Source organism: Sinohyriopsis cumingii, chromosome 9 (genome assembly GCF_028554795.1).
Source record: "Sinohyriopsis cumingii isolate HCF-2022 chromosome 9, ASM2855479v2, whole genome shotgun sequence".
Classification (NCBI taxonomy): domain Eukaryota; kingdom Metazoa; phylum Mollusca; class Bivalvia; order Unionida; family Unionidae; genus Sinohyriopsis; species Sinohyriopsis cumingii.
Genome location: NC_142969.1, coordinates 116,826,908 through 116,971,086, shown reverse-complemented (window position 1 = coordinate 116,971,086; position 144,179 = coordinate 116,826,908). Strand labels below are relative to the sequence as shown.

Genomic DNA, 144,179 nt, shown 5'->3' with positions numbered 1-144,179 from the left:
AAAATACCTCTTGGTTGTTCTGTCACTTTCTTCAGATTAAACTTGTAAATTTTCATCATTATCATCCAAAACTAAATTGTGAATATGAACATTATGGATTAAATCTATATAAAAGATTTCAGATTTCATACACAGTAACAATAACAACAGAATGCCCACATGAAGTCTACACTGTAGAAGGAAAAGGAAGAGGTTACATGCTTCTGTAGTGAAATAAGAATAGTCTGTGGTGCTTATTTTAAGATAAGTAAATGCTGATTTTTTGCCTGGAAAGAAAACATTTCAACACAAGAATGTCCCTTACCATGAAAAGGAAAATACAGACATTTCTGAAATAATCATGTTTTATTACCCCATCAATTCATTAGACTGGTTCATCACCTCCAGGGCTCAACAAGTGGCAATGTTTAAATCTATACATGGTAACATGGCGATTTTCATAAGTCTGTCTTTCATAAATGATATTCTATTGACAAAGTATTCCCAAAAACGTGGTGGACAAAGTATCAAACTTGCATCTGTATTAATGGAAGTGTCAATCTGAGTCAATAAATCATAGCAAATAAAATTATTTCATGTGACAACACATTTCTCCAAATTAAGTGTATATATATATATATATATATATATATATATATATATATATATATATATATATATATATATATATATATATATATCCAGAAGGACTAGTAGATTTAGAATTTACTTGCCATGCTGAATCTTCACCAGTCCTTGCTTCAAGGTAATATCAGACACAGACACAAAACACTATTAACTATCCATTGGACTATTGAAATTATAAAAACAACTAGTCCAACAGAAAATTTACTAGCCTTGGGCTAGTGAATACTGTTGATTTCGAGCCCTGTGTGTGTGTGTGTGTGCGTGTGTATGTATATATATATATATATATATATATATATATATATATATATATATATATATATATATATATATATATATATATATATATATATATATATATATATATATACACACACACACACATACATATATACATTTACACATCACAATAATATGTATTATATACCCTAATATATCCATGATAACATGATACATCATTCCGTTTGGAATGCAACTTCCACACCATCAGAACCAGGGGAGACAAGAGGGCTACATGACTCCTCATGTGGGGCTGACTCTGTATTGTGGGTTTCCTCCATTGATGTAGGCAACGTGGTGATGATGCTGTGATCTAGAGGGTCCACATCCATCTGCTGCTGTGCAAGTTGCTGTGAAAATAATTAGATAAATAATTAAAACCTTATTAGATTCTCATAAGGAAATTTATGGGAAGTGTGATTGGGTCCCCTTTGCCCCTCAGCTTGGTAGTGTAGACAACTATTAAGGACCAATCTATTTATAAATTTTAGGTCATGTGGCGTGTAATGCCAATCTTTTTACATCTTTATGTGGATTCTTCCTGGATGAAACCTTTGGTGCAAGTTGAGTCAATTAAAGTCTTTGTTACTCTGAATTTTTTATAAAGCAGCCACTTGGTTAAGTCGAGTCAATTAAAGCCTTTGTTACTCTGAATTTTTTATAAAGCAGCCACTTGGAAATTTAAGTACTACTTCCCATTATAATGGGCATTTACATCAACAAATGGTTACACCAGCATTTGAAATCAGATATAGACATTACACTGCACCCTGATTTCAATATTTGGTGCATTTCTAGAATTTCTGTGCATGGAGTTTGGGGCACAACAAAATATATACAATGTTTGGTTGTGAGCAAAGTTAAACCTGATACTGTTGTTCTTTGGCTGCTGAAAATGATTTTAGTTGGGATGAAGAAGTCGTTTACAAGATTTTAGGATTGGCCTGTCTGTTGCAAGTACAATATCCAAAAATGTAGTCCTTTGTGCTGCAACATTAGTGTTGAGTGGAGAGCAAGGTATATAAGATTGTACAGAGAAAAGCACAGCAAATGAATGACGTTCTCTGATACAAGTCTCAGAGACACAGCCATACCAAGAATTCTGGAACCATACTAATAATTTCTTGTTTTGGGTTGACAGAGTTTTCTTGTCAAACAAAGGCCATTACCACTTGTACAACAGCGAATACTGATAGTCCATATATTTAACATACCTCGACATGTGTATGTGCATATGTGTGTATGAGGATACATGACTTATTGTCTCTGTGTCCATTTTTGGTCACTTTACCACTTTAGATTTCACTGAGTAACAATTTTTTTTTGTTCCTGGAGTAACTTCTAGAACTTTCCAGTAACATAAAAAGTAGTATAACTACAGAGGCCTTAAGCCCACTAGCTCAGTTTAGTTCCAGCTGCTTAAGTGGATACATATATGCATTTTTCTGAAATGGCATCAAGAGGCTGCAAGCATCCAGAGAAGCATTTTGCTATGTCTGCAGCCAATTTATCAAGAGCAAAAAAGTACTCTGTGGAAGCATCTGCTAAGACGTGTGAGGCCTACAAGGCATATTAAGGCATGCCTATCGGGGATCATGACAAACCCTGGGCACCTCATTTCACCTGCGAGTACTGTAAAAAGACTGGAAGGTAATATGGACAATTGTTGCTCAGATTTTTATGTTATAAAACATGTTAAAAAAATTTAAATTGTAGAAGTTTTCAATTTTAAAGTGTTTTACAATTTTCAATCTTTTTGAAAAAATATAACATATATGAAAAATGTTGCAGGGATCTCTTACACAATAGTCATGGGTGAAATAAATATATTTTTGTAGGATGGTACAGAGGGGAAAAAAAAGCCATGAAGCCCCATGAAGTTTGCTATCCCAAGAATTTGGTGGGAACCCACTGACCATTCAAGCAACTGCTACTTCTGCATGGTGGACCCTTCCAAACGTTGGACTGGCAAGAATGCACCTATCACATATCCTGACCTTCCTTCATCCATCGCCACAGTGACACACTGCCCTGAGTTACCCGTACCCACTCCTCTGAAGAGCAGCCTCCAGATAGAGAAGAGAGTAGCATGTCACCAAGTCCGATGCCAAGCTTTTGACGTCTAGGCTCAAGCAGTAGAACTTGTTGGATGAAAGTGTGCAAGTCACAGATCAGAGGAAGCGTCACCAAGGTTTCTCCAGTTTTTTTACCCATCAAGTTGGGCTCTGCTTCTGCCACAATGTGACCAGTCTGTTTGAGACAATCAGAATCGCCTCAAAGCCGTGCTGCTCCATAATGGGAACAAGTACCCATCTCTTCTCCTGGCTCACTCGGTGCACCTCAAAGAGGATTACAACAGCATCAAGACCTTGCTGGATGTCTTAAAGTATAATGAGTACGGCTGAGAGGTCATTGGAGACTTCAAAAGGGTGGCATTCCTGATGGGTCTATAAGGCAGTTTTACCAAGTTTTCCTGCTGTCTTTGCCTTTGGGACAGCAGGGACACCAAGGCACACTACCACACGCAGGACTAGCCACAGCAAGACCAAGTTCTCTGCAGGGAGGAACAATATAAAGTTGGAGCCACTGGTGGACCCCTGGAAAGTACTGATGCTACTGCTGCGCATCAAATTGGGCCTCATGAAACAATTTGTCAGAGCTCTAGATAAGGAGTCGACAGCCTTCAAGTACCTTCAAGACTTCTTCCCTAAGCTGTATGAGGCAAAGGTCAAAGCCAGTGTCTTTGTTGGACCACAGATAAAGAAGATCCTGGAGTGCAATGAATTCCCCAAGAAGCTCACTTGTAAGGAGAAAGCAGCTTGGAACAGCTTAGATGCAGTGGTTAAGGGCTTCCTGGGCAATCACAAGGCTGAAAACTATGTGGAGCTGGTTGAGACTGGTGAAAAACTATGGTCCAATGGGCTGCAGGATGTCCCTCAAAGTCCATATCCTTGACGCTCATCTTGATAAATTCAAGGAAAACATTGGAGCATACTCGGAGGAACAAGATGAGCACTTCCACCAGGATATACTGGATTTTGAATGCTGCTACCAAGGACTGTATAACAAGAACACGATGGGAGACTACATTTGGGGCTGATTCATGAAAGTGATTTACAGTATAACTGTAAATCTCGAAAAACTAATTTTGATTCATACGTGACTTTATCTAAAAGAAAAGACACAAACTTGTCCATTTTCTCACTGGAAATAGGTAAATTTCAAAATATCACTGTCCTCGTCACAAAAGCAAAACTTGTGGGGAATAATAGTCATTTTCTGTACTTTTTAGGCATAAGCAATTCCAAAATAACATTTACTACCCAGGAACAAAAATTGTGTTACATGGAATATTCTTAGTTGTTCCGTTTGGGAAGATATAACCAGTCCGCACTTTGTAACTCTTAGTACCCTGCCTACTATTCAAGCTCTCTACCCTCCATATAAACACACCTGGAGACAAAACTTCTCTAATAGCTCACATCTCATGAATTGAACATTAGTAAAAGAATAACACTTTGAAGAAAAGTTGTAGGCATTGTACAAGAGGTGGTGAAGTAAGCCGGAACATAAAAATCCAGGATAGTGATAATATCTACAACATGCCATCCCCCCTTTCTCAACCAGGACTATCCAATACAGAATCACTGGATAACTCCCAGGTTAGTTCACTTCATAACTTGCCAGGTGTCCAGTGCTGGCTACCCAAGGGACATGGGAGATGAACAAGTCTCATCAGCTGGTAGCTCTTTTGAGTCCCACCAGTGGAAATAGTCTGATATCAACTGGTCCCCAACCCTTACCATCCATGCCAAAAGACCACACATCAGCTTTCTGTACGGGGCACAACACTAGTTACTAGAATAGGTAATGGTACTATATCAGTCAAGCCTCCTAATTAATTCCGTCTTTTCATGTACTTATCAATCACCATTTGTGAACTCATCTGTATCTCCATCTTCCAGGACCCCATATGAACATATTTGGTCAGGTTCATACATAGACTTGTCTTCTTTGATAAATAAAGGCCACTGATCAGTTTCACCTTGGTGTCCACATGAAAAAGTCACTGATCAGTTTCACCTTGGTGTTCACATGAAAAAGTCATTGATTAGTTTCACCCTGGTGTTCACATCAATTCATTGATCTGTTTCACCCTAGCGATCACATGAAAAAGGTCACTGATAAGTTTCACCCTGGTGTCCACTTCTAGAGGTAATCTTGATATACATTACTTTTACATGTAACTGGGATGCATGACCTAACAAAATTTCCACCAATTGAATTATTAATTTGGTTGTATTTTGTTAATTCTTTATTCATTATTCTGATTGTGATATTATTGATATTTGCACCTCTAAGAGTCTGTAAATCTGTTGTACGAAGTCTCCTTGGTACTATGCAACTGAGAAGCCATATGCAAGATTCCATCTTTTCTGCCTGGTGATTTCTTCTGCTGGATTCTGGTTCATATTTCAGACAAATCTGTTTGAGTGTGGAGAGGTGAATTTGATGTCTCTGCTGTGTGAGCAAGAGGAGCTGGCTTGGCAACATACTAGTTGAGTGGAGGGTAGTAGGGGGTACTGTTGTGGCTGTGACACGTGTCACATGACCGAGAATATTTCTTATTTTAAACTGCTGAGGATTGAAACCATTTCTGATATTCATGAGAAACAAGATTTTCAAATTAGTTGCCGTGTTCACCATACTGGATGGATCAGCACCATTTTTATTTAGGACAAAGTGACACCATTAGAAAACATTTGGTGAAAATCCCATGCTGATATAACCATCTGAGAACTAGTGACAATATTTTCAACATGTTCCTTGTGATAGCCATATTAGATGTCTGCAGGGCACCATTGTCCTTTAGAACCAACTAGTTATCATAAGAAGTCTTTTGGTGACAACTCTGTGCTGATTGGACCATCAGTTTTGACAGAGTAATGATAACAAGATTTCAAAGTTGAACACCATGGTGGCCATAATGGATGTCAGATTGACTTCATTTTCACTCTGGACCAACCAGACACCATAACTTTTCTTCTGGTGAAAAACCCCATTTCAGTATAACTTTCCATTTAGGAGAAGTAGTGACAAGAAGATTTTCAATGGCATCCTCATCTTAGGTCAGACAGGTGCCTTTGTCACTATGACCAACTAGGTATCATAAATAGTAGTCTGGTGAAAACTCCATGTTGATGTGACTTTCCATTTAGGAGGAATAGCAATAGCAACATTTTGAAGACAGTTGTCATGATGTCCAAAATATGTGTCAGATCAGCACTATTTTCAAGACAGCTGTCATAGTGTCCAAAATGAGTGTCACAGCAGCACTATGTTCAAGACAGCCGTCATAGTGTCCAAAATAAGTGTCAGATCAGCATTATTTTCAAGACAGTTGTCATAGTGTCCAAATGAGTGTCAGATCAGCACTATTTTCAAGACAGCTGTCACAGTGTCCAAATGGGTGTCAGATCACACTATTTTCAAGACAGTTGTCATAGTGTCCAAATGGGTGTTAGATCAGCACTATTTTCAAGACAGTTGTCATAGTCTCCAAATGAGTGTCAGATCGGCACTATTTTCAAGACAGTTGTCATAGTGTCCAAATGGGTGTCAGATCTGCACTATTTTCAAGACAGTTGTCATAGTGTCCAAATGAGTGTCAGATCAGCACTATTTTCAAGACAGCTATCAGTGTCCAAAATGAGTGTCAGATCAGCACTATTTTCAAGACAGCTATCATAATGTTCAAAAAGAGTGTCAGATCAGCACTATTTTCAAGACAGTTGTCATAGTCTCCAAATGAGTGTCAGATCAGCACTATTTTCAAGACAATTGTCATAGTGTACAAATGGGTGTCAGATCAGCACTATTTTCAAGACAGTTTTCATAGTGTCCAAATGGGTGTCAGATCAGCACTATTTACAAGACGGCTATCAGTGTCCAAAATGAGTGTCAGATCAGCACTATTTTCAAGACAGCTATCAGTGTCCAAAATGAGTGTCAGATCAAGACAGCTGTCATAGTGTCCAAAATGAGTGTCAGATCAGCATTATTTCCATTTAATACCAACTAGACATCATATTAAGTCATCTGGTGAAAACCTAATGTTGCTATGATTTTGATCTAGGAGTAGTGACAAGAGTTTCAAGATGGCCTCTGAGTCGTCCATAGTGGATATCAGATGATCAGATTTACACACTTTGTATTTAAGACCAACTAGACACCATAAGATGTCTTCTGGTGAAAACCCCATGCTGATATGACTTCCTGTTCAGGAGGAAAAGCAATAACAAGAAGGCTATAATGGATGTCTGCATAGCACCATTTTTCGTTTAGGACCAACTAGAAATAAGAAGTCCTAGATGAAAACCCAAATGATCATTGATTCCGGTGGAACTGCTATAAGATCTTCAACATGGAAATTGTTGTGCCATATTGAATGTCCAGGCAGCACCATTTTCATTTAGGACCAACTATATACCAAAAAATTCTTCAGGTGAAAAGAACAGGATAATATGACATTTCTTTCAGGTTTAGTGCTAATAAGATTTCAGGATACATGAAGTGGTGGTTATATTGGATGTCATGGCACCCTTTTCATTTGGTACCATCTCGACATCACAATAAACCCTTCAATGAAAATCCCAAGATGATATGACCATCTATCCAGAAGTAGTGATGACAAGATTTTCAAGATGGCTGCAGTGGCAGCCCTATTGGATACCTGAGCAGCACCTTCTTCATTTAGGACCTAGTAGACCTTGGGATGAATGTGTCGGTCAAGTCTCATGGCAAACCTCTAAGTAGTTTAGGAGGAGCAATGATAACAAAACTTGTGCTAACAGACCATTACATAAGCTCTTTAGTCTATGGCCAGTAGAGTTAAAACCAATCTTTACAGGTACCCCATACATAAAAACATTTTTTAAAGCTAGTAAGTGGGACTCTACTCAGAGGGATTATTAAACTGTTAATCTTAACCGTATATAATAGAAAATCACTGCTCAGTTAGCCTAAGTTGTTAGAGCATCTGCCTCGGATGCAGGAAGTCATGGGTTCAAACCCCAGCTGAGTCATACTAAAGACTTATAAAATGGTACTAGTATCTGCCTTGCTTGGTGCTCAGTTTTAAGTGATTAGTGTTAGGGCTGATCAGCCTGGTGTCAGGATAATGTCACTAGGTGGGACATGTTATTATATGTCTGTGGCATGATGCCCCAGTGCTTAACATCACTATAAACTGCCACACTGCAGATATCATAGCAATCTTACTGAAAAATTGTTAAAGCTATTTTAAAAATTGTTACATTAAAAATTCAAATCAGACACATACACACGAGAAAATCCTTATGCTATTCTTAACAGTAACTTATCATATTTTAATTATAGTGCACAAATGCTATAACACTCCAGTCAAGCATGCATTGCATTATAGCATTCATATCAGTCAGAAACATTGTGATATCACTAGCCTGTGCCACAGAAATATACATAACAGGACAAAGTCTTAAGCACTGTGACAGCATTATCATGTGCCAACACTGATATACATAACAGGATGCCACAGTGTTATACATAACAGGACAAAATCTTAAGCATTGTGATATCACTATTATATGCCACAGTGAAATACATTACAGGACAAAGTCTTATGCATTGTGATATTACTATCATATGCCACAGTGAAATTCATTACAGGACAAAATCTTAAGCATTGTGATATCACAATCCTTTGCTACACTGAAATACATTACAGGATGCCACAGTGAAATATGTAAAAGGACAAAGTCTTATGCATTATCTAAAATTCATTTATCTTTTCTAATCCCATTAACAGTCTGAGTTCAAATATTCATTACCTGTAAAGCCTCTAGCTGAGCTGGATCTGTAATGACATACACCTGCTGACCTTGATCTCCCAAGGTGAAGGTTGCAACCCCTGCTTGCTGTAGTAATGAGCTTGCACTGGTCTGTACCCCTGATAAAATTGTGCCATCTGCTCCTGTGGTTACGACACCAATATCTCCTAGAAGCACCTGAAATAACAAAGGATGATAGTGTTCTGAAAGCTTCATCATAAATCAGGGTCAGTCTGACATTTGTACTCAAAGGTTTAAAATCATGAACTAATTTAGAGATTGGTCTTTGTAAAAATACTACTGAAATAAATAAGTTTAAAAAAATTAAAAGAATAAACAACTAAAATTGTGTCACCTGTTTTTTTTTACTAGTATGAACTTTGAAATTTAAAGAAAATTAAAGAAAATTTAAAGAAAATTAAATCCTGTCAAATCAGTTTGGGACAAAGAACCATAATATAGTATTTCTATGTTAAGCCAATGGAACCAGCCTAATACATTTGTCAAAAAAGTAGGGGTGGAGTTTATATATAATCTAAGAAAAAATTTGCCAAAAAAATGCAAGGTGAGATCACGCTAATAATGAGTATATCCCACAATAAATATAGTAATCTGAGATAAATTATAAAATCAATATACCTGCTGACTTCCTCCCACGGATGCTGCATCAGAAGTGTTGATTACTAGAGTGCTCTCCCCTTCTTCATGACCCCTCACGTTATCTGGTGTCAAGGTGAAACTTACTCTTGCTCTCTTTTCTGGAGGTTCAAGAACAGAATCTATAGAAAGAAGGCTATTGATTCATTTATGAAACATTTATTATTTGCATTCCTGAAGCTAGGCATGTAACTATCTCACATGCATGGTCAATGAATTACAGTACCTATGAACTTCCATTCAACACATCATGCATAGCAGAAACTTGAAAACCAAATTAGAAAACAGCAAAGTAGACTGCTGTAATTTTTTCAAGCCCTTCAAGACAACGCTTTGTGACTACGTAGGCAATAATAATGAAAGAAATGAGCTAAATGCAAAACCTTGGATCAATTCTTCTGATAAGCCACAGGAATCTGAATTGTGAAGAAGAAAAAATGAAAGTACAAAGTAGACAGGATCAGAAGAAGTTATTTTAAATAAAGTTTCAAAATCATTTAAACAATATTGCAAAACTTAGTGATTTTCTAATGACTAGAAGGAGAATGGTGATATCAACAGTTTTTCCTTTCTTCAAGGACAGAAATGAGTCATTCAAACATGACTTTCTATGCCACTATCTCAGCACTCAATCCAAAATCCTCTAATCTGGAGTTATGATTTTAAAAGTCAAGTTTATATGACTGTCCTATTTGAAGTCATAAAGCAGCTTGGACTCTGAACAATTTGGCAACATACTGCCAGGATATACCTGTGCTCCACTTGACAAATACTGAACTCTGGTATGCTTTATTGTTAGATAATGGGGGCCCCGAGTGGCTGAGTGGTCTAAAGCGCTCTCCGTTACGGATCACTGCCATCTCACCTCTGTCTGCGGCGGTTCGAGTCTAGGATTCAGCTAATGTGGGTACGTGAGAAAGCTTGCCAGTAGCTTCTTGTGGGTCGGTGGTTCTTTCCAGGGTTTTCCCGGGTTCTTCCTCCACCATTAATACTGGCCGCCATGTATAGCCTATCGTGTGCTGAAAAATGGCGTTAAGCCCCAAAACAACAACAACAACAATCGTTAGATAATGATCCTGCTCCCCCTTTAGAAACAATAACTGAAAGTCCTTATTTTTGTAGAATTTTAGTAGAAAATATAGTAAGGTATTCCCTCACTATAACACAGCATAATACCTCACTATAACAATGTATACTCCATCACTATAATAATGTATATACCCTCACTATAACAATGCATACTGCACAAGACCTCACTATGACAATGTATACTCCCTCACTATAATAATGTATACTCCCTCACTATAACAATACATACTACACTATACCTCACCATAACACTGCATACTCCCTCACTATAACACTATATAATCCTGCACTATAATGCTGTGCATGGGAGCCATAAAGTGATCCACTTTAGGTGAATGTTGAGGTATTTTATACATATTATTACAGTAGAACCTGTCTTGAAAGAACACCTTATCTGCCAAAAAAGTATGGTCTCTCAAGACAGGTGGTCTCTCATAACAGGTTACAATGCTATACAATCAATAAATTTGTGCATTGAGAATGTGGTCTCTCAAGACAGGTGGACTCACATAGCAGTGGTCTTTCAAGACAGGTTTTACTACATCATCAAATATGAGTGTCTCATACTGAAGTGCCTTATAGTCAAGGTATACTGTATAATGCATTGCAGCAATGGCAAGGGATATCAGTGACTGATACAGGATGGATGATCTTTCCTAGATGTGCCAGTCTTCTCCATCGCAAAAAGCACTTACAATCAATGTCTGCTGCAGCCACATTCAAAAGTTGTTTTTACCTATAATAAATGCATAGTAACTGCACGTTTACCAATTTAATTCTGGAAGACTTCTTACCTTGCGAATGATGGTCTGCAAACAAAGCAGCTTCACTCTCTGGTGTTACATCTTCACCATGAGCTGTGCGTTTATGTATGGCTAATGTTGAGGTTTGACGGTATGTCTTTCCACAGTGATTACACACATACGGCTTGGAATGAGTGTGGACTACATGATGCTTGTATAGACTAGAATATTCTGTGAACCTTTTCCCACAACCTTTAACAGTACATACATATGGCTTTTCACCTGAAACAGAGCAAAAGAAGGGTATTATATTTTCAGTACATAATTAAATTTGTTCTTATTATTAATTTACTGCCTGCTTATTACATTACCCCAATGATTAAAATGGACTTCAAATTCCTATAAACTGCTTATTACATTACCCCAATGATTAAAATGGACTTCAAATTCCTTTAAACTGCTTATTACATTACCCCAATGATTAAAATGGACTTCAAATTCCTTTAAACTGCTTATTACATTACCCCAATGATTAAAATGGACTTCAAATTCCTTTAAACTGCTTATTACATTACCCCAATGATTAAAATGGACTTCAAATTCCTTTAAACTGCTTATTACACTACCCCAATGATTAAAATGGACTTCAAATTCCTATAAACTGCTTATTACATTACCCCAATGATTAAAATGGACTTCAAATTCCTTTAAACTGCTTATTACATTACCCCAATGATTAAAATGGACTTCAAATTCCTTTAAACTGATTATTACATTACCCCAATTATTGAAATGGACTTCAAATTCCTATAAACTGCTTCATTCATTTCAAACTAATACTTCTTGTTATAACAATTTATAGATTATTTGTCAATGTTTTTATTCAATATAAGAATTTCTACATAATGCAAACACATAACTCCATAATTTCTTCTTTTAACTTGCTGCATATCTGAAGAACAAACAAAGATATCTTTTTTATTTTGGTCATTTTGAGGCCAACCATTTATTATTCTGCGGTCATTTACAATATGATGACTCCAGTTCTTGTGTTGCAGCATACGACTGTTGGCTTGCTTTGCAAATAAAACAGCCTTGGTATCTGGTAGCTTAACTAGAAACAATACATATATTTCTCTCTACCAAGTGTGTTTGAAACAATGCATATATTTCTCTCCACCAAGTGTGTTTGAAACAATGCATATATTTCTCTCTACCAAGTGTGTTTGAAACAATGCATATATTTCTCTCTACCAAGAGTGTTTGAAACAATGCATACATTTCTCTCTACCAAGTGTGTTTGAAACAATGCATATATTTCTCTCTACCAAGTGTGTTTATTCACCATCCAAGCTTCTGTTGCTTGCCATATTGTTATCAGAACTGATACAAAAGCACTGATATCATTAGAGTTCTGGCATACACAGCATCAATTGTCTCTAGGAATAATTTTTGTGAATGTATTTAATAATCATTTCATTGCGAAATATCATTATACTGTTAACCTGGATATAAAACAGTCTTTGTAATTTTGCACAACAGACCATGTCATGTGTGAATTGCTGGTGTCATGAAGCAATCAGTTGTTATTTCTCTCACTTTCTCTCACTTGTTTGTTATTTTATTGGCTCCAATCTGATTGATAACACATTGAAACCCTTGAGGACCCTCAAACACAATTCATTTACATGATGACTATTTTGTAATTTTTTTACCTGGCATAAGCGATACACACTATGGATACATCACAGGACCATGCTGATTTTGGATAGTGGATACATTTCTGTCTTTTGTACATAAACTGCTATTGAATATTTAATTTTTTTAAAACATTACATGGTCAGTTTATCTAAGTGTATCATTAATTAAGCATTCTATTTACCTACTTTATTTTATCAGGGGATGGGGGCATGGCAAACTGAACATAATTTGTTTTGTTTCTATAAGTTTTGGGACATATGATGTAGATAATAAACACTTTAACCATTAAGTGATGGGACAGGAAAAAAATTGTTTATTTTATCTTGTCCCAAGAGATACAATAAATACAGCACCTAAGCAGTGTGAATTGAGCATGAAAACTAGGGCAATATAACCCACTTTTGCCTAAGATGAGTGGTACCCCCAACGATGAATACACTCATTAAGTTTCATGATCATACATGCAATAGAAACTGAGCAAAAACATAACACTGGTGTCTTTACGAACAAAAATTACAATACCATCTGAAAAGTGATATGCCTGTCTTTGCAGGCAAGAAGTAAATCATACCTGTGTGAATTCGAATATGATTTTTAAAGTTTGTAGCACTAGCAAATGCTCTTCCACACCCATCCTCTGTACATATATAGGGCCTTTCCCCCGTGTGTGTTCTAATATGAACCTTTCTGATGTTGGATGTGGTAAACGAACGATTACATCCCTCAAATGGACATTTGAAAGGTCTCTCTCCTGAAAAGTTTAAAGAAAAACTGTAAGAAAAAGAAAAGCCCCATTACTCAATTCTATAATAAACTACTTCAATTGATAGCAGAACTTTGTTTTAAGACTCACTTCATCTTACATGTTATATACAAAATTTGAATCAGATGTTCAAATCATCAGTGCTTCCATATTGCAGTGTCCATTCTACGATGGATCACTGTGGGCTTCACTGTTATTTTTCCACAGAAATTGTGCTGAAAAATGTACCTATAGTGTTGAAATCATGCATTATTTTTCAATCACTACATTTATTTATTCACTAAATGGCAGCGGAATTATCCCCATAAGATGTGAGTTCTTGAATCAATTCCATACTGTACACAATTATTTCTGTATCACTTCTTACTATAATATCAAAATACAAGTAATTTTTGGAGGAATTTATTGAATAATGGATCCTTCCATGCTTGAAATATATTTAAATTCATTAGAGCTATTTAAAGGTATATTTAAAACAATAGTTGATTTAAATTAAGGGATCATTTGGATAGCATGTACATCCCATCTAAATAAGAAAGCTAAAAATAGTATAGTGTGTGTCTGTGTGATTTGAATTTTTAACATAGTTTTAACAATTTTAAGTCATATCGCTACGATGTCTGCAGTGTGGCAGTTTATAGTGATGTCTAGCACTGGGGCATCATGCTGCAGACATGTAGCATGATGTCCCACCCAGTCACATTATCCTGACACCAGGCAGACCAATCCTAATACTAACCTCTTAATGCTGAGTGCCAAGCGAGGCAGCTGTTAGTACGATTTTTATAAGTCTTCGGTATGACTCGGCCAGGGATCGAACCCACGAACCACAAGGCCACTGGACAGGTCATAGTGGGGGGTTTCCATTGAATACATCTATATTTCTGGATGCACAATTCTGAACTGTTATCAATATAAATATGCAATGAATTGTTGAAATTAGTTATTTAAAAAAAAAGTTTATATATATTTATAAATAATAAAAAGCCATATACAGTATTTGCTTTTAGTTCTGATCAATGGTAAATAACTCTTTTAATAATGCATTGGAATGTGCCATAAAACTTCAAAACATCCAATTTCTTTCCACCGATTCAAATCAATATTCATACTTAGTTTTATGCACGTACAGAGACAGTTCCAATAAAGTGATAACATGTACAGAATTTAAAACGTACAATAATGCAATAACTTAGGAAAACTTCTTGCATAGCGGAAAGAGGTAGTAAATACAAAGCCATGTAACTGTTTCTTTGGAATCAGACCAGGTGATAAACTCTTTTGACAAGTGTCTCAGAAAGAAGGCATTAATGTAAGCATTTATCTTAACACTAGAAGCTGGCCATGTCCTACACATCAAGTTTGCCCCTAAGCTTTTGGAAAACTGGTGTGACATGATTCCATACCCAGCCCTCCTTCTGATGCTGACCATTTCAATCTTTAATATTGAGGTTAATCTTGGGTGTGGCTAGATGTGTGGACATGCCCACAGATTCCAAAGTTATTGTAATACCAAACATCTGCCCAGGGAGGCTTGACAATTTTTTTTTACCATTACCTGATTTATTAATAGGGTAAAAAAAAGCAACTTACCAGTATGTGTCCTTACATGTTTCTGCAAATCTCCTGAAGTTTTGAAAGCTTTATCACAGAGTTCCTCCGGACATTTGTAAGGTTTTTCCCCTGTGTGGACCCTGGTGTGACTTTTCAGCCCATACCCTGTGGCAAAGGCCTTGTTGCAGCAAGGAAATTCACATTTAAATGGGCGGTCACCTGTATGGGACCTTTCATGAACCTGTCAGAAAAAGGAATCAGAATTGGACACTGTAAGAATACATGGTGAGTTCTCAAATTAATCAGTATTTTACAGAAGCCACAAAGGCAAACTGTGAAGTAAATAAGGCTGCACTCTCATAAGGCAAAGGTAAACTGTTGTAACTATCATGGGACAAAGGTAAACTGTGATGTAAGCAAGGCTGTACTATCAAGGGGCAAAGGTAAACTGCATTGTAAATAAGGCTGCACAATCATGGGGCAAAGGTAAATTGTGATGTAAGTAAGGCTACACTATCATAAGGCAAAGGTAAACTGAGGTATAAGAAAGGTTGCACTATCACAGGGCAAAGGTAAAGTGTTGTAGATCATAACATTATAGTTCTTGACTTACCGACTGTTAATGGACTACTCCCATATTCATGGGATTCATATAAATTAGGTTTTTCTGAGAATCTAATAAAGATTTTACTCATTATCTCTTTATTTTTTTATATCTTTATTATATTTCAAATATGTATAATTTCATTGGACACTGACAGGCAATCAAATTTACCATAATGCTGTACTTAAAAAAACCCCAATAAACTACTCACCTTTTATGCCTTGAAAATTTTAGATACCTTACTCATTAAAATGTGGTACCAATATAACAACCATAAAAATAGACACCAGGTTTGATTCACCACTTGCACTGAAAGTATCACATACAATTTTTTTTTACTCGTGCTTAGTATATATTTAGATTTTCAATTCATAAGCATCATGCACTGAACGTAATGCCTAAAATGAAAACAAAGAGTCCCTCGAAGAGACTCATGCTCTACTGGGCAAAAAGAATTTCCAGGAATTCAAGATAAGACCATTTCTTCCTTTTCTGTTAATTATCACCATTTTCATTTAGAACCAACTAGACATCATAAGAAACCTTTTAGTGAAAAACCCATGCTGACATACCCAACCACTCATGATGAGTAGCAATAAAAAGATTTTCAAAATGGCTGCAATGATAGCCATACTGGATGTCTGAGCAACACCATTTTCATTGAGAACCAACTAGACCAAGGGACAAATGCATTTGTAAAATTTCGTGGCAATCCTCCAGTTTAGGAGAATTGGCAATAACAAACTTTGTGCTAATGGATGGATGCACAATGAACAACAGACCATCCAATAAACATTTTTGGTCAAAGACCAATTGAGCTAAAAACGGATGAAGAGGTCATAGAAATAATGATTTGAAAATGTTTGAAATAACAACAGTTATTTTATGTAAGTGACTTTAAGTATAAACATTATACACCACTATGCTAATCAGCTAACATTATACACTGCTATACTAACCAGCTAACATTATACACTGCTATGCTAATAATGCCAACATTATACACTGCTATACTAATCATGCTAATGTGACCCAGGACTTGGGTCGTGTACCAATGTGCGTGGTTGTCATGAGTGTGCGAGCAAGTGATCAATCGCGGTTCATAATTCCCATGCATCAGGAGTACTAAAATCACTTCCCCACCAAACCAAAGAAAAGCTTTAGGATTCCTATACTAGGCTGGAGACGGACAACACATCGAGCAGTGCAAGTTGTGAAGAGCACTGGTCTTTCACACAAGTGAAAGACAAGGGATTAAATATAATTTGGGAAATTATATACCCTTCGAGTCTGGTAAGGGATAATTAGGTTTTTTTTGGTGATACAATTATAAATGCTGGTGGGTGGGTTGTAAACTGTGTATTGTATTTGTGTTGGTTATATTCTGTATGGCATTTGTCTTGTATTCTAAGTATGCGTTTTGTATTGTTTTAGGTTTACCTCGTACCATTAATAAATCCCACAATCGATGAGCTAGTCTTATTATTTCTACCCGAAACGAATAAGAAGGACAGCTCACACTAATATTATACATTGATATGCTGATCATGTTAGCATTATACACTGCTGTACTAATCATAAGATTATAAACTGCTATGCTAATTATGCTAACATTGTACACTTCTATACTAATCATGCTAACCTTATACACTGCTATGCTAATCATGCTAACATTATACACTGTTATACTAGTCATGCTAACATACACTGCTATACTAATCATGATAACATACACTGCTATAGTAATCATGCTAACATTATACACTGTTATACTAGTCATGCTAACATACACTGCTATACTAATCATGATAACATACACTGCTATAGTAATCATGTTAGCATTATACACTGCTGTACTAATCATGATAAGATTATAAACTGCTATGCTAATTATGCTAACATTGTACACTTCTATACTAATCATGCTAACATACACTGCTATACTAATCATGATAACATACACTGCTATAGTAATCATGCTAACATTATACACTGCTTTACTACTCATGCTAACATTATACACTGCTATACTTAATTATTCTAACATTATACTCTGCTGTGCTAATCATGTTAACATTATACACTGCTGTGCAAATCATGCTAATATTATTTCTTCTTAACTGATCAAGTGTGCATACCTTACTCAAATACCAATAATTGGTTGATCTAATATCGATTTTTGTTAAAGACTGGTAACTGGTTTGGATTAATGCTGTTAAACAAAGGGTGTATTACCACCAAACTAAATCTCCTCCTCTCTCAAGTTATTGTCAGTGTGTGAAACATTTAACTGGTCTGGATTTGCTATCATAAAACAAAAGTAATGCACCTAACAACCAGCTTGTCAAAATGGTATAATTTTTTAAAATTATAATCTGTCTCAAGTTTAAAAACAAAACCAAAATGGATTGGTAAAAATAGAATCAAATTTTACAAGTATGTGATTCTAAGGTGTGCTTCATTTAAATATAAATCATTTTATATGGATTACATCACAGTGTAGGATTGCTTATATCAGTGAATAAAAAATAATAGTCACTTCTTGACCACATGAAACAATTCCAGTTAACTTCAATGGAAATATGGTCAAGATGCAGTCTGGAAGGATCAGATATATGTCAGACAGTAAATATGATGAAATGTGCCCATATTTCTTAAAAAAGGATCTACATGATGCTGGTCTAACATGCAGTGATTCTGTCAATTACATCTCAAAATTTACATTTTCTGCATGCATATAAATTTTAAGACAAAACAATAATAATTTGTTTTCCTGTTCAAAGATTTAACATTCATTATATTAAAAGAGACACGATTTTTTTAAATGCATAATTTAAAAAATCACCATGTAGTGAAATTATTGTTTAGAATCCAGGGGGCCCACAGTCAAGCAACTATGAATGCTTTGAAGTTTTCTGGCACAGTCCAGTGCATGTTCCATTTAGAAATTAGCAGCCTATTCAGGTTTTGCACTGCTGGGCAAGTGGCAATATCAAATGTTAACAATTATTGGTAATTATTAATAATGAACAGTTTTATATGTTTAAGTTTCTACTTTAGAATTTTACAATATTATATTCTTTCTTTAAATAAAGTGATCAAAATAATAAGCAAGATTCTAGACAGCTTACTGTGGTCAACTGGTCACATTATCCTGTAAATGGGGATACAGGTTTCTGCTGACTTGTGCCATTTCAACTTAGGTGAAGTTTGCATTAGCATGATTTGATATTTTTTTAATTTAATTTTTTGTGTGAATATAATGAAATTATCCAAATAAATTAGGATTTGTACATGGCTAAAATGAAGGGTGTCAAAGTTACCTGAATTAAGTATTTTTCCATGAAAATTAAAGGCAGTGAAACCTAAAAGTTTGAGTTCACAATTTTGAGTTATGCGACCACTCAATAGAAATAAAGTGTCACATAAGTTGGAAGTTAGCTGTGAATATCTTGCAGGCACTATTAATGTATTTGTCAGGTAAAAGAAACTGACAGGTTTTATCCTTTAAAATATATATTTAATTCTTACCTTCAGATGGTGAAGAGTTGTATAAAGTCTCCCACAACCATCAAACCCACACTTGTAAGCCTTTTCACCTATTGCTATAGTTTTTTCTGAAGAAGTTCCAACAATCTGCAAAGTAGTCAGACAAATTTATTTACTGGGGTTGAAATTGTGTCATGCATAATTAGTGTTGGGACACAATTCGTGAGTTTATACTTCCACCAATTTGACAACTGTACAGGAGTATAGGAAACCATCATATCTGTATTGCACTCAAGCTTTAATTTTGTGTATTTTAAATGATTTTTTTAAAACATGATAATTCATATCCACTTTTACGGCTGCATATTTTTTGGGGAGGCTGGGTCAAATTTAAGGCAAGTTGTTCTTGCTGAGCCTTCAGAATACTATATGGACAGAAAATATGAAGGAAAAAAATGCAATATTCAGTTATTCCTATAATTCTCATAATCTGTGCAAGGCTACATTTCACTTGATCCTGTGCTGCATCATCCAAAATGTCACCAGATCAAGATAAGTCATGAGCTTATTTTTAAAGGTGTGCATACAAGTCTTACAAAATGAATACATCTACAAAGTCTGCTAACTGTTAATGACCCATGTCAAAGAAATGAAGTTAAAATTTAAGATACTGACTCTGAAAGTGAGGTAATCAAAACCCATTTATGATGCACTGAATTGTTTCCCTCAAGATAAAGATATCCACCAACTTAGAGAGCTACTTGTATTGTTATTTTATAGTCTTCTTCAGTTTAAATTCAGATTTTTCATTTTAATACTAATGTGTATTATTTCCGTATTTTTTACAACTTGTTAACAGAAATGTACGCCAATTGTATTCTAAAAATATTTTCTTTATGTGTTTTAAACTTATTTCTGTAAGGAAAAAACTCTGTATAACCTCAAACCTGTGATTCTAAACAGACTTTATTATATATTACTTTCCTTGCTTTGCTCTAACAAGAATTCTGGGTCTGTAGGAAGCTTCTGTTAAAATTTCTTCTAATGCTGCTGACTGCAGTTGTTATGAAAATAACTTTCATGGTTTCTCTCATGTTTGTACCCTAACCCATTTCTGAGAACTGATCAGCATCACTTATCCAATACTGACAGCCCTGTGCACTTTGTCAAAGTTGCTAAAATTCTGTCATGCAGTTTCTTTAGACAAAGATGTATAGAAGTTTATTCTATGTTTACTAATGGCAGCTACTTCCGACGGTAGATTTTTGAGGCCCTGTGGGGTTTAAAGTAATTTTTCAGCACATGACAGCTATACATGGCAGCCAGTATATTTGATGGAAGAAGAACCTGGCAAGAATCCTCTAAGCACCACTGACACACAGGGAGCTACTGGCAAGCCTTTTCATGTACCCTCATTGGTCATGCCAAGACTAAAATCTATGTGGACTGGGGTTAGGTGCATGAGTGATCTGTAATGGCAAGTGCCTTAGATCACTCAGGCACCCGGAGATGCCTCTGATGGAAGAACAAGATTTGTAGGACTCTGAAAGGCATTCACTCTAGGACAAGATTTGTAGGACTCTGAAAGGCATTCACTCTAGGACAAGATTTGTAGATCTCTGAAAGGCATTCACTCTAGGATAAGATTTATAGATCTCTGAAAGGCATTCACTCTGTTAAAGGCATTCACTCTAGGACAAGATTTGTAGGACTCTGAAAGGCATTCACTCTAGGACAAGATTTGTAGAACTCTGAAAGGCATTCACTCTAGGCCAAGATTTGTAGGACTCTGAAAGGCATTCACTCTAGGACAAGATTTGTAGAGCTCTGAAAGGCATTCACTCTGTTAAAGGCATTCACTCTAGGACAAGATCTGTAGAACTCTGAAAAGCATTCACTCTAGGACAAGATTTGTAGGACTCTGAAAGGCATTCACTCTAGGACAAGATTTGTTGATCTCTGAAAGGCATTCACTCTAGGACACTTTCTGTTAAATCTGATCATAGTATCTTAAGCGGTGTATTAGAAGCTTTTAAAATATTTCTCTTTTTCGAAACAGCAACTATATCTGATGATAGTTTAGCATCATCTGTATAATTTAAAGTCCTTCATGCCTAAAAGCTTTGTTTAAAATTTGATCACAATTTTATAGGTTCCGAAAAATGTTTCAAATGATTTTCCACTCTTTAGTAAAAGCGACCACATTTGGTGGTAAATTGGCATTATTTGTATCAACCTGAAATTCATTTGGTCAAATTCTGTTGAGTGGTTACTGAGAAGAAACGTAAAAGGTTTTCCTATTATTAGTAACAGTGGCAATATTTGATGGTGAACCAGCATCATTTGAACAAATCTGAAAAAGCTTTATGCCAGAACCCTTTATTTCAAGTTTGGTCAAATTATGTTGAGTTGTTTCTGAGGTAATTTAAAGGAGTTTCTATTATTAGTAATGGGGCCATATTTTCTATTATTAGTAATGGGGCCATATTTTCTATTATTAATAACGGGGCCACATTTGATGATGTATCACCATCATATGAACTAATCTGAAAGACATTCAAGCCGGGATGCTTTCTGGCAAATTTGATCAAATTCTGTTTGGGGGCTTTTGAGAAGAAGGTGTTCATAGGTCTTTCTGTTTTTAGTAACAGCAGCCATAACTGATGGTCAACTTGTATCAATTGAACAAATCAAAAAAAAAGCTTAATGCCAGAATGCTTCACTTCATATATGGTCACATTATGTTAAGCAGTTCTTGTATACTCATTTAAGGTTTATTTGTTGTTGGTAATGGAGGCCATGTTTGATGGCAGATCAGTACACAACTCACAAAGGATGAAGGATCATACCGAAAGCTCATTTAACCTTATGGCCAGGTGAGCTAAAATCAACAGCCTAATTAAAAAAAGTAACATCTATGTCATTCCAAAACATCCAGTTAAGAAAATAATACTCACTATTGAGGTAGTAGTTATTGAAGGTTTAATGTCCCGAACAATGCCATTGGCCAGTAAGGCCTGGGCATTGGTTACTTGTGTTGATAAATGATCCAAGTTGAGTTCAGTATTCTCCAAATTTGAGGCATCATTGAAGGAGGTGACATTTTGTTGTTGTGTTGCAATATATGCCGTTGTTCCATCTTCCAACAAAATTGCCTGAATTCCATCTGATGAAGAAAAAGCATGAATTACAATTCATTCCGTTTGGCAGCAGCCTGGTGGATGAAGAATTTCAAAGAGAATTTTTAAAACTGTAAATGAGCAATGAAACCAAACATGGATGTGTATGAGTGGAAGATGTTTGAGGATGATTACTTGTGAAAGTTTTGCATAATTAACTTTTTTAAATTTATAATTTCATATCGTTAGAAGTCTAAACAATCCAAACGTATAATTTGTAAGCTTGTGTGCATTTTAGCCGAATACATATCCCCAAGCAAGGGGCATTACATTGAAAAGTAACGTCACTAATTATCAACAAAATACCACTAGAAGGGATATTTAAAACTTCATAAAATTTGCACTCGTTGCAGTTCATAGTCTCTTATTATCAAATACACAAAGAGAAGGGTATTTGAGCAAGTAAATTTGTTCTCTGTGATGCTTGTTGAAATCACACTAATTTTCTGCAAAAGAAAACAACCTGCAAGTGATTAATGACAGGTCCTAAATTGCTAAAGATTGCCAAGATATCATATACCTTTGTTGACTTTATCATTTACTTTCACAGGACAGTTATTGTGTTTATTAAAAGAAGAGAGAAGTCGACACCAGCTCATTTTACATCTCTCCCCTAGTTTGTAGCACTATGGACATATCCTTGGTAAATGGAGATGCCATAATGACATGATCAAGCAATTTCAAGCTGCACAATATGTGTTGACTTTACAAAAAGTGGACTGCTTTGAGATGCTATCATTATGAGAATTAATGAGTACATGTAATTGGAATCAGGTGTAATAAATAACATGTACTCAGGCCTGCCACCTTGTGTGTATGTAAATCTGGATGCCAAATGAAAAAAAATCAGGAATTTGACAAAGAAAAACAGGATCAGTGTTTGTGACCCTGTATTTTAAAAAAAACTTGACAAAAAGGAATTAACATCTCTGCTGCTCTTTGCATAGCATAAAAAAGGTATGCTACAGTAATACCATGAAATTCTATAATTCTTCCATTTTCTTCTTCTATGCTGATGTTAGTTTTAATTGTATTAACACACTAAACATGACATAAAAGATAAAAATGGAACAAAGACAGATTTTCAGATGTAGTTTATTTCTCAAAGAATCTCTGCATCACTGTTGTTTATTTCTTGAAGGAGGCCCAGCCACAGAGAATCAAAAGTTGTTTTGGCATCAGGATTTGGGGTATTAAAAAAATTGGAAAAATCAGAATTTTCGGATTTTATAGTAAAAACTCGGAATGATCTAGTATAAATTGAGATCAGTGGAAGGTCTGTGTACTACCACTGTCAATGTAGAAACATGCATTTAAACAGTTCAAAAGCATGATCTATAACTAATATGGCAAACGCAAACATTATGATGATAAAGTTTGTACAGTACACATTTCGACTTTAATTACCTCCAGTACAGTTCAGAAATGTAAGTCGAAAACCCATGGAGCTCAGTGACATAACTGAAGGGTTTTGGGGTGGGTTTTATATTTTTCAGTTTCTAGTGGTGACAGCAATCATCTCTCAAATCACCTTGACATGATTTGCAATAAATGTAATTGTTACCATTCCTGCTTTTGCGATGAAGAATCTGAATTTTCCTTTTTATACTTCTATGCTGTTTAAACTTTTTCAGAGGCTCATTGTCCCTTTCATCTCCACAGTGTGTTTGTTCATTTGATGCTATTTCTAGACAATGCTATAAGCACAAGTTTGATTATGCAGGCATTTTGCATAAAAAAACATGTGCAGTTAAAAGCTTCTGAGGAATTAGTGTAAAAGTAGATCTGGTTCCCCGACCAACTACATGAATCTAATTGAAACCAGGATCTGGATCAAATACACATTAGTCTGTTTCCAGATAAGACCACAAATATTTTCAGATATGCTATTATAAGTGCATAATTAAGGGTCATTTCAGTTAGACTTATGGTCAAATTGTAAGGGCTTGAGGGTATGAATTAATTGTTAATGAATGGAGAGGTGGCTACTAAAAGGGGAGATGGGAAAATTACAGGGTAGTATAAGTCTTGCCCTCAAGATCTGAATATGTGCCATTCCTTTTTTCCCCTTCGATCCAATGCTGTTGAACTGAAATCTCTATCTGAACCACCCAATAGCTGTATTCTACTGACATTTTAATATGTTAAACTGTTTCTCATGTTGCATGGAAACCCGTCCCACAATCTGTAGTCTTGAGAGACAGTATAGAGATGCTTGTCCCACTATCTGTGGTACTTGTCCCACTATCTGTGGTCTTGAGGGACATGTGCAGGGAAACTCCTTTAACATTCTGTGGCCTGGAGAGGCATGTGCAGGGAGTCCCCTCCCAAAATATGTGGTCTGGACAGACACATGCAGGGAAACCCCCTCCCATAATCTGTGGTCTGAAGAGACATGTATTAACAGAACCCTTGTTGTGGCTCAATCTCCCATACCTCTTGTTCAATCTGATGTACATTCTACAATGACATTTTCTGGTAAATCATTTAAATCAAGCAATTAAAGGGCGAATGACTGAATAAAAATTTTATACTGCGTCGAGTACATTTTTATACCCTCAACTTTCAACTAATTTGCATGAGTTCCTGTGCATCACTGGTCTCCAAGATTCACAATCACATGCCCTGGCAGCATCTCTGGACCTGCCAATTTCTTGAGCAAGCCAGAATGAATTTAGTCATATACAGCCAAGCAGTGTGATGACCCACGGAAAAATCCATCAGATACACACAAAAAACAACTTGCGATACAAACTAAGCAGGCAACCTGACACAGTGCGAAACACCTCCAGACTTCATTTAGAATATACATGCATCAAAAAAAAATTTTTTTTGTGGAAGTATATTTCAAATCATGAGTTCTCATGCATTGCTAATATCAAATTGTACAACAAATAGTAAATTTTCTGCGATTTAGAAACTCACGTGGCCTGGTACCACCCAAATTATTATATGCCAAACTGAAAGAATTTTATGTCACAATGCTTTCTGCTGGTTTCATTGAATTTTGTATTCTTTGGATTTTAGAAAAAGTCATTTAGATATTGTTCTATTTTTAGCAAGCACAGCGAATTAGGAAAGCAGTTCAATATCATTTGTATCAAATATGAAGACCTCTATAGCAGTATGCACTCCTTCAAATTTGGGCAAATTCTGCAAAATGGTTTTTAAGTTTTTATTAATATTTAGGAATGGTAGCACTATTTGATGATGGATCAGAGTCATTTGCAAAAAATTAAAAGAATATCAGAATGTTTCTGTCAAATTTGGCCAAATTCTGTTTGAGGGTTTTGGAGAAGAAAGTCCTTGCAAGATTTTGCTATTTATAGTAATGTTGGCCATGTCTGATTATTTGTACAAATTTAAAAGGCCATTGTGCCAGTATATCTGTCAAATTTGCCCAAATTCTTGTTCTGCGGTTTCTGAAAAGTCTTTTGAAAGGTTGGTTTTTTTCTTCTTTTTCGGTAATAAAGGTCATACTTGATGACAGATCTGCATCGTTTTGTAAGATCCTTAAAGGACATCATGTTGGAATGTTTTCTTTCAAAGTTGGTCAAATTCTGTCGTGTTGTTGTTGCTGTGGGGTTTAACGCCATTTTTCAGCACACAATAGGTTATGCATGGCAGCCAGTATTAATGGTGGAGGAAGAACCCGGGAAAAGTCCAGGAAGAACCACCAACCCACTCAAATTCTGTCAAGTGTCTTTTTAAAAAAGTTATTGAAGATCTGACTGTTTTTGGTAACTGACAGCAAATCAGCACTATTTCTTTAAGATTGAATGGCCTTTTCATTCGAATGCTTTCTGTCAGATTTTATCAATTTCATTCAGCTGCTTGTGCAAATAAGTAATTAAAAGGTCTTATTTTTACTAATGGTAGACATATTTTAAAAGTTTAAAAGTTTTTCTATTTTTAGCAATGGTGGCCACATATTATGGCAAATTGGCATATTCGTACAAATCTGAAAGGCTTTCATGCCACATGCTTTCTGACAAATTTACTTGATTAAAAATTCAATATTGACAACCATCTGATGCATGATTTTTCACAGAAAATGACTGAACAAAAGACATTTGAAGTGAAGGCCATAAAATGTTGTTTATGAAATGTCGTGCAAAGTAAAAGTTAAAAAAGAGTTCGATTCTGTCGGAACATCATGATGTACCTTTAGTTTGATGAGACAGATAGGCCGTGGAGCCATCTTCAAGTTGAACTTGCTGACTTTCACTTATCAAGGGCTTTTCAGATGTCATGGAATCTCCCGCTGCACCTGACACTGTTGACGATGCTACCATACTGATCTGTGGAACTTGAGTATCAGGAAGGATTACATTAAACATTACTGTAAAGTCACATTTGCGGTGTTCAAATTCTTCAGAAAAAGGAAAGGAGACACTTAGGGCTGTTCCATTTAAATTTAAACATACATGGTACACAGGGATGGCAGTTTAAAAAAATATATGCTAGGGTACTTTGATAGTACAGAGTTCATATTAAAATGATAAAAAAATTCTAAATTGCATCTAAAGGTGAGTATCCCACATTAAAAGTGCATTACCTGGATCCCAGACATGTTTTGCTGGTACAGCCTTAAATAACATCAATTATCCTACACAGTGGTTAAGGATAGTACCCAAGTGGGTGTGCTATTTTCAAAATAATTTTCCTCTAATTACACTCACATACTTACACTTACATACTCACAAATTGCAAGTTTATTTTATAAGCTGAGATTTAAAGCACTTGCTTCCTTAAGCAAGTGCTGAAATTTCTACAGCAGCTGAAAATGACACATATCAGTCACTGTTGTTGACTTACTTTACAATTCTGGAAGACTTACTAGCCTTCCCCAAATGGACAACTAGGAGAGTTTTGTTTGATTCACGTGATTCAAAATAATTTTATCATCTGAACGCATCATTTAAACAAGCAATGATTAGCACACCTAATTGACAGGCAGACATGTTAGTTAGCTGAACATGCTCAGTAATCAATGTTCAATGATTCTTAATATACAGATAACTGAAAAGTAAGCCTCTTTTTCACCAAGACATGTAATGGCACTAGCCAGAACTGACAAATGAAACACAAATCGGGATATAAAAGAACTAACAATTCCTTATTTTTGTTCTAATACCTGTTCTTCTTTTCAAAAACATTATGGAAATTTGCAATGATTGGTTTGAAAAAAGAAAATTATTTAAATATATGTTTCTTTTCGCTTGTACAGTGGAACCTGTCTTGAAAGACCACCCCTTCTGCCAAAACATAGTGGTCTCTCATGACAGGTGGTCTCTCATAACAGGTTATAACACTATATAATCTCTAAATCTGTACATGGAGAACCTGGTCTCTCAAGACAGGCGGTCTCTCATAGCAGTGGTCTCTCAAGACAGGTTTTACTGTAGAAGACAGAAATATTAAACTGAGCTGTTAAATACAGAATATGACTTGTTCTTCCTTTTGTTATTTTTAGTTTAACCATGAGCAGACCTAGCGTAGGCTGTTTGGTTAAACATTTTTTGATTAAAACTGCAAGTTGAAACTGCAAGAATCATAAGCATCTTCTCTTTAAAATTTTATTTTATATTAAAGTAGTAACTACTGTACTTACTTGCTTATAAGTCAAGTCAATCTGCAAACAACAAAGATCCTGATCTGCAGTCACATAATGCACTTGCAGATCAGTCTTATGTTGTTTGTTCTACTGATCTCTCTTAACAAACAACACATACCTAGATCTGCCAGTGCATCATGTGACATCAGATCTGGGTCTTAGCAGTTTGCATTTGGAGTTGTTTTATAAGTGAGTATATATGGTAAGTTAAAAACTTTGCAAGTCAACGTTGAATTCTGCAGTAGCTTTTTTCTCAAAAACAAATAAAGTGAGGAAATAGAACAAAATGTTGGCACTGATTACATGCAGTCTTTTCAATTCAACTGTCCCTGAATGAAAGTTTAGGTGTCCTAGGAAACCATGAATAGTCTGGTCTGCCAGCTTGATCACAACTGGTTATTAGTCATGAAGGTTCTTCAAACTTTTGTGCTTGTTGTTTTGTGACGTTACTTACTTTTCTGTGTGATTCCTTGTACAACAGCAGTGGTACCATCCTCCAGTGTGATTGTCTGACCCTCTAAAAACTTGCCATCTGTAAATAATAAAATTAAAACAATCATGCCGAGCTAATATTATTTATGAAGAATGCAAATCAACAATTAATATACAACTTTTCAAAGCATTCACATTTTATTATTTTTTCTTCATCTAATTACTAATAAATTTTATTAAATACAAGTCGAAAATGTAAGCACACATTTCAGAAGTGGAAAAATTTAATCAAAGACTTTACAAGTATGACATAAAAACTTGCCAGCCTGATAACAATCAATGCCAGGATATTTCAGGGCATTCTTGCTATCATCAAGTTGTGTAAAATATCTGAACTTTACAACTTCCAGGATTCTCAAGGGCATAAGGAGAGTGGTGCTCCACTTACCTTTATGAGACAAATTGTCAACAACACCTGTACATCTTTTTATTCAAAATTTGCAACAAATATCTGCACTTGTTCTTGCCTCTCTGTCTTATTCCCCATTCTCATCCAAAGGGCTGCACTCAGAACGGAAAACTTTGTTGCCTCATATAGTTCATTTAGTGTTCCTTTACTGGCCACACAAATTCCAATTCTTCAAAACTGTTGTTAAGTAATCCTTAGACGGACTCCTCAATAATTTTTAATAAAAAATTGTTAAGGCTGGATTTACATTTTTGCTCAGTACTGCAATAATTTAAAATAAGCACTTTGGAGGAACCAGCACTCAAGTGGTGCCCAACAGATTGAATAGCATAATTTAAAAATGTGACTGGCTACTACCTGTAGTTAACCTGTTATGACATGAATGGGATTCTTTTGCTGGCAGTAACTGTACTGAATGAGGTGCCATTATTAGACAGGGTAACCCTAACTATGACACTAAATGAAGTGCTATTATAAAACAAGGTCACCTTAACTATGATGATGAACGCGGTGCCATTATTAGACAAGGTAACCCTAACTATGACACTGAATGAAGTGCTATTATTAGACAAGGTAACCCTAACTACTGCACTGAATGAGGTGCCATTATTAGACAGGGTCACCCTAACTATGACACTGAATGAAGTGCTATTATTAGACAGGGTCACCCTAACTATGACACTGAATGAAGTGCTATTATTAGACAAGGTAACCCTAACTATTGCACTGAATGAGGTGCCATTGTTAGACAGGGTCACCCTTACTATGACACTGAATGAGGTGCCATTATTAGACAGGGTCACCCTAACTATGACACTGAATGAAGTGCTATTATTAGACAAGGTAACCCTAACTATGACACTGAATGAAGTGCTATTATTAGACAAGGTAACCCTAACTATTGCACTGAATGAGGTGCCATTATTAGACAGGGTAACCCTAACTATTGCACTGAATGAGGTGCCATTGTTAGACAGGGTCACCCTAACTATGACACTAAATGAAGTGCTATTATAAAACAAGGTCACCTTAACTATGATGATGAATGAGGTGCTATTATAAAACATGGTAATGCTGTTTGTTATGTATGGATGATCAGTTGTGATAGATGAATTTAAAAATATTAAAAAAGAACAAGCTCTGCATTTGCCAGAGTTTTTACTTAACATTCAAATGAATTTAGCATACCAATTTTTATATATGTCTTGTCATTTTCATGGTATTTCAAATTGTTTGGTCAGTTCAAGGTGCATCAAACATACAATACTTTTTGTCACCTATAATATCATCTATTCTACAACTGTTTTAAAAAGTATTTCTATCAATATACCAACAGCACATTTCTGAAACAATAATGGAAAATGTTCCTGTGTCTGTCCTGACAAATTAAATACACCAATGGGTACTGATAAGAATAGTACAAAGCCACCCAATGAGTACCCTGGCGGCTGTCAGCTGTAGTGATGTTTCTTCAATAAAATTTACCTGTGATAATATCAACCTCACAAATCCAGTTCTCCCAGATTAAATCATTTAGCTACAAAAGTTAAAAGTTATCTGCCCACCAGGGTGAGCATGAGTAATCTCCCCTTGACTCAGAAAATGGTGACTACTGGAGTAGAGACATGTTTTCCATATGGATATATCTGCGAGGAGGCTAGGAGGGTGTATGTTTTTTTATGATCAGGTAAGTATTATCAAAGAAACATAGTATGCTAGAAAATTTGGTTTCTTATTCAAATGTGACATGATCATAATACCTTAGCAGAATAGGTATGAGGTGGAGATGCTACATCTTCTTACCCCTAGAGACCCTCTCTGGTCCCCTCAGATATGTAAGACAGCTTCTAGAGAACAGGCTCCATATGTCAAGGAGTGGTATTGAAAGGGAAACTTTTTCCTTCCTACAAACTAAGCAGAAGTTATAAAGCTATGTCCTCATGAAGCTGTTCAGGTGACATGTTGTGCCATGGCTATAGATCCCACCAGATCAAGCTGAGCCCTTGGGGATGATAGATCTATAAGATAAAAGCTGCAAACTGTGGACTCTGATCTCCAGCTCACAGCATGGATAATATTAAAGAACAGTTTCGCTCAAATGCTATGCTAATGTCAATTGCTCTAACCTTGTGAGCTGAAATGTGAGGTAAATTCATTTGATCGGGGACTATTTTTTGATATGCAGAGTGAATAACCCACTTTATACTGTACGAAAGTGTCTGTGCTGATATATTGTTCTATTCCATTTTGAGAGGTAAGAAGAGGCATGATCTACCTCAATGCAATGGCTCGGTTCATTTCAAATACCACTTTAAAGCTTGTATTAGGTCTTGTAGGTGGCCTTGAGCCAACGTGTTCCAGAGTAAACAGCAATTTCATTACAAAAGTCTCATTCCCCATGGACTAGAACCTGTTCTTGGCAATGAAAGCTGGTACTGTCATGAATGAAACTGACCTGTCTTGTCAGAACTGCATTAAGTTTGGGTCCACTGATAGGGCATGTATTTCTCTGATTCTGCCTGCCATTGGTTATGCAATGAGGAAGCAGGTCTTTTATATGAAAGGTAAACCAGTGAGGCCCTTGATGGTAATTTGTTCAGCCAGGTTAGTACCCATGATAGGTTCCACTTTGGGCACAAAGTAAACAAAGTAAACAACTATGTGTATATTCAAAGTTGGAACAAAGATCTGATAAGTCTTTCTTTCCTCAAATATCAGTGTGGCAGTTTATAGTGATGTCTAGCACGGGGACATCATGCTGCAGACATGTAGCATGATGTCCCACCCAGTCACATTATCCTGACACCATGCCGACCAGTCCTAACACTAACCTAGTAATGATGAGTGCCAAGCGAGGCAGCTGTTAGTACCATTTTTGTAAGTCTTTGGTATAACTCAGCCGGAGATCGAAGCCACATGACATACCGCATCCGTGGCAGATGCTCTAACCATTAGGCCACCGGAACCGTCCCTCAGACAGGTTAAATAATCCATGTTCATACTAGTTTTTGTTTCATCAAATGCAACTCTAAACTTTCTTCACAGAGTAGGTTTGAATATGAATTGTAAAAGACTCCAAATTGGTCTGGTTGGGTGTGCCTGTGAATTATATGACATCATGATTGCACAATAAGTATAAGTCCATTTCAATGGCAAACATCATAGCAGAGTGAATATAGAACAAAGTGTTAACATGATAAATTTACACCCTATTATTCGTCTCTCTAAATTATTTCATTACCTTTGTTTGGATGCTGAATGAATGCAGTGCTTCCATCAGACAAAGTAATGGCCTGGACAGTGTGCATCATGTCAGAGGTCATTTGGTCACCTTGACCTATCTCAGCCATCGCTTGGATACCAGGACTTATGTCAGATGTTATGATGGCACTGCCAGCAAGAGAAATACTTATGCTATCTGCATTGGACACCTGAGGTAAACTATTGCTATCCTGAAAAAATAAAACAAGAAAACAAAATAGTCCAGTTTCAAAACAATTGTCTTGCCTGATACTCATCCCATCAACTGACCCTACTTTAAATGGCCCTTATTCTTGTTTCTATCACCAAATGATCCTGAACCTGTGTGTCACTGTAAAGCATTGGCTAATGCACTAATTTCCTAAATTTATGCAATTATGTTTAAAGCCTTCTAAGAGATAGTAACAAACAACCCATAAAACAAAACTTATCAAATATCTTATTAACATGCATTAAAATTGAATTTTATTACTAAACAAAATTGATATGTCGAGCTATTTTTAATATTTAAAAGATATCTACTATTGAGTATAATCATTGGGCTAAGTCTGAGTTGCCTCCCTTGACCTACATAAGTGACCAGAAAAGCTACTGGAACTACTGATTTTAAAAAAAAATGATTTTAGTAAGACAACAAAGTTTGTTACCATTATTAGTAATACAAACTCCATTTGATAAAAAAGAATGACTACTGTGCCATAAGTCAAGGAGATGTTGAAATTCCTCCAAGCCCAAAACCTAAAAGATAACAATAGGACCAGATGATATAACTTTAATACACACCATGCATTGGTCTAAAATTCAAATGTATTAATAAGATAGGTGCTTGTCTTATTAAAACTGGCAAATGTTGTAAAGTCCCACACTTTTTAAAACAATGTTTCCCAGGTCTTTTCTATGTTGTTTTTTTCTGGATGAAATTAGGGTTTTCAAGGTTTATGCATGGCAATTACTCAATGGAATCAATAACAAATTGGCTTTGAAGATGTGCATTTTATAAAATCAGAAATGTTTATTTTTTTAGACTCTCCTTAACACCTGAAAGAGAAATGACCATGTAATAAACCAGAGGAAGTATCACTTGAAACAAATATAACTACTGAAAATCATTTTAAAAAATTCATGTAACTAATTTAAAATTATGGAGCAAATATGCTAATGTTACCCTGCTTAATTTGATATCATGGTATGAAGTCTTTTAGAAAAGGGATGTTTTAAATTTTGACAAAAAGCCCTTAAAAATATATACTTTTGTTTAAAAAAAGGTCTGATTTTGATATTTTTTGTATGTCAGTATCCTAACATCTATTTTTAATGTCATCTGACAATGACCATTATTTAATGCAACCATTATACAGTAGGCCCTAAACTTTGGAATCTGCATTAAAACTGCCCCAGTAGGTTTCCATGTATTTAGCAAGGTATGATAGTAAAATTCACTGCAATAGAAAACTGGGGGTGAGAGCAGTGTCAATGGTTACTACAGACAATAATGACAATGTAGTTTCCAGTGTGAACAACAAATGGTGAGCAAAGATTTTTCTTATTTTTTTAAATTTTACATATCAAAGGGAGAAACAGGAAAGACAACCTTTATTATTTTTCTCTTATGTGCAGCAACATATTGGTCACATATGTCTAACTCTACACATAATGGTAAAATGCAAATCTAGATAGGTTTTTATACCTTGTATAAAAGTAATGATACAGATGTGGAACAAACAACTAGGTAACTATTTTACTTGACAAATCCGATCCCCTGAATGATTGGATTGACCATAAAAATATCTTTATGGCAAGCACCAGAATGATCCATACAGCAACTGCATCTTGACTAACCCAGCAGGATCCAAGTATACAGATCCTGTAAGTGGGGACTTTCAGTGCTGAAAGCAATGGTCATATATAGATCCTGTAAGTGTGGACTCTCAGTGCTGAAAGCAATGATCATATATAGACCCTGTAAATGGGGTCTCTCAGTGCTGAAAGCAATGGTCATATACACTAATTAATGTTCTGTTACAATTTAGAAAGTTATCCTGCTGTACCAGTGAAATGAAACAATTCTGATAAATCAATATCTGAATTATTTGATGATCATATGTTGTTTACTGGTTATTACTTCTGAAACTGCATTTGACCAAAAATCCTGAAAATTGGCAAAATTTTAAATGTCGCTCTCACTGCTAAGCAAATCGTAGATGCAGCCATATTTGTTCAACAACACGGATTCTCCAATAATGTGATTACTGTCTTGGCAGTCAGCTTTCATGTCCAACTACTTTCTTACCAGGTTCATATTGTCTGCTAAACCATTAAAATCACAACACAGAATCACAGCCTTGACCAAAATGTTGCCACCAGAAAAGAAACACATATTCCTATCTGCTAACACAGTCAACACAACAACTCCGTGTTAATTCTGCACAGAAGCAAGTACTTGCCAAATTAGTTTGTGGAAGCAGCAGATGGATCACCTCATGGTCCCCTGCTGTTTGAAGTGTTGTGGTCAGACTATTAACTGTCTGCATACTACCTTCTCCTTCAGACATGGTCTCTGAGAAAATAATTGTCACTGTTGAATCAGATGTTGTTAATTCATCTGACATTACATCATGCTCAAACCCCACTTGGGGGCTTGCTAAGGGTCATCTGAAGGTCAATGATGATTACCTGAGATTCAAGACTTTCTGATGAATCAGAACTTTTATCCTGTGTGTCTGAGCCAAGTACATCAGCTGACTCCCCATATGGGCCCCCTAAAGCTGGTGGAGGAACCATGGTACCATCTGAAAAAGACAAAATAACTAAACATTTCCTTGCCTGCTTTGCTGCTGCCTGGTCTCTTAACCAAACTGAATCCAAAAAATTAGATAACTGTGACCTGTTTTTGCAAGCAATGATGGTGTCCCTTAAGATGAATGCATCCTGGAAGAAAACAGTATAACCAGTATATGTAATAATTTTTGAGAAATGGAGCTAAAAGCAGCTTTACCAAAAACTGCAAGTCATTAAGAAAACATTGGCAGGACAATTGCCTCAATGTTACTCAGAGCTCTCCTTGGGATTTTGAAAATGGAATTCCAAAGAAGACAGATTTCTTCAATAAATGGGAAACGAGTTTTTTTTAAATACAAATAAATAAGAAAATGGACAATGGCAGTATGGCCAGATTTTAAAACATGAATACTGTAATTTGATTTTGTCCATGGGAAACCAGTTTTTGTAGATATTTTGGTCTCTTTGAACCATATATTTATACCTCTAAATACCAACTTATGCTACTCTATGAACAATAGTTTGAGAAAATGACTTAAACACAAACCATAGCCAAGAGAAAAGGAGTTTAAAGATAAGCACAAATCACTGAACCATAAAATACAGGTCAGTTACCTACATTCATTGATAACTGTTGTATGCACATATATATCAAATAATATATAATATTAATGTCTAACAAATAAGCTCAACAGAATGATCATACCATATCAATTGACCATGAAATACTACTCAAATGACACACTGAAATACCAACTTATGTGAGTGATAAGTTCAGAGAAAATAAATAAATACAAACTCTAAACCTGATAAATATGTTCAAGATAAAGGTAAGCACAAATCATTGAACTGTGAAATATAAGTTACTGTGATCTACAATAACTTTGACTGATGGCTGTAGATACATTGATCTAAGTCAACTGGTTAATCTAAATCAAATACAGGTTACAGTTACTTAATTTTCATTGAAAGGTGTAGTACTCTACAGAGCACATCTAAATACTAACTGCAAAGACTCTACAAGCAAGTGTTCGTGACAATAATCCCAAACACAAACCCTAACCTCAATGTTAGTGTTAGACAAACAAACAAACTAACTGACTTCTGGACAGGCATCATCAATCCATTAAGAAGAATTGTGCTGCAATCTGGCCAAAACTGGGGATCAAATCTGAAAACTGCGAGAGCGGAAATAAGACAACATTTTAATAATAGATACATACCAGAGATTTTTAACTGCTTTTGTATACAGTTTTGGTCGTAAAGTTTTCATCATGCCAAGGCTGTGAAATGTTTGTATTTTATGTTGGTGAATAAAATGGTGGAATATAAAGACTTGGGTAAATAGGGATATGTGCTACCCAAAAGCTGTGTATTCCTCAAACATTTACACATCAGTCTAGGTGATGAGAAAGGAAACTGAACACATAAAAACAATGTAAAAACAATCAAATTATCTTCAAAAATAAGTGTACGAATATCACTTATACATAAACCATCTGACTAATTCTTTATTTCAGATGATGAGACTCAGTGTCGTAAGTACGGCAATTTGAATCACTATAGTGATCTACTACTAAGTTTTAATGTATTCCTTTTGTGACAAAATTTCTAAATGTTTTGTTTGGCGAGTTGCTGAAAAACATACACATGATGTGACTTTATTCATTTTCAAATATCCAGAATGCTAAGCTTTAAAATCGTAATTCTGATAAAATGGCATAATGTGTCGGATCCAAATAATAAGTACATACTTGCAAATATATGAACATTTCAATTCTCTAAAGAATCTGATCTGACGTAAGGAGTGTGGAAAGATATAGGTACAAATTACAACGCTTCTGTGGTAAAACTGGTAAAACATACTTACATCATATGAAAAATAAAACCAAAACCAAACCTTTTAAGTGATTTAAAAGATAGACTGCATTGTTTGTTTCTCACAAAATTCCTTTGTAGGAACCCACTATCAGAATCTAGAAAAGTGATATTGCCCATTTATAACCAGTAGTAGTAACGACCAAATAAAACTTGTTTTCAGTTAAAGTCTACTAATGTGTACAGTTCTGAAATGTAGGCTTCATCTGAAAAGAGTAATTTATTTTCTGGCAGTTATTTTATGCCTTCCAATCATTTTCATTCCATTAAATACTATATTTACTATCCCAGCACACACAGACTATTATTGCCTGTTCAATACATGTTTTCCCTGCGTTTCCTCAATAAAGCAAAGACAGTGTATTCACATAATTGTGTCTTCATATACATTATTGAATTATGGATCAATGCTACAATAAATAGAAGAAAAAAAATACAAATGACTATCATTCATGGTACATACTCTACGGTTGCTGAAACTTTTGCTATGGCTAAGTGCAAATAATACATAGGCACATGCTAACCCCCTAAATGCAAAAATAAGCATGTGTGTTTGTTATCCTGATTTTTTACAGTGCAAGATACATGATGAATAAAATACACAAGATGATTTTTCATGAATGTCGTATCTGTGATGTTGTACGATACATTAGTTATCACACACCCATTTATCTTTCATGACTGATCTAGCTATCAATGTGGCTGCTCAATTGGACTTTTGCTAAGCACACAGAGTTTGGACCTATTCTAGTTATTTTCAATGATGTCTGCATGTAAATATTCATAACTGCATTGAATCAAACATTTATAAATGCCAAATGGCTTTTAATTTCATTTACAACTAATAGCAAAAAATATTTGGAAACAGTAAAAGATAGGGCATGTAATAAATACAACAAAAGTCCCTTTAAGAGACTGACGCTCAACTGGCTTAAAAGAATTTCAAGGCATTAAAGATAAGACCATTTCTTCGTTTTAACTGAGAAATGTTGTTGTTGAGGGTTTAACAAGATAGGCCATACATAGCCGCCAGTATTAATGGTGGAGGAAGAACCTGGTAAAACCCCGGAAAGAACCATTGACCCATGAGAAGCTACTGGCAAGCTTTCTCACATACCCACACTGGCCAAATCCGAGACTTGAACCCACACAGACAGAGGTGAGATGGCAGTGATCCGGAACAGAGAGCACTTTAGACCAATCAGGGCCCCCAACTGACAAATGTTGAAACCATTTCTGAAATTCTTCATCAATAGCAAGAATTTTAAATTACCTGCTGTAGTGGATATAATAGATATCAACATGGAACCAATTTCATTTATGACCAACGAGGTGTCTTCTGGTGCATACCCCATGCTGACATGACTTTCAATTTGGATTAGCAAAGATAACAAAATTTTCAAGATGGATGCCACAGTGGCCATATTTAATATCAGACTGGCACCATTTTCATTTAGTACCAACTATAGATCATTAGAAGTCTTTCTGTGAATGCCATCTATAAGTACATGTACTGATAACAAGAATTTTTAATACGGCCACTGTGGCAATTATATCAGAAGTTTGGATCAGCACCATTTTCATTTCTGACAAACAAGACATCATGAGAATTCTTTCAGTAAAAACCCCATGCTGATATGACCATTCATTCAAAAGAAACAGTGATAACAAAATTTTCAAGATGACCACTGTGGCAGGCACATTAAATGTCTCAATGGCACCATTAGGACCAACCAGACATCATAAGGAATTATTAAAACCAATATGCTGATATGACCATCAATTCAGGAGGAGTAGAATAACTATTTTCAAGACAGCTGCTGTAGGCGGCCCTATTAGACAAGAATGATACCATTTTCACGCATCAAAAGTCTTTTGGAGAAAATCCCAATGGCAGTATTAATTTTCATTCAGGATGATTAGCACTAACAAGGTTTTTAAGCTGTGCTGGCCATTCTGGACATCAGATGGCACTATTTTCATATTAATTCCAACTAGAGATTACCTGAAGTCATTTAGTGAAAACCCAATGTTGATATGACCATCCGTCCATTCAGGAGGAGTAGCAGTAAGATTTTCAAAGTGACCAGTATGGTGGCCATATTTGCCACCAAACTGGCACCATTTTCATTAAAGACCAAATCTTCAGCTGCAATATGACTTTCCAGGAAAAGCAACAATAGCAAGATTTTCATCATAGTCCATTTGCAAACTCGACATACAGGACATCAGATTGGCACCATTTTCATCTAGTGCCAACAGGACATCATAAGAAGTCTTTCAATAAAAACACTCATGCTGACGTAACCATCCATTTTAGAGAAGAAACGATAAAAAGATGGTTAAGAAGGGCACTGTGGTGGCCATATTGGATGTCTGAGTGGCACCATATTCATTTGGGACCAACTAGACCATGGAATCAATGCGTATGCAAAGTTTCATGGCAAACCTCTAAGTAGTTTTGGAGGTGTAGTGTTAACATGTGCTAACAGATAGATGGAAAATGGATGACAGGCAACAAATCATCCCATAACCTCTTTTGGTCTCTGACCAGTAAGGCTAAATACCACAGTCATGTTTTTTCCAAGTTAGGAGAAAAATATTCATCTAATATGGTTTTAAATGCAATTTTTAACACATTATTGTCAACAATATGCCACAGAACTGGGATGTAAATGCCTTTCTCAAGTACACACCAAGATAGCCAATCCAGGCTGGCCTGGGCACGCATAACATGTAAAAAGTTTCATTTATACAAAAATAATCTAAATTTCTTATTTGACACTAACATATAACAAGCTGTTCGTTTCCTTGATTTATATCAATGCCATCTTCCCCCTCTTCCTCTATTTTAATATGGACTGCATCATTTTCTGTCCCATCTAAGCAGTTATCACAATTAATCTCATGATCGTGGTCATCTTCATCTTGATCTGTAATTGCGTCTTCTGGCAGTTGGACATCCATTGAACCATGGACAGGTCACTGACAGAATAAAAAAAAGGGCAAATTTCATGTACTATTCACTTTATATCATAATGAAATTCAGGGTCATAGTAATCATGTTTAAAAGCAATATGAGTAATCATCTGCTTACCAGCTTTATGATCAATCATGTTTACCAGTGATGAGAAATTATCTTTTTACCAGTGACATGAGTAATCATGTTTACTGTAGATATGAATAATCATCGATTTACCAATGATGAGTAATCATCTGTTTAACAGTAATATGAGTAATCATTTACTTACCACTGATATGAGTAATCATGTTTACCAGTGATGAGCAATCATTTACTTACCACTGATATGAGTAATCATGTTTACCAATGATATGAATTATCTTCATCATGCTAATTATGATAATTTTCACATAATAACCAAAGTAAACACAATAATATCAGAGATCATGAAAACACTTAATTATGCATATTTGGATGCCAATTTTTGATCTGGGATGCAAAAAATCACTGAGGCGGGAGTCCTCCATTCGCATGTAATAGGTGTGGGGCAAAATTCAAAGACTTGCCAGTCCTGCATCAGCCACCTGCTTTGTGGGAAAATGTGTTGATCAATTAGCTGTGCTGATATTTACAGTGACAGAATTTAGTGACCGAAAGACCTCTTGATGTACATACATGTTGCCATTTTATAAGAGTACATAAAAAAAAACATGACGCAATAGCTGGGTGGCATGTTCAAGGCTTTGACTGGCAGCCGGGTGGTAAAATGTACTGATATTTACAGTGAGTGAATTCAGAGGCAGAAAGACACACAGAGATGTACATGTGGTCATTTATAAAAGTACATCAAATAAACAACTTTAGCTTTCATTATTGTGTTCATTTTCGAATTTAGCAGAATAAGCAGTACACGTGACCTCAGAATCAAGACATGTTGAGACTTAGACAAAATGCCATTCGTAAATGGGTGACAAGTCGCCTAAAAATGTAAACTTCGCCTTAATCTGTTAGGAAAGCGAAAACAACTTGGCCCTATGATTATTTAAGAGGTACATTGACTGACCATACCATTTTTTTTTTAATGCCCCTCGCCTTAGCCCGGTTAGTTTTAGTGTTGTAGCGAAATGTATTCATCAAGGCATCAGTAGCTAGGCCTAGTTTTTATATCAATTACGCAGACAAACTCTTGCTCATTCACAAGCATTATGTTTTGATAGCTGATTGACCATTAACTCTTCCGAGTAAGGTAGCAACTATCAATTTCCTGCATGCTATCCTTTGATGATAAAACATACAAACTGTTTTAATATCAGAATCGGTGATCTGGATATATATTAACTGCCTCTTTTACACTATTTCGTCATAAAATTAATTTGAAACTGTAAGTGAACCAGTAGGCCTAACGGAAAATTATGGTGCACTTCGCAAAGTCTGGGATGTACCAGTTTATTAGATTGTGTTTTCTTAAATCATCAGGCAAATATTTTCAGAAAAATATACAAATCATTGAAACCAAAGCCTAGGTATTATATTATTAAAGATTTAACTGTAAAATGCAAATTATGTAGGTCAGAAACGTATGGGACAATGCTATGTTGTGGAATTCGCAAGATGCATGCTTAAGGTCTAAGCTGTTTTCTGACTTGACACATATTTGCAAAAATACGGGGAAAAACCGCAAATCAGATACTATTTATATGCCCAAAATTACTACAATATACAAATAAATAAACGATAAATTTACGATCCTGTCAATGGACTGTTGTAATGAAGCTGTATTATCTAAAAATAGATGCACTCACGTCTGTGTTGATTCTGTAGGAAAGAAGGGACTGCAACTTTCGATGGTGGAACCCTTTTTTTTTTTACCAAAATGGGAGTCCTGGACTCATAGTTTTAAAATCCTAGCAAGACCTCTGAATATCCAGGGGGAATCTGAACTTCTGATCAGCATGTGAAATATTAAGGTGAAATCAATTTCAGGAACCTAAACTCAACTCAGTGAAATCTTCATCCAAACACAAATTTTAATTTGCACAGAATATATAAAATATTCTTTAAGTCAAAGATTTAACATTATTTGTAACATCAACTAATTTTGAGTGACTAGATTTGCATATTTGGATGTAACACTGAACCATAATCTATTACAAATGAGAAGCCAAGACCTGAGTGTATGTAATAAAGACAATGGATCCAAGATCAAAACCCTGTGGAACTCTAAAGCATTGATGAACTGGGCTGGAATGTTTGAAATTTATGCATAAAATCTGTATTCTTTTGACTAAGTATGGCTTGAACAATAGTAAGAATCTATCACGAATGCCAGATATATGCTGGTGTGTGTGCGTGACCTGGATTTTTAACTTAGCTTTAACAATTTTTCAGTCATATTGCTACGATGTTTGCAGTGTGATAATTTACAGTGATGTCCAGCACTGGGGCATCATGCTGCAGACATGTAGCATGATGTCCCACCCAGTCACATTATCCTGACACCAGGCCAAATAGTCCTAACACTAACCTCTTCATGCTTTGCACCAAGCGAGGCAGCTGTTAGTACCATTTTTGTAAGTCTTTCGTATGACTCAGCCGGTGATATAACCATGATCTACCGCATCCGCCTCTCTAACCACTAGGCCACCAGAGCGGTCCCAAATACATGCTGGAGACAGTGAAGTAATATAACATGGTATATTTTGCAAAATGCTGCAGATAAGTAAATGAGGGTGTGGACTGTTTCCACTATGCATCAACAGCGGATACTTTCTAGTAAACAGGTCCAGCAGGATGCACATTTACACCCATGTTCTTTAAACTCGGTTTAGCCAACTCCTTTTGGCCTTAATCCATGGAAAGATATTATAATAATCTGTTTTCCAGGATTGCATTATATTCACGGGTGCATGGATCCAGAAATGCATAAGCATATTATACAAGCACACTAAATAGTTACATTTCAGAATTTATATGAATTTATTTGTGTTTAGATAATACAAGTTTTAAGGCTGTTTCTTATTAGGGATATGTTTCACCACCTTATTCATGACAAGGTATTATCACAAGAATGTCCTAATTTTATACAGCTGGTGATACATAATCTTCTCACATTCTTCAAGGTCAATTTTGGCTTTTTAACAATCACCTTCTTCAAGGTCAATTTTGGCTTTATAACACTCACATTCTTCAAGGTCAATTTTGGCTTTTTAACAATTACATTCTTCAAGGTCAATTTCACCAAGGTTGTATAATACTGTTTTCCTAAAATTTTAAGACAAGCTAGTGATTTGTAGAGTTTGGTTAACCACTGCAGTCCCTGTCTTCATTAGTTGCATCTTACAATTTTAAGATAAACTAGTGATTTGTAGAGTCTGGCTAACCACTGTAGTCCCTGTCTTCATAAGTCGCATCTTACAACACAGAAATGGGTGTATCAAGGCAATTCTTAATCCCCAAACCTACAGTACAGGTCTGCAGATTCATTTGTGGTATAAGTAGATCATCCGGAAAATGTACTTCATACACTACACGTTTCTAATCGTATTATAATAATTTAGATTATGGTATGATATACAGTATCACACATCATACAACCAAGAAAATGTTATGACATTCAATACATGTGTGTGTAACATATCTTTAACAATTTTTCAGTCATATCGCTATGATGTCTGCAGTGTGGCAGTTTATGGTGATGTCTAGCACTGGGACATCATGCCGCAGACATTTAGCATGATGTCCCACCCAGTCACATTATCCGGACACCAGACCAACCAGTCCTAACACTAACCTCTTAATACTGAGCGCCTAGCAAGGCAGCTGTTAGTACCATTTTTGTAAGTCTTTGGTATGATTCTGCTGGGGATCGAATCCCATGACCTCCTGCTTCTGAGGTGGATGCTCTAACCACTAGGTCACCAGAGCAGTCTCAATAAATATGTATTGTGCAGTCATGTAATTCAATCCTACATCATATTTAAACTTATTTTAATTATAAATTATTTATTGGATTTGACAGAAAGTACAAACTTTACCTCTGTCTTATGACTGCACCGATCTGTGAATTACCAAAGGCCTACACTAAAATAATCATAAACTATTAGCAAATACAAAATACATGCCAAATCTGTAGAAACACGGCCTAAATATTTTTAATGAAACAGCATAAGATACTAATGCCCAACTATAAAAGCAAATTTTTATCTCCCATACATGCTAATTGTTTTTTATTCACAAACTTATTACACTAAATAATAATACTCATTCTTACAACCACGTTTCTTAAATTTACAGATGTTTTCTTCTCCATAAAAAAGCCCCTCTCAATTCACCAGCATCTAGACTACTTGTAAATCTGGTGCATTGGTGAAAGCTTAACTGTGTAGTATTATTATTCATATTTGACAATGTTTGTAACTTTTCAATCACATCACAAACAATAGAGAGAAAGCTAACCTAAAGCTTTCGGCCTCACGCTAAGGACTTCATCGGCACTGATTTAATCTCTACTGTTAACATCACCTGATTCCAGCAGGTGGTTAAGGAATTGATCTACATCCATACACAAAAACAGATACTGAACAGAGATGGGGGACATTACAACCTCCTGCATATATGGGACATTCTGTTAACATCGCTCACCATTCCATCGAATGATGTTAACAGTCAGAAGATTAAATCAGTACGCTGATGAAGTTCTTAGCATAAGGGCGAAAGCTTTAGGTTAGCTTTCTCTATATTGTTTATGTGATTAAAAAGTTAAAAACATTGTCTATGAGTAAATCTGGTGAATTACATTATTTATGCTTCTTACGATCACAATGAGTTCTGACAAAACCACATTCTTGTCTATGCAAGTTAGAATTACTTGCCAGTACTTGGGCCATTATGACTGCTACAATATTTGTTTAACGATGGAAAGGAAATATGAAACCGGAACTCATAAAATCTTGGTCTGACCAACTTACTAGTCGTACTCGCTTATAAGACGAGTCCAACTGCAAACTGCATATACCCAGATCTGCCATCAAATAATGTGCCGGCAGATCTGGGTGTGTGCAGTTTGTTAGGAGTAATCAGAAGGACAATCATAACAGACCATGATAGGCAGGCACATTATGTTAAGGCAGATCAGGATCTTTGTTGTCTGCCATTTTACCCTTCTTACAAGCAAGTATATATGGTACCTATGAACTTCGATTCTTAAGGGTCAAATACAGAGGTTCCGGTCTAAACTTATGAGTCACTGCATTTATAAATTACAGAATGTAGTACAGATGTTCATGTGATAGATTCAACCAGAGGATCATCAAGAGATGCACAGATCAAAATGAATTTAATAAAACTATACTTGCATATTTACAGAAAATTATATTACAATATTGCTCAAGCTAAGATCAGTTTTTTTTTTTAAATTAATCAAATTGTACTCAAAGAAGCATGATCTCAGCATATTTTTTTAAAATTAAAATTAATCAAATACACAAAATCCATATGTTTTACTCTTTAGAAATAAACAGTACCTAACATGGAAGACCTACCTTCTTATTTATGTTTGCAGATCAAATTTCTGTACCCTATGAAATAAATGAATTATTTTTTATATTCTTCTGACTCACTCATTCACCCCTTTGTGAATTCCTAAACGATACATATCTAGATTTCTTTTTGGTCAATGTTTAGGATTTGTGATGATTTTTATTTCTTGTCATATACTTGGGGAAAAAATCAGAATAAGCAGTAACACCTATCTGGAAAACTCTTCACAACACATTCCAGTCTGACAAAGTATAATTGGCCAATCCCTATTTTGTCCATTTTCTTTTATTTAGAAACTTTGGAAAAAAGAAAACAAAAGCCCTTTTTCTGATTTTGATCAAAATTTGTGACCACATATTGCACAAAATCTGAGAATTTACTTGAAATAGGTCTTCAATCAACGGAATTCTACATTAGTGACTCATTAGGTAGTTCTCATTATCATTCAGAACCTTAGTCAAGGGAGATAATGCAGTCAGTAATTTTGTACAATCTAACCATAGATTTCTTTCAATGGTATAAATTTTGGGAACTTGTTAGAGTGAACTGGACTCAAGACAGATTTTATATGAAATACCAATCATTCTTGTATTCAACAGGAAACTTGGAAGTAAAAATTATGGAAGCTCTTTCATGTCAAAATACATATAGTATCAATATATTTGTGATGAATAGTTCAGTTCTTGTATGTTTGAGCTGTAATTAGAGAAAAATGCAGGACTATTTCATTTATAAGATTATTCACTGATAGTGAAGAGAACGAACTGGCCAAATATATCTACTGGACACTTTAATTTCTCCTATACATGGTAGATGGTCACGGTCCAAGTTCACTTTGGTGGTTCATGATTACATCCATGGTTTCCATTCATTAGGGATTAAAGGAAAAATGGTAACTGAAGATCAATAATGCATTTATTTTCTACACCTCCACAGCCCGAGACTAAAGCACCTTAATAACACCATAATTTATCGGTGAACCAATCCACACGTTTATTATACAACCTAAATTATTCATTTGTAATGTGATGTGATTTGAATTTTTGATGTAGCTGTAACCATTTTTCAGTCATATTGCTACAATGTCTGCAATGTGGCAGTTTATACTGATGTACATACAGTCAGACGAGATTCACGAGATTTACTGTGTGTGTGTGATCTGGATTTTTAACGTAGCTTTAAAAAAAAATTCAGTCACTACGATGTCTGCAGTGTGACATTTTATAGTGATGTCTAGCATTGGGGCATCATGCTACAGACATGTAGCATGATGTCCCACCCAGTCACATTATTCTGACACCAGGCCGACCAGTCCCAACACTAATCTCTTAATGCTGGGCGCCAAGCGAGGCAGCTGTTAGTACCATTTTTGTAAGTCTTTGGTATGACTCGGTCAGGGATCGAACCCATGACCTTCTGCATCCGAGGTAGATGCTCTAACCACTAGGCCACCGAAGCGATCATTTGTAATTTAATGTAATTGAAATAAAATGCCAGAATACAGAAGCATCATGCAAATTATGTGAAGAAAACAAAATTGTTATAAAAATAACAAGGGATATTCGTTTAGACTAGTAATTAATAAATATATCACACAAGTATTATATCTGTAATATACCTTCAAACAATTCTGAAAGTATTTTTTGCATATGTGTAATTCTGCATAGATATTTTTCTTTAAAGTCTTCACATAATGTCCATTTCAAATAGACCCTACCACAAATGACTGACGCAAACTTTATGTTGAAAACAGCAATAACAAGACGGAAAAGAAGAAAAAACAGCGTGACAAAATTGTCTCCGATTACCCCCCATTACCCGTTCTAACACTGGACCCGGCCTATGATACTATGAGACCGTATCCTAGACAGACTCCCATGTCAGAACTGTCTTGGTGGTAATCTGAGGTAATTTTGTTACTCGGTAATATTTTTATCCTTCTGAGTATTGCTAATTTAAACAATAAGCTCACGTCGGTCAGCTATAGATCCTGTTGCACCTTGCGCCTTTATGAAAAGTGTCAAGACAAAGCACGTGTTTGCGAACCTTGCTGTCCCTGTTCACGTCCAACATTATACAATTATTCTCTTCGGTGCAATAATTTAACAACGGATATATCTTTATGAGCTAAATAAACACTGGAAAATATAAACAACACCCCTTATGTGCATACGTATCGGAGCAGACGATTTTATTGCTTCGTTCGAGGTCTGATGAAAATTTAACGGGTAAACAAGCCTCCATATTGAATGACTTAAAGAAACAAAAACTCTTGTAGAAGCACCCTTTTACTTCTTTATTTTTAATAAATTAAACAACTTCTGTACCTTAAAACATGCCAAGAGCGTAAACTCAAATTTGTAACATGGTCGACTACCACCAGAGATGACCAGATTTACACTGAACACTGGGAAAACTTACCCAAAAATCCTCAGCACCTAGACCGCCATGCAATGCTGTCGTTTCTAGAGTAAATGCGCATGTGCTGATCTAAAAAATAATGTTTGGCAAGTTTCTGCTTTCTAGCATAACTTTTAATACCACCCATTTAGAATTTTTATTCCGTAGACACTTTGGTCCTCATACACGCTGCAAAAGCAGATTCTTCTAAAAAAATAAATAAGGATCTTGGTGATATTGTTCTCAACACACATAGTTCGGGGCCATTTCATGTCAAGACAGGCATTTTTCGTAGTGGTTGGTATATACATTAATACGAAGCATTCGGTAACAGAACGCTCACCAGCTTAGCGTTGAAACAAGAATAAAAACTAAAAATCAAATAAACTTGTACTTGAGCCTTTCGGTTGTCATAATTCACTAACAACTTTTATTTTCAATATAAAAAATATCTTTTGTTAAATATACTTTATGAAACTTAAAATATGACAGTGTGTTTTTTTTTAAACAATTTTAACCAGTGTCAAAAACTGAATAATGGATGTTTACAGGAAAATCATTGAGGATGACGATGTAGACCAACAAGTTGTTCTTCGCCTTTTACAGGTGTTGGTTTAGATTATTACCAAGAAGATCTTATCTACTACGATAAGTCGTGATGAAACTCATGCAGCATATATATATATATATATATATATATATATATATATATATATATATATATATATATATATATATATATATATATATTATATACACACACACATACACAAACCGTTATGGTATTTGATACCACGTTTAATCGGCAATTGCCAAATATAATTTATATGGATTTATTGGATCAAAGGTAAAGGTTGTGCACAATGTACATTTTTTTGAAAGAAAAGGGCTAATAACCATGCAAACAAAACAAACTTATATCTGCACGTAACAATTGTATATTATGGAACCAAATACATGTATGAATTTATCTTCATGTGAAGTAGTACTGTACTTAAATTTTAGCTGAGCGTCATACATTTCAAATTATTGGTAGACTGAATTTTTAAAAAAAGGCATAGGCTTAAAAAATATAGCAAAAAATTTGGACACCAACAATTTTATTTTGGGGGAGGGGTAACGGCACCTTTAATACATATTTACTATGTCATGGCAAGCAAGTGGGAGCCAGGTACCTTTCAAAGGGATACGTAGAGGCAGCTGGCTTGTGCGGGTATCGAACCCACGACTTTGGATTACGAGTCTGGCACTCTACCAAATAAGCTACTGAGATGCTTCTGAAAACCGAGTCATGCAACAAAAATTCGATCTGCACCTTGTTAAGGAGAAAAACTGCATTTTCAGAAAGAAAAACGAAAAATACATTTTCTGTAAGAAATATTTCTCAGTTAAGTATCTTGCAGAGACGCTAAGTTACAACTATGAAATAAAAAGAGGAAAGAAACAAGAGAAATAAATAATGGAAAGCTTTTCACAATAAATACAAAATTAAATGTTAACGACACACCACATAAAATGTTCTTATTGCTCGGGGTTTAACGCCATTTTCAGCACATGATAGGCTATAAATGGCGGCAAGTATAACTGGTGAAGAAGAACCTGGAAAGCCCGGGTAAGAAACATCGACCTGCGGGAATCTACTGGCAAGCTTCCCCGCATGCCCACGTTGGCCGAGACTGAGACTCGAACCAATGCAGACCGAGGTGAGATGGTAGTGATCAATGAAAGGCGAGCACTTTAGACCAGTCTGCTATCTGTTGACCATGATCATTGCTAAAAGAATAGTCTGCTACCTGTTGACTATGATCATTGCTAACAGACCAGTCGGTTACCTGTTGACCATGATCATTGCTAACAGACCAGTCGGCTACCTGTTGACCATGATCATTGCTAATAGACCAGTCGGCTACCTGTTGACCATGATCAATGCTAACAGACCAGTCGGCTACCTGTTGACCATGATCATTGCTAACAGACCAGTCGGCTACCTGTTGACCATGATCATTGCTAACAGACCAGTCGGCTACCTGTTGACCATGATCGTTGCCAACAGACCATGTAAAATGTCAGGAATGCTAAGAATGTCCTCAGGCAAGATTATGTTTTGTGTTATATATGTCACTAGGGATCAAACGGAAACTCGGTATCTCGATTCGATGTACATGAGATACCTGCAATCCCCTTTGTAAAGTGTCGACTTTTTTTTAATAGTATTGAACCTTAAAACTGAATACATTGAGCATTGCAAATTTATCACATTAGTAGTGAATGGGGGCGCTTTACGGACAATGGGAATTAGCATTAAAAACACCCCTGGGTCACTTTACGGACAAGGGAAATTTAACATGGCGAAAAATCGTGGGTCACTTTACGGACAAGGGAAATTTAACATGGAGAAAAATCGTGGGTCACTTTACGGACAAGGGGAATTGAACATGGCAATAAATCGTGGGTCACTTTACGGACAAGGGGAATTTAACATGGGATTTTTTTTTTTTAAAATTTAAAAAAAATTAAAAAAAGGGGTAGGCAATTCAAAGACTATCTCTTTTCGAGAAATATGGCTGGCCCTGAAAAGGGCCTTTGGGTTTTATGTTAATGTATTCATTAACATAAATGGCACCGCATTGGTCTTCTTCTTGTCCTTAGGCTGCGTCTTACTGTTGGTCCGTACATCAGCACTCTTTTCAGGCATCCTTGTCTTTCGACGTAGATCCTACGTATCCACAGGCTGGTGTTTGTCCTGTGGACAACGGTCCACTTGGATCGGACATACATGAGCAAGTCTGTCCGAAACATCATGGAAGACACAAGGGTGGATGACTCAACTGTAGTCCACATCTTGAAGCGACGAGAACAGGTGAATCAATGCATTGAACAGCGCTTATTTATAGGCGGAGGAAGGATTGAAACGGATTGAGTTCATTTACCAATCCGAACACGCGTTACAGAATTCAGTCAGCTCGCATCCAATCCGAAGAGAGCAGTCTGTGACGTCACGTAGTCAATATAGATTCGCTAGCGCTTGTGTGCAGTCAGTCTATGCGACAGTGATTCAACATGACGGAAACTCAGAAAACGATCCATTGGGGTGCACCAGCAGGGGAGACTGCCCAAGGGAACTCGGACTTACTTTCAGAAGAGGTGAATTGGGATTTTGTGGATTTTCTCTCCTCGCAAGAATTTGTTCCGGAACCTTCGTTACCTTCTTCATTACCGCAAGTGGAGAATTTTAGACAGAGACAGAAAGAAGAATTGGAGAAATTTATACAACGACAAAAGGAAGCGGAACAGGCTTTTCTCCTACAGCAACAGCAACAAGAAGAAGAGGTAAGAAAAAAACAACAGCAACAACAGCAAGAAGAAGTAGCAGCAAAGAAACAAGAGGGTGAAAATCAAACGGTCACGGTACTGTTGGACATTTTAGCGGAGTTAAGAAGTCTGAAACAAATGTATCAGACTTCTTTATCACGACCGAAGAGAATACGACCTTCCCGAGCTAAACACGTCAACCCTGTGACTAAGCCTACCGTACCACCCTTAGTGATTTCAACCCAATCATTATCATCATCATCAACATTACGCAGTCCAGAAGTAGGCCTTGGTCGTGGCAAAGGCATAAGGCAGTTAAAGTTGATTGGTTAAACTCACCCCTTCACCATGAAGAAAAAAAGGCCCTTTTCAGGGCCACCCACATTTCTCGAAAAGAAATACAATTTCAATTTGCCAATAACTCAAAAATAAACCCCCACCCATTTTACCCTTATAGTACGTGTCTTTGTATGAGTGCATGAGTGTACGTTCTTATTTTAAAATCAAAACTCAAAGACACTTACCTTATATCATTCATTTATTCTTTTCTCCATTTTTTTAACAATCCAATTCACAATTCACAACACAACACTTTAATGAAAAGTTCATTGACTTCTTCTTTTCTCCTTGTTTAGTCTCTCTGTTTTTTTAATTTCTTCACCGTCACACGCTTTTCCTCTTCTTCTTCCTCCTCGCTTTCTTCCCTTCTTCTTTTTTTCTCCTGTTTCTTCACCTGTCTTCTTTCTTCTTCAGAAGAATCCCTCTCTTGCTCTGAAGAATCCCTCTCTTCTTCTGAAGAATTCCTCTTTTCTTCTGACTCCTCTTGTTTCTTTTTGGGGCAATCTGGAGACCAATGTCCTTTTTCTTTACAATAATAACAGGTATCTTGACTTTTGTCTTTTTTATCCCCTGTTTTTGTTCTTTTTTGACGGTCTGGACACTCTGAAGACCAATGCCCTTTCTTCTGACAGATATAGCAAGTATCTTGACTTTTATCTCTAAAGGAAGGAGAGTAGTCCGTAGGCTGGTCTGAAGAGAATTTTCTAATGACCCCTCGCAAAGCTCTGACGAAACGTTCCATCTGATTAGTCTCTTCCATCGTTGTGCTCGACTTGAGAGTGAAATGAATAGTGAAAGGACAAGACACACACCCTTTTATATACGCTGGTCTGCTATGACTATAAAGTAGTTTATGGTGTTTGAACTTGAGTCATTTGACTTTTTGCTTTCAAGATGAAACGATCCCATTCATTCGAGAAGAAAGAAGAAAGTAAGAGGCAGAAACGTGATCTATCGCCTCGTACCAGGGCTGAAATCTTGGCACAAATTCATGCCAGTGATTTTGAAGAGGACATGAGTGAACCAGAATCCGAACCCTCTAAACCAAGTTCATCACCCTTTGTCAACCCTGAAAAGTACTATTCCATTCGAGAGACGGAAAAGCGCTCCTCTAGAAAATTTAGAACCACGGCTTACAAATACACGGTGAAGTTTAAAGATTTCAAGGCTGAAGTGCCGTTAGAGAAAGCAGAAGTGTTCATCACTGAGGTGTGGGATTCTTTGCTCACCGCACTCAAGCGACAATGTCAACCCAAAGAAGACGATCGTTTGAGACTTTCCATACAACACGACGGTTTGAAATCCCCTGTTTGGATCGAGTTTAGCACCCCTGCAGAATTGACTGCTTCCAAAGTCATGGACAAGATTCAACACGTACAACAATCTAATGATCAGTTTGACATCACCGATGGTAAAGCCACACTGGACATGACCCACGTCTCTCCTCCTCAAGGGACAGGACGCAAAAAGATGTTATTGGTGGACGACCTTCGCAACACCAAAAAGAGTCTCGTCCGAATTAACAACCCTCATGACCAGATGTGTTTAGCCCGTGCCATCGTGGTGGGACGAACCTATGCCAACAAGAACGACACGGTAGAATGGAAAAGAACCTGGGACACTATTCAACGTTCCGATCGAGCCAAACAACGAAACGAAGCAGAACTCCTGTTACAACAAGCCGGACTGTCCAAAGACACACCCTGTGGCATTCCTGAGATGCAAAAATTGCAAGATGCCCTAGCTCCACGATACACCTTGAAAGTGCACCCTCAAGAAGTGCGCGGACCTCTGTTGTTTCGAGGCCAAAATTTTAAGGACGGAAAATACATTCACCTTTATCATCACGATGACCATTTCGATACCATTACCAGTATCACTGGATTCCTGAGATACTGTTATTATTGTGAGAAATGTGACCATGGTTATAACAATCGAGAGCAACACAAGCATTGTGGATCGAAATGCTCAGGATGTTTGGCCTCTTCACCCTGTCTGAGCGAAGAACCAGTGCCTTGTTCCACTTGTCTGCGTACGTTTGTCAGTCCTACCTGTTACCAACAACATCTGAAAACGCAAGGTTCACAGCAGAAATGCGCTTGTCAACTCCTGAGATTGTGCCCTACGTGTGGACAAGGCATACGTACCAATAGTACCAAGGCACACGTATGTTCAGGAAAAAAGAAATGTCACATTTGTCATCACATCGTGGACTTGAAACACCAATGTTACGTGCAAAAATACCAACCCCCACCAGAGAAAGAGGATGGTCACAAGAAGAAAGGCAATTTCATCTTTTTCGATTTCGAATGCATGCAAGAGACCGGCATTCACATTCCTAATTTCTGCGTGGCTCATCGAGCGTGCGAGAAGTGCATTCAAGAACCTATCTTCAGTCATTGCCCTCACTGCAGCAAGATTCCCGGAGGACGTGAAAAAATCTTTCGGGGACCGAACACGTTAGCCGATTTTGCCCAATGGGTCTTAGACCCCGTCGACAAGACGTGGAGCCAAGAGGACATCGAACGTTACGGAGATTGTCATCGTCATGCCACGGTGATGGCTCACAATTTCTCCGGATACGATGGACAGTTTCTTTTGAGGTACTATACGGAACAAGGCACCGAGCGTCCTAAAGTGACTTTGAACGGAGCCAAAATCATTTTCATGCAAGTGGGGCAAGTACAGTTTAAAGATTCGATGAGCTATTTGGCCATGCCTTTGAGTCGAATGCCTAAAACGTTTGGAATGACAGAAATGGCTAAAGGGTACTTTCCACACTTTTTCAATACGGAAGCCAATCAACACGCCGTTCTACCCCATTTACCTGAGGCTCACTATTACGACCCCGACAACATGCGTACCGAACAACGAGAAGCTTTCTACGCTTGGTACCAGGCTCACGCCTCGGACCCTTTCGACTTTCAGGAAGAAATGCTAAAGTATTGTCGTTCCGACGTGGACATTTTACGGCGTTGCTGTGGAAAATTTCGAGAACTGTTCATGGAACACGGAGGGGTCGATCCTTTGAAAGAAGCTTGCACCATTGCCAAAGCGTGTTCCTTAGTGTACCGCCAACGATTCATGCCTGAAAACACCGTGGCTGTCATCAGTCCTCAAACGACCCACTATGTCAAGCGTCAATACTCGGTCAAAGCCCTACGTTGGTTACATTACTTGTGCGACAAGGAAGACAAGTGGATTCAGCATGCCCGCAACGGAGGGGGCGAAAAGACCATCGGAACGTATTCGGTCGATGGCTGGGACTTAGAAAACCCCAAGATCGTGTACGAGTTTAATGGTTGCTTATTTCACGGATGTCCCGTCTGTTACCCTGACCGTGGCACTAAAAATCAGTTTTTGCAACGAACCATGGAAGACTTGTACCAGGACACTTGTCAGCGGCGCCTAAAGTTAGAACAGCAAGGATACCAAGTGGTGGAAATGTGGGAACACGAATACGATCACCGTTTGAAAACCGATCCCGAGTTTAAACGCCTCGTGGAAAGTTACCAGTTCATGGACCCGCTGAACCCGAGGGATAGTTTGTACGGAGGAAGGACCAATGCCACCTGTTTGCTGTACCAAGCCGACGAAGAGAAAGGAGAAGAAATCAAATACTTGGACGTGTGTTCACTGTATCCCTACGTGTGCAAATATTGTCGCTTTCCTGTAGGGCACCCGCGATTGCTGACGGAACACATCGACCTGGTCAACATTCGACAATACGAAGGCTTGATCAAGTGTAAAGTTTTGCCTCCCACGAACCTATACCATCCCGTCTTACCTCACCATTGTCAAGGCAAACTGATGTTTCCATTGTGCCGCACTTGTGCCGAAACGTGCAACCAAGACCAACCTTGTCAGCACACCCAGGAAGAACGTGCCTTGACGGGAACCTGGGTCAGCGTAGAATTGTTCAAAGCTCTGGACATGGGATACCAACTGTTAGAAGTGTACGAAATTTGCCACTTTCCCAAGACACAACAATACCGCAAGGGTGACCCCACGCAGAAAGGCATTTTCGCCGACTACGTGGATGCCTTTTTGAAACTGAAACAAGAAGCCAGTGGCTATCCTTCCTGGTGTCACACTCCCGAAGACCAAATACAATTCAAAGAGAAATATTACGAACAAGAAGGTATCACTTTAGAGCACATCGAGAAAAACGAAGGCAGGCGATCGTTTGCCAAAGTGATGTTAAATTGCTTGTGGGGTAAAATGGCACAACGACCGTGTTTACCCAAGACGGAATATTTGACAGAACCTTCCGGCTACTTCCAGATGATTCACGACAAAACCAAATACATGAAACACGTGGACGTCGTTCGAGAGAATTTGATCTTGGTCAATTACGAAGAAGATCTGGACTTTGTGCAAGACGACCCTTTTGGAAATGTCATCATTGCGGCTTACGTGACAGCCCATGCTCGCTTAAAATTGTACGAAGCTTTAGAACTGTTAGAAGAACGCGTCCTGTACTTTGACACAGACAGTTGCATTTACATCCATCACCCGATTCAACATCACCCTAACATCGAAGGAGACCGTTTAGGAGCCTGGACAGACGAACATCCCGACGACAAGATTCTAAGTTTCGTCAGTGGCGGTCCCAAAAATTACGGCTACGAATACCGGGACAAACAAGGAGAAGTGCACACGACGTGCAAAGTGAAAGGACTGACTCTGAATTATCGTACCAGTCGAGTGGTCAACTTTGGGGTATTGAAAGAAGCCTTGCAATCGGGAGAGGATGGAAACTTTAAAGTGACCACTCACCAACCGAACAAGATTGTACGTTTACCCACTCACCACATCGTCAGTCGACCCCTGGAAAAAGTCTATCAAATCGTGTACCAGAAGCGAGTGAGACTTCCCAATCATTTCACCTTACCGTACGGTCACGTCGGTATTGGTCTGTATATAAAAAAGGAACCCTAGGCAAGATCGATAGTTCATTGTGACTAGCAAGACCGAGCGAACAAGATGAATACTTTGAAAGAGACATCGTTCCAGTTTGGGGATTGTAAAAAAGCTGTATCTTTCTCTAGTGTGACTAATACTGGATGGATAAGACCCAGACATTGCGACGGAAAATGTCCGGAAGGAAACTGCGATTGTCCATGTGGTTACCATTGTAATTGCGTAACGGAGTTTGCAGACGAGTGCGATTGTGAGCCTTGCGATGGGACCGATGCTGTACGTTGTGACCTGAGCGATGCCGTAAAGCATCATGGGAACTTTGTTCTCACTGCCCCTGTCATGGAAAGTGATGCTGTGCGTGTCAAACCTGAGGGATGCGAAAGCGATGCTGCTCGTCCTCTTGGACATTTTACTGGGTTTCGTTTTAAAGGGGAATGTCGACCTTCACGTTTACCTCCCTACGGATGTCATCCAGCCCTGAGCAAACTCCTGCCCATTTCACTCAACCCTCATCGAAACGAACCTGTGAAAAACGAATATTCGTTTCCTGTGCGTTCGTCGGAATACTGCGACTTTGAAAATCGTCTTCAATCGTTCAAAGGAAAATGGCCAAAGTATCTGGGAGGACCGACCCCCGAAGAATTAGCCAGAGCCGGATTTTTCTACTTGGGCGAAGGAGATAAAGTCAAGTGCTTCAGTTGCGGTGTGTCACTTCACCACTGGGAACCGCAAGATTCAGCCTACGTTGAACATGCTCGATGGTCACCGAATTGTCATTACTTACCTTTAGTGGGACCGAGACATTGAAGTAACTTCTTACCATAATAATTTGTTCATGGATACTTTACAAGAGAACATTCGTGCTTTGCCTGTGGAGTTGAGAGAACGCATTTACCGAGAGCTGGTCAAAATACAAGTGAAACGTAAAGAACAATTCCATCCGTTACGTCACCGGTGTTTGAACCACTGGTACCTGAAGGCTATACAAGGACTGATTCAATTGAAAGTGTTCCATTGGACAGACATTAATCAACGATCCTCTAGTTTTAGAAAGGATTGGTTTGGTATGGACGATTGTAGTTACATCACTGTAAACGTACTGCATCGAATTCCAGAGGAAGAGTTAACGAATTACCAACATTTTGAACACAATGTCAACTTAGTGAAAGAGGAAACTTCTGAACGAATTGTAATGTGTAGATTAGTGACTCAACGATTTAAATTCGACACTGAAGTGAAACCATGTTTGTGCAAAGAGTACATTTCTTGTGTCAGACCAAAGAGGATTTAGTATGACCTATTCATGGATACTTTACAAGAGAACATTCGTGCTTTGCCTGTGGAGTTGAGAGAACGCATTTACCGAGAGCTGGTGAAAATACAAGTGAAACGTAAAGAACAATTGCATCCGTTACGTCACCAGATCTTTAACCACTGGTACCTGAAGGGTATAAGAGAACTGATTCGTCAGAAATTGTTTCAGTGGTCAGACCTTGTTCAATACTTCCAGGCCCCCGATGATTCACGTGTTGATCATTTTGGTTACTTCGAGATTCACCTAGAGCAACCCATTGAGGAAGACGAGGTAAAGGATTACCAACATATTTTACGTGGAATCTACTTAGCGGAAGAGGAAACTTCTAATCGAACTCTGACGTTTCGGTTACAGTATGCAAGATTTACATTACCCACTGGAAAACGAACATCACTGGCTAGAAAGTACGTGTATTCTTTTCGAAACAAAGAGACTATAAAAACAGGCAGCTATGCCACGACTTATGTCGTATGTAATCCAACAGATTCCGTGGAAGGAACTCAATGACCATATTCAAACCGTGGATCATTACCATCGATTATTGCAAGAACTGTATCCATTCAATTTGGGACGACAAGTGGTGTGTGTCTTAGTGACTTGTTTTCTGGGATTTCGTTTACCAGCCGATTCTTTGTGGACTCTTTACGATCAGTACTTACCACCTCCATGGCCTTAAATGGTCACGAAAAACTCCTTTTGCTCAAAGCCTTGCGTTTTCATCTGGATACTTCTCGACCTCAACATGAAAAAAAGATTCGTCAACTTTTAGCGACCCAAGACGTGTATGACGATGTGTGTGTAGCTTGTGACTTACACCCTCATTGGACAGATGTTCGTGACTGGAAAAAGGGGGGTTTTGAGGCTTGGACCCAAGAAGTGGCCCAGTATGCACAAGAGTTGTTCAAGGAAAAAAGTTACTTTTCAACCTGTGTTAGTGACGGTGCCAGAAGAACCCGTCACCGAGAACAACCACTCGCTTCAGGACAGGACTGTCATGGACATGCCTGAAAGGTCATTCCGGGAGGACACTTGTGTGACAATACCTCATGTAGAGACTGTAAGAACATTACACACTGTCCCTAGGACATCTTGGTTAACCAAAACATGTTGTACAGACACTTGTTTATATTCCACTTTGATCGCTTTGCTGTGTTTTATATTCCTGTACATCACTATTTGGGTTGTATGTATTTTTGTCTTTCGTGTTCATATTTGAAAAAAACATTCAATAAACGTGTTCTGAAAAAGTATATAAACTCTTGTCTTGTTTGTTTTTCGTGTCACAAGTGACATTTCTCATACCATGGCTACCTCTGCTGTCTCTGCTCCCTCTTCCTCTACTGTCAAAGTCATCGACGAACACTTAGATCGTGCCAGTTGGGAGGCTTTGTATCTTCGCCATCCCTTTAACATGCTCATTGCTGGACCTAGCGGTTCAGGCAAAACCGAATTCGTCAAACGTTTGATCGAACATAAACATCATTTGATCGATCGGCCCCCTCAACGGATCGTGTGGTGTTACAAAGAGTGGCAATCGGCGTACAGCCTCTTGCGAGAAAGTCAAGGCGATTCCATCGTGTTTGTGGAAGGCATTCCTAAAGAAGACGACGGCATCGTCTCTGACTCCCGTCTAACCCATTTGGTCATTTTCGACGACATGTTAAGAGAAGACGAAGAAGAAATTAAATTGTGGTTCACGCGCAAAGGGCATCACCGTAATGCCAGTGTCGTTTACATCACACAAAATTTGTTTCAACAAAGTAAAGCCCATCGCACCATCAGTCTCAATGCGCATTACGTGGTCTTGTTTAAAAGCCCTCGAGATAAATCGCAAGTGCAAGTCTTAGCCAAACAGTTAGGAACGCCTTGGCTAACTCAGGCGTACGACGATGCCACTCAAACTCCACACGCCTATTTACTCGTCGATTTGAAACCTACGACCCCCGAGGATTTGCGATTTCGTACCCACTTGTTTCACCACTGGTGCCAAGACGGAGGGCCTGTCCTGTACACGTCTCCGTCCTCGACTTCATTTCACTCCCCATGAAAAAAATCTATAAAAACCTCAGACCCTTTTTCGTTTGTCTCACACTCAGTGCGAACATGACGTCCCTTCAGTCGCATCTTCCCGTCAAATTGATTCGTGCCTTGTATGGCATCAGCCGAGAAAAAGATCCACAAACACGAGCCCGTGTCTTAGAAGCTAGTCTCAAAGAAGTCTTACGATGGTTCACGGTGACGGCACGTCAATTACTCCAAGGAATCATTCAGATTCCTCATCAAACCCAACGCTTTTTCGATCGAAACAAAGTCGCTTTGGTCCAACTGGCCGATCCCCGCATCGACACTCAAACCAAAAAACAAATCATTTTGAAACCTGGAGGGAGCGGTACTCTAGGAGGGGTCATCATTCGCTCACTCTTAAGATGGGATCCTAATGCCCCCAAAGTTATCCCTAAGACAAAAGTCCAACGAAGCCCCAAGAAGAAAAAGAAAAAGACCAAGTCCCCAAGAAGAATAACTTCTCCAGTGGCAGGACCCTCCTCTTACCAGACACCACCACCATCACCCCGGAAAAAGAAAAGAAGCCCTCAGAAAAAGAAACAGAGAAAAAGTCCTCAAAAAAAGAAAAGTCCACAGAAGAAAACTAGTCGCAAGAGAGGCACTTCGGCCAGGACGCAACCTTACACTCGCAAGCCACGACCTGCCACAACGTCTCCGGCAGCCTCACGTTTGTCCACTTCTCCGTTGATGTCACCAGGAACTGAAGAGCACTTGGAGACGTTGATTACACCAAGAACTTCTCCATTGATGACCCCCAAAAGAACTTCCCCAGTGGCAGGACCTTCCAATTTAGCGGCAGTGGCTGCTGCTCACAAAGTACCTTCTCCCAAAATCAAAGTCCATGAAAGATCAGGCATGTTACAAAGTTTACTGGATTTGTCCAAGCAAGAACTGGCTCGATTTAGTCCGTTACGTACCCCTGCACGACGTGTCATGCCTGTCCTCAAACTGATACGACGTAAAGACAATCAATGGCGACGCGTTCCAGTATAAAAAAGGCCTGTGACCGAGTAGGGTATCAGTGTTTTTAGGTGCTCCTAAAGACTCAAAGATGTCACCCTCCAGAAAACCCCAAGGAAAAAAAAGGAAAGGACTGCCACCACGTTTAGCCAAACATGGGGACCTGTTATCTGTCCTGTCCAAAGCTTCTCCACCCCTACGAAAAAAACTCATTCAAACGGCCTCCAAAGAGGCCATCGATACCGTGTGCGAATGTTGTTTGAACGTTTTGAAAGGCACGATCCCTTTGTCCAAACACCAGAAACAATGCTTAGGCAAACATCGTCACGTTCTTCGGAAAATGGTTCAAAAGAAAATTCCCATTCGTCAAAAAAAGAAGATGTTGGTCCAACGTGGAGGCATTTTACCTCTCTTGTTAGGCCCCATACTAAAAGGAGTCTTGGGAACCATGTTGGGAGGACTGATGGGAGCAAGATAAAAAGGTCTTCGGAAGTCCCAAGATCTCAGAATTCACCCCTGACAACCCCATGGAAGGACGAAAACTAGCTTTAGTGCCTTACAAACGATGGATGGAATACCATCGGTGGCAAGAACAACGCACCCCGCATTTACCTCCCAATCCCAATTTGAGCGAGATGTCCCAGTTACAACACGAATTGCAATCCTTGATGGATCGCCAAGATTTGTCCGAAACAGAAAAATCGCAAAAGTACGGTCAACTCTTGCAACGACTACAACTCTTTCACCAGAAAGCTTTAGACGAAACAGCTCTACCCACTATGAAAGATTTTAAGACCTTGATGAAAAGTCCAGCACCATCACCAGTACCAGTACCAGTACCACCAGTACCCGTGACCAAGACAGAAAAAGGAAAAGAAGAAGAAGAAGGGTTTCAAACTCCACCAGAAAAAGTACGCAAGTTAACAACACCACCTACTTCCAGAATTGGATGGATTAAAAAGATGATGGCCACCCCTTCTTCCTCACAAGAGAAAAAGAAAGTGAAGACAGAAGTGAAGACAGAAGTGAAACAAGAACCGATATCCCCTGCTCAGACATCCTCCTCCTCTTCGACACCTATTGCTGGCCGCACACGCAAAGCCTTGCAATCCAAGAAAATACCCCAAGAGAAAAAGAGTAGCCTCCTCCAAGAGTGGGTGACTTATTAACACAGCAAAAAAAAAATGGAAAAAGTCTTAGCTAGCATTTACTACGATCCCTCCCATCCTGCAGGTTACGCAGGAGTTCAAAAATTGTATCGTGCTGCCAAAACGCGACTGAAAAGTCTCCGTTTACCTCAAGTGCAACGATGGTTACAAGAACAAGCTACCTACACTTTACACAAACCCATTCGACGCAAGTTTGCCAGAAGTCGCACCCGAGTGGAAGGCATCGATCATCAATGGCAAGCCGATTTAGCCGATGTCTCTCATTTGGCCAGCTACAATCGTGGTTACAAATATTTGTTTTGTGTCATCGACGTCTTTTCCAAATTTGCCTGGGTCGTACCCTTGACTTCCAAATCGAGCAGCGAGTTAGTGCGAGCCCTGCAACGGGTGTTGAAACAAAGCGGTCGTCATCCTCTTCGATGGCAAACGGACAAAGGCACCGAATTTCTGAACCAAGCTTTCCAAAAAGAATTAAAGAAACGTGACATTCATTTTTTTACCACCGAAAATCCCGAAACCAAAGCCAGCATCGTGGAACGTTTTCAACGCACTTTGAAAGAACGCATGTGGAAATATTTTACGCATCACCACACTCTGAAGTACATCGACATCTTACCGCACCTGGTGCAAGCGTACAACCAATCTTACCATCGAAGCATCGGACGTGCCCCGCAAGACGTGACTCCCGACAACGAAGTGCTGGTGTTCGAGCGTCTGTTCGGTACGTCCCCGACGAGGGCTGTCCCCAAGAAAAGTGAAGAGTTGACCGTAGGAGATTGGGTGCGCATTGGCAAAACCAAACGCACTTTCGACAAAGGTTACTTACCTAACTGGACGACCGAATTGTTTCGCGTCACTGGAAGAGTGCATGGCCGTCATCCTGCCGTCTATAAATTGGAAGACATGAACGGAGAAGTACTCAAAGGAACGTTTTATTTGCCCGAGTTACAACGTGTCACCAAAAAAGAAGACGACGTGTACGACATCGAAAGCATTCTCGAACGCAGAACCCGTAAAGTGGGCAAACGACGTGTCAAAGAAGTCAAAGTACGTTGGAAAGGATATCCACCCAGTTTCGATTCTTGGATCGACGCTTCGCAAGTCATCGACTATAAAAAGAAGAAGTGACCATCATGCCCTTTCACACATCAGACGCAGCTACGTCGACCAGTCCTTCTTCCCCTAGTTCTTCTGTGCAAGATTTACAAAAACAACCCTTGTGGGTGTGGTGTGGAGAACGTGTGCCTAAAACGCAAATCGTCTTTTTCTGCCAAATCTTCGTGGTGTATTGTGTCATCGGGGCAGCCATCGCCAATTTGAGTTTGCAACAAGGAGACAAACAATTGTGGACCATTTTATTGAGCAGTTGCATCGGTTACCTGCTTCCCAATCCCTCCCTGAAATTCTCCTCGAACGGGAACGTTGTGTCCAGTGCCAGTGCCAGTCACCACTCCAACAACCACAACCAGAACCCCATTTTGGGCGGAGACACGCCTCTGACATCCAGTAATATCCCCTCGGACACCCACAGAACTCTGGAATTATGAGTCACCAAAACCAATTTTACTTAACTTTACCCAGTGACAGTTCCATGGAGGTGTTTCCCCACAACACGTTGTGCTGTTACACGGCCAAATTACCTCAGGCCATCCCCTTAGATCACGAAGCCCATTGGGAAGTGGCTTTGGTAGAAATGATTCACCCGACCCAAGTCCTCAATGTCATTGACGATCAAAGTAAATTTACGGTGGAAGTTTATGACGAACCATTGCAAAAGTGGATGAATGACAATAACAAATATCCCCATAAAACAAAAAACAAAGTCAATCCAAATTGGATGGACTATGAGTTGTTCATTCCCTCAGGCTATTATTTTAGTGGTCAACATTTGGTCAGCGCCATAGTCTCCAAGTTTAATGGCGTGTTTGGGGAAGCTTTTAAGACTTTCAAGTCCAAAGCTGTCACCCTGGAATACCACAAAACAGCTCGTCGCTTCCTGATGAAATTTCCTGATGAAAAAATCTTGGGTTTCTATTTCTGTGATGAATTGTTTGACATGTTGGGTGGTGACGTAAAGATGAGGAAGAAAATAGAACAAACACTAAAACAAAAAACTGTCATTTACGACAACGATACTTTTGTCAAGTATTTTCGTACCCCAGTAGAACTGAACCAAGGACTGAATTTGATCTTTGTGTATTCCGATGTGGTGGAATACAACGTGGTGGGACACACCTCCGTGCCGTTACTGCGTGTCATTCCTTTCAAAGTGGATTCTGCCACAATCGCTGACGAGGAAGGTGGAAACACTTACCACGTTCACCGCGAATTTGTCCATCCTCACTATTTGCCGGTCGGCAAGTCGTATTTGGACACGGTCAACATTACTATAAAAGGAGATTTGGGACAAGATATTCCATTCACCAAAGGAAAAGTCACGGTGAAACTCCATTTTCGAAAACGGTTCTCTCACGACTCGTAAGTAAGTAAGTCATGTATCCAGTGTACCGAGGGGTTGCTCGACAGCGAGGACACGGTTTAGGAGACATGTTAAAATCGGCCTTTCGTTCGGTGGCTCCAGTCTTGAAACCGATGGTGACACGAGGATTGCACGCCTTGAAAGATGCGGCACTGACACAAGGCAAAGAATTTCTCCAAAATGTCATCATCGACAAACAAAACCCTAAAGAAGCCTTCATGAGGGCTGGCAAAAATGTCTTGCTGCAAACGGGCAAAGACATTTTAGGCCGACGAGACACACCTATAAATGCCCTGCACGCTACCGAGTCAAGCATTCAGCAAGGACAAGGCAGAAAGAGACGACGAAGAAGAAAACACCCTTTCACCAGACTTCAAGCGAGAAAGGCCAAAAAAAGAAGAACCGTTCGAGACTTAGACGTTTTCGATTATTGAGACACAGCAACAACAAAAAATGATGCACCGAGAGTCTTGCGCCTGTTCCAAGACGGAACTGGATCTGTTTGCCATGCCCCCCACCATGATGACGATGCAAGAATCCCAATGGGTGGAATTTCATCCCGTCTCCTCATTGACAGCCTCAGCTCCCATCGAGTTTGAAATCAAAGGACAGCCCGAAGATTACATCGATCTGAATAGCAGTTACTTGTACTTGAAAGTCCACGTTCTAGATCAGGATAATGCTGGAGTAGATACCGCTGATGTTATAGCTCCCGTCAACAATTTCATGCATTCCTTGTTCAGCTCAGTGGACTTGTACTTGAACAACAAACTGGTCAGCAGCAGCATGGATACTTACCCTTACCGTGCCTACCTGGAAAATCTCTTGACGTACGGACCAGATGCCAAGACAAGTCATCTCAATGCCTGTGTGGTGTGGGTAGATGACGAAGCGACCAAGTTTAAGATAGCTGACGCAAATGACAATGACGGCTTTGTGGCAAGACGAGACAGAATCACAGGCAAAAAGAGTTTAGAACTGATGGATCGTTTGCATTTGGACATGTGGTTGCAAGAGAAATATTTGCTGAACGGTGTCAATGTGCGCCTGAGACTGAATCGTAGCAGTGCCGCTTTCCATTTGTTGGCTAATGCTGATGCTACTAAGACTGGCAATCCTAAAAGTCAAATCGAAGTGGCCAGACTCTACGTACGGCGCGTGGAAGTGTTACCTAAAGTGGGAAACGAAATCAGTCAGACGTTGAGCAGAACGACCGCCAAGTATCCCATACGACGTGTGGAAGTGAAAACGTTCACCATTTCTACTGGACTGAAATCCATAACCGAAGATCATCTGTTCCAAGGACAGTTACCCAAACGTTTGATCCTTGGTATGGTCTCGAATGCAGCCTTCAACGGAGCCTTCGCTGAAAATCCTTTCAACTTTCATCACTTCAACGTAAAGAAAATCGAAGTCAGTCGTGATGGCAAGACCTTGTGTACCCGACCTTTCGAACCTAGCTTTGAGCCCCCAAACATGAATTACTTGAGATCGTACTTGTCCCTGTACGAAGCCACCGGTCAGTTAGGAACCAACACCAGTCACGGCATTGATTACGACGAATATGCAGGAGGCTATGCTTTGTGGGCTTTCGATTTCACTCCAGACCAAGGCAGCGACGAGGGACATTTCCACCCTATAAAATCCGGCCAGATTCGTGTGGAACTTCAGTTTGCAGAAGAACTGAAACAGACAGTGAACGTCATCCTGTATGCAGAATTCGATAATACCATAGAAATCAACAGTTTGAGAGAAGTCATTCTAGATTATTAGAAAGCCATGGAAGACTGTTATCCCTCTTTACCTAGTGGAGAAACTTTGGAGATGGAATGTGAGGAGACCGTGGAAGGAGAAGAATCTCAAGACAAAGACAAAGAAGTTTTGATGAAGTCGCGATGGCCAGAACAAGAAGCCCATTTAGTCTCCTGTTTTGCCAAACACTTGGTCGACAAAATGACAGAATTGATCAAGAAAAATTGTTATGGATGTCAAAACGATCATCCCAGTCAAATTCAACACGATAAATGCCTGATGTTGAGTCAAGAAGAAAAATTGGACGAATATCTGGACGAAGCTTGGAGTCTCATCTCGAACAAAGACGTGTTGCACCAGTGGTATAAAGACTTGCGTGAACATTCTTGTCCACCATTAACCACTCAAGAGATCCATCGTATCGAAGCTCTCCTGAATCAGAGTGAGGAAACAGAACGAATAACCGTTTATTCCTCAGACATTTTCAAGCAAAAAGTCAGGATCGAATTGACAACGTATTATTACCTGTGAAGAAGAAAAAAACAAACACAAAACAATGGATACCTGGGAACTTTATTACCTTTTGAACCACAGTTCGTACACTGCTTCTTGGAATCCCGTCGTCTGTGCTAAAGATGAACTCCCTCATCGCAAACCTAAAGACCATCAAGCTTACGTGATCAACACGGACGATAGTCATCTCCCAGGAACCCACTGGGTAGCCGTTTACTTTCCTCAAGAAGGATGTGTGGAATATTTCGATTCGTACGGATTGCCCCCTTTGGAAGACGATATCATCGACTTTATGAGAAGAAATGCTCAGACCACCCGATTCAATAATGTGAAATTACAAGGCACAGATTCCTTGGTGTGTGGACAATATTGTGTGTATTTTCTGCATCATCGCAGCCTGGGCTATTCCTTAGAACATTTAGTGACTCATTTTGATCCTCGTTCTTCTGCTAGAAACGATGTGAAAGTAGATCGATGGTTTTGTGACCATTATGCTTATCTTTTGTCTCAAGCTAGGAAACGTAGTGTCCATCAATGGCCTAATGACTTCCAACAGTGGAAATCACAATTTCATTCACAACGTTGTCAGCCCTGTTTAAAGTAGATTGTATTTGAAAAAAATTGTTTGATGTTATAGTGATGGATTATTGTTAAAAATGTTGTTGTTAGTTAGTGTTAAGTGATTTTTGAATAAAATATGTTGTGTTTAGAAAAAAATGCCTTTGTCTTTTGTTTAGCTATAAGAATGTTGGATTGATGCTCTTTCATTTCTTACTATCCCTCTCATGAACGTTGCGGCTCGAAAACCGTGTGGGGGATGTTTTCCTTCACGTCCGCGCTTTCACTTTAAGAACCGGGTTGTTCCCAGTCTAGCCATCCATTGTCGACTCATCCTCCTAAGAAGATGTGCTCCAAACTAGCTAAGCTCAACGAAGCCTACGTGAATTTGCATAGGGTCAGACACAGTCTGATACCGAAACCAGAAGAAATAGAGAATGTGAGAATGTTAAAAATCACTGAAGACCTGATAGAAGAGCTCTTCAGAGAAGAAATGAACAGGGAGAAAGAAGAATGGACAGAGAAGTACAGACTTCAGAGACAGCAGCAACAGCAGCAACAACAGCAACAGCAGCAACCTGAAGCTGACAGAGGCTTTGTCGATTGTCGTATCGACACCAAAGAATTCTTCTTCTCTTTCCGAAGAAGCAGACCTATCGCCAGAAAGTCTATCCTCAGAGGACATCGCATTCTTAGAAACTAAAAAGAATGCCATAACAAAAAAACAAAAAAACAGCCCTTTTCAGGGCTACCCAATACTCTAGAAAAGAAATAACGATCGATTTGCCAATGTGTGAAGGTAGAGTAGTGTGAAAATAAACACTAACTCTTTCTTAAAAAATGTGAGGGTATGTGTTAGTGTGATTGTGTTTGTAAGTGATAAAGTAGGTTGGTGTGGATAGTAGATTAAAATGATGTTTGTTTTTTGGGCTGTTTGAGGTGTATATTTGGGGTTAGATTGGATTGCTTTGCGTATGTGGATAGTCTATTGAAGTGATGGGTAGCATAAAAAAAGTGAGCGAGTGTTTCTTTTAGGTCCGCGCGTTGTTGTTGATTTTAGTCACGATCTAGGTAAGATGAATTTTATGTTTTTAGGGGGATGTTTTCCTTCACGTCCGCGCTTTCAGTATAAATTGAAACTGGTTCGGCAGTCGAGCAACCCTTGTTGATTGATCAACACCAAAAATGAACACGAGACTGGAGAAACTGTTGGAACTTCATGTGCATCTGGAATATGCCAGGCGCATATTAAATGAACTGGCCGCTGAAGCCATTGTAGAGGAGGGAAGGATAAGAGAGGAGGAAAGAAGAAAAAAAGAAGAGGAGGAGAGAAGATATAAAGAAGAGGAGGAGGAAAAGGAGAGAAGAAAAAATTTCAGAATCCCAGAGAGTGAAAATTGGGATTCTGAAGCGACATATCCTGCCTCTGCTCTCTCCCCCCAAAAGGTAAAAAGTAACTGGGGGATAAGATGTGTATGTGGTGCCAGGCCTGGAAGGTGCCACCATTAACCAGGTGTCCATGAAGTTCCAAACAAAACAGCCCTTTTCAGGGCTACCCAATACTCTAGAAAAGAAATAACGATCAATTTGCCAATGTGTGTAGGTAGAGTAGTGTGAAAATAAACACTAACTCTTTATTAATAGTGGAAGTTAATGTGATTGTGTGTTTGTGTTTGTGTTAGTAACTAATAAAGTAAGTTTGTGTGAATAGTAGATTATGGGTTTCTTTATTGTTTCTTAGCGTATGTGGAGAGTATAGTTTGGGTTTGATTATATGAAATGAGAAAGTAGGGGGATGTTTTCCTTCACGTCCGCGCGATGTTTGGTCATCATCTAGGTAAGATCCATTTTATGTTTTAGGGGGATGTTTTCCTTCACGTTCGCGCTTTTCGTATAAGAACCCACAGTATTAGTTGTTCAAACCATTCTGCAAAGAATACAAAGAAGATGGCGTCAAACCAAATGGACAAAATACAAACCTTGCAAGACGTTTTAGACAACTTAGGAATAATGGAACAGATGTTAATAAGACTCGTTGAAGACCATTATTCCTATAGTCCCCATCGTGTAAAGATGGAAATTAACAATTTAAGAAAAGCAAAGGACAAGATTAGTGGTGTGATGAAGGAAATAAAGGAGGAGAAGGAGGATGAAGAGGAAAAGATAAGAATAAGAACATGGAACGAAAAAATTGAAAAAGAAGAGGAAAATGAGAAGAGGAAGAAAGAAGAAGAGGAGGAAGAGAAGAAAGAAGAGGAGGAGAAAAAAAAGAAGAGAAAGAGTGTTGGAGATAAAATAAGAAGTTGGTGGAGGAAAAGAAGAAATTAGAAACAGAAGAAAACCCAAAGGCCCTTTTCAGGGCCAGCCATATTTCTCGAAAAGAGATAGTCTTTGAATTGCCTACCCCTTTTTTAATTTTTTTTTTAAATTTTTTAAAAAAAAATCCCATGTTAAATTCCCCTTGTCCGTAAAGTGACCCACGATTTATTGCCATGTTCAATTCCCCTTGTCCGTAAAGTGACCCACGATTTTTCTCCATGTTAAATTTCCCTTGTCCGTAAAGTGACCCACGATTTTTCGCCATGTTAAATTTCCCTTGTCCGTAAAGTGACCCAGGGGTGTTTTTAATGCTAATTCCCATTGTCCGTAAAGCGCCCCCATTCACTACTCACATTTAAGCCAGAAAAGTCTATGTGAAGGGTCACTTCGACCTTTATTTCTCTCCCCCCCAACCGTCAGTGTTAAACTTGAAAGACCAACATTTACGACTCATTGAGATTTTACCAGGGCATTGCAACGCTGTCCTGAGAAAGTAAACATTTGAGCTACCAACCATAACCGCTTGATAGGAACCCATGTCAAATTATCATTTTCAAAGGAAAATTTATATCTAACGTAGGTTAGTGATTCTAGGCTGTCAAAAATCTGACGAAAGAAATGATTATCTTCGGATAATTTAGGAACCGCTGCGTACAATTGGTCAGAGTAAATATTAAGGCGTACACTTTGGAAGTAGTGTGAATTTAAAGTGACGACCTTGGTCGAAATCATTTAGTCCAAAATTCCTGAGAGAGGAGAAGTTATGAGCCGAGGAAGCCTAAAGAGAATAGTGCTTTCCTCGTTAAACAAGAGAAAGGGGCCAAGTGGCTGTCTTGTAAGAAAATACAGGTTTTAGTGCTAGGACGCACAATTTATGAAAGAGAACAGCATTAAGGTACGCAATTTGATTATTTCACTAAATTTTCTATTTTTAATTGCTTGTTTTATGCAAATGTGTTTTGATATGACTAGAATCCATATTATGTATCGTTTATTCAAGTTCATGGAACTCTGTTGATGCTGGAGTTGTTATGCAATTTATCTCTTTAATTATACAGTTACTAGTTCATTGATAAAATTGACGGATTGCGTGCGATCCAAATTTTCATATGTATAGGACTTCATAGGGTTTTATTAAATAAAGCCTTTGTCTGTTAGGACGATACTGATTATCGTGAGTTAATGATACTCGCATATTTATATCTGATTTTATAATATTTAAATAATCTTGTAGGTTATGGATTACTGTGAGCCAGAATTGTATGAATTTTATGCGATAGTAATCTAGCATGTGGTAGCGTAGGTAAAGAGATACGGTTATGTTAGATGCACCGCTCACGTGCCAATTTATGGTCGGTCGCTGTCAAGCGAGAGTGATGATCTATCGAATTAGGTCAGAATTTATGTTTCTGAGTAACGTAAGTGATGAAATTTTATGTATGTATGGAAAGTGATACGTATAGAAATTTAGCGGTAAGTTTTTCCTTTAAACAAAGAGCTTTCTGGGAGAGACAGGACAGTCCGCAGACGGAAGTCGGGTGTCTGGAAATAGATGACGTGTTCAGAATGAAAGACTAGGAAGTCCAGAAGGGATGAAGCGTTCAGAATAGGAAGAATAGAGAATAGGAAGACGCGATACACGGGTCACGAGAGGAAGGTGATGCAATCAGTCATGGACATTGCGCTCTTTTCACCACTCGTTATTATGATGAAATAAATCCAAATTAGACACTGCTATTAAATTCTGTTGACATAACTTAGATTGAATTGTAGTTGCCGTTCTTGATCGTTATTGATTGTGTTTTGTTGTTTTTCTTGTCTAAGGGGGCTCTTATTGCATTATATCTTCCCAATAGTCTTGCTCAGTTCTATGTTGATAGTCTATCTATCCACTCCCACCGGGCTACAAAATTGAGGGAGGCCAGCCTCTAGATAACGCAGGCCAAATCCAATTAACCACCCCTGTTACTAAGAGGGCGATGTTACACCCATATTCTGCTATTGTTCCGTCCCTAAACGAAATGTTTATAAACACCTGTCCTATTATAGTTAGAGAGCTATCAAGGGTTGTTGTAACTCTGGAATGAGTTGTCGTTTTGTTCGTTTGATGTTTAAATATCGTGCAGGGTAAAGCGTCTTAACCATGGAAACAATCACACAGGTCGACCCGAACAGTTTTGGACAGGAATCGAACCCACACGATTCTGGTCGCTAGTCTGGCACACTAAGAACTGAACTATGACTGAGGCTGACATATGTTCTTGCGTGTGTTATAGTACAACAAATTTAGGGTTGATGTTAAGGATCCTTTTTATAAATTTTATATTTGTAAAATTTACCATATCGAATGCGGGAGGTCTCGGGTTCGAACCCTGCCCGAGTCATACCAAAGACTTATATAAATGGAACAAGCAGCTGCCTCGCTTGGCACTCAGCATTAAGAGGTTAGTGTTAGGTCAGGATACCGTGACTTGGGGGGGGGGGGGACATGATGCTACACGTCTGCAGCATGATGCCACAGTGCTAGACATAACTATAAACTGCCACACTGCAGGCATCGTAGCGATATGACTGACAAATTGTTAAAGCTATGTTAAAAATCCAAATCACACACACACACACACAAACACGCACCATATCGAGTGCTTCAGCTACATACATAATTTTAATGTAGATATATTCAATATATTTTATCGAATTTCCCCTTACCGTAAAGTCATTATTCAAAGAGCTTCGATTCCTTGGACGATGATGATTAATGGTGATGGTGGGGGTTGTTTTCATCCTGACAACAAGTTCAGCAAAGAAACCAGTTCTTGTCCAGTAAAAGTTTACTTTATCTTTATCGTGGCTATGCATCTATCCCAAAGCAATGCAATGTTCTTGTATCACATTTACATTCTGCTACATCAATCATGAAATGCTATCGTTGTCGATACAATATGACAGAAAAACAAAACCATTAGGATAACTGACAGCACAAAGAAAACACAGGCCTATTTATTTTTTTTTTTTAAAATCATACAAATACTATAAAAACTAAAACATTATAACAGTGTTAATGTCTTCTTCAATATTACATTAGAATAAAAAAAAAATAAAAAAAAAACGGATCAAAATACAAGGGCGTGAAAACTGTCCTGAAATCGCATAGTGCAGAAAAATAGAGAACTCCTAAACACAAGACTGTATCCCTTTCAGTTGTTTTAATTTTTGAAGTTTTTTTATTTGGAGCTTGTATAATATCTCGGATGGTTTACATACTGATCAGTTATGAAGAAATCAAGTAAATGTGGCAAATGCTTACAAATTTGTTAAAGGTGGTGAAGTGTCCCTCTATTAGAGGGATTCTAGTTCGCTTGGTCAGGCCATATTCAGTTCGTAATCGTGGAACTTGTATGAGTATTAAATTTGAATAGAGGTACAATCTTGCCATTAGAAAAATGTTAATTAATTAATTATTAATGTTTCTCCTGAAATTGCTATCCAATGTCATCCTCCTGTAACAACTGTATTGGATATGTTCATTCAACTAAAATTAAATAGCAGCTATACAGGAAATGTTAACTTCAGACAAATTAAATGTATCTTTCATAAAAAGGAACGTGAAAATATTTTCATATCTTCAAGATAAACTAGTATAGCCTATCATAAATCATTTCTAATATCTAGTTTTATTGTTTTTACACAGGTACCCAATACTGTTGATAAAACAGGACAGGGATAAAGACCAAGTCCACAATACGCATACATACAGACATACATACACACACACACACACACACACACACACACACACACACACACACATATATATATATATATATATATATATATATATATATATATATATATATATATATATATATATATATATATATATAGTGGGTGTGGTGGGGTGTATCTTTTTCAGCAGCAGCATAAAGTGGATGCAGCCAGCATTTTTCGTTAAAACCATACTTTTGATTGATGTAACGCTGCTCTTGCTATCCACCATCCACTAAAGGTATTATAACAGTGGATTAGCCACTAAAGGTATTATAACAGTGGATTAGCCTCTTAAGATTAATTTGTTCACAGTGTGAAACAATTTAAAATAAAGCACCCGTGATAGAGATAGTATATGTGTTGTTGTTATTTTTAATTCAGACCGATCTGTAGTGATGAAATTCTAATACTGAATTTTAAAAAAATATGATAACAGTGAAACAATAATTTAGTATCCAAGTGAACTTACAGATATGAATTTTCTGCAGGAAGTTAAAGGAAATTTATGTAAATGTATATTATTTTGGTAATGTAAAGATTAGTTAGTTCATAAGTAAATAAACAAATAATACCCAGCCCTCCCCTCCCAGTCGAAAAAGTTAAATGAGGCTAGAGAAAAACTTCATCTGTTGATGTGTCGTAAAACTAAACAAAACAAATCGTTTATTTTGAAAGCAATATTCTTTTCACTTTTTCTAAATTTCAGTCTACTTGAATATAATGTATTATATTATATTATATTATATTATATTATATTATATTATATTATATTATATTATATTATATTATATGATTATAACTATTTTAGATTACAACACAGTTATTGGGTGTGTAATTATATATCAATAAAGCACATATTTGAGGCTTTAAAATATATTTTACCGAGGTAGAAAATAGCTGTAACACCAAACCCATTTTAATATTGCTTATTTTAGTTTGGCACAAAATCTAGAGTTCCATCAACGTTACACTATACAAACTAGATTATATCCCAGATAAATCCTGTTTCCATGAACATTTCTTGTAATATACAAGAAATTGCTTCGCCTGTGAATAATGTTAAATAACGTTCATGTTAGAGCCGGATAAACATTTACTAATCGAGCCAAAAATATTGTTATCCCCAAAAAATTATTTTCATCCAAACACTGGACCAAAATATATTTTATTTCTTGCTTCGTTAAAGAAGTCTTCGCCTCAGAGAGATCATAATTAATTCTTTTTCAATAACTTTAACCATTCCTGGGTAGGATTTAAAATAAAGTTCTCCACTTTAGATAACATCGTAAAAGCTTGCTGGTTGCACTATTGATTTCTAAAATAGGTAAACTTAAAATACATGGGACTTAGAAAATGCCGAAACAAAGTGAATTTAAATAAAAAATATTCTGAAATGTTTTAGAGTAATTAGTATCCAGTATACGAACACTAGCCCACAATTTTCTTTTACAACTCATAGGCCTTAAACTAAGTAACAGAAAAGATCGAAAACCAACAAGTTTTGTAAAATTCAACAAATAATTTATTTCCTTAGAATAAAACGTGAAAATTTTAGAAAATAACTTACAATATAGTGAATTAAATCCCAAATAGTCACAAAAGTTCTATCACACGTCCAAATGTATGATGTACCAACTGAATTCCATTGGAATTCTAAATAAGTTCCAATATTGGATGTGTTGATGTGCCTGAATACTGGCGATGTGTGAAAGTCTTTTGATGTATCACAAGAATATAATACAAAAATATCCTTGTCTGAATTCACTATAATTACAAATTAATGTTTCTGTCCAAGATTAATTATTGATGAACACTTTTCAGCCAAATGAAAATCTGAACACAGCATTAAAACTGCTTCTGCTTTAAGATATTAAGGCTAGAATTACTAATTTTTCAAGTAAACAACATTATATATACATGAAAAAATAATACACAAAATATAGAACCAGGATGAGGGTCCAAAGTTCATTTCTAGAACATTGTAAGTTGGTCTATTAAACTCGTAATAAAGAACATGACGAACATCTGGTACAACGGGCTTAGCCATGGGGAATATCAATGTCCTAGACACGTTTAGCTCTATTGATAATTAGCATAATATTTAATATATACTCACAAAGAAATATTAGATATATATATTACGTTGTTTACAAAATAAATGTCCCTGGTCAGGTACACAGTGAACTTGATTTTGGACAATGTCAAGTTCCAGATGCCAATCTATATAACCTATAATCATTACGAAAACCCAATAAATACCATATATATATATATATATATATATATATATATATATATATATATATATATATATATATATATATATATATATATATATATAACACTGACAAAATATTACTATAATCAGAAGCCAGAGAAAAGCGTTCATGTTATTGTTCAATTAATAATACATGTAGAAGGATGTCCTTACTTATATATGAGCCTTGAAACATTTTGCCAATTCTTGAACAGTTTTTGATGCCAGTCTTTGTATAAGACATACCTTGTCCAACTCTCTGCGAGCACGCAATTTCTGGCTTATTTATCACTAATTATTCACAACAACAATCCAAGCCATCCAGTTAAACAAAACATCTATGCCATTAATGACATTAAATAGCGTGTATCTAGTCGCAGATGAAAATTAGCTTTGTTTGTTACACACCGTTTACTATGAATTCTTATAATATCGAATGCCTTCAAATAAAAAATATAAAAAATCAAAGCTGTGCGAAACTCGGCTGACAGGTATCTTAATCGCCAAGTCCCGTCTACATTGGTCGCTTAGATTCGGGACAGTCGAAAACTGGACGCATATCTTCCACAGTGCCCTCTGCACTGGTGTCCATAATTCCGTCAGCATGATAATCGACTAAATCTGACATGGACATCCAGACTGGAACTTGCAGCTGACCAGTGATACCAAGAGTTTCTGGAGATTAATGTTTCTGTTATTTAGGGAAGAAATATAGAGTGAAGAGCTATAAGGGGCCATCCATGTAGTACGTACGCAAAAATCTGGCAAAGCTTGAAACCCACCCCTTCCCGGTACACATGCGCACTTTTTTACACCCCCACCCTCCACCCACCTGCGTACATACGCTTGACGCCCCCCCCCACCTCCGTTCAATAGAACGGACTATATTTAATTTACGCAGAAACGATAAAGGATTAATAATATTAACGTGTTTAATAAAACATATAGTTCACCGACGTTGAATTTCTGACTGGAGCAAAGAAATAAGCTGCGTAACTTTAAAAAGTTTGTCAAGTGTCCGCAAAAATTCAAAAGCCGACTGAACCCAGTTAAACAGGTTACGTATAAGACAAATTATTATCGAGGTTTCATCCCACCCACTCCCGTTTCATATGCGTACGTACATTATCAGTGGAGGACTCACGGTACTAATTCAGTTCCAATAGTAAACCTATGCAAACACCATGATATTACAACTTCAATAACTTAAAAAATTTTGAGTGCTCATGATCAAACCTATATCAGTATAGATCTATAGATGAAACCTGCATGTTAGTTTCTGTGTTGAGAAAAAGATATGAGCCGCGGCATTTTCTGGACCTTCATGTGTTTTAAACATGTGCTTTCAATTCCACACCAAAGAGTCAGGTGCTAATTTTAGTAATGAGTGTTCCAAACTCAAGACTGTTAAAGGACTGAAATTCCATCAATAAAACAATGTCTCTTTTCCATATAATTAGTACCGTGTGTCCTAGACCCCCCCCCCATACGCAAGCGTATGCATTTGTTACCCGCCCCCCCCCCCCGCGTACGTACTAAATGGACGGCCCTTAATATGCATAAAATAAAAGAGCTTATCTAGTAGAATATCAAAACCTCAAGGCATAAATCCCTCTATAAGCATTCAATTCGCTGGAGGTATAAGCTATTTCAGGTTATCATACTGCCTTGACCAGTGCCTGTGTTGAATTATATGTAATTGGCAATCTCTCTCTCTCTCTCTCTCTCATCCTATATCAGACTTTACTCGTTGGGGAATACCAAAATCCATGGCGTACTCGTCTTTGAAGACATTATTTTTTCCTTTCTTTTATACCCTTGTCATCTATACGATGTATTATATCTCTTAGATGCTATCTTTGTACGTAAACGCGTCTCAGTATCAGTAGTTGTCTCAGGATGTTTCCCCGGAAAATGGAAATTCTTCATTGATTTTCCAACACGAAAACCCATTTCGTCCTTGTTCATTTCAGAAAACTGCTTTTTTTTTAAATATCGCGCTCTCGCATCCATTGATAGACGTGCTCTCTGACGCAGATAATAACAGTTTGACAATATCGGAGATCAAAAAGCCTAGGCCGATAAATCGACCCCTAACTTAAGATGCAGCTTAGTTTAGTTCAATATCGTCATAAGCTGGGAACTAATTGATCGCCTACAGAAAGCCATCGATCATCAGTTAGGTTTTGTAAAACACATCTTGATATGATAAATTCTGGGGGTCTCCATGTTCTATAATATCACGTACCGGCTGTTTGCACCATATTTATACATTCCATTCATAGTTTGTTCATTTCTTCTTTCCTTGAAAAGTCTTTGCTGGTGTCATTCTTGTGTTGATAAAAAGCAGACAATACCCGGAGAGACATGTTTGTCAAAATTACCAGCAAAAATCATCCAGACGAACTTTTTTTCAAAACACTTTAACATGTCTCTGTTGCATATAGCCGCCATTTTTATTCCATTTAATATTGTAATAAATTCGGAGTATGCGCATTTGGTTACTGAGACCCGTTTTAAGGAATTCTTAGATTTTTGTGATTACTTGTCTGATTGTTGGAATTCGGTGCAATATAAATATTCCTTTGCCCGAAATAATTGGCGCAGTTAAAATAGTTCCCTGTGTTAAGGGACAGTTGCATAGTTTCTACGACGAGGACGACTGGCGGTACGGAAACCTAACAAAGAGTAATCATGCAGATGTGCGGTTGATATATATTTGGTAGGTTGTGAGATCTGTGGTCTTGCATTGATTAGAGTGAAATTTATGTATAGAATGGACACGTCTGGCTTTCTAATTTTCAACTGAAGTGGTATAGAAGTCTTTGGAAATTTGGGGTAAACTTATGACTTCTAGCGGGAATCGCGCCAGGGTTTGAAACCGCTCGGTCAAGTAAAGACCCCTGGCTTGGAACAAGAACATGTCTGGTTTGCAGCGGTGGGATGTTTGAATAGTTCTGTCATAGTGTTGTAGGTAATGTGGTTTTATTATGTTCAGAGCAGACTATTTGTTCGCAATTTGGAAAGAAAGACGTGTCCTATAAATTAATATATATATATATATATATATATATATATATATATATATATATATATATATATATATATATATATATATATATATATATATATAAATGACACAGCGCCTTTAAGACATTATGCTGTACTTACAACAGTATGTTAAACATATGTAGGTATAGCACTGAACCATGAAATATTTACTGCATACAGCAAATAACACCACCATATCATGGTTTAGCAACTCCATACAAGGTTCATTTCACCTGATAACAACACTTAAAAAATTGCATTGTATTTGCCCCCAAATCATGACCGGTGAACCCTATTGTTAGATGAGCTGAAAGTATAGCATGTCTTAGGAACTCCATATAAGGTCAGCTGACCCCATAAAACACTTTAAAGAGCATTTGTATTATCATTTGACCTTAAATAATGGCTGGTAAACTATACATTAAAGTTAAATTTAAACATAAAACAGCTATGACGTTTTGTAATACTGGTATTTGATCTACTTTAAGATACAATGTCTCAAAATCTCTAACTCATCACGAAACAGCAGCAGCAATAATAATAATAATAATTTAAAGTTGTTGTCGTTGTTGTTATAGGGTTTAACGCCATTTTTCAGCACAAGATAGGCTATACATGGCGGCCAGTATTAATGGTGGAGGAAGAACCCGGGAAAACCCCGGAAAGAACCACCGACCCACGAGAAGCTACCGGCAAGCTTTCTCACATATCCACATTGGCCGAGCCCGAGACTCGAACCTACGCAGACAGAGATGAGATGGCAGTGATCCGTGATGAAGAACGCTTTAGACCACTCGGCCACTCGGGGCCCCAATAATTTAAAGTTCATTTTCACGTACATGCTACACTGACGCGACTCCTTCCTTGATCGTAATCCAAAAGGATATTAAGAAACTCACTATCTTTCTCTTCAAGCCTGATGATGATGATGATATTGATGTGTGTGTGTGTGTGTGCGCGCGCGCGCGTTTGTTATTATTATTCAGAGGTCTCATACCAATATAAAACACTTTTGTTTTATGGGTATTTTCGGTCCCATTTGGACTTCCACCCCCCCCCCCGGCAACTGTGCAGGTTGCTTGGGTGGTTGCTATACACCACTGCGATAATACTTAAAACATCTTTAAATATATAACACTTTGTCCGTATTAGAGTGACCAATTTTTTTTGTACCCATCTATCTCACATTTCGCACAAGAAGAGTTGTGAGTCGTATATTTTTATTTAAAAATTATCATATGGCATTCTCATGCGAGGTCATTCAAAATGTATAATTTAAAAATTTCAGACACAAATTCGTACATTTTTAAAAAGGTATTTTAGTTCTTTGTATGTGTTTTTTTTTTTTAAAGATGTAAACAGTTCTATAATTTTTTCACACTCTTATACCAGACAAGGACTCAAATCAAGGAACCAGACTTCTAATGACGTCATGAAAACCCGCCCATTTTGACTAATGAGATGATTGACGTAAAAGATATTTCCCATCAAGCTTTACCGGAAGTAGTAAATAAGCCAAGAAGGAATTTCATCAATTTGTGAAAGACATTTGAAGACAGAATATTGAGTGGTAATTTGAATTATGGTCACACAGTTATGTTGTATACAACTCTGTAACATGCAATAATTTTTATTTTTATGAAAATATTCGCTCTATGCTGAAAAAGTTGATTAATTTTTGTATGAACGGTCATCCGCTTTGTTGCGTATCATTTTGCCTTTCTCGACTCGAGCCACAATGGATTCGAGTTGTGTTGATATTCATCGGGGCGTGGTTTAAAATTTATTAAGGGAATATTCGTTCTCAGCCTAATTATTCTAATTGCTTTTAATTAGGGGAATTTGTGCTTGCACTCCTAAAAGCCTAGCGAAGCCAGATGGGAAGAAGCGAAGATAAAAAAAATTAACCGTGATGTCGGTTGAACACTCACATCATCGATATGGGCGAAGAGTTTTTGCTTTTGTTAGATCTGGAATAGCTACGATGTCGTAGCCTCAACTTGATTTGTTGTGGTTGAGGCTACGAACTGATCCCATAGAATATAAGGGAGCACACAAAAAGAAAAAAAATCATCCCTAAAGTTAGATAAACAGTGTATAAATCTACTTCATAGGTATAATTATGTCATGAAAATTTGTCTTATTTTGAATTATTAAGCCCCAGTGTTTCCCTTTACCCTCATTTGCGCTTCAGAGACCCCCAAATTTTTAATTTGACCCCCAGTTTTGATACCAAAGTTTGATTTTCACTCAGTCTGACCCCCAGTTTTGATGCCAAGGAGATTTTTGACTCTCAGTCTTGCACCCTCTAGGGATACTCTGATTAAGCCCTTACACGATAAATTAAATTGTTTTGGTTACACTAACCTCACCGTGTCCGCCAGATATCGCAAGACTCTAGCTATGACCCTTTTTCTAAATAAGGATTGCCAGACCATATTTCGATATTCTACGCTACGTTACTTATTGTTGAATGACATAACGTGTAAAGATGGAGAATGTATACTTGCATCAGTTTTGAAAACCAGTTTTTGTTGAGAAAAGGCAGAGTCAGTGACTTTCCAAATTGATTGGGTAGCAGGACAAATACATCCTTTTTATCAGTCAGGTGGTTAATGATGGCTTCTTGGTGGAATGTAAAAGTTACTGATAAACCGTATTTGCTTTTAATACACAGAATTTATGACTCAAACATATTTTGACTACGATTTGTTTATGTTTCCAAAAAGGCCTCAGTGTCCTTATATGGCACACAACCAAACGAGGCTGAGATCGGTAGTAGTCATTATTTGAACTAATATGGCAGGTAATCTAAACGAAAATATCGAATAAGAAAGGTAAACGAGATTTTACAACTTTTTCTCCAATGATTTGCGATACTTCTGGTATTAAATAAGAGTACTACTCAATTTATTTCATTATATGCAAGGAACATGTTCAAACTGTTGATATTAGGCTAAAAAAGCGCCAGGTGTGAATCACACATGGCTTGCTCCATTGACACACATAGGCTCATGTTAGTACCCCCATCCATGAGGTAGGAGATGGGGTTCTAACATTAGTACTTAGATCTGGAAACGTTAATCACTTCAGATTTATTTTTGGTTGTTATCTAATAGATTGCAAGTGTTTTTTCTTACTACGGTGCCATACCAATTTTTTAATGCAAATATATTTTCTGGTATACATTAGTAGTTGTATCTTGTTTGCAGTTGTCATTTCTGTCAGACCCGTAATGGTCTGGAATTCTGGAAAAAGTCTTAAATTTGAAAATTGCTTTTCCAGGCATGTAAAAATGGCTAAAACATCTGGAAAGTCTTAATTTTTGAATTTTTTTTTTAAAACCGGAAACGCGGCTGCTCTTGTAGGAGCTCTTCAGGCGTTACTGTAGAACACAACATCTTAAGGCAAGTATAGCTGATACATTCGCGGGTGAAGGCCACGCAATTTTGACTGGTGCTTGATGACTTTTTTAGGATTCATCTCCCTTCGTGGATTATTTTAGTAATTTAAGTTTTGTATTGTGCTAGTGACTATTCATTTTAAGTTTGTTGGATTTTATTTGGTTTGACCAGTCTTTTGCTAGCAAGAATGGTAACACTTCCTGGCAAGTGGGTCTGTAAAAATGTAAATAATGGCAATAATACAGCACAAATTTAGTTCATAACACACAAAAACACATTTTATGACAAAGCAAACATCATTTATGCCAAGGAATTAGATGATACACACATTTTTATTTATTATACTAACTGTATTAAAATCGTTTGGTACATTTTTTATGTAATGTACTTTCGAGGGTAGACTTGGACTTATATTTTACAAATGACGTGTGAAATCTAGAGGCTTTGGTAGGCCTATTTAATTTAAAATTTGACTGTTTAGTATATGCTAAAATAGGTAAAATTTAAATTATTTTGAAGAAAAGAAAACCCATTCATGGAATATATTGTGAATATCAGTCAATTCTGAATATTGGCATAAGGAACAAACAGTCGATCTGTACATATCACTTTATTTAAAAATTAAAATAATCATAAATATTTCATGAGAACTCTGTGCCAGTTCCTTCTCTCGTACTCTGATTTCACAATTTAATAATACTTCTTGAAAGGAATGATATTGCTCAAAATTGATCAGAATTACTAAGAAAGTACAAAACATTGACACTTAAAATTCAATGTTGCAACATACTCACTTTATACAGATCTACTGTGATAATAAAACCTGTACAGTATGAAAGAGTGAATGAGGAATTTTTCAAGAATTTTGTCCATGTGACTGACATCTTTCGTTGAATTGTGGAAGTATTCAGTGTAAGTTATTTTTCATTTTGTTTATTCTCTCATTATTTTTAAAATTATAAAAATTGACCAAAACTATCTTATAATAATTTAATTCTGACGTGGAAATTTAGTGATATGAGATCAACATATATGTGTACAAGAATATTGTAATAATTATGCACTGTTGTAAGAGTAAGATATAATTTCAACTTTTGTATGACTCATCATTAGGGTATTTTATGAGAGAAAAATGATTGTAGGAGGAGATCACTTAAACAAGGCGTAGAAAGGCATTAAGAAATACCAGAACAGTGAAAAAGTAAATTTATTATTAAAGCTGAATGTTCACAAAATATTTCTATATTACCATATATAAGAAATATGCAAATTTCTGCTTGAAATGACTGCGAGGTTAAGATTTTTGCAAAAAGTGACCAAAGACCACTAGTAAAATGGTGGATGGTGCATGTGTTTGGATGCATGGTGTGAATTTATTTGAAACAATATCATAAAGATGAGTTAATTTTGAATTTTCTACACACAAATTATGCATAAAACATTAAATTTTAAGAGCAACATATAATTTCAACATGTGTATGGCTAAAGAATAGTTATTTATACAAACATGGTGGGTGGACACTTGATAAAAATGCACATAAAAGCTTCCGATATACCTGGAGCACAGGTAAAGTCTATTTATTTTTATACTCAATTATAAAAAATATGCAATTGTCAGCTTGAAATAACATGAGGTCAAGATTTTGCAAGTGACCAAGAAAAATATTTAAAATGGTAGACAGTGTATGTGTTTCATGTTTCCTGAGAATTTATCAGAGAAGATATCATGAAGATGAGTTCAGTTTTATATTCAGCACACTCGAATTATACAGGAAATGTTTCATTTTTATTTGTTCAAAAATTGTGAAATTTTCATCCCATGGTTGCCATCATTATTGATTAGGTTAACGAACTTGTCACATGGTTAGGTCTGGAAATTTTTATTTTTTGGTCTGGCAAAGGTCTTAAATTTTTTTCTAACTTTGTGACAGGAATCCTGAATAACTCATCCCGCGACATACTTGTTTGCCCATTTGGCATTGGGATTAAGGTCACTGACTGACAGCAGTACTGGGCACTATACTGGCCCTAACCTTCCATTTAAGTGAGGAAACCTGCATTGAAATATCTTTTCACTTGTCAATACTTTTTCTGCAATGATTGTACATATCTCCCACTAAAAAAAAGGTTGATTAAGTGCATTTTATTTCATTTGTTTTCAGATTTCCAAGAACAAGAAATTTTTATTTTCTTCCTTCCTAATTGAGTGTTGGATTGTGCTGCATACAACCAGCAACATACTGGACGGAAAGAAGAGCCTGGGTGGTGCTTCTCCACACGCAGGAGGACGGTAATGATAGTTTATTTTTTTTTAAAATATCAATCTTTGAATGAATCTTGCAGGAACGCTTCAGTGCCCTTAGTGGTTAGAGCATCCACTTTTGATGCTGGTGGTTGCAGGTTCAAACTCCAGCTGAGTCATATCAAAGACTTAAAAAAATGGTACTAGCAGCTGCCTTGTTTATTGCCCAGCATTAAGAGGTAAGTTTTAGGACTGGTTGGCCTGGGGTGGGACATGATGCCGTATGTCTGTGGCATGTTGCCTCATTGCATGACATTACTATAAAGTGCCATACTACAGACTAAATAGCGATAGGACTAGAATCGTTAAAGCTATGTTAAAAACCAAATTACATTACAAATGTGAAACATACCGATCATTTGCATCTGTGTCTAGATGGCACAAGTATAGTAAGAAATTTCTAGAGAATCTTGCTAATTGGTCAGTGTTTTAAGACAGGGCACTGAGAAGTTAATAGTACCCATGAATAATTCAGCGCAAGTTTCATTTTGAGGGAATTTAACACATTTCCATGTACATGTTCACACAAAGGAATGATTTTATAGTTTTGCCATTTAGTAACTTTGGACTTTGATGAACTCTGAAAATACTAAATGTTGACACTTCTTGTAAATTGTATTGAGAATTTGGGGCATTTGGTCTGGTGTTTGGTTTACATGTAAATGATGACAACATCCAAAGCATCAGGAATGTAAGTTGAATTTTAACACTCTTAATCCAGTTTGTTACAGCCATATTTGTGAGTACTGATGGTGCAACTTTATAGAATGTTTTAAGGAAGAAATCATACACATGTACTTTAATGACCGATTAGCTTATATTGATAATGACAGAATTCAGTGGCATGTTGCCCTTATAAGAGTACATCATAAGAACATGACGCAGTAGCTGGGCAGCAAGTTCATAGTTTAAAGACTGACTAGCTGGAGAGTGGAAAAATGTACTGATACGTGAAATGACTGAATTCGGAGGCAAAAAGACCCAAAGATGTACTTGTGGTCATTGTAAGAGTATACTGAATTAACAACTTTAGCTTTCATTGTTGTGTTTATTTTTGAGTGTAGCCAAACAGTTGGTGCATGTGACTTCAGAATCAAAACACGTTGAGACTTGGACAAAATGCCGTTTCCATATTTGGGGCTAAACAGAGAATTGAGGGAGATTGTAATGAGATTCAGGAGAGTGCTAAAGTTGGTAGAACTGATAGTTCAAGGAAAAACGTCCTGGCACGTGGGAAGATGGACATTGTGTGATGTCATCTTAAAATGGCCAAGATGTGTCACTAATGTCGAATCAGCTGTTGAGGATATTGATATTTATATTAAACCTCTACATTGTATTCATATTTGTTTGAATGAAAAGAATATTTCTTAGTTACTTAGGTGGTAGCAAATTGTAAAAATTAGAAAAATGCAAGTTGCTGGGTGCAGAAGAATGAAAATTGAGGTTTTATAAAAATTTAATTTATAGAACATTCAGCGAAGAAAAGAAATTCTTAGCATAGTCTTTATCTTATGTATTGTTGTGTGGCGTTATAACCTGAGTCACAATATGCAGTACTTTATCATACTCCATTAGTGTTGCACCTTGAGCAATGCCTGGGGCATTATCCTACACCAAATCTCGTGTGCTCCCACGTATGTAACAACTCCAATATCATGGGGGATAATGCTACATAAAATGTCCCCCACCACTTGACAACTCAACTTGCAATACTGCTGTATATATGTTGAAATTTGAATTCTAAAATACCATACAGATTCATCAATCATTACTGGTATTATTCATATGTTGTATCAGTGTCTGCTAGCCTAACCTATGTGATTTTGTATTTTTCATGCCTTCCTGCTTCCCTGCTGCATGAGCCCATTGATACCTGTCTTTGGAATTTATATTTAGCGGATCTTTTTCACTTCATTATTGGCACACTACTGCTCGTGATCATTTGAGTGAGAAAGGACAGAGTTGGATCATGTATATAGAAGATAGAAAAGTGTCACGCATGTGGTTTTAATTGAAACCAAATTGGAAGAAGCAAGCATCTTCTAGACTTGATAATAAATAGGTTTTCCTTGTTTGTTTGTTTTTTTGTAATGCAAATTTGATGATCTTAAAGGCAGTTAATTGGTTATACTGAAACCTAATGAAGAATGGCTGCCCTTCTAAATTATTTTGTGGAGCACTATGTGGATTTTTTGTTTTTAATCTATTACAGGGACGAGAGACCACCCCCTCTCTCTGGCCCAGGTACTGTAGCTACTACAGTGGCAACAAAGCGTTGGATACCTCCAAGTAGCGTGAAACGAGATGCTCTTACCCATGATGATAAAACTGATGCTATTTTTCGAAAAGTCCGAGGGTAAAACCTTTTCTTCCATTTTTTAAGTTGCTGTTTATATAAGGGTTATGGATGTTGTAATAAACTCAACCTGTCAGTGACCTGTATCTTAGTGAAAGGTTAAAATATTAAATTTGGTAGGAACTATGAGGTCCATTGGAGGGGAATCAAGGGCAGAAATACAAAAGTTGTAATACATTTTATATAGTATATTGTATGCTTAGGTACAGAGATGCATGATATACATTAATTTAAGTTTGTTTTCGAACATTTTTGCTTTCAGACACAATACTTTTTGAAATCTTGGTGATTTAAAATTTTGTTTTAAAAGTATTTTGTTATGCACTTATATTTCCAGACATGTTTGTAGTTTTCCCAAGAAGAAAAAACAGTAGGGATTGACAAATAGATTTTTGAAAGTGGAGTGATGAGTATACATTTTATATTTGACTGTTGTTCAAAATTGGGAGAACCACATTTAGGTATTTGTGGAATCACTGGCAGAGAAATAGTGAATACTATATGTGTAAAGTATATTACTTTGTAAAAAAAAACTTTATCATCAAAACATTAAAAAATATCACCCCGTATTAAAAGTGAAAACCATTCAAGTCAGTGCCTTACAAAAATGATCCTTGAAAGTGTGGACTTGCGGAAAAAAAGTAAAAACTACAGAAAAATGTTTGTTGCCAAAATATCTGGATTATTGGGTCATCCATGTTTAATTTGGATCCAGGTTTAATAGTAGAATTAGTGGAATTAATCAGGGAACCAGTCTGACTTCACACCAGTACAGGAGACGCTTTAAATTGTATGTATTTTTTCATGCAGTTTGTCTGCGTGATAAAACTGTTGATTGTAGGAGTTTTACAACATGGCATCCAACAATAGATGCATGTTGAAGATGAATGGGAAAAAATTAAACCTCTAGAAAAGTTAATAATCAGTATAGCAGAATAAAAAGGAATATTCAGATACTTGTGAATAAAAGCATGAAGGGACACAATTACAGTTATTGGACATCACATGTCAATTTGATTATGTCTTGTGGTGAGAATTAAGTCAAGTTGAGAGATAACAGCAAGCCGTTGAGCTGCATAGGGTTTGTCACTGAAGTTTGTGGAACTGTACTAGTGGTAAATAAGATCTGCATGTACTTTACAAACTTTTAAGTTGAACATAATGTTTACTGTTGCTGCATATTTCGAATACTGAATTTTTAAATACGTTTTACAGTAGCAGTTTATGATACTTTGTTACGCCTTACTGAAAACTGGTCAAACTTGCAGAATAAAATCAACTGCCTTACCGAGACTGTCTCGTAAGGGTTGGCAGGTCAGAGTAATAAAAACTGCATGCAGTTACTTACATGTCATATATCTCGGAATTAGTTTCAGTAGATAATAACTTGTTTTGATAAACAAATCACAAAACATCCCTTTTGTGTTTATATATTATGATTTATACTAATAATAGAATGTGATAACATTTGGTGATTAGCAGTAAAAATCTGACTACTGGACTGCACAAACCAGTATTGGACTAACTACTCCTCCCATCTGTTACAAAAACAAATATACACTGTTACTGATATCAAAATCAGGAGTTGTCATATCACATTTTCTTTTTTATTTTAGGAGATTAAAACGTGGTTGGTATTTGTTATTCAGATCTAAAGTTGTCTTCTAACATGGTTGTGGACTGCAATAAGTTAAGTGAAGCTAGGCAAATGATTGTTTTTATTAAGTTCATGTGAATTGTGATTATTGATATCATATGCATGGTTTTGTTGCTTGGCCGAGGCTTTTTCATTTGTTTTTTGAACATGGAATGAAGTGGATTTGTTTTGGGCGTAAAATATTTCTACAGTTCAAAAGTGACACTGTTTCCCCAGAGGGGTTGGTGGTTTGGATGACTCTTTAATATTGGATTCTGGCAAATCATTTAAGTTGATGTAGTTTACGGTCGAATTGTTCTAATTATCTGAGACTTTTCCTCCCTCAATTACCATTTTAATCAGGGATATTCTGGTATTAGAGAACTTGATAAAATGAATACCTGCTAGCCAGTATTAGTTTCTGTAAATATTGGTTTCATTCAGTGTAACTTATTTATCATCCAATAAAGTTTTTGCTTGTTAGAAAGAGAGAGTGAAGCAGTGGGATAGAGAAAGGAGGGAGAGATGTGGTGGGATAGATAGAGGGGGGAAAGAGAGGTTGTGGGATAGAGAAAGAGGGGATAGAGAGAACATTAAAGTCTTATTTGCATTGAATGAAGTTCAGATATTACTATAAAATATTTCTTAAAAGTGACAAATAATTTAATCCAATTTTCTTAATGCTTGTGACATAAATTACACAACTTTTTTTTAATTATATGAGAGTAACAGTATTCATATACCTTTTATGTAAAGATAACTTTCGTTCACTTTGTTACAGATTTCTCAATAAACTTACACCAGAGAAGTTTGATAAGCTAAGTTTAGCATTACTCAATGTGGGAATAGATTCCAAAGTCATCCTTAAGGGGATCATTTTGTTGGTAAGTAATTCTTCTCCATTTTTTCATTTAAATTTCATTACCCTGCTGCTTCCATTCATGTTTACATTTCTTTATTCATAATTTCATTATGACTGAGACAAACTATGTTCGATTATTTATTATTTTTTAAAAAGAAATTTGAAACTTTATTTCCAGCTTAAATAATTAATAAACAGATTTCGGTTTGTTCTAAAGGCCTATGCTTTTTTTAATTTAAGAGTCTTCTTTACTTTCCATAATGATACAAATGTATTTGATTGTGTGGCAGTCATTCTTCTGAATAAGCCTTCTTTTCATCTTTTAAGGGAGGTTTTCTACAAATTGCAACATGGTGTTCTTTTTTTCAGATCTTCGACAAAGCCTTAGATGAACCCAAATACAGTTCTTTGTATGCTAAGTTATGTCACCAACTATGTGAAGACGCACCCAATTTCGAACCCCCCTCATCTAATATTACAGTAAGTTAATTCATGGAGTGGATTTGTTTCATTTTTTAAATTTTGTTGTTGTTTTTGCTGGTTTTTGTGGTACTTTTAACACATTATTGTCAACATTGTATAGAGGAAATGGGAGCTACATGTATTTTGCAGCACATGCAGAGGAAGGTAACCTGAACTCTTGTCTCCCATTTCCTCAGCGTGATATAAACATTAATTTGTTAACGGTGCCATTAAAACTAAGCCAAAGTGATCATTGGAGTTACTGCTTGTTATACAAGTCAGGAGTTATTAAGAAGTTGGTACATGCACAAAATTGTGGTATCTTTTGGGGAACTTGACTCCTTAGATGTGGTAGGCATCACAGTATGCTGTCATTGCAATTTGGAGACTTGTTTAATTTACTAACCCTCTTAATTTGAGGAAGAAAGAAAAAATAGAAAGTTGAGATGACATATGCATACATGCCAACCATTATGCTTTTGGCGTAATCGATACGCTTTTTCCACTAAATCATGCCTTACACGAAATGTATTCGGATTATGCATTTTCGGTAAATCCCCCTCCCCAAAAAATTAATAAATTGTTTTCTCATTTTTATTAACATTCCATTAATTCCACACACCTTATTCTAGAAAAGATGGCTTCATTGTAACTACAACATAAGAGTATGCTTGTCCGTAGACTTACATGCATTTACCTAACAGTATTATGTTCTATTTATAGCAGTTGCCCTATTTCCAAGAAGTAGGCTGGTTCTAGTTTCAAACCTTTGACCTTGGTTTCTATTTATAGCAGCTGTATGGCTTAGTTAGGAGAGAACAGACTGGTTTTCTAATGTATGATCTTTGCTCGCATATTCTTTCTTCAAATTGATAACTAGTCTGTAGGTATTTGGTGCTAAAAGTCAAGTCGGATTTATTCTAGTCGATGCGTGTGTTAGAGCCAAAATGTTTTTCAAATAATTTCACATGGATTAGAAAAGATGAAAAATCAATTCAAATATGAATACATGAACTACATATTACAGCATTCCATTCTAGGTCAGCTTCGTGCCCCTTGCAGGGTGTGTGGAAAGGATTTTAATACTGGTCATGGTGGTAAATCAAAGAAACCTTGAATTAGCTTGTTTTACTACCTCCAGTACTAAGGTAACTTCTTTTTTTACAGCAGAACTAAATTGTGGACACAAATTTTATAAATGCAGAGGTGTTATATACCTAGCAGTAGAAGATTACATTGGTCTTTTGTTCAAACGGATGTTTCCTGGTTCCAAAGTTGCGGAAATTATTTATGTGCAAGAACAAAATCATCTAATATTATTAGGTGTATAGCAGAAGATACTTCACTTAAAATTGCAGAAACCATGAAAATTGGGCCGTTTAGTATTGCAACAGACAGGAATAGTGATTATGATGACAAAAAGTTGTACCCAGTCTGTGTAAGAGACTTTGACAACGAAAATGGCAATGTCAGAGTGCTCTTTTTTCATTACCAGAATTAACAGTAGATTCCACTAGAGAATTTGTTTTTATTTGCTTGATAATGCTTTGAATAAATATAAGTTGGCAGTAGTGTGGGGGGTTTTCAGCTGATGCTGCATCAGTGATGACTGGAATTCATAAGGGAGTTGCATACCTTATTTTGAAAAATGTCTCCATTGATCATATCAGGTTGTCTCTGTCATATGATGTACCATTCTGTAGGAAAGGCTGCTGATAAATTAGGAGAACTCCTGAATTATCAAGCTGGCACACTACCTGACAATGTACTTCATGGGGACAGAGTTGATTTTTTCATCTTATTTGCCAGCTTAAAGACGTAATAACTGGACGATATCAATTTCCTCATCTTTGTCAGGTTATGAATGGAAATATTGGTTCTTTACCATTCTAATGCTGACTGTGAGAGATTGTTCAGCATTGTTAACAAAAGTAAAACTGAATTTAGATCCAGGCTCTGTGATAACCCAGGACTTAGTGCTCTACTGGTGTGCAAGACATTTATAGCCTCAGTTGGTACAAAGTGTTTTGAAATGCAAATGAGAGTCTGTTGCTTTTTAACACATTAACCCTTAGCAACGTCTTAACCGGGCAGGAGGTAGTAGCCTACTGCCGAGCTCTGTAGCGTCATGGTCATGCATGATGCACTAAAGTATGTGGTATTATAGAAAGGTAGACAGATGTAGCTCTACAATGATACCAAATAATCTGGAATATCGAGTTGCACTACAAAATACAGATTAAAAAAAACTCATTTTTTGGACCCGATTTTTTTACCCAAAATTCGTCTGTGGTCGGAATCCGATTTTGTGTCCGGATTTTAGACTTTTTAGTCTCAGATCTAAGGCAAACCGGTATGAACTGCAAACAGACAGATGAGCCTTTGCAAAAAGTAGGATAAGATGGACATTTGGAATAAAGTGTGGTCTCCATACAAAAATAATGGCACTGTTTAGCAAAAAAAAAAAGGATAAAAATCCAACTTTTACCCTTCTGCTCATGCGCAAGTCAAATAGCCAATGAGAAACGATGTTTCTAACACAACTAGGCAGTATGTTATTGAAAGATGACCGGGGCTTTGCAGTTTTTGAGTCTATTCAGAAATAGCTTTCAAAATGTGTTTTTTACTTGATTTTCAGGCGAAAATGACAAAAAGCTCCAGGGGTTAATGTGTTAAAGCTCAAAGTGTTTTATATGAAAACTTGAAGCAGTAATTGTTGTTAAAAGTCAAGAGGGATAAATAAATCATTTTTTACATATGCTTATTGAATTTTTATCATGTTATTATGTGGATTACTCTTTTTCTGCTCGGATTACTCTCTTTGTTCACTTGGATCACACTTTTTCCTCGCCAGGGGTTGGCATGTATGCGTATGCACCTTAAATTGTCTAAAATTGTATGCAGTCAGATACATGTACATGTTTCTGATGTAATACAAGCAACCTACCATTATATATATACCATGTCATGAGAGTGAATGTCAAAACCAATGTGCATTTTATCAATACTCCCGATATACTTGAAGTTCAAGCTCATTTGTTTCTAAATATTGATGAGTCATCTTTATCAGTCTTTATTCATGTGGGAAGGTGAAGGTCATTGATATTAATTGATGTCATTGGCTGCATTTATTTACCTTTTATACATTAGTTGTTTTGTAAATTATTGCATTTTAACAAAATTGAAAAAGACTCATTTCAGTGTCTTAAACAGAACAAGAAGTAACACTTCCAGTCAAAGCATTGGGGGTGGGGGCTGAGTGGCCAAGTGGTCTAAAGTGCTCTCCGTTACGGATCACTGCTGTCTTACCTCTGTCTGTGTTGGTTCGAGTCTTGGATTCGGCCAATGTGGGTATGTGGGAAAGCTTGCCAGTAGTTTCTTGAGGGTCGGTAGTTTTTTTTCTGGGTATTTCTCGGCTTCTTCCTCCACCAATAATACTGGCTGCCATGTATAGCCTATCATGTGCTGCAAAATGGCGTTAAACCCTACAACAACAATCAGAGCATTAGGTCAGTTGCATCTACTGATGCAGTCATGCATAACAGGTGTGTCAGACACCTGTTGCAATCAGCACACTATATGCAAAGCAGTAACTGAACAATGTAAAATGTAATTTTGCTAATCCTGGGCATGTACTGGGGAGGGTCTTCAAGGACATGCAACCACACAAGAAATGAAATGGGTGCAAATTTTGCATCATATATTCAATGCTGAAATTTATTTCTTGATAAAATCTGTCTTAAAGTCTCACAAAATTCATTATTATCCTTTTTTCTTTAAATGAACAGATTTTTGTGGGTAGTACTGAATGATTGTTTTGACAAGCTGTATCAGGGACTGTTTTGGAAGATGTATTGGCAGCATGCTTATTGACATGAAGCTATAGTTGAACCAGTGTAGGCTTGGAAAGACTATTTAATGCCTTTTTTGTTTACTTGTGTTAGTGGAAAGTGAGACATTGCATGCACTTTGCTTATGCTTAGCTGGTGGAAATTGTTCTAAATTTTTTCATTTTTAAGGCATTTCACAAATTATTGGTTATATCATGCAGAGGAAATGGATGGAAGCTAAGTGCCTTTGCCAAGGAAACTGAGGCATCCAACACAAGCTTGATTTTTTTTTAAATGAGAGATAAACAAAGAGAAATAGACAGACTTTGAGACTGGCACATGACCAGAGTGCTTTTATGGAGAGAAAAATTAGACTAAGACAGTTGTTAAAAAAAATGGAATAATCTGTCAACTACCTGTAATTTTTATTTTGCTTCTTACAGACGTTCCGGAGACTTCTACTAAATAAGTGCCAAGATGAATTTGAAAATCGGTCAAAAGCAACAGAAGGTAATTGTGTTTCTGAGATATGCTCTTTATTTATAAATTTCTACTTACGGCAACAGAAAAAAAATGGGCAAGAAATTGCATGCTTTTCTGTATTTAGTGCAAGGATACATTCTGCATGTCTCATAATCTGTTTGTTATTTGCATTTCATGTTCAGGCAGTCTGGAGTTATGCAGTATATTTAATATCAGTCAATTTAGCAGCAGATCTTTATTGACAGATTTGCATACACATCACAATAATAATATACCAGGATGTTCAGCAAACTTGTAAGGGAGGGGCATGTTTGCATCAGACTTTAGTTTAAACCAGTACGTAAGTTTGAAGTTTAAACATTAAATTTTAGGAAGCACATTTCAACCCATAAAATCTACTTGAATCAGTAACATTAAATGATTACAATACCTTGTTGGACATAATTTTGAGGTAGTGCTATTGTTAAGTTTAGATCTGATTAAAAAGCATGGTAATATGGGCTTGACTATTCCATTGATAATACTGACATGTTGGTTGTTGTGTTGTACTTGTATTTCCTTGAAGCATCTTAATGGCATATACTGTTGATCAAAATTAAGGATTGGTTGACATTACAGTGATGTCTTGACTAGCCTGTACATTTTCCAGTCAGTCTGTCCCCAGCAATTGGAGTTAGAGGACATGGATATTTTTAGCTCATATATACATGTCACATCTTAGACATATGTCTGCTCAGATGTTTTAATAATAAATTTCACTACCACTCACGCCTATAATGTGACATTGGTAAGACTTGGCATCTCTAGGGTTTAATGATGCGTTAACATTACTATAATAAAGATTTTCTTTTTTATGGCAGTAATGCAGTCCATTGTGTAACACATAATAAACCCCTTTTTGTCCCCTTTTTTTTTATCCAAAGTTGGAAAGGACACTAGTATTATGCCTGTTGGTTTGTTGCCCTTCAGCATTTCACCATATGGTATATATCGATATTTCATCTGCAAAACCAAAAATTTTTGCTCCCAAATCTACCTCCGACATGAATCCGAGAAAAAAATTAATGGAGAGTAATTCTTTGACAACCACTATAAATGTCCTGCTTAAAGCCTGTGTAGAACTGTACTCTGGGCAGTTACAATAGATTATGATACAGGCAGTTGAGAGGTAAGTGGTCAAAAATAAGTAATCACCATTTGACAGATTATTTAATTGACCAGGAATAGCTATGGTGAACCAGTAAAAGATTTTTTAAAGGAGAGCCAAGCCCCAAACTCTGGCCGAGTTATACCAAAGACTTATAAAAATGATACTAACAGCTGCCTTGCTAGGTGCTCAGCATTAAGAGGTTTTAGGACTGGTTGGCCTGGTGTCAGGATACTGTGACTGGATGGGACATAATGTTACATGTCTGCGGCATGATGCCCCAGTGCTAGACATCACTATAAACTGCAGCACTAGAGACATCTAGGAATATGACTGAAAAATAGTTAAAAGCTACGTTAAAAATTAAAATCACACGCACACACAAAGCGAGCCCATTAGACTAATTTGCATATGTAAAGTGGAAGAACCTGATTGGTTTGAAGTAATATGTAAATCAAAGATGTGCGTGTTGAAGAAGTTATAACACATCATTGCCTGATTTTTTTGTTTAAGCTATTTTTATTAAATGTTACTGGCAAGTTTGTGAAAAGCAGCAATGTTTCTCTGAACTCCCTAATTGTAAGGAGCTAGGTGAAACATTTTTGTATGCACATGCTGCAGTCACCATATTCACATCACTCTGTAATGTGCAACATCTTGGCATCGCAGAACCACCTAGCATATTTGACACCCCCTTTACATCATGAATTTAAGAGCTTTTAACAAAAAGAAGCAGGCAGGAATAGAGGTGGATATTTTAGTTTTAAGTAAATAATGAACTATGACCATTCCTCCCCCCCCCCCCATTGCTTTTTTCTTCTATTGCCTCATGATTTTGAGAAGGGGTGGGTGGTAGCTTTTATAAGATCCTGACATCTCTGCAGTTTTAGTCTCCAACCTCCTTTCCCAACTTTGTGTGGGAATGTGGCAGATATGCACACAATACTATGAAAATTGCAATAGAAGTACATTTGGACAAACACATCCATACCATGAGTTAGGTCAGTTTGACCAATTTTCATATCAGTAACTTGCATTTTCACCTTTTTCTTTTTAATATAAAACTCATATCTTAGTTTCACCTACACATTAAGAATGGTACAAAATGTTGCAAAAACTTGGTCACTTTGATCTATATTTCATGCTTGAGTAAGTTCTATTAATTTATTCATTGGCTGCTATTTTTACCTACACTTGTTAAGATTGGTAGGTGGATACATCTTGACAAAAATCAATCCTATAAAAAACTAGGTCAGTGTAAATCATTTTTCTTTCAAAATAGTGCCAGTTTTAAATCAATCACATTATAGATGTAAATTAAGTGATTTTAATTTTCATATCATTAGATTTTTTTAAATTTTTTTTTGTAAAATGGATTTGGGTTGTGATTTTTGCCCTTTCTTTACATGTACTGCAATGCATCAGCAGTAATGATTTTGGTTTAGTGTTTTTTATGGCACAGAAACACTTTGAAGGTTATATTTTGCCAAGGTAGGGAGAATAAAATTCATACCCAAGGACCCACTTGTAACCAATCTAAAACAATTCAGATGTGGGAATACTTCTTTCTGGTTACAAGTCCAATGCTTACCAGTGATTTGCTGTGGATCTTCTCATCAGCAGTGAGTATTGAACACAGCATACTAGTGATGCATTGACTGCAGCATACTGGCTGTCACAATAAGAGAGCAGTTGACCTACATTTAATTTAGTATAAACATTGAATACAATCTTTGTGTTAAACCTTTCACAGTCCATCCATTATAAGCATCTAATTTTGCAGACTTTTAATGCTATGTCAGCACAGTACTGGCATTGGTTGCTTTACTTGCACTTTCATTGCCCCATATAGAATTGGAAAACAGTACACAGTTGTTTGTCCAGATTGTATGAGCAAATAATTTTTAAGTAAGATTTGGGATATTCAGTTTCTAAAGGCTTTCAGTGTGGTATGGGAATCTGAAAAGACAAAAAGATGCAAAGGGAGGGGGCGTTGTAGTTCAGATTTGAATTTGGTAGTTATTTCATTGGTAAAGTGGGAGGCTTTAAGCAGTAACCGGCTTCAGATGGTGCATTGGGGTGTTGTGGTGTTGGAATGACAGCTCCAGCCTTGTCTCTTTCAAATTGTCTTTACACAGGAATGTATATTGGGAACTGTGCATATGTCACACAAAGATTTGAATCAAATGCAGAAAATTATTTTGGTTGATTTATATTACATTCATTATATTAACTACATTGAGTGCTATAAAAGCCTATTACAAAAGGTGGAAAATCCTATTTTTCTTATTTAAATTAAAGAAAAATGAACCTCACGGAATATCAGGTCCATGAAAGATCAGACCTGACCTCTTTAGATATCATGGGTCCATTGGCCACATGTGGCTATATCCTAGATTTAACCGTGTCTAGTGACCTACATTTTCAGTTACCATTTCTTAAACCCTTAATTATTTTGGACCCTATTTCACCTATGCTTGTGAAAATTGGTATGTGGATGCATCTCATGGAGAATAATTCAGCCAAAATTGGTGATTGTGACCTAATTTTCAGTCTTGAGTGACTGGTGTTTTCTTTCATTCAGTCTATTAACCAGTGACTAGCTTGTATGTGCCCCTGTTTTGGGTGTGGGAATTTGTGTTCATGAGGAAACACCATATTGACTCATTAGGTTCTTACACCATTCCTAGAATAACTTAATTTGTAAGTTTACATTGTACAAAGAAATGTTTTGGAAAAAATTGCTTCAGAATCATTTTTTGGCAAGGTTTGAAATCCTTACATGTCTTTATACCAAGTCCTGCACTTAAGTGATAGCAGATTAGAACTTTGATCTCTATATTTTTCCAGCATATGACCGAGAAGATGGCAATTTTACAGAGGAAGAGTTGGAGCAGTACCATCAGATCAAGAGAAAGATGCTGGGCAACATCAAATTCATTTGTAAGCAGCTCCTAACTCAGTCATTGACATTTTTCTTAGAGCTTCTTTTCCAAGGGGGTATCATGTTTTGTCACAGTACATAAAACTCCTCAGGGCTTTTGTGATGGGGGTGGGTGGGATGGGATGGAGCTGTTGATTTGTTGCTTATTTAACATAAGATTAAAAATTGGTCATCATTTAGCTGCAAAAATCTTGCATTATTTTAATGACATTATTATGTCACATCATAGTGTGATAAGCAGTTGTTATATTCATATTTTTCAAAGAAAAGAAGAGGTGTTCTATAATTCTGTTATGATGAGCATTGGTGCATATAATGTCAAACAACTTCTCGTGCACAGTTAAAGATACAAGGGAACACCATAATAGTATACATCATTAATACACAAATTTGGTTGTAGCTTTTTTGCATAATGGCTCCAGTTTTTTTTATACTTCACCTCACTATAAGGCCATTAGAGCTTATGGTATGGTTTAGTGTCTTGTGGACATCAATAATTCATTGCCTGGAGTCCATTTTCTGAATTGATTTCAGTTAAACTTACAATGTTGGTTTATAGCATCATTATCTTGGAAGACATTGGTATTGGTCAAAATCAATGCATATTAATGATGATAATAATTAATCTTACATCTGATTGGCTGACTTCGTTGCAGATCTGGATTCAAAATTTCAGATCTGATTTTGAGCAAACTTGAATATATGCTTATATCATTAAGAGCTTGGATGAGTTCGTTTAATAAACAAAATCTATGCATGCTAATAAGGTGATCTTGTGCGTCATTGACTGATCTTGTTACCACAATGGAGGCTGTATTTTTTTATTGGACTAGGAATGTATGCTTGTGTTACATGTTTAGGCTCTCATAATCAATAACGAGAAAAAAGTGAAGACAACAAGCTTTGTAAAATTTAACATAATTTATTTCCCTATAAAAACAAGGTAACAATGAGGAAAAGAACTTAAGGATTTAAGAATTATTCAAGAAATGTCCAAGTAATAAAATGTTTTAATGAATTTGAGTTCGAGTCCAGACGAAAATCCAAAATGAAAGGCGATGATGTATACTATTAAACTCCAGTGGGTCACAACAGAAAAAACACCTTTTAAGTGTTTAAAAGCTCATCTGAAATTATTTCTCAAAACATTACTATTAATTCTGGCTATTGTGCAGAAGAGATGCCCAGATAAGGGTCAACCCTCTGGTAAAACCAGAATTTTGAATGAATTGCAACATGATTTGAGAACAACGTAGAAGCTATTTGCCTGCTGGGTTCCCACACTAACTGGAAAATATCAGGATAAATGATAATTTTTTCCCGACCGTGAAAAGTACTTGAATTTTGACGAATCTCATCAAAAGCCCGGGAATTTCACTCCACAGCTTGACACCTGAAACGATTAGGTAATTGAGTCGTAACTGAACTGATCATGAGGTACATTTATTGAGTCCTAACCAGAATGCTTACCATAAATTAGTTCTAATATCAGTACCCCAACTCCTACCTCATAACCACAACAAATCAAGTTTAGGCTATGACATCGTAGCTGGCCATAAATATATTTGTTGAGACATTCCAAATGCACAGTGGATTATTCGTCTTGTAGACTTTTTGTTTCACAGACAGTTTGATATCCGTATCTTTTTTTTATAATGGAAGGTATGAAAACCAGTCTAGCATCACAAGACGAGAACAAGGTGGCATTAAAACATAGCTGCTTAGCGGATAGGCTAGCAAACTTAAAAGTTTTTAAATCGTGTTATACCTGCATAAAATCGATATGAAAATTATTTATTTTCTCAGAAATTGAGAGTATTAAAATCATTATGTCTTTAATCTGCTGAAAGGCGATAAAACTAATGCCTTGATGAAATTTGAGCTGGTACTAGCGATTTCAGTTGGTAGTCGTACTAGCACAGAGAATCTCACAACTGTTATTTTCAAATATTTTAGAAAGAATATTAAATGAAAGTCATATACTGGTTGTAATACAAATATAAAAACGAAAGAGCACAAAATTCTCAACATTTATTCCGGGACCTACTTCCGGAGTTTTATTGTATCACGTGACTACCATAGTTGACATGTGCTCTTTCACACAGGAAGCATACATAGCAGGGAACCAGACTATTCTGCTTGATGAATCAGACTGGCCAAGTTCTTGTAGTTGTTCTTGAAATAAATACGTTGAAAATTATGTTTTTTCAGCTTTTTACAAAAGGTATGTCTTTCATTTAAGAGAATTAAAATTTTGTCTACGACATTAAAAAGGAGTTTGCTGTCGATATCATGTGACTATTGGACTTCTGATGTCGTTGTTTGAGAGTTGTGATGTCATGTGATTATTAACGCAAATAGCAAGTACCGGGTCAGGTTTCATCTGTGCTGAGTTTCATCTAGGCTGTCAGTGGATTAAAGACATAACGCATATAATACTTGCCATTTTTGAGAAAATAAATAATATTTCTATTGATTTCATGCAGATATAAGTTGATATAACATAATTTAAATTTGCTGGGCGTGCTGGTTATCTATCTTACGGTGGCGGCAAATTCCAATTTTTAAAAAAATATGTAATTGCTCTGAACCCACACTCCATCCTAAATGTGAAAAATGGCTCTGGAATATTCGGAGGAAACGCGGCTTAGAAAAATGTTGAATCTCTTAGCTGAACATTAGAGCGAAACTATTACACAGTGACATGTAGCTTGAGCATTGGTTTCAGATTTTAAAAAGAATACATGAGAAATATGATATTGTCGTCCCCTTTATTATATATTAAGAAATGATAAGAGCCCATGTATCAGTACAGGTTTTGGGACTGGTTTATTGAACTACAAGAAGACAAGTTATTTTACTGGAAAATTCAGGCCTTGTTTATACAACAATATATAATTTTGAAGGTCTTTTGTCAAAATTTAAATCAATCCTTTTGTAAATGTTTTTCAAAGATGGAATTTTTATTGGCACACATAAATTCAGGGTTAAACTTTTTTCGTTACAAGATAAGATTCTAATACTTTGCATTTATTGGTTTTTTTTCATACTGTGATAGGAATAATTTACTTTGTATAACATGCATATATATTGTTTTAGAATTCTTTACAATTAAATGTTTGAAAGGAAACAAAATAATTGATGCTCATTATATTGTTTTCATGTAGCAACATAGTGCAGGTCAGCAAAGTAAAGTTAGGATTTGTATTCCGTACATTGAAATGGCTTTAAATACCAATTTATAGGAATATAGTCATATTTGTTTTGTGTGACTTATTTTGTGGTTTTGTACATGATCATCTTTTCTGACATGTGTTCGAGAGTCTTGAAAGAGAAACATCTTCAGATTTTGAAAATGCATGTTTTATAATCCAAAATTTCTTTAATTCCATTCAGTAATGGTCATAGTTAACCTTGAAAAAATTAATTTCTTCCTGGAAAAGACCTGGCAATTTTTTATTTAGAAAAGCATGGGAACCATGTGCATGTCTAAAGTCATGTTCTCCCAGTACAGCCTCGATTTCACTCTTTGAATCCCACTCTAAGAAAGACATTTTTTCATAAAAAAGTTGTTTAATTAAAATCGTCAAGTAAGGTCAGCTTTAGATACAGAGTCCTAATATTAGGTTTTCGAAAAACTGAAATAAATTTCTAGAAAATACCAAATCCAGTAAATAAAATTACATTACAATAGCATGTAATGGAATTTAAAAATTTAAAACTAACAAACAATTAAATTAAATCCAATATAAATTAAATCAAGTATACGTAACAGCTTGTATGATTAAGATCTTGGAGGAGTTCAGTAATGAAGGAGATCTATGCCTACAAATAATGTGATCTTGCATCTGATTGATCAAGCTAGTTACCCGTCCATAAACCAAATGTCTGATATGATTTTGATTAAATTTGTGATTGGTTGTATAACATCGTGGATTAAATAATCAAGATCCACGTTCATTAGTGAGATTGTCTTCCATCCAGATAGAGTTTGCTTTTTTATAAAAGAAAAATGTCAGATTATGATAAAACTTAATGTATGCTTGTCTCATCAAGATCTCAGAATGAGCAAGATCAAAGCATATTAGTGACTTGATCTTGCATCTGATTGACTTCTTGTTACCAGATAAGATGCCAGATTTCTGATCAGAATTTGAGCAAACTCTGAACATATGATTATATCATCAAGATCTTATACAAATTTAGTAATGAATTAGATGCTGGCATATTATGAAATTTTTTGAATGATTGAAGAAAACATGGTGATAATGCTACATTGCATCCGATTTCTAGTTGTCAGGTCTAGACACTAATATGTTAAAATTAAATGTTAATAATTTGTCTTGCTTTCAGGTGAGCTTGGTAAACTTGAGATGCTACATGAGGGGATTCTACACAACTGCATCAAACAGCTTTTGGAGAAGAAAAAGAAGGTCCAGGTCCGTGACATGGCGGAGGATTTGGAATGCCTCTGTCAAATTATGAGCACCGTTGGTCAACGCCTTGACACTTCAAAAGCCAGGGTTGGTACTCTGTTGCACATTGGCTGTTTTAAAAAGTAGTACAGTAGTGACTACTGTTTATTTACAAATTTTCTGTTTTGAAATCAAAATCAAAACTTAATGTAAAAGAGTTCAAGATCTAAATTTTTTTGTGTTGTGTTGTAAAACTTTTCTTCAAAATTTACAAGAAACATACACTAAACTTCTGTACTTCTGTTGATATCAGTATGACTAAAGGCACCTACTTGCAAAAAGTCTTGAAGAAATAACTATATTTTGCAAACTTGGCAATCATAAGTATACATTTTCAATCGGCATGCCTCATTCCTACTTAAGTTTGTGGTTTAAAGTCAGTCTCAAAAACATATCTTGCATGTGAACAGTGTGACTTTTGTTAGCAGTGAGTATATTGGGATGGAGAGGGAAAACACCTAGGGTGGAGGGTTCCAAACATAGACAAAGAAAGTTGACTCTTCTAGGATGGAGTTAAATCTTCTGGGATGTTTATGTTTGTATTGGGGAAGGTGTTTATGACATTGTTAGTGATTTTTGCAAATTCTGATGAGTTTTAATGCCATGAAATTTACCTAAATGACAATTTTTAAGCTTAGAATACTAGTATAACATTGGACTGCTCCAGTTGCCTAGTGGTTAGAGCATCCGTCTTTGCAGAAGGTCATTGGTTCAAACCCCAACTGACTTGTACCAAAGACTTCAGAAAATGGTACTAACAGCTGCCTCACTTTGCGCTCAGTATTAAGAGGTTAGTGTTAGGACCACAATCTACATGTCTGCAGCATGATGCCCCATTGCTAGACATCACTATAAACTGCTGTACTGCAGACATTGTAGTGATATGACTGAAAAACTGTTAAAGCTACTTTAAAAATCCAAATCACACACACACACACACATGCAGGCGAGCACACATTACAACATTGAATTTGCCATGTCTGTTTCTGGCCTTACTGTCTTTGAGCAACTCTTGTAAATTATTTTAAAATTCAGATGTTATTAATCTTTTTTTACAGTAAAATGTGTGCCTATATTACCCAAATGTACTTCTTTTTGTTAGCAATTCTTCCTATGGATATCTTTTTTTACAGTAAAATGTGTACCTACATTACCCAGATGTGCTGTTTTAGCAATTCTTCCTATTGATATCTTTTTTTACAGTAAAATGTGTACCTACATTACCCAAATGTGCTGTTTTAGCAATTCTTCTTATGGATATCTTTTTTTACAGTAAAATGTGTACCTACATTACCCAAATGTACTTTTTTTTGTTAGCAATTCTTCCTATGGATATCTTTTTTTACAGTAAAATGTGTATCTGCATTACCCAAATGTGCTGTTTTAGCAATTCTTCCTATGGATATATTTTTTTACAGTAAAATGTGTACCTACATTACCCAAATGTACTTTTTTTTTGTTAGCAATTCTTCCTATGGATATCTTTTTTTACAGTAAAATGTGTACCTACATTACCCAGATGTGCTGTTTTAGCAATACTTCTTATGGATATCTTTCTGCAATCATCATAGTAAAAGCAACTCTTCATTAAAGAGACCTGTGGATGCTTCTAGGCATAAATTCGAATTGCATTGATTAATGGTTGCCATGCCATTGACGTCATCATTCATGTGAAAGTTTGAACACAAAATGTCAAACTGAAGGTATATGGACTGTGACATGATTTTGAAATGTTTTTCAGGCATGGATGGATCAATACTTTTTACGAATCAGATGGTTTGCATCTCATCACGACCTGCTCCCCAGAATTAAATTCATGCTGCAGGATGTTATGGAACTGAGGGAAAATGGGGTAAGATTTAATTTCCAGTGTAAATATTTTTTGTCTTGCCTTTTAGTAACTATGGTGTTGGCATGATATGATTTTATGTTCACCTGTCATAATATAGAGATTGTACATGGGTTTTTTTTCTGGTAAAAACTGGTGCCAGGTCCAGAAGGAATTGCTGAAGACCATATACGAAGAGCAAGGCTTGCAACACACCAGGGGGGAATTTAGGGAACTTTTATAATTGAAAGACGTGTATAGTGACTATTCCTGTGTAAAAATCGTTTTTAAAAACTGAAGTTTTAGATGCCGTTTTCAGTTCCCCCTAATACGGGTGCTAATCCATTACATTGGTTTTGTTCGATTTTTGGTGGCGCATGCTCTCAATCAGCTGATGTATTATTGTTGGTGTTAATCTCAGACTAGAGCAAGCTGTGAAGATCTTTGGAGAAATAACTTTCCTATCAAATTATTCTGCATACCAGCTGTCATCTACGAGGAATAAAGTTTATGACCAATTTTGACTGATGCTCAAATGAGGATGCACAGCAGTTACTGATGCACAGATATGACAAGTTGAAATCCACATTGCATATAGCCTTAATTTAGAGAACAAACACTGGATAAAAGAGCATTTCTTGTTTCAATTTACACAGATATTATCATTTGTGCGTGTCTTAAAGACAGGACAATTGCATGTTTTCAGTGGTGGTGAGGGATATTTAGTTGTTTTTTTGTTTGTCCCAGGAAAAGGATAAATATATTAATACATACAGGCATTAAGACGTATGAAATTGGATGTTGCTTGATGAATATGGTCATATTCATATCCCTGATCCAACAAATGCTGTGGCACATTTTTATGTAAGAATATAACTGAAAATTACTGTAAAATTATTGTGGTATGGTTTGCAACAAGAGATTTCTTGAAGATTTTGTATTGCATGTCAGATTTTTAACACTTGTAATTTATGTCTGTATGTGCAAGTTTACAGAGATTCTCTGTTCTGAATCACCTCAACAGGTTTTAGATTTAATATTGTTTGTCAGTCTACCTATCTTTAAACGTGCAAATCAGGGTACATTGACTACTAGGAGTCACTATGTTGGTACAACTGCATTGTAAACATTGGAATTTAACAGAAACTGAGTGTTTGGTGAGGGGAGCCTAGAAAAAACATTGGTAACTTTGGAAATTTAGTCAAGTACAAGGCAGTTTCATTCTGGCTCCAGTTTCACTAAATGTCTCTAAATCTCTTCCTCACGTTGTGATTATTATTATCTTTTTTATTGCTTGGTTAGCAGCAAATCCTCCAGCATACATCAGGAAATAAAATACATAACAAAATTTTGAATTTTCCATACGAAATATTAATTATTTTTGATGATTTCTTGAAATTAGAGGAATTCCTTGACATTTTCCAGATTAAATTATTTTCATAAGTTTATTTTAAAACTAAAAAGTTATTTTGCATCATTCTCACTCTACCTGTCAAAAATATTAATCTTGTCTGATGTTTCAAGTGTCAAAAATGGTAATTTTTTCTGATGTGCAAAAGATATAAAATCTCAGTTTGAGAGAAATTTGGAGAATTGTAGTGAACCAATATTGTTGATAATGTATTGCATACATATTTTTAGATGCAGCGTTTATTTTAAGAGAACTAAAAAAGAAATACTTTAATGCCATGACGATATTGACTTTCATCACTGAAAACTAGTAATCTTAGCATGCAATGTCTTCTTTTGTTTGTGGTACATGATTTAACGAAGCCAAAAGAAAGCAATACTTTATAGACCAGAAGAGTTTATGGGATGGCATGTCATCCATCCACTGGCACAAGTTGTATTTAATCAGTGTTCCATCAAAAACACTTGGAGGATTGCCATGAAACTTGACTTGCACACATTCATTCCATGTTCTAGCTAAGGCATGGACAACTTTTCCAGGGTGCTGGCTGGATAAGTGATTTAAATTAATGGATAAAATCGGGTAAGGGGCTGGATCCAGCCTGTGGGCCATATTTTGCCCACCCCATGTCTAGTGAAAATGGTGCTGCTCAGACATTCTGTATGGTCACCATGGCAGCCATCTTGAAAATTGTGTTATTGCTAATAAGCCTGAATGGATAGTCATATCAGTATAGGCTTTTCACTTGAAGACTTTTTATATCTACTATGCTCATTATGGTCATAACAACATGGGGTTTTCACTGAAAGAGTTCTTATCATGTCATTGCCACCTCTGCAGCCATCTTGAAAGTCCTCTTGTTATAGTGTTATGTATAGCTCTATTTTTTGTAACTCCTGGTGCATGATTTTATCTTTAAAAAAATTATATTCTAGGCTGTAAATTGTACAATATTGTCACCACAGGAGCTATCTTGAAAATTGGTTTCTTGCTTCTCATGAATGGAAATTCATATCATGAAAATATTATTTCTACTCCTTCCTAGTAGATGGCTATATCTGCTTGAGGTTTTCACCAGTAGACTTCTTATAATACCTACAATTAGTCCTAAATGAAAATGGTGATGTTGAAAATCCGAAATCACACACACACACACAATCATAAACTGGAGGAGTGGTTTTGAATGAAGAATACAGCAGCGCTGTAAATTAACTATTTTTTTATCGAGATGTGCTACCAGTGTGTATATTTCTCGGTTTCTGCAACCAATAAAATTTAAAAACCCAACTATGTTATTAATCTTCTAAAACAATAGGACTTTTTTGTTTTGCCTACAGCATTTTTTTACAATCATGAAAACTTATCCCATCAAAACATAATTCACAGTATGTTCAAAAGCGTTGTGAAAAGATGAGAGGAACAAAACTATGCAGGTAATACCAACTTGTAATTGCAAATATTCTTCTATTGCGAATATAAAAAAATGTAACCAATGGTATTTACATTCATGTCCACATCTGTTTTTGCAGTGGAAGCCACGAAGAAGTGGAGATCATGGACCTAAAACAATTACACAGATCAGGCAGGAAGCAGCAGATGTAAGCTGACATTTTTATTTTGGTCATATTGCAGTAAATTACTCATAGACAGACTTGCCTCAGGAAAGAAGTTAAAGAATACACTACTTGTTTTTTTAAACATTGAATAATGAAATGCAAAGTCAGATATGCTCACATTGCCATCTCTATCCACCACCACTTGCACATCCCGTTGCTGTCTTTTTACATGTATTGCTCATTATGTACACTGTACCATTGGTTCCCAACCTGTGGGCCATGGACCCCAGAGGGGCAACTGGATTATTCAAAGGGAGCCTTAAAGTACAACTATTAGCAGGTGGGGGTCCGCAGATTTTTCTTTTTGTTGGTAAGAAAGTGTCCTTTGTGCTTAAAAAGGGAGGAAACCTCTGCACTAGACTATACTTGGAGTAGTAGTCATTTTTATTTGAAAATACCTTATACTCTGATACGAGTTCCAAGCACTTGTCATCATCACTTGCTAGCACTAAATGCAAGAAACCCAGACAGTTTGTTAAGTCTTGACACAGTAAACATTGTGAACATAGCATGCAGTATGAAGTAGGTGAAGGCTTAGTGAACATAGCATGCAGCAATCTATCAGGACACCTATTTCTAATTATTGCCTTTAAGTTAACAAATTCTCACTTAAGAAGCAACTTTCAAGAATACATCCCATTTGTATAATAGGGAGTTCCTGTACTTAAATGCATGATTCATGTTTTAATTTGATTGAGTTTGATTATCTGCTCTTAAAACCAAGATCTGATATTTAGTTCTACAAGTCATATTCCCAAAGAGTTTACATCTGTGATTGATCCTTTTGTTATTGCTACTCCTCCTAAATTACTGTGAGAATTGCCATGAAACTTTACACAGACACATTCATCCCATGGTATTAAATGAATTGACATCCTCTATGGCTGGCTCTTTGGCCATCTTGAAATCCTTCTGTCAACATGGGGTTTCCATGCAAAGACTTTTCTAGTTGGCAATAAATGAAAATGGTGCTGGTCTGATGCCCAATTCTGCTGCCATGGCAGCTAGATTTTACTCCTCCTGAATGGATGGTTGGATGAGCATGGGATTTTCACTAAAAGACTTAATAATCTCTAGCTGGCTATAAATAAAAATGATGCCACTTGGACAATAAATATGGTCATCATGGCAGCAATGTAAAAGGATTTTATCGAAACTATACTTGAACAGAAAGTCATATTGATGAGCGGTTTTCACCAGAAGACTTCTTGAGATATCTAGTCTGTCTTGAATGAAAATGGGGCCAATCTGATGTACAGTTTTGGCCACAACAGCAGTCATATTGAAAATCTTATTATTGCTACTCCAAAATGGGGGGCACGTGAGTGGCTGAGTGGGCTAAAAGCGTTCACTGTTAGGATCACTGCCATCTCACCTGTCTGCGTGGGTTCGAGTTTCGGATTCAGCCAATGTGGATATGTGAGAAAGCTTGCCAGTAGCTTCTCGTGGGTCAGTGGTTCTTTCTGGGGTTCTTTGTCCACTTATACTGGCCACCATGTATAACCTATCTTGTGCTGAAAATGGCATTAAACCCAACACCAACAACTGCTCCAGAATGGAAAGTTACATCTTGAAAATATTATCTCTATTGCTCGCCAAATGTATAGCTTATTAATATGGATAAGGGATTTTTAGCAGTAGACTTGTTGGTCCTAAAAGAAAATTGTGCCAGTCATACATCTAAAAATCTTGTCACTATAACACAAGTTTTCACTGTAAGACTTCTAATGATGTCCACTTTGTCGTAAATGAAATTGGTGCTTTGCTGATATCCATGATGAGTACTACAGCAGCTAATTAGAAAATCTTACTGACAATTACATGAAATTATCTTATTTTAAATTGCTATAAACTTTTTTGCCCAGTAGAGCGTCAGTCTCCCAGTTTTACTATGACTGGCCTTTATTACATATTGTTGAGATGATCTGGAATCAGATTGGCTGATCGTGTTTTAACACTCTGAATAGTATATCAAAGAGAATTATATGAAGAATGGTGCTGGCTGGCCACCAGATCTTGTGTTGTACCATTTATCATTGTCCATGCATGTTTACTTTTTCATGTGAATGTCTGACACAAGACAGGTCATTAACTTTGCAATGAGTATTGCTTAAATGTATGAAGATTGACTGGGTAAAGGTTACATTTTTTTTTATATACAATCACTATCCTCTTTGCAAAATTCCCATTATGGGAATTAAATAATGGCAGGTTGAATACAAAGTCATTCAATTTTGTCTCTTTTGTATAATATCCCTATCTTAGAGATCATACAGCTGCAGGTTCTGTTTTACTTCTTACTTTTTAGGAAACGGGAGTGTACGTTCACCAAAACAGGATGATGGGAGGTTCCAGGCCACAGATGAACATGACGAATGGGAATTTAGGGCTGCAGTGGAAGGGGTCACAACCACCATTGGGCTCATTTGGGGATTTCTTTGGGATGCCTGGAGGGGGTATGATGGGTATGACCATACTTTGACATGATTTAAGAAAAAAAAGCAAATTTGACAAATAAGTTAATTGTTGATTTTAAAAAATTAAGCAATTATTCATCATAACATCGAATCTTGGTATACATCAGAACCCGTATATGAAGGATATTTAAATAGTTTGCAAATATTTAATAAATCTTCTCAAAGTATTCCCCATACATCTCTACATTTACAGTCAGAATACCCATAAAATGACATTTTGTATTTCTTTGTATGTTGTTGATTCGCTGAAAAACTGCACTTTCAAGTGCATGGCAGCTGTCAAATTATGTTCCTTGGTGAATCTTGGATAATGGTTTTCACTTAGAACACATGATGATATTCATGGCAGAATTCCAGTTAACAGTCATTCAATGAAAGTTAACCATGTGGACCAGTTAAGTAAGTGCTGAATATAAATTTTCAGTATATTTTGTGTTGGTATTATGGATCTAATCCATATGGATTTTGCTATTTGTGACAAGAATTTTAACCAGCTGCAGAACCAAGTTAGTAGTTTTCATACAAGCTGTAATTCTGGCATGTAATATATAGATTTTACTTTTTATGCCCAAATTGTTTTTTTGTGCCAATAATAACGCTTATACCTCTTGTGGGGTTGGCATGTATGCATCTGATTGAGCTGGTTTTGCCCAGTACTTGAAGTGCTTAGTACATTATATATACACTAATCATTATAATATATATGTGTGTGTATGTGTGTGTGTATATATATATATATATATATATATATATATATAAAGAAAAATACCTACCTACCCTGATTTTAAAACCAGTGCAATAGGAAACATATTTGGGGGGGGGGAGGGGGCCTTAGTAGTGTTCCACAAAATATAACGTAACACTTTAGAGGCATGCAAATGTCCAGTGACAACTAGCAGTCAGGCACAGCTATCTGGATGATCAGGCTTATTGCATTTTTTAAAAAATGTTTAAAACTCCCCTGACTGCCTGACTTCATAGAGCAATTTGTGGTCTCTGGTCATCTTTTCCGATCCAAACTTGATTAATTTCTCTCATCTGGTTCCAAAAAGTTAATCCCTGTTTCACACCTGTGACAATATCATTCAAACATCTCTGGTTTCTATATTTTGTTTTGGGTGATTTCAATCCAAGTCTCTTTTGGATCAGCTGTCAAGAAATGCAGAACCCATGTTACATAAACTGTTCTGAGCTTAGTGTGATTCTTCATTGTTTCAGATACACTTGACATGAATGCCTGTAATAGCATATATATTCCACTATATATTTAGCATCATCAGTCTGACTCCTTCACAGCATTTACTTTCCTACTCACCATTTGCAGATGCAATGGTTTTCAGTGGATTCACATCCATCTTTAAAATGATTAAACCACTTCAAAATTTTGGGTTGTGACAGAATTAGACCCATAAACTGTTTCCAAGTTGGCCTTGATACCCTAAGTACATGAACAGCATCCAGGATTACAGTATTCTCTTTGTTCTATAGCAGAAATGATCTCCTTAATTTTTAAATCACTCGTTTATTTGTTACATTGCATGCATAAATCTGCTTGTGTATTACATGCTGTACGTGCAGCTGCAGATAGTTTTATGAACATTATATTTTTGCCTACCAATCTGCATTGAATTTAATGACAGGTTTGGAGAAACAAAAAGATATAACAAAATGTTCATAACTTTAGTATTGACAAAGAATGACATTGTTGCAGTAATGCAAAAGAGTTCATACACGTGTTCATAATTGTTGGATGTCAGAAGTTAAAAGTTCATAATAAATAATTCAGTGATCAGCACCTCTCCCCCTCCCTCCCCCCGAGAAGAGTTGCATAATTGTGACCTAGTGGTTCCTCATGGGCCCATTTCTTGGAAAACTGGAGAAAACACAGAAAACACAGTCCAAATAAAAGTTTATTATTATAGATAATATGAATTGCACTCCATGATTTTGTATCATATTTAAAACCATTACTGAATTTTCTTCATAGGATCTTTGGGAACAGGACCCGGTGTAATTCAGATGGACAGCTTTACAGGTGGTTATTCCAGCAACATGGGAAAACCCAGAAATAACCAACAAAATACAGGTTCAGACAATTTATTTATATACTTTGGATTATTTGCTATTTGGGTAAAATTAATTTTCATAGTTTTCTCATAGTTATAAACAACAAAGGAAAATTTGTCTTATCAGTATCTGTCAGTTATATGTATATGTTTTTTCAGATAATCTTTCCATCTATCCTTGTATGATTTTATTTTCTAGCTGGGGCTCCAGGTAGCTGCTTGGTTTCAAGTGCTCAGGGGCCCCGAGTGGTCTAAAGCGCTCACTGTTCTGGATCACTGCCATCTCACCTCTGTCTGCGTTTGTTCGAGTCCAAGGCTCGGCTAGCGTGGGAACGCCTGCCAGTAGCTTCTCGTGGGTCGGTGGTTCTTCCCTGGGTTTTCCAGGGTTCTTCCTCCACCAGTTATACTGGCCGCCATGTATAGCCTACCTTGTGCTGAAAAATAGCGTTAAACCCTAGAACAACAACAACAAAAAAGAACAAATCAAGTGCTCACCCATGCTGATCACTGTCAACTCTCCCCTGTCTGCATGGGGTTGAGTCTTGGGCTCGAACAAAGTGGGTATGTGAGAAAGCTTCCTGTGGGTCAGCGGTTCTTACTACTGGGGTTAGCTTAGCAGAGACTCAATCCGATGATGACAGGTGAGATGTCAGTGATTGGTAAAGCAGATTAACTTGGACCAATTGGTCACACATGGACCTGAGCATGAAATGCATTGGTGCAAGTTCTCCGTCATATGATGGAAATTGTGACTTCAAAATGTCCCCACCATTTGATCATCAAAATCCATTGATTTTATTTTGGGGGGTGGGATAGGGGCTTAAAGTGGTTGGAAAGAGTTTAGTAGGGAAAAAAAATCAATGCTTAAGTATTGTAAATTTGAAAATTACATTTTACTGTTGAGAGAGCAGCCAGAAGTTTTCATGCAATTCACTTGAGGCTCCTTGGATGTGTTCTGCTGAATCACGAAGTTCATAATAATATAATAAAAGCAAAATATATACAGACATACAGACACACACTATGGGTATAGAAGTAAATCTTAATTTATTATTATCAGATATTTCCATTTGAATTTTATGTTCAACTCCTGACTTTTCACATTAACAGAATAATAATACAGATAATTTGTCGAGATAAAGAAAGGCATTTATTTTCTTCAAAATTTACGATAAATTTATGTCCTAATGATTCAGTGAATGTATGCATCACATTAAAGAATCAGAATCGTGTATTGTTCATTTACAATATTCATGCACAATTATAGTGTCAGAATTGCTCCGTTTTTAGCTTGTGAGGGACTTTACCACCCTTGATCCACAACCAGGGCTTTGTCCTGGACCCACAAGGTGGCTTAGGCTGCCCCCTGCGTACCATCCAGTAGTGAAGTTTTTCCCCACTTTCAACTTTGGTACTCTTTGTCATGATCAGTGTTGAATGTTGCTTTTGAAATATTATTCCTGATTGGCTGATAGTAGACACTTGCTCTCAAACTCAGTTTTTTAACCTCCATGCTAAGAGAGAAAAATTGAGATAAGAGATCAATTAGAACAAGTACATGTAAAAGTAATTGATAAAAGTCCAAGAAATGAAAATTTGTTTGAAAAATCAGATTGTGGGAGAGAATGGGAAGAGGACAGGCAGAAGTAAATTGAGTCAGTTACATTCAATCTATGTTCAGTTTGATCAATTCTGAATAGCTGCTTTTTAGCTTTTATTGATAATCATTTGTGTTTAACATTTCAGGCTTCAATAATTTCAAGCGCCAGGATGGTGGGAGTCCACGTGGTGGTAGGCACAATAACCTGAGCCAGCAACAGCCAGGGCGACTTTCTCCACAACAGCAGCAACAACAACAGCAGCAGCAACAGCAACAACAGCAGCAGCAACAGCAACAACAACCACAGTCTCAGGCTTTCATGCAACAAAAGCCTAAAGGTGATTATGGTGTGTGTTTGGATCTATACATATTATCTCTTTGTGTATGTATGAATGGATGGAGGGATGAATGAGACCCATTGAAGCATGACAACCATAGATGCAATTTAGAACTTTGTATCATTTTCACATGAACTCAGTAATCTGAGTACTCTAACATATTTTTTTTAAAGTGCCTTTCTTGGGTACTGTGTATGTTTAAATGGAATATCCCTATAAAGTGTTTTTTCATGAGCATTCAAAATGTCATTTGGAAACAACTACAATTAGGTGAATGGCTCTTCATTTATATAAAGTGTTACAAGCTATAATTAACTGCTACAATTAAATTAAGAAAAAGAGCTTGTGTACTTCAGCTTTGCAGTTTAATATATACGTATATTTTGTACAGCCACGCTGCCACCAAGGTTACAGAGACTACAACAACAGCATACCCAGGTTCAGTCTGGTGTGTCACCTGCAGCACAACCACCACCACCAGGCACTTTCTCACCTCAGATGCCACCTATAATGCCAATCCCAGCTGATATGTCTGCAGGTGTGCCAATGATGGGTACAGGGCTGCCGCCACCTGCAGTAAAGGAGGAAATCAACCTTAGACCTTCGCGGAACTTCAACCCCATGCTTAGACCTAGTGTTCCAACTATGCTACCAAAATCAGCTCAGGCTTCCTCCTCGGCAAGGTCACCAATGAACCCACCTTTAATGTCAGAACCACGACCAAGCATGCCTAATCCTTTGCTTAGTAAACAGGTGAGTAGTTATTTAACAGAACCAAAGGAATTGGCTTAGATTATCCTTGGAAAGTAAGTATTGTTATCCATATGAAAGTAAGTATTGTTATCCATATGAAAGTATGAAACAAAGTATTGTTATCCATATGAAAGTATTGTTATCCATATGAAAGTAAGTATTGTTATCCATATGAAAGTAAGTATGAAACAAAGTATTGTTATACAAATGAAAGTAAGTATTGTTATCCATATGAAAGTAAGTATTGTTATCTATATGAAAGTAAGTATTGTTATCCATATGAAAGTAAGTATGAAACAAAGTATTGTTATACAAATGAAAGTAAGTATTGTTATCCATATGAAAGTATGAAACAAAGTATTGTTATCCAAATGAATGTAAGTATTGTTATCCATATGAAAGTATTGTTATCCATATGAAACTAAGTATGAAACAAAGTATTGTTATCCAAATGAAAATAAGTATTGTTATCCATATGAAACTAAGTATTGTTTATTTGTCTCCTTTGTCGAAGCATGTATCTCTTATCCAGGGGTGTCACTTAACAGGCTTCAACAATAAAGTTGAGCTTGCTTGCACAATAAAATGGGAAATTTATGAGTGCTTAAAAGCAGGTGTTGGTACTGGATTCTGCAGAAAATTTGTTGATTTAGTGTTGTGATGCTGGGAAAGGTATGTAATTCATTTGTTTGATATTTGTATGAAATATTAAAAGTCAACCACATAAGTATCATTTTACTTAATGGCCAGATCATAACATCAGGTTAATTCTGGCATTGTTAAGTGACAGAATCATAATACATATGCCTATGACATTCAGTACTCTTTATCATTCTTAACACATGATATATTTTTCAGTCATATTGGTTTTTAAAATGGGCTTACAAAATATAGTCCAGTCTTCTGAACCCTAATAGCTGAACTGCCTTCTAGGCCTTAACCAAACCCATGCTCCTTCCACCTTTACTCATATTGGGTCAAAACATTTGTTCAAACAAGCCCATGCAAATAAAATGGTTATTTTGGGTAAAGAGACTTGAACTGCTGATGAATTCATTATTTTGCAGATATTGTGACTATTTCATAAAAATGCAAAATGTGAAAGTCTGTACATCTAAAATTGAGAATATCCTTATTGCAGGCACCTATTACAATAAAACAAATTCCGCTGGAGAAGAAAGAAAATAAGAAGAAAACAGCTGAAGCAAGTAAAGAGGAGGTGGAGAAGGCCATGGTGAGTACTTTTTGTTCAAGATGATTGAGTTTTCATCTGCAGTCATGCAGATGTTCACAAAACCATGAGTGGGAATTTCTGTTAATCTTGGGATTAGGCATTTTTGGTGAGTTTTAAATCCCTTGGTGCTTATGTCACAGTATCCATACTGTGTTATCAAATATTGCTCGGTTTTATGGAAATGGTTATCAGTTACTTTTAATACAGATTTGCCAACCCTTTTGATTTTGTGGTAATTCTTATAGAAATGACCCTTAAAATATGGACTGGTGCAATAAAATCACAAATTATGGAAATATGATTGATTGCCGTTAAATTCAGATACTGGCTTGTCCATGCTTGATTCAGATCTCGGTTTCATAATAGATTTAGATAAATTGGTCCGGGAACCAGACTAACTATACTGGAGTACCTCAGATGCTTTAAACTGTGCATATTTTGTGATGCAAAGGTGACACTCGACAGTTTTGTATTTTGCATCGGTTAGAATTAAGGAAAAAGAATTTCCCTGGCTTTCCTCACTGGTTATAGAAGCTGTTTAAAAAAGACCTTGTATATCTTAGGTATAGTTTGAAGAATCATTCATTTCCTTTATTTTGGTGTATGATTGATAGGTGTAATATGGGTTATAGAGTATACGGCTTGGCCTTACTCCATATGTGCACCTTTCAAAAAAGTGCTAGCTCCAATTGGTCATTTTCACTTCCTGAGCTTCAGAGGTAAATTGTATAAAAAAAAGAGCTGATAACTTCTTTTTACATCTTATATATTTGGTAATTCATTCCAGGGATGGTCCTGGCTTTTAAAAAGCTGTCGCCAAAAAATCGCCAACCTCAATATTTTGTCGCCAATTTTCAAAAAGTGTCGCCAGAACAAGTAGTGTACATTTTTCCAAGTGTTAATTTAGTCTATTAACGTAACAGGCAATGAAAATTACAAAAGATGGGTTAGTTAATACTGTAATTACAACAGGCATTAACAAAATGTTACAAAGTGTTACATTAAGATCCGTCGCGATTTTAGGGCTGCCCCCTTTTTGAATGCAGTTTCAAAGTCTAATTTTTCACATCTGTACATGCTGATTCTCATTAAATTCTCAAGAGATGAGATGCAGAGTTTATTTCTGATGTCAGTTTTTATGAGGTTCATCTTACAGAATCCACTTTCACAGTCTACAGTGCTGACAGATGACACCAGTAGTCTCTCTGCAGCCCCCCCCCCCATGCTCCCTTATGGCTAGCTTCACAAAGCTTGTAGTGAATTGCTTCCTAAATCCCAAGAATGATCACTGAATGCTGTATTTTCTCGACAAGCAAACTAGGATCACCATTCCCCAAACTTACACGAGTCAACACCTGGCAATATTGGACCGTATATATAAGCATAAATTCACACCCAATTTAGGGATTCTTTCACTCCTGTATTTTGAGAAATAAATTATCATTATTAATTATGCAAAACATTTTTTTTTTTTTTTTTGCTGTCTCTTGCTGCGGAGTTTAAGTCTCTGCAGCCGTAAAATGGATTGATGGCAAAAGGAAAAGATCAATGAGTAAAATTCTGCGCTGGCGACAGATATAATTGTGATTGAGATTTTTTCCCTTTGCTTTGTATTTATACACAGTAGTCGGTACTTAAAAGGTTATCAGTTTTCTATGAAGGTTCAGCAAAACTATTGTATTGGTATATGTAAAAAAATAACAGAAGGATTAGCCATTCAATTAATTGTATCTGTTCTATTTGCATCCTCAGAAGTCGGTCAGTTGTAGGTATAGTTCGGTAGCATGATTGACTATCACAGCATACAGTACTCAGCCCAGATGTCAGCATAAGCAGATTAATGCACTGTAAAGATGGGGTTGTCAATACGAACAAAGGATCGTTTGTGTAACAGATTGATTCCAATGCATTGCTTAGTGAGGTTTGTGGCTTCCTTTCGTTCTCCCTTTTAATTTATCCAGTCCAAATCGATGATTGTATGTACAAATTAAATAACCAAAAAGTCTGTCGCCAAAGAAATCGCCAGATGTGATATTTTTGTCGCCAATAAGGAAAAAAAATCGCAATTTGCGACATTGGCGAAGCCCAGGACGATCCCTGCATTCATTGCACTTTCAGAAGCTGGTATTGTCTAGTCTGGCAAAATTAATTTTCCCTATTTTAGTAGCTGCTATGCATAGTGTACTTTAGACTAATTCAAGCTGATTCTTTTAGCACAAGGGAGCAGTCATTTTAGTTAGTAGTGTGCTTAGATCATGTACAATTTCCAAAAGTACAATATCCAAAGAAATATCATCCATTAATGTAGCATGTTTTAAATGAAAACAACTTCACCTTACGTCGCTCTCTCAAAAGTACGTAATAACTGGTGAGCACCCCCCAAAGCATCTGAATGATCAAGCTGTTGGGGGGGGGTTGTTTAATGGCATCCAACAAGCAATATGTCGGGACAAAAGGGACATTAAACCTCTTAAAAAGTTTTAATAGTACAGAAGAATGTGTTTTTTTAGATTCTTGGGGAAAAAGTCAGGAAGGAAAACTAATGCATTTAGTGGAGATCACATGTTGATTTCAGTGTCACATGGCAAGAAAGATGATGGCTCGTGTGAACTTTTTAAAAAAAATAAGGATTATGTGTGATTGAGAGATATCAAGAAGCCATTAAGCTCCATTGGGTTTGGAATTGTAGTTTGTGAAACTGTACTTAAGGTTCAAGGAAACAATACAGACTTTTGAGTTAAACACAATTTTTACCTAGGCAACTTGTCTTGAATCAGACTTTTGGATTTTTAAGTGCATATTTTCCAGTTTGACAGTAGCAGTGCATGATACTTTGTTACACATTATTGAAAACTGGTTCAGCTTACAGAAGAAAATCGACTACCTTACTGAGAAGGTTTTGTATGGGTTGGCAGGTCTGTTAATAGCAGTTTACAAACTGTTTCTGAAAGATTGTGTTGGGACCCTTATGATATTTGATATTAACCATATTTAGAATTGACAAAGATCTTGTTGGAATACATAGATGCCACAGTCAGATGGTGCCAGCATAATAGTCAGTATAGCCATCTTTAAAATCTTGTTGCTGCTCCTCCAAATTGGATCACTGTTTTGAGTTGGTGTTTTTCACAAAGAGATTTTGTGTAATGCCTTGTTGAAACTAAATGAAATGTTGCTTATCTGATGGCTACCATGGCAGCAAACTTTAAAATCTTATTCATCTGGATGATGGTTTGGACATGCTACATATGATGTCGGGTTGATTCTAAATAAGAATGTTGCCATTAGCAACAACGCTGCAAACCTTGTTATAGCTACTTCTAAACAGATGGTCATATGGACATCAGGTTTTCAGTTTTGCTTTTAAAGTTCATTTCTTGGGCGCTGTTCTTGTTAAAAACATGAAATTTGATAATTGTATGCTTACCTGTTAATACTACACCCTTACAAACAAAGGTCTAAGTGACCTACATTTTATGTTTTTGCTGTCATTGGTTATGTATTTATGACTAGCTTATGACCACAGATTTTTCCTTATACATTGTACTTGCACAGACCTTCCTTTCAGAGCAGTGCAGTTGAAAGTAGAAATTTTATTCAGTGTTAAACTTTCCATATGAATCAATGTATATGTTGTATTGTGATTGGTTATTTTCAGCAGGTTAACTATATATCATAAATGTAAACAAGTATATATTAAAAGGGCAGAAGGTATGCAATTTCATGTAAGGTCTCTGCTGTAATTATGGATGCCTGAACTGTGCCTGTAATATGTCTGTGCCTGTAATAGCGGCTAGATTGGCTGTCTGTCCAGTGTTACTCAGAATCGACTCTTCCACCCAGTTAAGTCAGGCTGCATGTGGTAGATGACTATAATAGCTTCTGAAAAAGATTTTGTGAACATATATTTGGGAAATAAAAACAAAGATTTCATTTTTTCAAATGTTATAGAGAAAGTAATGTTCTTTTTTATTTTGTCTTTCATACCTTGTCACAGGGGCCCAACATTTTGTAGGTCAGGATCACTTAAGTGTGAATTTTTTTCTGCATAATAATGCTAACAATGGCTGCTGGACACAAATTAAAGCTCTATAGAGGTGAGCTATGTAAATTTTGATTATATTCTGGTTGTTAGTTGGAGGATCAAAGCTGTTTTCGGTAATAAATTTAAAAAAATAGAAATCTCATAAAACCCCATATCAGAAATGTTTGTAGCACAATCTTTTTTGAATAGACTCTGCTACTGTTTACTTAATGTTTTTCATTCTTGTTTTTTTTAGAAAGGTATCTTAACCGACTATCTTGCCAGTGGTGACACTTTAGATGCTCTTAACATTCTCAAAGACTTGAATGCTCCTAAAAGGTGAGTACATTGGTCACACTCAAATTATCATTGAAGCGATTTCTGATCTTATTTGTAGGTCACTTGGATTCTTGATTCATTAACTGTTTTTCCGAGTTTGAACAAGGATGTGAGGATTTATTAATAACATCGTGCTTTGATCAATTTTTGGGGCACTCTTGCAGATCTTGTGTTGAAAAGCCAACTGATTTCTTTTTGGAGCTAGTAAGAAAATACTTTTTGGTTCATTTCATCTTTGTGAATTGGAGGTTAAGGATATTGTAGCTTGGTAATGAAATTTTCAGCTTTATCCAGACAAAACAAGAAGCCTTCATCATGAAATCATTTTTGACGAAAGATGTATGTCTGTGAACATAGAGATTCAAATTTTAAAATAGAAACTGTATAGTCTTAATTTTGGATTGAGTGGAAATAGGACAGATGGTAATGATAAATCTGAAAATATAGAATACAGTTTAGCAGAGAGAAATATTAATATGAAATAGTTTCAAATATCCATATGCTGTTTTTAAATAAGTGATAATATAGAAAACAAATATATTTACTTTTTTTGTTTATGGGGATGAGTGAAGAAGAAAGGAAGGTACCGATAAAGACATTGAGACAATGACAGCTGTTGCTGATTACTATGCATTGAAAGCAAAGATCCATAGAAAAATTTCCTTTATCACAACATCAAAATAATTTTGAGGAAAAGTGTAAAGGACAAAATCGATCAACTTAGAGATCTTGAAAAACAGCTTGATGACAAGCTACAAGAACTGAAAAATTCACTCTAAAATATTTAGGACTTTGTAAATAGTGTAGTGTAGACGGAGTAAAATGTACTTTGTTCAGTGGCTACGTTATTCTAATGCCCAGATGTATGATGTTTAATATTAATGGGAAAGATATCAATGATCATACTAATGACTTCATGTTTTATTTTTGTTTTTAAAAATAAGTTTGCAAGAAATGTTCCTCATATGGAGTAATAGTAAGTATTAACTTGTGCATACATACAGTATAATTTATGTATCCTTTGAAATTAATGTAATAATGCCCCTTGAAAAACCTTGAAAATTTTGAAAGAAATATGCTGCTAACCCTGTCTCCAGCTTTGGAATCGGTACAAGAATTTAGTCGGAGAACAGTATACTTTATATAAACATTCATTTCTGGCTTGAGGTAGAAATTTTAAGAAATTATTGACATATCCAACATAGTCTTGCCATAAGACATTATCAGTATTTGTGATATACCTTGCTGAATTTTCAGGTCCATAAATATAAAAAGATTCATTCTAGACATTGACATAGTGAAATTAATGGGAATTTGGATGCAATTTTCTTTTTCTAGGTATCTTCCTGAAATGATCACGGAGATGATGATCAGCACAATAGATACGAGTGGTAGGTTGTACATTTAACACGCATTTGTAGAAATATTGCTTTGTAAGAGGTAATATTTTTTCATTGCCGTGATCAGAAACTCATTCAGTTGGTTGAGAATCCATGTTAGGAGATGAGTCTATCAACAAAATCTGTCACCTTGGACAAAATGCAACAAATAGGATAATATTTTTTATATTGTTGTGTAGCAGTGCACATAATTTAGCATATCTTTCAAATCTTTGTTTGGCTCAATATGGCTACATGTTTCCTATGTGAATTTAGTATCCTTGAGCATTACAGATATTCACAGTATAGTTCTTTGATCGAACAATTTCACAATGTACAGTGGGTTTTTTCCCCCAGGTTGCACGATTATGTAGATCCATGCCAAATTTAATGAATGTCATTCAGTCCATGTGTGTACTGTTAGAGCGTGATCAGAGGCCTTAAGTAGAATTAATTTAAAGGAGAAGTAAAGAAGTTAATTTATAAGATAGACTATGTAGATGATCCATTTTAGTATACATTTGACTCATTATGAGCACACCATTGGCTCACTTTTTCAAATGAAATAAATCAGACTGCAACACTGAAATAACTTCAGAATTTTTAACTGATGCAGAAAGATTAATCAGTTATTTTTAGATGGATGTATTGTACAGGTGCAAATTTGTGAAACGCATAGTAACATTTTACCCTTCCAGATACTGAAAGGGAAAATGTAATGAAATTGATGGCAGCCTTGAAAACAGAGAATCTCATAACCTCTGACCTCTATATGGAAGTGAGTATAGCTGTATTTATTTTTGTATGTAAGTAAATTGGAAAAACGTGATGATTGATTGATAGTTTGATTGCATCATAGATAGACATTATGATGGAATCTATGTAAAATATACACATTATCTTTCGGAATGTTTATGGATGATATGTGCTGATGGCCTTGTTATTTTGCAGATTTTATTGAAGACATTAAAAAATCAAATCTAGGTTAAACTTTTCAACTCACTATCTAATATGGCTGGAAACAATTGTAGAACACAAGTAAACCCAGGTAAAAATCATATAAATGTGTGTGTGTGTGTGTGTGTGTGTGTGTGTTTATTGCTGTAAATGTTAAAAGATCAGAATAATGTTTCAGTACTTGTTGGTGCCATGCAGTTAAGATATCTTTAACTTTGCACAGGGTTTCAAAGCTGTTGTTGACCAGATGTCAGACTTAGAAACAGATGTTCCACTAATCAAGTCGTATGTTGCCAAGTTTGCAGCTTTTGCTGTAGTGGAAAATATAATATCGCTGACGGAGCTGGCAGAACCCATGGAATACGGAGCATATTATCCCTTATTCCTCCTGTGTCTACAGCAGATACTGAAATTGAAGGATAAAAATTGGCTTGTCAATGTATTTAATGAGAGCAAGCTTAATCTACAGGATATGCTTCCAGGTGGGTAAAATGTGTACCTAGCTAATTAATGTCTGGAATATAGTGTCTTTCAATAGAAAATTAGATCCAATTACTCCAGTTTAAATTTAAATTTGTATTTTTTCTGTTTAGAACAACTGTTTTTGTCGTGAGGTCAGGTTTACACTGGTCATTTGGTGAATTAATTATCAAAGAGTTTAAGAGTGTTCTCTAATATTTTTGCTGACAAAACATTGCGGACAATACACAAAACTTCAGCCACATCTGAATGTTCAAGTCATTCTTCCATGATCTGGAATTGTTACAGTAGACAGGTCTCAGATATGTTGATCCTAGATTGTTATTCATACATATGTTGAGAAATTTTGGCTAGTATATATATCTACTATATGCCTGTCATAGATCGGTGTAGATAATGTACTTTGCCTGATGAAAGCATAGGAATGAAAAATGCAGACCTGAAAATTGCACTATGCATCAGAAATTCTGAATTTCACAGGTCTGGTTCATGCCAAAGTGAATGTGTACGAGTGTCTTCACATCTCGGGTGTCATCTTTAATATCACATATGCGTAATAGAATGATTCTAAAATGTGTGGCAGGAGGTGAAAATTAATCCTTGAAGTATTGCAGCGACTGACCATGTCATATCACCAGTAGAATACTTAATAGTGTTAAATTCTAATCCAGATGTTTTGGTTCATTAAAGGGACAAATTTTTATTGCAGAAATGGACCGCAATAAGGAAAGAATGATGGAGATCCTGGAAGACCGTGGGCTTAGTTTCATGTTCCCACTTCTGCGCATCCAGTCAGAGATTTGGAGACAAATTCAGGCTGAACCTAATGCTCCGGCACTTTTCAAATGGATCAAGGAAAAAGTCAATTCTGATGTTCGCTACTCACTGGGATTTATTAATACTCTTACAACAAGGTAACGGTGAATATTGTATATTTTGTCACAGGTATCAGCTGTGCCATCAACATTTGTGTTCTGTTTTAAGGTCAGATTATTTTCTCACCAGAGATTTTTATTTGAAGTTTTTAAAATTCCTTGGATTGAGTTTTGATTTGAAAAATACTTTTTTGAAGTTTGTATTGGACTATTAGGTACATTTTTGAAGACATACAGTGTCATATTGTTCTAGTGTCGCTTTAACCATAATTGTTTTATTGTGGTAAATGGAAATGACCAGTAAAATACGGACTTTAGAAATAAAATCACAAATTATGGAAATAAAATTGCTTGCAGTAAAATTTGGATACAGGCTTGTCCTGTTTGATTGGATCCGGGTTTCATATTAGATGAAGTTGGACAGGGAACCAGACTGACTTTACTGGAGTACTTAAGATGCTTTAAACTGCATGTATTTTGTGATGCAAAATGTCTGCATGATCAAGCTCGCTTATTGTTTTGGATATGGTGTCCAACAAGTTATACATTTTCAGGACGAAAGGTTTAATTAACCCTCATAAAAAGTTTTAATAATACAGAAAAATAAAAGGGAATATTCAGATTCTTGGGGAAAAAGTGGGAAGGGCAGCAGTTATGTTTAGTGGACATCATGTGTTGATTTGAGTATGTCTTATGGCAGGTAAAATGATTGCTGTCACCATGGCCAAGATGAAATTTAAATATTTTTTAAGGATTATGTCAAGTGACCCATAAGCCAAAATTGCCAGTATTCCTTCCATGTTGGGAGAAACTCCACTTTCACACCTTGCTCTTGTCACTGATGCCAAACATGGAACGAAGTTCAGCATTTTAATTGCAGGGATCATGCTGGGCTTTGCCAGTTTTGCAAAATGCATTTTTGTTTTCGTTATTGGTGACAAAATATACCATCAGGTGACTTTTTGGGCAACAAAATGTTGGGCTGTTTAAACAAGCATATTCAGTCTTGGGTTTGGAGTGAACAAATTCAAAGGTACCATGAAAGGAATGGCACTAACTTGGCTATTAAATGCACTGGAATCTGTTCACAAGCCCATCTTAAGAATGTATTGTACATTATAATCTGCTTATGCTGACATCTGACCTGTCGAGGGAAAGACGTTTCTTGTCTGACAGGGATAACTTGATTTGGAGGCAACAGAGTAATTTCCTAATGTTAATATGATCAGTTAAATATTTTAAGAAAAACATAGTTTACTAACAAATTTCCTTTTCCATAGTGTAATGTCATTTAAATCCAGATATGGATAAAATGGGACTTGGAAAGTCCCTTAGGAAAGCCATGGGTTCATTTGTCAGTCTTTTTTGTTACATTCTTAATATGTCTGCAAAATATTGGCATAGTATTTTGATCTCAATATAACTTGATATGTTTTGTCTGTGAGAGCATGTCTGTTGCATTAAGACAGTGGATAAAGCTTGAAAATATTTATTAGACAGGAAGAAACATTTATAATGCTATAAACTGAAATGGTATTGATGCTTTGTATCTCCATGAAAAAATCTGTCTGTCTGTCTGTACCATTGTTTTGTTTCTTTAAAATGTTTAGTTGGGATTATATTTTACTTTTTCTTTTCATCATAGCCTTATGAAGTATGCCACCCTGGAGAGCACATTGGGCCCAGATGTAGATCAGGGAGGAACCCCAGATAAGGCAATTACAGAGAAGGAAAGGGCATGCTTTGAGAAGCTGAAGGTAACAGTACACTGATCAGGAATATCAATTAATAATTAGGGAATACAAGGTGTTATATCTACAAACCTGGTGGAATAAATATATTGTAATTATGTAAAAGTAAAGATGCTGGCATATACTTGTTATATTGGCAGAATTTTTAGCAATATTATGTTTTCATGTTGTGGATAGTCTTGTGTCTGAATGTGAAGACCAGAGTCAAAGAAAGTTGAAGTAAAACATAGTACAAAATATCTGATACAGAAACATGTATCATCCTTTGAAAATTTGGTAAAAAGATAACTGTCGATTTAATTGTTACAAATTGATTAAAATGGGGATGTTTCCAATTCATATAATCAATGTACTTTTCATTCTTTCTTGCAGAAAGTTTTAGAGTTCTATGTGCATGACAGCATTGATCTGCAGATACATGCCCTATATGCTGCTCAAGTTTACTGTCATTCTCACCAGTTTCCTAAAGGTAAAAGTCTTTTTAATGGGAAAGTATAGAATATTCTGTCTTTCACATGATCTTTAGTAATAGATTTTCCCCATGTCCAGTGTTGAGTATACTAGTGTTGTTTCTCCCGATGAGTTCTGCTCCATATATATTGCTTTTGGAGTTTTCAGTGTGTACAGCTGTTTTAAAACTTCTGAGTATCATGTATTTTTAAATCGGGATGCCTAATTTGTATTTAAAAATAAAATGTTACCTTATGATGGTGATGTGATGCCGTATACAGAGAAATTCATTCATGCAAAAGTTGAGTGTACAGTATAAAAATTGTGTGTTAGTCCTACAAAAAATTCAAGGTTTCTGAACAGCATGCAATTGTTAAACTGTAAATGATGTATCCAGTACTAAAACTGTTATGTCTGGGGTATTGTGAATTGTAGTTTTTATGTGATGCTGCAATAAAGTCAGGGTCATTTTACCATGCATGATGGAAAAAGCAGTTGTTTTAACTTTAAAAAATTCCTCACAAGACCAAGAACTGTTTACCGATCACTGCCTTCTCACCCCAGCCTGTGTGGGTTCAGGTCTCAGACTTAGTCAATATGGATAAGTGAGAGCGCTATGCTAGTAGCTTCCCATGGGTCAGTGGTTCTTACCAGTGTTTACCTCAGTCATAATCTACCAGTCATACTACCTGACATGCATAGCCTATTGTGTGCTGAAAAATGGCTTTAAAGCCACAACTGTTACAAACTTAATGCTTTTACTTATTTTAGTAAGAAAGCAGAATAAACTCAATTTAATTTCAAGGGGAATCAACTCAGATTAGGTCAGTGAACAGTTATGCATGACTAGTTTTCTCCCTGACATAGTACCTACTGATGTAGGTAAGAGATAAGCACAAGCCTTAATTTCATTTTTTGCTTCTTTTTTTATGTCATATACCTTGACTGCACTTTTTCCTACTTGCTATATTTCCTTCCTTGATCAGTCTCATTATGTGATGTTAATCTGGTTGATAATGGTATATGTGTGTGTGTGTATATAATGGAACAGTAATGGTTTTGCAATTATACAGGTGGGTGTTTTTTTTTTAGCTCCACAGGTCATTAAACAGAAGATCTAATGAGATGGTCTTTTTTCCATTGCCATTCCATCCATTAGTTTGCTATCACTACTTCACCTAATGACATGGATGATTTGCTTGAAACTTTACTATTTGAGTTCATCCCATAGTCTGGTTGGTCCTGGTGAAAATTGTGCTGGTTGAATGACCAATATTACTGCCACAGTTGGCAGATTGAATATCTTGTCACTTTTCTTGAAAGGATGATTGTAACAACATTTGGTTTTTGCTAAAAGTCTTAATAATATGCCTGGTTGGTCCGACTTAATAATATGCCTGATTGGTCCAACATAATAATATGCCTGATTGGTCCAACTTAATAATATGCCTGGTTGGTCCAACTTAATAATATGCCTGGTTGGTCCGACTTAATAATATGCCTGATTGGTCCAACTTAATAATATGCCTGGTTGGTCCGACTTAATAATATGCCTGATTGGTCCTAAATAAAAATGTTGCTGATCTGACATCTAAAATTGCAGGATCTTGAAACTCTGTTACTACTACTACTACTACTACATGAATGGTCAAATCAACATGGGCTTTTCACCAAAAGACTTATGATGTCAGGTTGCTGCCATGATAACTGTCTTTAAAATGTTGTCACTACTGAATGGGATGATCATTATGATTTATGGTTTTTACCAATAGACTTATGATGTCTGGCTTGTTCTAAAAGAAAATGGTGCCAAGATGACATCCAATATGTGTATCAACGCAGCTGATTTGAAAATCTTGTTACTTGAAGAATATCAGATGGTTTCAGTACTTGACGGTTAAAGGAAAAAATTATCTTGACTGATTTCTTGGAAATTCTTTTTACCCATTATGCTTGTTTTTTTTTCCATTTGAATGCAGACATTATTCAATATCTTTGTGGTTAATGATTTTCAGGAATGCTGCTGAGATTTTTTGTGTACTTCTATGACATGGAAGTTATCGAAGAAGAAGCTTTCCTTAGATGGAAGGAAGAGGTCAATGACGAATATCCAGGAAAGGGGAAAGCACTCTTCCAGGTGAGCTGTTATATTTTTATATCATTTAACATAGGTTTCTTGCTGCCATGCTTTTCAAATTGATTGTTTGATGAGTTTGGTTTGGGTTTCTTTCAATACATCTGTCTCAAGACAGGCATATAATTCTATGGCATTGTCCAGCCATTTTCTTGTCTGGCACATAACTGTGGAGAGATTTTTTATGAAATTTTGCCAGGGTATATATCATCACTGCCACTACCAGTCCCAAGCCCAGATGTAAAAGGAGGTGGGTTGGGTGTGGGGCTAGCAACCCAACCCTGTAAAACCCAACTTGTTACAAAAACGACAACAGAAGAAAAACCAGAAACTAAAAGTCTGAGGGAGGAAGGGTCTTCTTTTGGAAGACTTATGACGCTATGTGATGAAAGCCATGAGCCGCAGAAACCATAAAGCAGACCACTTTTCTATCAAACAGGAGAATTAACATCGCAACATGGAACATGAGGACAATGCATGAGGCAGGAAAAACAGCACAGGTAGCAGCAGCGATGAGGAACTACAGCATATCCCTACTGGGCATTAGCGAGACAAGATTGATTCAATCTGGACAAAGAAGACTGGTGACAGGAGAGATGCTACTATATTCAGGACATGAGGAAGATAACGCATGTCATACGCAGGGGTGGGATGGGGCTTATGCTATCGAAGCAAGCATATAATGCACTGATAGGATGGGAACCACATGGGCCCAGAATCCTCATGGCAACATTTAGGACCAAGAAGGAGAAAATAAAGATGAATGTCATGCATTGCTATGCTCCAACAAATGACAGCGAAGAAAAAGATAAGGACTAATTTTACAACAGATTACAGAACATAGTAGAGAACTTCCCAGAAAAGACATCAGCATCCTCATGGGTGACTTCAGTGCCAAAGTTGGGTCAGACAACACAGGTAATGAACAAGCCATGGGGATATATGGCCTGGGCGAAATGAACGAAAATTGAGAGAGATTTGCAGACCTTTGTGCATTGAACAACCTGGTCATTGAGGGTACCATCTTTCCTCACAAGATAATCCACAGGAACACATGGATATCACCAGACCATGTGACAGAAAATGAGATTGACCACATCTGCATAGCCAAGAAGTTCAGAAGATCCCTGCAAGATGTGAGGGTGAAGAGGGGAGCGGATGTGGCATCTGACCACTACATATTTGTCACAAGGCTGAAACTTAAGGTGAAGAAGAACTGAATGGGCTCAGAAGAGAAGAAAACAATGTATAATATCAGCCTGTTGAAAGATGCAAAAACTAAAGAAGAATACATACTGATGCTTAACAAAAGTACCAATTGCTACAAGAGTTTCTTGAAGACTAGGAAGATAATGCAAACAACAGATGGCAGAAAATGATAAGGAGGCAGTAAAATCAACATGCCAAGAAGTACTAGTCCCCATGAAGCACCAGCAGAAAGAATGGATTTCAGCTGAAACATTGCGCAAAATCCAGGAGTGGAAACAGAAGAAAGCAGCAGTAGATAGCAGTAGGACAATAACTAAAAAAGTAAAGGTACAAAAAGAGTACACTGATGCATACAGAGAAGTGAAAAGAAGCATCAAGATAGACAAGAGAAACTACATTGAAGGACTGGCAGCAGAGGCAGAAGAAGGGGCCAGTAGTGGAAACATGAAGAAGCTGTATGACATCACCAAGAAGCTGTCCAGCAACTACAGCAGAACAGAGAGACCTGTAAAGGACAAGCAGGGAAAGACCATAGCAAGTACAGAACACCAAATGAATTGATGGGCAGAACATTTTGAAGAACTGTTGAACAGGTCAGCACCACTAAATCCCCCAGAAATCCACCCAGCCAAAGCTTGTCTCTCCATACACTGTGACAATCCCACCAGAGATGAGATCAGGAAAGCTATCACCCAGCTGAAGAATGGCAAGGCAGCTGGACCTGATGACATCCCAACAGAAGCCCTCAGAGCAGACCTTGAGGCTTCAGTGGAAATGCTATACCCCCTCTTTGAGAGATCTGGGAGGAAGAAGAAATACCGACTGACTGGAAGGAGGGACACCTCATCAAGATCCCAAAGAAAGGCAACCTCAGCAACTGCTACAACTACAGAGGAATCACACTTTTGTCTGTACCAGGGAAAGTCTTCAACCAGGTCCTCTTGGAGAGGATGAAGGAGGCCGTTGACCCACAGTTATGAGATGAGCAAACGGGCTTCCAGCAGAACAGATTGCATATGGACCAAATAGCTACTCTTTGTTTCATAGTCGAGCCATCATTGGAGTCGAATTCTTTGCTCTATATCAACTTTATCGATTATGAGAAGGCATTTGACAGCGAGGACCAAGAGACACTCTGGAAACTTCTTTGCCACTATGGCATCCCAACCAAGCTGGTGAACCTGATCAAGAACACTTATAATGGAATGTCCTGCAGAGTCATTCATGCAGGACAGCGCACAGACAGCTTCTTAGTGTGGACTGGTGTGAGGCAAGGCTGCTTGCTGTTGGCGTTTCTCCACCTCACCATCAACTGGATTATGAAGACGTCCACCAATGGGCAGAGAAATGGGATTCAGTGGACATTGTGGAGTCATCTTGAGAACCTGGACTTTGCCAGTGACCATGGCTCTTGTCCCATAGTCAGCAGCAAATGCAGGACAAGACCGACATACTGGCAGCCACATCAGCACAGGTTGGTCTCAACATCCACAAAGAAGCCAAGATCCTCAAGATCAGTTATGTCAGTAACAACCCAGTCACACTGCATGGAAGTCCCCTGGAAGAGGTGGAGTCCTTCATGTACCATGGCAGCATTATCAACCAGCATGGTGGCATAGACACAGATGTCAAGACAAGGATCGGAAAGGCGAGAGCAGCTTTCATACAGCTTTAGAACATCTGGAGCACCAAAGATATTTTCTTGACTACCAAGATCAGACTGTTCAATTCCAACGTGCAGTCCTACTGCATGGAGCAGAGACCTGGAGAAGCACCAAGTCGGCCATAAAGAGAGTTCAGACCTTCATCAACAGCTGCCTAAGAAGAATTCTCCAGATATGCTGACCAGACACCACCAGCAACACCAACCTTTGGCAGAAAACCTCCCAGCTTCATGTAGAAGATGAGATCAAGAAGAGAAGGTGGGGTTGGATAGGACACACATTACATAAGCTGCCAACTAACTTTACCAGACAGGCATTGAGGTGGAACCCTCAAGGCAAGCGGAGAAGGGGCCGACCAAGAAACACCTGGTGGCGTGACCTCGAGGCAGACCTAACTAAGATTGGTCACACCTTGAGTCAACTCAAGGGGATGGCACAGGACAGAAGCCTCTGGCGATCTTTTATGGGCGGCCTATACCCTGGCAGGGGTGACGGGCAAAACTGAACTGAATATATGATCGCTAGATGGTATCTTGCATACTGTTGTCAAGTCCCCAGGTCGAAGCTCAGGGTTGAGACAAGCAAGAAAAGCAAGATAATGGCCTGATTCCTTATGCCAGCTGCAACTTTTGATATACTCTGGATATTGTGAAGAAACTATATATACTTGGTGGGGTTTTTTTGCACCAGTCTCCTCCTCAGCCTCAGAGTTATGGTCAAGGAAAATATAACTCTGTCTTAATCCTTATTCAGTATGGTTTTTTTTTTTCTACCGAGGATAGTTCAGTTAAATTGTATCTGGGGGCATGTCGTAGCCAGAAGGTGGGTTGCATACCACAGCCACACACCATGGTCATTGTCATGGGAAGGAAAAATATGCATCCTTGTTCAGGTTATAAATTTTGGACCACGTAAAAATGTTTCAAAGAAACTAGGGTTGTTTGTATATCATGACTTGATGTAGTATTATATGACAGCCATGCCCCTTTTCTCAGTTATGGTCACCTACATCTTGGTCAAGGTCATATAAAAGGAAAATAAACTGTCAGTTTTATCTGTGTGTGGGGGAAAACGAACTATAAGATTGACTTGTTCAGGCATGTTCATTCACATAAGGTTTTATATTTTGCTGAAACCTTATCCCATCGTTTGGAAGCTGTGGTGGTAGACTGCTGAACTCCGAATCCAATGGTTTAGAATAATATCTTAACCCTGACAAGCCCAGGCAAGTTGTTGTACACTATGTCTGGGCAGGGTGCTTGATTGCCATTGCCTTAACTCATTCAGCCCTTGAGGTTTTTGCCATTTTCACCTGAAATGCGAGGAGGAAACACATTTTGGGGGCTATTTCTGAATACATCCTAATACGTCGACTTTCAACAGATTTTCCATTAGCCTAATGCCGAGTTGTATTAGAAACATCATTTTCCGTTGGTTATTTTGCTTGCGCATGAGCAGAAGGATAAAAGTTGGAGTTCTCTTTGGGGTTTTATTTTTTTATTTTTTTATTTTTTTTGCTTAATGGAACCATCATTTTTGTATGGAGACCACTCTTTATTCCAAATGCCCACCTTATCTTAGTTTTTGCAAAGGTTCTCCTGTTTGTGTGCAGTTCAGACCAATCTGCCATAGATCTGAGGCCAAAAGGTCTCAGATCTAGACACAAAAATTGGATTCTGACCATGGGCGAATTTTGGGTGGAAAAAAAAACTGGTCCAAAACATTAGGTTTTTCCCTTTATATTTTGTAGTGCAACTAGAAGGTCCAGGTTATTTAGTATCATTGTAGAGTTATATTGGTCTGCTTTTTTGTAATACCACCCACTTTGGTGGATCTTAAATGACCTTGATGCTGCAGAGCTCGGAAGTAGGGTACAGCCTCATCATGCCTATAGGCGGGATTGGGGCTGAATGAGTTAAGGTACAAAATAGTGATATGCTGTTGTGCTATTAAATGGCAGCCATCTTGCTATACAATCAAAATGTTTAGGTCTGCAAGATTTTCAAGTTTTGACCAATGGTATGCACATCTTGACAATTAATCGCACATACAGCATAGTATGTTGTTGTACATGTCACAAATCTATGCATCTGAAGCAGCTCCTTGCATGTAGTTGCCCTGTGTTTTCCTTGAATCTTTTAAAGATTAGCAGTGTTCTGAATTGTGGGTCAGTTGTGCTTGGAGTCTCTATTTATATAGTATTGATTCTGTTTTACAGTGTGTTTGACTTTAGTCAAAGTTAATGCATATGGCAAAGATAATAATTAGCAAAGAACCTGTATAATCACAGATTTAACTGAATTTGCATGTAAAATACTAGATACAAAAAGAAATATTACACAGTAGACTTCCTAAAAGATAAGAATTTAATACATTTTATTCCAAATACATATCATTCTTATTCTGTATGCTAAAGAAATGTTTTATCGCTAATTTCATCCCTCATCCATGCAATATTGCATAATTTTACATAATTGTTTTTCGACAGTTTCCCGTCAGTATATTTCTTCTATCCACAATCAGCTGTTCAGTTTTAACCACCCCAAAAACACATGCAGATATATCCTGTGCTACATGCAGTGCTTATGGATTAACATGGCATACGTGACTACAAAATATTGTGAAATAGAACAGTGCATGTAAATATTGGCATTTACATAGACATTTTTAACTTCATATAAAATGTCCAAAATCTAGCCAACAGCTTCGTTTTGTACTTTGTGGCATTTAAAGTTATATCAAATAAATTTGAAATGAAAATTCATGGTATTGTTTTCATAAATGATATGACAAGGTAGGTTACTAAACAGTGCTGTGAATTATTGGCTTTAATACATAAGTGTTCACTATATCACATACACACACATACTCACCTGTTATATCTGTCGCTGTCAGTGTAAAAATTTGCGCAGTGAAATTGTTTTTACTATTCATTCAGCAAGGTTACATTAATTTAGGTTAGTTCTCAAGAGCTAGGAAGGTATGCAGATTAATGGATTTTTTATACGTAGATTGATATTTCTAATATTTTCCGATCAGTCAGACATTAATTCAATAACTTTTTCTTGAATTTTTTTAGGTAAATCAGTGGTTGACTTGGCTTGAGCAAGCAGAAGAAGAATCTGAAGAGGAAGATGAAGAGGGAAATTAAGTTGATTCAGAACTAGATGCCTAGCTCTGTGCATTTCTATGGAGGACATCTGATCATCATTGCATTTCTATACTTATGACGGCTCCATTTACTGCTATTGCTGTGTTCTGTGTTTGGACATTCAGACGTACATGTATATGGATTCCACAAGAGGAAAATCTAGTTTGCTTCGAATTTACACAGTAATAAGACTTAAAGAATGTTTTGTGTGATTTATTTAGAATGTTTTCTGCAACGTTTCAGATTTAAATAATGAAATCGTTGGAAAGTGAAAATTGTTTTTCTGGACAGACGTTAAAGGATACTATCACAGATAACTATATTAGGTGTGTTTCAAGAAAGACTTGAATCTCAAATAAATCCTGGAAAATGCACAGAGCTATGAAAGAGCAAAGGAGATACACATTTATGCCCTGCATAAACTGTTTGCAGTATGTTTGGTGTTGTACAAAAGAAATCTGCACCAACTAAAGACTACTTGATGAATAGTGGTTATTTATTCAAAAGGAGAGATAGGAACATCCTCAATTGTTTTCAGATGTTGGACATTTAAATGAGAGTTCTGCATGTATTTTTAAATTGATTTAACGTCATATGTCAGCATATATTAAAACTTGAAAACTCGTATATTTTGGTCAAGTCCAAGGTGGTTTAGTTTTTGGTCAAGTCGGAAGAGATTTAGATTTGAGATGGCATGCAAACAGAAACTTAAGGCTGGATCAAGCTAGTCATTTGAAAGATCTGGGTAATTGATGTTTTGAGTTATTGGGGTCTCGCTGTACATTTTAACAATCTGTATAATACTACTAACACCTTAACATTGAATTATTAAACACAGTTTGTGAAGTCAAGCTTGACAAAAATCATTGTAATTATATATATATATATATATATATATATATATATATATATATATATATATATATATATATATATACCCTATGGTCCAACCTGTAAATAAAGTCTGGTGCTCAGTTCACACAGGTTCAAAGATAACCGAGTTTTAAATCGATGTAAATTCATCTATTAAATTTTTTTTGAATAATTTTAAAGTGATACTGAAGTCTAGAAATGAATAAGTTAAATAAATAGAAAGAACATCACAAGGTCAAGAACTGAAAATTTGAACAGAACATTTGACAGGTAGTTTTTGAAGTTATTGACATTTAAAGATTTAAAGGAGGGTAACTTGCAAAGTTATCACTGTTTACAGGTTTTGTTAATGTCACAGATGAGAAAATTCAAAATATTGCAGTTAAGAAAACAAAAACTTTTGTTACCTTTATCACATTGTCTTACTTGGGTAATGCAGTATAACTACCATTAATATCTATTAAATGTCATACATTAAAACAAGTTTATCTCTCCTTAAAATTGTTAAACTTCAGTCTCACTAAAAGTACTTAACAGGTTATCACAATTGCTTATGCCAAGATTTCCTCTTTATTTTGAGTATACTTATTTTCATATATCATGCCAATGTGGGTATGTGAGAAAGCTTGCTATTAGCTTCAGTGGGTCATTGGTTCTTACAGGGGTTTTCCCAGCATCGTCCTCCACCAGTTATACTGACTGCCATGTATAGTCTATGTTGTGTTTAGAAATGACCTTAAACCCAAAACTGCAACAACATAATTCATTATCGTTTTAAGTAAAGTTCATCATTTATTAAGGTTTTACAGAACAGTTATATCCATCTACACTAACTGTTGGTAATTCAAGGTGCTATTTACTAAAAAAAGATGTTGTGCATACAGGTTTTCATACAATTGTAATTGCAGATCATTTACATCAGTTTTTAGCCATATGATAAAGAAAGAGCCATGTTTGCATTTTTGATCCTCTGCAGTAATGAATAATACAATACACTGGGATTTTTTGTGTGTGAACTGCATGTAAAATATTAACTAGAATATTCATGCAGTGGAAATCTAAATATACCTGTATTTGTTAGGTGACACATTTATTATACTCTGCACTTTTGGTTTGAGGTTTAATAAAACATAAATTTTGACTACCAGTTTTGGGAATATTTTCAATTTAAAAAAAGACAATATTGTAGTTGACAACAAGGCAGTAAGTTTGGATATTCTGATGTTGTACCTAAAATTTAAATTTTATTGTTCTCCAGTGGATGGTACTTAAATGTCATTTACTTTGCTGAGAAAAGCTAATACATGTATTGGTTGCATAATTAATATTCTGTAGAATTTATATTCTGTAGAATTTATGTCAGAAGACTCATTATTTGCAGATATTACATACATAATATTACCACTGTGTATACCATACCATATCTGCCCATCACTATTGATCTCTTGAGAGATTTTTTCATTATCTTGATTTTCTCTCTAATGCATGTAAATGCCGGCAGTTCTCTTTCAGAGTGTGAATCTTTTATATATCAACTATTGTAATAAAATAAAACAGTTCACCTGTTAAATATATCTGCTTTGAATTGAGTAATTGCAAACTGATGAATCTTGAATCAGTTAGGTTGGAGATGGGTATTTGCTACCACTTAATCAAATGATTATTCAATATTTAAAATATGCTGCTAGTCTGTGTACCTGTACTACTGATATATCTGTTGTCAATTTAATTTTGCAGTATAATGTATTATAGAGTGCATTTGATTTGTGTAGTGAAAGAAATAAGCCTCAGTGGTCCAAGTAATGCCCATGCACGGAGGAAATATTGCCATTATAAAAATTTTTTTAAATTAAATGAAATGTATTCCTGTTGTCTACCAAGAGCTTGTGTAGTGTAATGTACACACGTATTAAGAATCTGCTAAAGAGCCTTGCTTCTTAATTCAAGCCTGAAATCGATGACGTTGGAATGACAAATGGAGATAATGCTCATTGGTTCTGATGATTTTTACCCAAATCCTTTAAATATTTCTTTTAATATAGCAAGTTTGGTAGACTTTGTTTTTTTCACAAAAGCTAAGGCAGAATATGTATGTAATGCCACATTTTAAAGTTGTTGGGTATTTAATAATAAGCCACTCAGAATGTTTGGAGTTTGATGTAATTCTGAAATCTTCAGATACCTTTGTAACTATACTTAAAGACAAAGTTGCATTCTGAGATGGTTTTCATGAAAGTTTTTAGAATATTTATATAATATTTGTAATAAAGTAATACATTTTTTCAGTCAGCATTTTGTGATGAGTTTTGCCTGTGGTATTAATTTGTAGTTTATGTATTGAACATTCTCATTGATATTTTCCATTGAATTGCACATAACATGATGCCAAATTGGTTCATTTAAAATATGAGTTTGTTCTTAGTTACCCATTATATATTTCCATAAGAAAATGTATCTCCCACCACAGTTTACTGTATTCCAACATTACATGTGCTTCTTATCTTAGAATTGAAACCAAAAGCAATTTTCTCTTCAGATCAAGATATTTCTTTGAAGTAAAATAACATCTTAATTGAAACTAAAAGAAGAAAAAAACTACATGCAGGTTAAGGTTGCAGTTTTTATCAGCATTTCTAAAGTCGTTCAAGGTAGAATTATCAGAACTATGCTGTTTAATTTAACCAATTAAAAAAAACAACCTGTTCATGATCTGTTCCAGACATGCCAACCCTTACAATTCAAATGTGTCATACTGAAATGACCCTTAAATTACGGACTTGCAGAGTAATAATGTTATGAAAATAAAATTATTGTCAAATCCATATACTGTTTGTGCATGTTTGATCCAGATCTGGGTCTCGTATTTGATTCACTGGAGTTAGTTGTGAAAACAATCTAACTTGATTTGCCTGCATGATCAAACATTTTCTTATGTCACATTTTGAAGACATTGCATCATACAATTAAAAATGTGTTAAACATGAAAAGTACAATAAACCTGTAAAAAAGTTGAAACAACACACGAATGTGAAAAAGAATATTCAGATTCGGGGGGGGGGAAGCAGGAAAGGTAATTACATATATTGGACATCATCGTATGTGTCTCATGGAAGGAGAGATGATTGCTGTTGCCACGTGAAAAAAGAGAAGAAAAACAAAGATTATATCAAGTTAGGAGCTCTAGCAAGAAGCCTTTGAGTTCCATGTGGTTTGGAAATGCACTGGATGTAATTAAGGTCCCAGTATACTTCGTAAAGGTTTTAGTTGAACATAATGTTTGCCATAGCTGGATCAGTCTCAGATCACACTTCTGAACTTTTTAAATGCATGTTTTCCAAGTCAACAATAGCAATACATTATATTTTGTAGAACCCTATTGAAAATTGTTACTGCCTTACTGAAAAGGTCTTCTTGTCGGTTCTGCAGTAAATTAGGCTTACAGCTGATAACGGTTTTTATATACAAGCCTATGACATAGTGCATTTTGTATCTCCCTCAGATTGTTTCTTTCATTGGCTTTAACATCTTTTACGTCTTATTTTGGCAGGATAAGGTTTGTGAGATGACTTTGTTGAAAATATGTGATGATTGTAAGGATTGTTGACATTGTTTTGTACTGCTACATGTTTGTACATAATAAGAAAGACATAATACAGTTGGATGTTTTGCACTGCCATGCTCATCAGCAAAAACCAGATGGGCAGTGTGCATGCTAACAAAATACAGGCAGTAACCTAAACTAAGCAGTTAATATGTGTAAACATTCAGTTTTAATATGGATTCAGATAGAGTCCTTTCTGTACTGTCCAACTCGCCTTATGCCCATTTTAAGTACACATGACTAGCAATTTTTAAAATTATTTTATCTTCCTTGCAAGAGGAATTTTGCCTCATGAGATCACATCATACACAGGGTTTGTGGAATGGCGAGTTTCTTTTTGGTATTGTTCTTTGGCTCTTGTTTTCACCAACATGACATGAATCTCAACTTGGGTTTTAAATTCATAAATCTAATAATATAAATTTTAAGCCAATCTCTGGTTTTATCAGTGTCATTTAGAATTCCAGAATCAGTAAGTTAATATATATAAAATTTCATGAGATTAATTATTGAGGTAATTTGTTACAAGAAATTGCATTTCAATGTTGCACATTACATGGAATTTGTCTGATAGGCATTTATTTAGGTGTTCGTAACTGATATAATTTCTTTAGAGTTTTTTTGAATTGTACCTAGTTTCATCAAGCATCTCAAAAATTCCTTCTCAAATTGAGATCTTTTAATATCTTTTTGCATGGCTGGTTGAAGTGATCTTTTTCATAGAATATTTAGCAGGCATCAGGAATTAAAATAGCCATAAAATCTTGAGGAGTCATAACTCTGAGGAAGTTTTGAGTCTTCCTGTAAATCAAGTAATTTTTCAACAATTTTATTTTCAGTATTAAATTTTTATTTAAAAAAAATGGTCGTTGTTTCCATCTTGATCTTGTCAAAGCATCATTAATAGCATGATCTCAATGTGGGTAGAAATTTACTGAAAGCTGGAACTGGATACAAGGATAAAAGATACAGCAGATATTTTTGATTCCCACAATGTAGGTAACCAAAAATTTCAGCTGAATTTAACAGTATACTAGGGATGTATGATAGATAAGAATTGGCCTATATTCTCAAGATTTTGAGAATAGCTTAAGCTTAGCCGGTAAACAACACAATCTGTCCATCAAGTACATTGCCCAATTAGATTGGTGTTATGACTTGCATCTGCTACCTCCAGAATCCAGCCCCACCATAGGCTTGAAAAGTCAGTCGGGCTATATGTTGTAGAGATAATGAGAAGTAACTCTTAAGGTTACCTCCCTTTACCATGCTTAGTGGCAGTATGTGTTCTGAATATTGGCAGTTTTGACTTTCACTGCAAACTGTAAAGAGGCCTCAGAGAATCCATTGATTTTTTTTCTTCAGCCATCCAACAGTAGTTGTTTGTGTTACGGTAAAATAAAACAATCATACTGTGTAGCGTATACTACATTTGTATGTATTTTGGTGAAATTTCAGATATTTTGTGCAAATTTTATTACAGTTTAATATCGTGTGGTTACATCGGTAATGCCACATTAAGCTACATATATGTAGTACCACAGTACAGCTGTTCTTGTTGATTGATTTGATGAAAAAATGTTTGATCCATTGTTCTTCCAAAACAGCTCAAGGGCAAGGAAATAAGGGGTTGATCCAAATTTAGTGATAAGATATTTTAAGTTTAAACCCCTCTGACTTGTTATCTAGTTTAGCAGGGGATGCAGGAATGTCTCCCCCTCCACCTGTTGAATTGCATCTTATAAAGATGGAATCAGAGATCTAGAATTGAGGGTCATAAGTATGATCATAAAGTTTTGTCAACAAGAATGCGATGATGTTGCATTGTACAAATCTAGGCAAGCTACTGGGTACAGGTTCAGCACCCCACCCAGACATGATACTTGTAATAAAGCCAGGCATATGGGAGTGATTTTTATTTTTTACTTTGCTGCCCAATCCAGCTAGTATCATTCTTTTAGCAATTTATTTACTGCTCTGGCTGTCAACCAACCCATCCTGCTTACCAACCATCAAGCTAACCACAATAATATGTTTGTGGTCCTGGCTGTCAACAACTGTCAAGCTCTTCTGACACAGTAGATATGGTACTGGTTCAGTTTTCAAATGGTGATCATTGATAACATCAGCACTAACTGGCTTTCTAGCTGTGCAGCCAATCTGACCGTACCTTTAAAGCTTCAACGTGCACAAGCGCAACAGCCTAACCAGCCAAGGTGCCCAGCCGTACCAATCCTGTTATCTGTCCCATCCCAGCTGTCTGTGCAATATCAGACCATCATATTAGTCTATAAGCAGTTCAGAATGGCCTAAGATCACCTTTCATAGACTTCCCGTGCAGAAGATTTTCGGCAATGCATGCTGATGAGATGGCGGCATCTTTGCTATATGGTATGACATATCCCAGGACATACCCACTGAACAAAGAGAACCCTCAAGTTGATGACCATTATGACTTGGATTTTCCTGATAATTCCGATCTTACCATAGAAAGAATTGAATTTTGCATTGAAAGCTGCCATGCAAGATTTTTTTTTGTATCCTGCTTTCTACAGAATGTCTCGCGCTGCTAGTTACATATACAACATACAAAGTCAAGATTTTGGTTGATAAGAACGAAGATGATCTACATCACCTTCAGAATTTTACCCCAGTCTTTGAAGTTAGGGAAATCAGAAAAAGCCAGTGATCCTGGTAATAACAAGGCCTTTTTTCCTTCAAAATTGACTGCCAGCTGACAATTCAGTGCATATTAGGTTACACAGTAACATCCATCACTTCTGTAAATACGTTGTCCCCTCTGTATTCAATGCCACTTCAAAACTTAAACGGAATGTAGTTTCTATTTCCTCTCTATTTGATTTGGCCTCTTTCATGGTGTAACATTTCGCAGGAAAAACAGCAATCACACTTGGGATGTGGTCAGTCTCATCTCCAAAGTCATTCATAGGGCAGCCCATCATGCTATGGCTAATGCCCCAAAAGCCTCCATTAACTTAGATCTAATACAAAGAAATCACTCTATTGTACTCTGCATCACTCAAACCACACCACATAGCAACTTTGCATTCCATTCCTTTTGGTTCCACTCTTGTGTTTTGGGAGAAATGTAGGGGAAATCAGAAAACAGGCAGAAAAGGATTTTGCATAGACAGTTGTTACAAAATCAGTTTTCGACTCCCCCTCATCTTGAGCAGCCTTAGAGATGGGAGGACATGTATAATGGATATTGTAGAGGTAATACTCGGATGTGAGAATTGTGGCATAGCTATGTCTCACCCTAATTCACAGAAACTGGTCTGGAGGAGAGAATACTCGTTTCCTCCTTTTCTGTTCCCTGGCAGCCCTTGAGTGGGTGCCAGGTGTTTCTCTTCCATTGCTCATTGATCAATTTATTCCTTCACAACGAGTGATTGATAGCATTGGTTTTGGAGGGGCTCCGCATCTCATTCAGCCATCCGCCTGCCCTCTCGTCAGTCCAGTTCATGATAGAGACTCAGACTGATCCCAAAAGGAGGTCTGACTTACCCCATGAAGGCCATCATATTGCAGAAAAAGAATTTACTAGGTCCAATGTATACTTCCACATTCCCATCCATCGGCTTCAATCACAGCCCATGGACTTTTACCTGAGCATTTGGCACCATTATCACTCTTTTTCACAAGACATCCTCATCGGGGATGTTGGCCTACCTAGACATCATACAGAAATACTTGGTAAGTAAGGTTTTTATTCAAGATATGTACAACCTTCTCAGTCTCATTGGAAGTTATTGTGGATAGTACAGATATGCAAGTCATCGCTTGTTCCTTCACAACATGTCATTCATTTGGGTATGGAGTTCCTCATACATATCAACCCAATTCCTCTTCCTTTGGGAAACTCATTGACTGCATTGTTCTAGAGCCACTGAGGAGCTGCTTCCCCCAAAAATATGGCAAGAGAATTCCTTCAACTTCTCTGACTCTTCAATGTGGCAATAAATCTCGTGGACCGCTCTGATGGCCTAGTGGTTAGAGCTTCTGCCTCAGATCCGGTAGGTCGTGGGTTCGATCCCTGGCCGAGTCATACCAAAGACTTACAAAAACGGTACTAACAGCTGCCTTGCTTGGTGCTCAGTATCAAGAGGTTAGTGTTAGGACTGGTTGGCCTGGTGTCGGGATAATGTGACTGGGTGGGACATCATGCTACATGTCTGTAGCATGATGCCTCAGTGCTAGACATCACTATAAAATGTCACACTGCAGGCATCGTAGTGATATGACTGATTTTTTTTTTTAAAGTACATTAAAAATCCACACACACACACAGTAAATCTCCTGAATCTCATCTGACTGTATGTACATCTTGTAAGTGGCCCTCTTGCTCAGTGGCATCCAATTTCTTGTCCATTAGATCAGCAGTTAAAATTCTGAGTGGAAATCAGTCACTTCCACGTTTAGTGACAGAATAGAATAGCTGGTGTTGGGAATTCCATAAACCATTCAACCACAGGTCACAATCTGCTCAGTAGCAAGCTTGTCGGTTTGGGGGACCCACTTGCTACCAGACTTAATAATAATGAGGACTTTGTATAGCGCCTAATCTTTAGAAGCTCTAAACGCTTTACAACATTAGACAACACCTATAAGATAAGAAACATAATAATATTATTACAAAAACAAACAACATGAAATTAGAAAAACATTAAAGAATAAAAAACATAATGAGAATATTTCAGGTAGGAAATATTATTAGGTCTTTAAGTTTGTTCTTGCTGTTGAAATAAGTGAGTTTTGAGAGCCCTATGAGATGGTCATTGATGTGAACATGAGAGAACCATTAATCTTGGATATAATTTATGGAAAGCTTAGATTTGCATTAATTTAATAAGGGACAAAAAGGTTATTTTGTCATCCAAGTTAGTAATAAAAGGTGAAATTCTGTAGTGAACGCTTGATGTTTGGAAATGTACTTTCAGTTTTGTAGATCCGATTTACATAAAATTGTTTTGTTTTCTATTGGAAATCAAAGAACCAAAAGATTGGTAAACTTGAAAGATGGATGCCCTTAACTCTCATGGGTCAGACACGAGATGTCTTGACTATTTATCAGTGTACGGTCTGCAGCTAATGACTACCAGCATGGACACAGACCAGCTGTCACATAATGTTCCAGCAAATCAGGATGGTCTTTGAAAGAACAATGGAGAACCTGATTTGCTAACACATCATGTGATGATAGATCTGGTTCTGTGCTGCTCACAGTTCTGTATATATTAGATTTTTCATGTTTTTTATAGTTTTTCTGGTGCCATAAATCTACCTCCCTCATAGTGTAAGTCATTGAAATCATAAATTGTACTCTTGTTGTAGCTGACACAAAACATTTGCCCACTCTAGATGGTAACCATGGTGA

The 144,179-nt window shown here is 36.7% G+C and overlaps 2 protein-coding genes across 5 annotated transcripts; one reads left to right on the top strand and one right to left on the bottom strand.

The window, feature by feature from the left end:
- Positions 1–961: 961 nt before the first annotated feature.
- LOC149792527 (uncharacterized) lies at positions 962–48,066 on the bottom strand. 4 transcript variants are annotated; one of them, XM_089971156.1, is made up of 14 exons: positions 47,910–48,066; positions 39,778–39,973; positions 35,006–35,121; positions 32,313–32,523; positions 28,625–28,702; positions 26,719–26,862; positions 22,332–22,540; positions 19,417–19,521; positions 15,321–15,522; positions 13,536–13,715; positions 11,315–11,545; positions 9,414–9,553; positions 8,775–8,951; positions 963–1,256 (listed from the first exon to the last, which is right to left on the bottom strand). In XM_089971156.1, the coding sequence occupies exons 2-14, from the start codon at positions 39,953–39,955 to the stop codon at positions 1,083–1,085; spliced, it is 2,145 nt and encodes a 714-aa protein (XP_089827282.1). In that variant the 5' UTR covers positions 39,956–39,973; positions 47,910–48,066; the 3' UTR covers positions 963–1,082. The 4 variants fall into 4 exon arrangements, with proteins under 4 accessions (XP_089827285.1, XP_089827282.1, XP_089827284.1 ...); XM_089971158.1 differs by having other exon boundaries at positions 9,414–9,532; XM_089971157.1 differs by lacking the exon at positions 47,910–48,066 and adding an exon at positions 47,107–47,126.
- A 35,512-nt stretch (positions 48,067–83,578) lies between these two features.
- On the top strand, positions 83,579–137,469 carry LOC149792526 (eukaryotic translation initiation factor 4 gamma 2-like). The gene is made up of 24 exons (XM_089969584.1): positions 83,579–83,638; positions 84,234–84,361; positions 86,589–86,732; positions 89,150–89,252; positions 89,600–89,710; positions 93,966–94,032; positions 98,003–98,095; positions 102,450–102,619; positions 104,313–104,423; positions 107,340–107,408; positions 109,735–109,891; positions 111,891–111,989; positions 113,716–113,907; positions 114,299–114,660; positions 115,802–115,894; positions 120,175–120,257; positions 121,596–121,648; positions 122,335–122,414; positions 122,817–123,075; positions 123,783–123,987; positions 125,594–125,705; positions 126,072–126,168; positions 128,165–128,286; positions 134,236–137,469. Exons 1-24 carry the CDS (start codon positions 83,579–83,581, stop codon positions 134,305–134,307), a joined length of 3,042 nt encoding a protein of 1,013 aa, XP_089825710.1. The 3' UTR covers positions 134,308–137,469.
- Positions 137,470–144,179: the final 6,710 nt, after the last annotated feature.

Coding starts and splice junctions, on each gene's coding strand:
- LOC149792526 (XM_089969584.1), top strand. CDS start 83,579: ATGGTGGGTGGACACTTGATAAAAATGCACATAAAAGCTTCCGATATA. Junction 83,639..84,233: donor CCGATATACCTGGAGCACAG/GTAAAGTCTATT, acceptor ATTTGTTTTCAG/ATTTCCAAGAACAAGAAATT. Junction 121,649..122,334: donor CAGCACAATAGATACGAGTG/GTAGGTTGTACA, acceptor TTACCCTTCCAG/ATACTGAAAGGGAAAATGTA.
- LOC149792527 (XM_089971156.1), bottom strand. CDS start 39,955: ATGGATGTCCAACTGCCAGAAGACGCAATTACAGATCAAGATGAAGAT. Junction 32,524..35,005: donor CAGAAAGTCTTGAATCTCAG/GTAATCATCATT, acceptor TTATTTTTTCAG/GATAGCAATAGTTTACCTCA. Junction 22,541..26,718: donor TCTGTCTCATCAAACTAAAG/GTACATCATGAT, acceptor TTTCTTCATCAG/ATGGAATTCAGGCAATTTTG.